The following is a 144,179-nucleotide window of genomic DNA, read 5'->3' on the forward strand; positions in this document are numbered from 1 at the left end:
CTTTGATGTTTAAGTTATTAGTGTACAGAGGCCAAACATGTGAGAGTATGTGACGTAGACTACATGTGTATGGCAGTTGTAATCAAATAAATCTTGTCCTTTTAGCTAACTCATAACTACAAGTGTTGGAATGACAGGACTGAATGGGGTTTGATCAATTTGTGTACTAAATTGAGAAACCGCTTATTTATGACTGACTGATCAGATCTCTTAAGAGGCCTAGGTATATAGTCATAATCTTGACATTAAGACTTGGATGTAGAAGAAATTCCAGACCCATGCATGCGGTGGTGAAATGATTCTCCAGCAACATGCAATCCGGCTTTTTGATAGTAATAATTCTTCCAGGCACCACAAATATGCATAAGAAAATCTTTGTTTAGTCTCACCCATCCCATTACTACTCCATAAGAAAGACCATGCTTATCACTCAAGAGGTTGTCAATCTCTTATAAAACTCAGTGGCAGCATCACCCATTCCACAAGTGGTGGTGAAAATTAAGGGAGTAAACCAAGGGCATCAGAGTAGGTGCGACCAGTGAGGCCAGAGCCTCACCACTTTTTGGCTCAGTGAAATAAAACAAATTTAAACTTGATGAAGCCAAACTAACATGTAATACTTGGCATCAATTTAATAGCAATATGGACAGAAACAACACTAACTTTCACTCAGAACAGCTTCATGTCGACTTTGTCCATATTAAGCGCCTCTAAATAATTACTGTTATACTAGCTTTGGCTTTGTTTCTCTTTGTAACTGCTTCGGAAACACTACTGTTTATTAATATATAGACACAAATGATAAGGTTAGGAGTTAAACAGTATTATGGAGGTGCTTTTTGGCCAGTCTCCATTGAACACTTGCACACAGTACTACAACCAAAGAGGCCTCCAAATAGCATCTCTAAATGTGCAATTTTAACAATTTCCTGGGGGCATGACCCCAGACTGAGCCTTACCACTTTCACTTTTACTCTGATGCCCCCGGAGTAAACAAAACATTCCCTACTTCATGAAGTATTCTCACCTCTTTTCCTTATCATGACATCCAGAACAGAATTGGGAGTTGATTTGAGGGTGCAGTAGGGTTAAAAATCCTGACATCAAAATATGACCTCTCAAATCTTCCTCCTCAAAAGCCATTAGCTACAATGTCTAGCCTTGCATTATCATCACAGTTGGCTGTTTTGTTTGGAAGGGTCTCACCAGAAAAAGACTGAAGGTGGGGTTCAATGACAATGATGGTACAATAGGTCGGCAGTTACATCCCGTACTTCATTATGTCTCCCCACCCTTTGGACAAGACAGAACATGATATGGTAAAAGAGTGACCACAAGCACAGGGGGTAGATGGGTAGCCAATGATAATGAAGTCAAGTGTAATTGCATAAGCACAAAGTTGTATGAATTCCATGGAAGACAAGAGAGCCAATTACATGCACATACTCAGGGCCGCCCAGAGAAATTAAGGGGCCCAGGGCAATGAATTAAATTGGGGCCCCAAAGGCAAGGAAGTTTCCATTCTGAATCACAACTTTACCCAAGCTGTAAGTTGAAGACCAAAAAAAAAATTAAAAAAAATGGAGATATGGTTGCATGGTTACCATGCAACCATATCTCCTTATCTATAAGCTTACTACACTGCTCCTCTGAAGAATACTGTGACTGCTCTATTAGAGTATTTAGATCTGACTGCTCTATTAGAGTATATCGATCTTTTAACAAGTATTCAAGGGGCCCTTCATGGGGCCTCCTGGGGCCCCTTTCAGGCTGGGGCCCGGGGCAAAATGCCCCCCCCCCCCCCCCCCCCCCTGTGGGCGGCCCTGCATATACTTTTCCCAACTCAACATGCAATCTTGTTATGCGCCAAACTCCCGGCCAAACTTTAATAGGGGCCACAGCAGCTGTGCACATCTTTGGTTTGTGTGAAAGTAAACTCTTGTAGCTATGTAGCCAGCAAGACTTCTGTAAGCACAGTAATGGTGCCTGCCCCTTTGAAGCTTACGTTGAGCACGGGTGCCGCCTTTTAATTATAAATACAGTACTGTACTGCTTCACATGTATATTTTATATTCGTTCGAAGAAAAACTGTAGGGTGTATAGGATCTATGCTGTAAACAGCGCATGACGTCATTATACCTCCAATGACTTCCGGTAATCGCTATATAAATTCGTGAGCGCTTGTCACCTTCGATCATAACTCTTTCTTAAAGTGAACTGAGTGAACGAAATAAAGTGAGATATATCAATGATGGAAACTGTGTTTAAGTGCAAGAATTATTCCAGCGAACTGCTGAGTGCGAAGCTTAAAGCTCTAACCTCCCTGAAGAGCGAGCTGAAGAGTAGCAAGGCTAAACGAAGGGTCACCTTTCCAGCCAACGTCATGTTGCAACAAGCCATCAGCGATGGAGACAAAGAAGAGATCAAGAAAATAATCACCAAACACGGCAAGAGTGTCTTGGATCTTAAAGACCCGACTGGAATGCCGCTGTTGCACCGTGCCATCTTTGAAGATCAGTTTGAGTGTTTTGAGCTGATGGTAAACGAAGGTGCAGATCTCCTCGCAGCAGACGAGGAAGGATGGAATGCGTTACACGTGGCCGTCTCGTTTGAAGACATGGACGCAATTGAGCTGCTACTCCAACACAAGCCAGAACTGATCAATACTCGCACCATGGACAGTTTGAGACCGATCAATGTTTGCGAGTCAAACTGTGAACTTTGTGCTTACCTTCTCCAAGCAGAGGTCACATATCTGAAAACCAGATCGGTCACACACTGGGATAGTGCCAACTGCAAACGAGAAGAACTAGAACTATTGAATATTGTAATGATAGTGAATGAAGAGGACGAGAGGAGCACTAGACAAGTACGACAAAGTGCCCTACACCTGTCAGCAGCTAAGAACTACCTTGGACTGGCTTACTACATGTTGGAGAACCAGTTATTAACAGTAGACTGTGAGGATTATGAACATTGGACAGCACTTCACTTAGCTGCTCTACATTCCAGCATGGACGTGTTAGTACTACTCATCCAATATGGCGCTAATGTGGAGAAGTTGACCAGTTGTTACAAGAGTCCAGTTGATCTGGCTGATGATGAACTGACATTAGAATTGTTGAGACGAGGCTGTGAATATATTGAACAAGCTATGTAATTTATGTAACATATTGTTATACGGGTTTGTTTACTGTAAAAATTTTTAATCATTTTCGCTGTCGTTTTTTTATTTGTATTTATTGTATTTTTGTGCTCTGTATTGAAAATGTCCATCAAGCAAATAACAGTTATCATCAAGTCAACAGCAAACTTCTGCACTTTGGACCCCTTTATACTATATATGGCTACAGGTACTACAGCACTTGGTGGTCATCCATATAATGATTGGCCTTTATATGCAAGCGAACTGTATAGTGCTATTTCCCTTTAGCCCAAAGTGTACTGTGACATGCACATGCATGTACTGTGCATATACATACGTACATACATGGATAATATTAATGATGGTATGGGGTATCCACGCCCCACATGGTCTAATCATGTCATATAGTATACTGCAAATTTTGATTTTCATTTACACTACATTGTCCTTGCTGGGTTGGACCAGCCATACCACAATAGCTACAATACTTGATTAGCATTAGCTATTTTATTACCTTCTGTAGAAAGGAATTGTTGTGTTTACAATAATAGTTCAACTATGCTATCGGAAGCTACAAATGAATAAAGGCTTTATGCAGTGGTGAGTCCTCCCCACAGCTGTGCAGGTTACTAGAAAATGTGTCCTATCATAACTGATCCTATTCATAGCACTGATAGTAGCTAGTTGTTTCAATATTGCTCACATGCTTTACATTGTGTTGTAGCTTGTTGTATGAAAGTATTTCTCCATGTAAGGAAGAAACACTTGCTAAAATTAAGCCAATTGTATACCGTGGGGAATTAATCAACTACAGACTAAGAGTAGCTACCACAAATGTACCAGGTAGTGTTATTGTTGTTCCTGTTAATAACACAGATCATCACACGTACTGATGCAGTACATTGGCTATCATGATGCACTATATATATACCATCCACGTATACATTACAAATACTCTAACAGAGCATTCATGTGTTGTGTCACTAATAATTATGCATGAAGTGTATTGTAGAAAACAGCCACTATAAATATGCATTTAGCTAATGCATTTATCAAATCAAGGTATCATCCATTATTTTCAGTCTATATGCAAGTGTACAAACAGTATGTTATAGAGAGGAGGGGCTGAGATTACATGTATGCTTTTTTTAATGCTGTTAACATTTTAATAAAATAATATGTAGTATAATCATCTCATGTTTGAAGGGTACCCACCCTTTTAACTGTTCCTTAAAAGGGCGGGTAATTTCTATGATGTGTGCACTTATAATTATACAGATTCCCCAAGTCAATTAATAGTGATAGAAACTTCATGATATTGACATGCATCATGATAGTACTTGATTGACAAGTAACTTCATGCATATGCACCACAGCGTGATAAGGAGAAATGCATAAATCATATTTAAGTTTGACAAGATCACTATTATGTTATTGTTGTTTCAGTCTAGAAAAGAAGAAAACCGCTAAGTAAAAGGTACACCAATCATGATAGTGGAGAGGCCATTATCATTATTACAATTTTAACAAAATATGATGAAATTTGAAATTTCACAATTATTACCTAGTTCTAGGTAAAACTGATTGCTTATGTAAAGGATTTTGTGAAATTAATTGTTGTCTGTGCATACATGTCCCCATTGAGCCACACTTTACTTGGTTAAGCTTCTCACCGAATACGTACATAGTTTGAAACTAATGGAATTTGCATAATTTAAAGTTAAGGTTACGGGCTACCCATTAAATAATTTTGTAGGCGCTTTGCTTATATTAACCGTTTTGCACGGAAGAACTCACTAAAATAACATGGTATATTAACGTACAAGAAATACCAAAAGCGGCGATACACTCAACAAGAGATGCGCTTGTACAGAAATGCAGGCACTAAACAGCGAAACTGTTGAGTTGCTATTCATCAAAAACCAGGTTTCATGGGAAGCCAGACCATGATAATCAGCATTAATAAGCTATTACTTAGTGATTTCTAGGTCCTCACGAACGAATTGAGTTGTTATCCGATTGTAACAGCACTGTAGTGCACTCGCGGTATTTCCGTAGCAGAACTAATCGCCATTATCCTTGAAAGATACGATAATTAACCAGCTTCTAGTCAGCTTTCCCACAAAGTCTCCACGACAGGACCTAGATAATATAACCACCCATTGACACTGCCATAAAAAATTAGTGCTGATTGGCTGACAGCTGCTATTTTTGATGAATAATAACCACATTAAGCAGTAGCGCTAAACGCTGGTTCAACCACATTGCGGGGACTTAATTTTACGCTTGACTACCTTCCGCAGTAAATTATTAACACTCACTTTGTATGATTCCTCCGCTATTATCACGTGGCTATACAATGCTTTAAAGTTAACAACCTTCTCACTAACACCTGCTCGAGTTTCGTGCCAGTATTGCACCAACCATTATCGCGCATCGAAAAATAATAACTTATTATTAAGCGCCTAACCCGTAACCTTAATATGGCAATATTCTATTGCTTATAGACTCTGTACTGTTGCCATAGCAGGTGCCTTTTATGGAATTGTACAATATCAGGAAGTATCAATCACATTGTTATCCTACTATTGTTATTGACATGAAATTATCTCTATAGTTCAGGAAATTGCATTCTAGCCGGTCAGTGTGGCACGGTTTATAATTTGATGTTTTCCAACATACTCTTTAGTCCTTTCATATATGTGTATGTGTTTATAAACTGTCGTGTGTGGTACTCTTTATGTGTGACATCATTCACCTGTTAATTGTGACCATACATGGTAGTCATAGCTACACAGTGTATCCATGAAAATAATAATCATCTTACAGACTAGATCATTTTACAATACTTCCCTTGTAAATGTTCTACTGTTTTCTTTCCTATCTACATAGGTTCATGCCCTGGTTTACTAAGATTATTTCATGTGTCTGTCTGCATGCAGTGTATTGTCTCTCCACATGGCTGTCTGCACCCATGTGTCCATGCTGTTTGTGCTGTCTGCATTCATTGTATATAAACTCCTCTCAAGGAGACATCTCACTTGAATAATGTGACACAATCTGTACAATGTTGAATAATTTGCATGTTTGTGTGCTACTGGATCTATAGTGTATATGGTACGATAGTACGTACTGTATAGTAGGGATCGTGCAGAGCTGGGCTTTTCCAGCCCAAAATATCACCCTAAAACCAGCCTCAATTTCCCTTCATAACAATTTGGTGGTATTGGTTAGGTGCAGTCAAGCCCAAAAATATCCTAACCACTGTGCTACCTACTGCTATATAGCTGCTAGCTACCTCAGCTGAATTTTTGACTACTTTAAATGCAAGACAATATAAATAGTGGTCTAACCTATATCAGAGAAGATAGCTAAAACTGAACCCAAACCCTAACCCTAACTTTGGACTACTAGAATTGTGAGAAATTGTTCTGGATAGTATAGAGGGCGCATTAGCTCCCTCTATCATGGAACCTCTTCTCTTTAATTTTATAAAAATAACAAAAGTGGGCCAAAAAATTGGCCCAGGGTGGATAAAAACTTGTTCTTAGCAAAGTAGAACAGAGATGTGCTGAATAGTTGGCACCGTTACGTGCTGTTTTACTGTGTAAGTTCTTTGTACTAAGCTATTTAATTCTATGAACACTGATGTGCTGGCCTGTATGCCCAGCTTGTTACAAATGAGATTGGTTACTTAGGGCATACACCTGCAATGCTGACCAACCTATCTTGTGCATGCAAGTTACCATTAAGTCATTGTTTAATCAAGCTGCCAGAATTGCAATATCCTGTTCATACTGACAGAATTTTCAGTGCTCGCTCCTTAGATCTGTGGGATCTGTCAAATCTAATTAATTTAACATAATAATTGATGTATGTGTGTGTTTTGTTTCTTTTGTGTGTGTGTTTGCCTTGCCAGAGCTCCAGCTGCTTTAAAGCTTGGTACCCCTTTGTCCAGGTCACTTATTTATTTCCTGTACATTGTCTAAGATGTATAAATTAATTAAATCAATTGTTGTAGAATATCAGTACACCAACCTATGTACAAAATTACAGTTTATGTTCAACAAAAGAAATTGATGGTGTCTTCATTGATTGACTTCCCATAGGAAACAAGCTAGTCATGTAGATTGATCACCAGTTCTACCTCTCAAATATGGACACATGTCCATGGTTTCAATAATTTTGTGGACTTCAAAAATTGTCACATGATGTCTGTGGTAGAGGGGCTTTCACTCGATTGTTATGGTAGTTGCTGAGTGTTTGTGTAGAATAAGATTTGAAATGTGATAGCTTTCTCGTGCAATAATATTCTCATCTCCACTGTTGTCACTTTTATTTATGGTGCACTACATTGACTACGCCCCCACAGCCTTTGAAAATGTATTCTGTGTCCGCATTGTCCCCCATAGCACAGTCTGTCTTTTAGTGAAACCACTTAATAGGGGCAAGGTAGGACCTTGTTTGGGAGCAAACTCAATAATGAGATGGGCTTTTTCATCATCAGTTTTACCAGTTCAGCATTGAATATAAAATTACATTGTAGAGTACAGCCTATACCAACCCACTTAAGTGGTCTTATTATTGACATATTGATAACTAGTAGCTATACTGTATACTAACTTGATCCCGGCAATTTATCATACACAAAAATGAGACAGTATATTATTACTGGTATACGTGTGTCCCTTGCAGTCTAAGCTACCACTACTGGATGCATTCCAAGGCTCACATGATCCAGAGTTCAGTAAGTACTCAATACTGGTAAAAATAAAATATAATATTAACTAAGCAACTAAAATATGACACTTCATAAAATTAATATATAGTGATTCCAAGCATGCATCATTAAGACTATATATGTTAAGGACCCCTTAGTGAATATGTACTGTTGATATGGTCTATGTGAGTAGGAGTAATACAGAATGTGATGTCTTAATAGAGGATGATCTTGACTCTGGCCTTAGGAAGAGCTTGATTAGAAACTGTTAACAGCTGGAGTAGACAAAGAGTAAGTATATGTGCCATATGCTGTTTACAGCATGACTGCTAATTGATTATCTCTGCTTGCTTAGCATTCACTTGCCTTCTCTAGTTCTCCTCAATGTACTGTCATCAATTCTAAGTTTTTATGAAGACCAATGTGGCTAGATGTTTTGGCTATACATGTATACTACTATTAATTTTTGTCCCAGTCATTTGTGCTGATCCAGTTAATATTTCAGTTGCATGAGCTCACACAATGTCTTAATAGTATATGTCAATGGTAACCCCTGCCTTGAAATGTCAGCACAGAATGCTAATAAAACAGATACTTCCAGGTTTTGGAGGCAACACAGTCTGTGCTATGCTGGTCTGGCCTTCAATTATTATTATTATTTTTGTAAAAACATGTCATTAGACTCAAGTTAAACCTCTTGAGAGACTTTAATCTTTGTCCTATGAAAGTTGCTACTGAGTCAACTAATACACTATTGCCTGTTGAGGTGCATTGCCATGGTGGTGTTATTGGTACAGGTGTTGTGTTGTAAACATTTTCAACTGAATATCAAAATATTAATTTTAGTGTTTTAGATCATGGCAGGAAGTGTCTCTTAATTGTGGTTATATAATATCACCAGTAGACTATTTGACATCTTGTGGTATAGTGGTGTGAGTTAAGGTGAGTTTGTATTGTCAGTATCCACCCTTATCAATACTTCCTGAGATTGGTAGATATTTTCTGTGATTAGCTATTAAAAAAATTATAGACTTTTCAAAATGATATCTTTCTCTCCAGTCACAGAGTTAATGAAACTTTTAGCAGTCTGTACTTTCTCCTATCTTTCTCATTAGCCGCCACAAGATGTGTATGAAATGAAGGAAACACTACATATAAGATAGTTTAAACTACAACCCAAGTCATTTATGCATCAAGACTCATCACGGTAGTGAATCACACAGCCAAGAGAGTAAATAAGTTTGAAAACTATAGCAAGTAACAGTTTTTCAGATTTTTAACACCTCAGCTTATGGATGTACAACAAGCCTTCAACTCAATATCACACACAAACAATACCTCTATACATCATTCACCTAATATGAAGGAAGGGTAACTCTTTTTTGTCACACGTGCCTTAATATAATTGGTTAGCCATCATTTTCTTCTTCCTTAAATCTGAATTATAAAGCTGTATGATCACACTTTTTAGGACATTGTCATTTGAGCACATTGTAAACGTTTCAAGAAAATATGAATTCTTCTTTAGTATCTCTAACCTGGTAAACATGACAGCCACCTCTTCCATGCCAGCATCTTGATGACATCCAGTATCCTAATAAATTCAAGCACATGTTGAGAGCATAGGTGGTGGAAAAGTAGTGTTCTGGGCAATAAATGCTTGTACAACAGATCAAAATGCTCTAATAGAGCAGTCAGCCACTCTAAAAAATATTCACATGCTTTTTATAAGTTGCTACTTAATTTCTCTACAACACAATAAAAATAGTCTATTAGCTATCAGTTCCTCCCTGAGAGAATTCCCCGTATACTTCCAAGGACGACATCCATGTCCAGTGGTGGATCTAGGTGGGTTTCTGATGAAACTCTCTTTTTAAATTTAGCTCATGGCAGTCTAACTAACTTTGTTATTGCTGTATTGACAATTTATTATAACAAAATATCCGGTTATACCACTGTATTTCAGTAGCATGTATGTAACTTCTTATATACCACTGCATTAAAAACAATCACAATACTCTAATAGAGCAGTCGACTGACTACTCTAACAATAAAGCAATCAAAACTACAGATTAATAACAACTTTTGTTCTACAGTTAGCTCGTTGTAATTGCTAACTAAAAGTAGCCAATTCTGATTTCAGAGTTTTTAAAATCTCAAAATTTTCTGGAGGCATGTACTCAGACACCTTATTATACATTTTTTTATTAATCTTAACACCCTTTTAAAATCCTAGATCTAGCACTGAAGCTCCAGCTTGGGAAGTTCATTGGTAGAATGGTAGTGAGACTTGTTACCAACTTGAAATACCAACTGATGATGATGGAGATGAGTCCTTCAGCCACAAACATGTAAATAAATTCATTTGTATATTATTAAACCATTCAATTCACAGAAATCCTCCATGCAAAAAACAGCTTGGCTATAAAAGAGATGTATCCATGGAAGTAAAATAGAGGCTGATATCTTAAGCAGCCAAAAATAAATGCTAATACAACCAAGGCCACTTGTTGTTGATTTTATGTTTCAGATCCTCCTCTCACATTGCTGCCTCACTGCCCAAATTTGGTCATAATTGTGACATCATCTCAAAATGGAAAGAATAACTAGATAAGCTGATGACCCAACTCATATTGGGAAGTTCAGATAGTAGGGTAGTGATTAATAACAGATCGAAATAATCTAATAGAGCATTCAACCAGCTTTAATAAAACAGTCACATGTATATAATGGATTCTAAATAATGAACTACCCTAGGTAACTTCCCTGATCTGAAGTGTAAAATTAAACATAAGTGGCCTAACTAAAGTTTTAACTAAGCACCTTTGTCAGGGACTTGTGTTCTTGTGTTTGAATGTAAATACGAGTCAGTGATAAAGGTCCATCATTCTTGGATATTAGTCCTTTTGGTTGCCATTTTTTGTTTTACTTTTATAGACATGCATTTTTATAGCCAAGCTGTTTTTGAGTGGAGAAAATATATATTGAAATCAGATCACCATCACTGATCCAGATGACCCACTGACTACTGACTAGGATAGCAATCCAGGTCAGACCCAAATTTGACCCAGATGTGACCTGGATTAAAGTTGAGGCACATGCTAAACTTTTATTTTGAGCACTATGAATTGCTTCTATGTTATAGTTGCAGGAGCCAAAGTTAACTGTATAGATTTATTAAACATACAGTAATACAGGCAAACAGTATTCATCAGTACTCAAGTGAGTGTGGCTCCAAATTGGATGACTTGTAGTGGCATTTTTCTTACTGTGTTAATGCTTCCCCAATGAGTGATCATTGAAAAAGTAGCAAGAAAATTGTATATGGATGATATGAAAATGGTTATCTGCTAATGCTTTCAAGATAATTATCTGTGTTGTCCCATAGATAGGATTTTCCAAACACCAAATGATTGAAATACTCTAATAAAGCAGTCACATAGTTTGATTTGAAAATGCTCCCATGCTCTGCTTCCTATCTATTTCTTCAGAATATACTCATTTGCAATGACAAGGATTGTGCAAGGCATTATAATGAGAATGTAGGGCTGTTAGTGATGATTATCATACAGTACAATATTACTGTATAGTAGGGATGATGGTGTGGGCGTGGTCCACGAAGAAAAATCTACCCAAAATCATCTTCAGAAATCCTTCACGGCCATTTCACAGTATTGTTCAGATATAAACAAGCCCAAATGTGTCTTCAGAACAACCCGAAATATTTCCGACGAGGTGCTACGAAATTTTAAAAATATATTATTTTAGGGAATTTTCTACTGCCTCACTGCCTAGCTGCCTCACTGCCTAGCTGCCTCACCGCCTAGCTGCCTCACTGATGCGTTCAGTCAAGCGTAGCGGAAAACTGGCTACAGCTACATCCTTGCTTCTTTGGCGAAAATGCTTCGAATTTTGTGGAGAAAAACCTTTCACAATATTAAATACCTACGATGTGTGCGCTACTGTCTTACTGTTTTATCTTTGATCCTTCTTTATCATGGCCATCTCTTAGTCTCGCGTGGCCAGACCCTTTCCGCGCAGCCGCTTATCGATTGGAAATTATAACCTTGTAGCGCGGCGCTTATAATTTCCAATCGATAAGCGGCTGCGCGGAAAGGGTCTGGCCACGCGAGACTAGCCATCTCTCATGCCGGGTACGGCTTCCATCAAAGCACGCACACCACAGCGCCCCAACATATTGGAATAAACGTGTAGCATAATTGTAGCAAGCACATGATTTTAATGTTGGGATACACCTCGGGATATGCTGCTGCCTGTTCAACATCGCCACTACACGCATAAGGATTCAGTAGAGTGTTTGCTTTGGCTCGAAGGTGGTTTCTTTTCTGAGTTTAAAAACCGGTTGTATATGGCGCCTCTCTACAGACTCTATGGGTAGCTTTCCCAGAGCACTTTTCAGGCGTACTACAACTGAAAAACACCATAGTAGGCCTCATAGGCTCGCGTATCTCATCGTCTAGAAAGTGGGCGTGACCCGTACTTACGCAAACTAAAAGTAAGAGCAGCCCTGAGGCTTTGTTGAAAGAATTAGTGGAAAATAATACTGTAGACACACTATAAAACAGTTGAAAAGATGCTTCTGTGGGTAATGTGTTGTTTAAAGCGGTTTGTTAAAAATCAGCATCCTTAGGAACGTTTAGCTGTGTATTTCGAGAATACGGTTATTCAATAAAATTTACAAAAAAAGTACACAAACAAGTGCAAGAAAAAATTAGGAATATTCCATATGAGTAGGGACTGTAGCAATAAAAAGCGCTGAGACAAAACACAACTGAATGATTGCATTTTAATCCCTACTTTAACCTGCTATGATGTATGGTTAAAGTAGGGATTAAAATGCAATCATTCAGTTGTGTTTTGTCTCAGTGGCTTGTTTCAGTGCTTTTTATTGCTGCAGTCCCTACTCATATGGAAAATTCCTAATTTTTTCTTGCACTTGTTAATTAAGGCTTACTGTATGACAATGGTAGCACTTGCAGTTTGCAAGGCCATGATGCATTTATCACCTAATTTATTTATACCATTGTGGAAGGTAGAGCTGTAGAATCAATAACCTACACCTAATTGTTGACAGAATTTCAGTGCAAATTTACATGCAATACATTGAAGCTCCACTTGGCATTGACCTCATTAACAAGACCACTTCATTATTGAGACAATGTAGCTAAAGTAAGCTCCTATAACTAAGTAACTATGAGTAACATAATGATCTATGGAGCCTTTGTGTGCAGCACTTGATAAATGCTGATTTGGTGTCGTCTATAACCAGTAATGTCTGGCGGTGTTGTCTCTGTTATGTATGAACTAATATTTTCCTGGAATACTGGAAAGGTAAATACATAAAGTGATGATATGAAACTCTATACCAGGTAACATCATCAGATTATGAATATGCTTAGTGCTGTCAGTTATAGGATCAACTATCCAGTGAAATCACCATTGGTATGTCAAATGTGTTGACAACTGACGTGGTATAACAATACTATACTTGGCCAATGAATATAATTATATCAAGAGTACATAATAAAAATAGGGAGGGAGAGTGTCTAACTGCCAATACAGCCTGTACAAAATCACTGCGTATTATTGAATAGACAATGATCTTTGAACAAATTAACACTTTAACTGATGATAGAGATCTGTTGATAGGTGTTGAGTGCTGTTGATAAGTATTGAATAACGTAAAGCTTTTGCTCTACCAATGTGTGGATTGTCTATAATACGCAGTGATTTTGGCTGAAGGTGTCCTAGTTAGACACTCTCCCTCCCTATTTTTATTATGTACTCTTGATTATATTGATAATACAGATGAAGAATCAACTTCAGCTATAGCACCCATCCTCCATCCATTAGTGTGGCACATGTTAAGAAAATTTTCATATTAACAAAGCCCTAACATCATTGTTCAGGTTACTTATTGTTCCATACAGTTTCAGAAATTTGGGGGGAGGACAAGTAGGTTCAGTGTAATGGTAAGACCATTTTCACCTGATGTGTTTATACCATTGTGTAAGGTAGAACTGTACTACATACAATGAGGGATCATCTCATTATTGTAACAATGTGAAGCTCTAAGCATAGCTAAAATGTATTTTCATGACCTCATTAATAGTTATTGAGGTAAATGTTGAAGGTGACCCAATTACTGAGACTATTCGATTCTTCTTGTTGGTTGAAGATTAACCATGAAATGAAACAATAAAAGTAGCCAATGAAATTTGATACATTTTCTACGTAATTAGGGAATGACGTTTGTCATGACGTCACTTATTTCAGGTAATTGTGGATAGCAAAATGTCCTGCAGGATTTCTGTGTACAGTACATGACCTGATGTTTGTAGCCAGTAATGTCTGGTGATGTTGTCTCTACCATATGAACTAATTGTGTTAACATTTTTACCGGAATTCTTATTTGCACAATGAATGAAATCCTAGATGAAGTTAGTAGATTATGACCATGTCTTCAATGCTTTTGGACTGGCAAGAGATTGACAAGTGTACTCACTGAGCTATAACACACATCAACAGCATCACACAACTGAAATATTTGATGTGTTTCCCATAATTATATAGCTAAATGGAAAGTATGTTAGAGAGTTTTCCCTTATCTGGTCAAACATTATGGATGCCCATGCACACGATATGATCTATCATGTGTGCTCACTGAAAATGTAGACTGCAACAGGAGTCACAACCCAGGAAATTCTTTGTGAGGTTATTACTACCATAACCCTGATGTGCTCAAAGCTTAAAGTGTGTATTTATTTAGGAGGCACTCTATTCCTTACTTTGTCAATTGTGTGAACAGTTTTTGTTTTGTTGTGTTCAGAATGTGCAACGAGGTACTAAGAAAATAGCATTTATTACTCCAGTATAATCATTTAGTCCTATATCCATTAGCAATACTCTAGTAATATTGTCGTAGTGATGCTTTCTGTCCGGCTTACTTGTGTGTGTCATGTAACTAGACTTTTCTCTGTAACTTGATACAGCTCACTTTTAATACAAGAACATGTGTTTAATAAAAAATGTATGATACTCCTTAACCACATTGTCACTTTTTTAGCTCCCTCCCTGGTGGACTATATATTTAGCAAATGGATGCCACTGTCATCTCTTGCACCTTTCAACACCACCCATGCAAACAAGTTGACTTATCCTTAGTCTAGTTACATCTCCTGCTGAGATGTAGTAATTGAGGTAGTGTGGAATCTTTGCTTTTGATTCTTCTGAATTCCAACCTGGAATGGTCACATTCTGACATGTCAAAAAACTGATTGCATCAGCTTTAAGGAATATATGAACAATATGTTAACTGAAAATGTGTTTAGTCAGTGAAGTGTGAGATGTTGAGCTTGTGGTGAGGTTAGTGCCTTGATACTCTTCTGAGAAACTCAGGAATGTTGTAATCAACAGTTACTTTGTTTATAGCCAGTATTACTTGAAGTGTTATATTACAAGGGAATCCTGTAAATTTGCAGTTGAAGATAGTATCCAGCTAAAATCAAATGTCTCTAAAAGCTTTAATTTTGTTGCTAAGTAAGGAGGAATACATATGTACCTAAAGGTTTCATTACAGTGTGTACACTTATACACATGACCGATGATACCCACACTTGGTGATTGAGTCACTGGTGATGTGTGTTTAAGTAATAGATGTGCATTAATACGTAGGTGGTAGATCAGGTATCAATGGTACTATCATGTAGTTCCTCATTAGACTCCATAGTGACTAAGTCTCTTTACACCAACAAACAGAGTCTCAATCAGTGACGATGCAATTACAACATTAAACTACGTATCAGAATACTGGCTGATAAACACATTACTTGTAATAAGTGTTCAGTTATATGTTGATAGTGAGGCATGTTCATGTATTGAGTATTGGTCATATACCCTTAGCCATCATGTGCCAGTTGTTGAATGTGCTGTAACATACTGATTGTACAAAAATGTACTGAATTGATAATGAAACAATTACAATTAATTTGAATGGTGGTCTCACATCATATTGTTGATGTTACAATCAAAGGCTGCAACAGAATACGGTATACAGTATGCATGAACTATGAGTTATGTGAATTGAACATCTAGTCTCTATAATATAAGAAGCCTTGACCTGCACAACACCAGGCAGGTAGCCATTATAAAAGAGGTTTCAGTTGTAAAGTATGTAGAAAGGATGACTATTCTATACCTGTGTTAAGTGAAATGTGATTGTGCATCATCTCATCAGTATTTTAATACAATAGTGTTATGTACATATACAATACCATGGAATTGTGTATACTGTGAACTTTTAGCAACTACACTGATGTATTGTGCCGAATGTAACCCAGTAGTTACAACCTTGTCATAAACTCTTGTGTCACAGTTGTTACTAATGCCCAAGGTCCAAGACATTATTAACAGAACACAATGAGAGCAAGCAATACCAGCCTTATATGCATAGCACATCTAACATGTCATATCAAATAAAGCCCATGCATGCTACCTTAAATCAAACACTGATACTGTGAAAAGGTATTCCATGTTTGTATTGTTACTGGAATAATGTGATAGTAATGATCATTGATTTGTACCATATTCTACTCTCTCTGTGTATCAGAGGATCATCCTCAGTCTCCATATTGGAGTAGTGTTTGATAACAGTGAAGCTTTCCCTAGTATGGAAGACTGATGATAGTCTTCTAGTGAAGTGAGTATTTGGTGAATTTATGCTAGTCTTCCATAGATAACATGTAAGGTCTATGTTAGCAAAGTTTTAACACCATGTATTGTTCAGTGATCACAGTATATTCCACAGTTCAAAACGAAGTCAAAGCTGTTAATCAGTGTTAACAAGTGTTAACAGAGGTTCAATGTAATGGTACCATTTGCAGTATGTAAGGCCATGATGTGACTAATGTGTTTATTCCATTGTGAAAGTGTAGACCTACAACTACAATTCAAAGCATTCATGTAAGTCTTGTATTTATACCTCTTGCAAACATGAGCTTCACTCAGCATTGACATTTTTATGCACTTATCAATGTCAACCTCTGTGGGTCCCATATACTGACATGAAGATTTCATATCTATGTCTTGTCCTACATAGGGCTTTTTACAACAGAAGTTTAGTGGGCCAAAAATTGTTTTATACAGATTGATCAAATCCCTTATAAAAACCTTGCTTAGGATGTGGAGACATGCATAGTGGGAGTTTGACTGAGCTTCTTTGCCCCAGTACTGTAGCTGGGAAATCTGTCACTAGAATTATCAAGTACCCTTGCCCTATATAACCGTGGGGTAGTGAGGTGGGACATGAAAAATTGATAGGTCAGTGCAATAATAAGTCCACCACTTTATTGTGGTGACAATGTAGTTAAAGTATGACTCAATTATGCTAGTGTTACTCTGATAAAGATTTATCCACGTAGTAGATGTGGAGTCTCTTATTGGTGTATCATTATAGTCAATTAACCATGAAATGAAATTTAAAGCATTTTCTACCTATTTTTGAATGACACTGTCAAATCAGGTAGCTAATTGTGAGTAGCATAGTATCCTAGCTACATATCCTAGCTACAGGATTTCTGTGTCAACACCTGAGCAATCTACATGGTGTCTGTAACCAGCAATGTCTGGTTGGTGATATTGCCTCAGTAACAATTTATGTATGAACTAATTGTGTTAACAATTTTACTGGAGCACATCATTGCGTTGAAGTAGAAATTCTAGCCAAATGATGAGACAGTAGCCATGTTGGTAGATCAAATACCTCAACTATTCAGTGGAATCACCATCAGTAGGCTAAAACTGTGTGTTTTTACTTGCAACTGGTGTGGTATTACTGACGAATATTGATAGTGGAGGGGTCTGAAGTGCAGCCCCCAGAAGCTGTAAGATGTTTAATAGTTATAACACAAAAATGTACAACATTGTAACTATTCATTTTCATTGGTAGTGGAGAGTGGAAGAACATCAGGAGTTTACTTGAAAGGGATTTTAGCTGCTTACGTTGATAGAACTGTTACAGCTTAGGTGCATCTGCATGACTGTTTTATTACATGACTGCAGTATTAGAGTGACTGACTGCTCTATTAGAGTAGCTAGTTGACTAAAATCCACAAAGCCCTGAGTGACACTACATTACCTTATTGCACAGTTCAAAATCAAGCTAGAACTGTTAACCACTGCTATTAATGGTAGCTAATGCCTGCAGTGTATAACTGCAAGATCATACATTTCCTGATGATATGGTATGAATATGTATATAGGAGTACAATCATATAGATGAACTGTTGATTAGGTATATCATGGACACACTGGGAAACTGCAGCTACCAGGCTGTTAAATAAAGGAAAAATTGCCGCATACATGCACTGACTAAGTTTCAATGTAAGTATAGTTGTTCATTATTGTAACTCAGTAATTTGGTCATCTTCAACAATGGCCTCAGTGAGATACACCCAAGCTATGCTTGGAGCTTACTTTAGCTATACATTATTGTCATTATTCTGAATTATCAATATGGTATGTAGGTATGAAATTCTCTAAGTAGTGTATTGTAAGTTGAAGATTATCTGTGAAATGAATATTTAAAAGCCAATCAAATTTGATACAATTTTCTTCATACTTTTGAAATGATGCTTATCATGAAGCCATTCATTTCAGGTAATTGTGAATAACATAATATCCTATGGGACTTTACGTACTTGACTTGGTGTTTATAGCCAACAATATCTGCATGGTGATGTTGTCTCTGTAGCAATTCCTGTGATATTTTAGGTAATGCTACCAATTTATATGAGTAATAGCCATCTTGGTAGACCAATTTAAATGCTTCAATTATTCAATGGTATCACCTCTGGTGTGTTTATACCTAGCAACTGGTGTGGTATAATTAACTGGGCCATTGACTATTGATAGTGAAGATACAGATCACTTTCAGCTGTAGCTCAGCTGTAGCACTCATCTTAAATATGGTGATCCTCTCCATGAGTGTGGTGGGTGGGTGAGTAGATAATATGGTAGTGTTTGTATTGTGTGGCTTGGTGTAGTCATCCTAATTGATTTGCTTTTCATCATGTCTGGATTCTACATTGATATCACTCAGCTCATATCAGAATTTATTTTATATTCTATGTAATGGTGAATAGTTTACAATGCAAGATGTCTCTCGGAATGTTTTAAGCACTTACTGTTTGGTGGGCTATTACTTTATTTGTATCTATAAGTTGGAACATGCTTTTCCTGCAAAGATCCCAGTCTGGCTGGTGACACTTCACTGTGTGGAGGAGGAGAAAATCATTTCATCTACCATTAATGGTTTCTGTTGCTTCCCATAGTTCTACATTTTGGACTTGAGCCCTGAAATTGGCAAGAGTATACACCTTGAGCTAACACACATCATTAGTATCCCGCAACTGAATTTCCATATGCAACTGGGAAGGTGCATTGCTATAAGACACTCCTTTGGTCAAATATTGTGTATTACCATACAGTGGAACCTCTCTTATCCGGGCGGTCTGGTACACACTACTGTCCGTATCTCAGAAATGTCCGTAACTAAGAATAACATGCTATTATGCTAAAGTGACTAACTTAAATACAAGTAATATTCTAAAATGTATAATTTAAAGTAATTAAGTAATTACTTTAAATAATTACTCCATGATTCTACAAGTAATATTCCAAAATGTTCTTAAACTATGAGCCTGCAAGTCGTGTTGTGATCTCGTCATTTTCAATACCAATAAAATTTTGACGTCAGTACCCTTCAATTATCATTGTGTCTAATTAAATTTTTGATATTACACTATTAAGACATCAGGTGTCTAGTCTACATTGTGATAGTTATGAATGACTTTGCTATTTCCTGTGTGCATAGCATACTGTAAACTTTTGGCAAATATGACGGTGATATTTGCCAAATTTTTCCTCAACCAAAGTTTCTCTCTGTATGTTATATGAGCTTGGGTTATATCATTGTGTATGTTCAAGCGCAAAATTCTGTGGAAAAAAAGTGATTCTTAAATCAATCTTTTGCTTCTTTCTATCCATTAATTTGGGCAATGTACATGTATATGTTTTGTTGTATATGGTTTGCTGTTTTCACTCAACACAGTACAAGCTTGTACGTAGCTATTATAACCAGTTGGTCTAATGGCATGGCAAAACTTAAGCTGTCCTGTTAATAACTGTTATCATAGAGGTTCATACAAGAGGAATTGTGTTAGTATGTGATAGGATTGGCCTGTACATGTACACAAAATCAACTTATTTGTTAGCACAGACTTTTCCCTTCACTAATAAATTGGATTCCATAGTTAATAAGTCTGCTTTTAGGGGTTGCTATCTCCAGACAATGCTATGATGCCTGAAGATGAACACCATTTTGAGGTGATGACGTCTTATCAGGTTGTCTTCAGCTCACCAGACAAATAACTTGTACTTTTCTTTATGTTCTAGTAGGTCTTGAAAGACCATAATTCAGCCTGGTGATACTTCATGTGGCTTACTCTTTCGTTTTAGCATACTAGTATTCACTCAATCCCCTCCCTTTGTGAGCATCCAAGCTCATGAAAAATCTATCCAAAATGGCAGGAAAACCTGGGTGACTGTTTTTGTAGACAATCTTGGAGGTATGAATTGCTTTATATAACATGTGCATATGTTGTTGGATCACATGCTGAGCTGTAGCAGATTAAAAACTTACAAATCCTGACATCTCAGTACTTTTCCATGTGTGTGTTTTTGCAGAAACAAATGTATTATGTCATGATGACCATGAAGACTGTAGAGTTTGATTGGTGTAATTTAATGCACAATGCTAGTCAGGGACACTAATATTAGTACTTGTGTGTATCGTCATGTTGCTGTTGCTTGAAAACATTATAAACCGCTTAAGGTCTGGTATAAGACATTCCACATGAGTATATGACTACAAGTAGCTAGTATTTGTGAGTACTCTATTATCACTTAATTCAAATACTAAAATCCAACCCAGTCACATATACTTGGTAGATTAGCTAGACTGGCATCTGGTTACCATTAACAGTGTATCTATATTTCAATAGTCTATAACATTTCTTAATCTTATTCTATGAAACTATCACATTTGTTCTAGTACGTACAATAACAGTGTTCAGGTGACATTGTTTACTGATGCATAACTAGTATGTCCAGTTGTCCGAGGTGCTGTTGTATGGATAATATTTTAATGTGCTCATATTTTAAAGCCATACCGATTAACAGTTTACTAAACCTTATGTACTTATAAACCATATCCACACTTTTACATTAATAGGTTGTGTTTATTTGTTCTATAAGATATTTTACGTATGTAACAGGAATAGCACAACTTTAACCCTAACCTGTGCACCTAGCAGAGGATGTACATATAGTGTTGTGTGGAATGTTACTTAACACCTTATGTTGATCTATAGTGATGATATCTTGTGGAGAGTACAACCTCGTAGAATAATCTTGTAGTAACTTATGCAATGTCAACAATATTCTTTGTTTGCCATGCAATGAGGCATATTGACATGTAAAGGACAACTAAAATAATTAGTTAAGATGACCAATACGCATATGGAAGCCTCATGCACTCCTATAAAAACTAATGTCCATACCATCACAGTAGTACACTGTCCAGTGACATTAGCACATGATATGTCGTAGACAGCAGTCATGGGGGGTTGGATGTGTACAATATAGTATCCATCTTCTGTTATTTAAATGTTTTACAGTTCAATGCTATAATGACACTTTTGGTCAAGTGATGAAGAAGAATATCAAAGTAAATATGTGACTGAATTTTGGAAAATCACCCATATGGGCGCATTTGACACCTAAAATAATTAATAATCAAATCACAAACTTTACAAGGCAAATGTACTTGTTTATGGTTTTAAGCCATCCTCAATACCTTTAATTACAAGAAAATTCTTGAAATATTTTTAAAGCTGTACCCTGCTCTTATTAGCAACCTACTAAACATGGAAATTCTAATTGTTTCACACACGCCCATATGGGTGATTTTCCAAAATTTGGTCGCATATATAACATGTCACCGTTTCTCTTTGTTATGTTTCTGTTAGGCTAGAGGATGTTCACTGTTGGGGATTGATGTTTACATCCAGATCTGGAGTCACAGGTATCATTGGTAGTGATCACACTACACCGACTCCTACTAATCATCCCATCATCATCCACTTTTGATCATTTATGGGCCATTGTATGATTAATGGTGTGTGTGTGTGTGTGTGTGTGTGTGTGTGTGTGTGTGTGTGTGTGTGTGTGTGTGTGTGTGTGTGTGTGTGAGCACCAATGGAATTTGTTGATTCATGTTGTATTTCTAGACGTCCAACTGCAACACATCCCATTGGAATTTTAATTAAAATATCAATGTTTCCTAGTAGTGGAACCATTATATATGGCACTACAGGAGAAGTATTACAAAATTTGTCACTATTTGTGATTATGTTGAAGAACATGTATACATACACTGATATCACCGATTAGGAGTTGTATATGAGGAGTTGTGATTTCCACAGCATAGATGACAATAGTTTCTCCTGTGCATCTGTTGAAGTCTATTGCTTGAACAGTTCAACCTGGTGTATGCATGAAGGCCTTAAACTTCGATGAGTTAATAAACATGTATGTACATGTATCTAAATGTGTACAGTCAGCAGTATATTTGGTAATGAAAGTAGAGGATGTGTAGTGTGGGCCATCTGGCCTTGTGTGGCCTCATTATGTGCTTTGACATGTTGAATGGTGTATGGACAGAGTGTAGTGATCATGAGGTAACTACATTACTAACTTATCTAGTGTCCTGAATACTACAAGAGGAGTACACTTCTCTTATGTGATGTTTGCACTTTTGCACTACTAACTGTTGTGACTACAATTTTATTTTTATTAACATTTGATTCAAGAGTCAATTCAGGGCTGACCATGAAGTATTCACTGTTACAAACATTCATTTTACATTAACGTTAATAATGTTTGACTTATAGGATGAAAAGTGCATGGTGAAATAAAAGTGTAATCATTTTCATTATTAATAATTATGAGGCCATACAATTATCTTAAATAGGACTTCAACTTCTGCATTGAATGATGCACCATCTTATCTGAGACAGACAGTCTAGTAGTCAATATGTAATGAAGTATCTCCTGTGCAGTTGATTCAAGAATTATATAGACAAGCCAACAAATTTCCTAATGCTGTCTTGTGATCACAGAATACTGAGGGATAGCTAGCATGTGATAATATGAGCTAATAACAATGCTCCACACATTATCACAACAATACATTTATAATTTTATATGTACATTGTGTGTATACACTGTTTGTATAGTATACTGTGGTTTACTAGCAACGGAGGTATCTTAACAATGGAAGTCGGCCTCTTGGGCAGTTGAAATGCTCTCTTTGGGTGAGCTAAAATGCAACACTGTTGTATTTGTTATTGATAACAAGACATCTACACTTACTAATTAGACCTTTAATAGTAATTCCTTTTACATGTCAAGCTTTTGTGATATAGAGTTGAAAGGTTGGAGTTTCTCAATGAGGGAGACCTGTTAACTCAATTGTTAAGACACTATTGTATCAGTGTTGGTTATAATGACAAGAATGATGTAGGTCAGTAATGTGTGGTGTACATTGTGACTACCCAATACCATACACCATGATGGGACTATTAATAATACTAAATGGTTTATGATATTTCTCCCTGTGTGTCTCCAATGTGTTTCTTGCATGGGAGGTACTTCAGAGCCACACACAAACATGAATGCATGCACACACCACGTCTTTGCTGCCTGGCTGCCAATTGTCATGACACAGTTTCGTTAATTTAAAGTCTAGCTACCATATGGCAGTAAATTTTGACAGAAAGAAAGTTGACAGATCATTTGCTTTGACAAATTAAATGTTGAGATCTCAACATTCACTTTTGAAGCACTTATTGATGTTTGATGAATTAAATGTTGACAATTTTAGCTGGTTTATCAACTTTTCCTTCCGCCAAAATTGTCTGTTGTACAGTTATCAAGCTCTTTGTGCAATTGATTAATAAGAGGCCTGCAAAACCTTAACAGATGCACACAAGGTTGGTGTGTACCAAGTGATACCATCAAGTTGCATCTGGCACTTACGTAACACACAAGAGTCCAACCTCATTAACAATGGTCAGTGTAAGACATTACATAGTACCATTAGGAAATGCTGACCGTCAACAAGCATCGACCTCCTAGACATGCACACAAACATCATTCTATTTTTAACAATGATGTAATACTTATTGTAGTCAGAACTTCTGGATGTGTAGGAATTTAGGATATTAGTTGTTTTCATTTAGTGCATACACATAGTGTCATTTTGATGATAAGCATGTGTATACATTATTATCCAGACCCATACACACTCAGTCCTTCTATATGGTGTTGTATTTCTACTGACACAATTAGCTGGTGTCAACTTAGCCAAGGGATGGCTCTATAACTTGGAAGTTTCTTCACATTAACTTTGCAGATGATGTGATTTCCATAAGAAATTCAACACTTTTGAATGTACTTATATCATGTAAAGATGCCAATTTTCTTTAGTTACATAAATTGCCTTTTTATACATATAATCTCATAGAAAATGGTGTTTATTTCTCCAATAGGGAACATTTCTGAAACAACCATGATCATATATTCTGGTTGGTTGTCATGATTGTTGTTTTAATTGGTATAACACAGTAACAGTTAACAAGGAACAACTTAATGTCCACCATTGTTGATAGTTTATCACTCACTTGATGAGGTGCTGTAACATACAGTTGAAGTTGAGTACTTACCACTGCTGATATTTTATATGACATTTCCTTAAGTTACGCTAGACTAAATTCTATAACTGTCAAGTCTCTATACGTCTATACACATCCTACATTACATGACCTTACTTAGAGTTGTGTATGTTTTGTGTGTATATGATGTACTTTGATGTTTATGTTATTAGTATACAGAGGCCAAACATGTGAGAGTATATTGTTAGCTATACCGAAATTGACGTAGACTACATGTGTATGGCAGTTGTAAATCAAATAAATCTTGTCCTAACTCTTAACTACAAGTATTGGAATGGCAGGACTGAATGGGGTTTGATCAATTTGTAGACTAAAATTGAGAAACTGCTTATTTATTATTTATGCCTGACTGATCAGATCTCTTTATAGCCCTAGGTATAGTCATAATCTTGACATTAAGACTTAGATGTAGAAAAAATTCCAGGCCCATGCATGCGGTGGTGAAATGATTCTCCAGCAACATGCAAACCGGCTTTTTTATAGTAATACATATATAACAGTAGCAAAAACAAATGGACCTAAATATTAGCTTCTGTGACCTGCACAGAAATCAGCAACTGGACAATGCAAATTGGACCAGAAACCACAAATATAGTGTTGCACCGATAATCGGATCGGTTATTGGAAAAACCATATATCGGCTGTGTTTTTTTGTATATCGGTATCGCATTGGCACCAAGATGTAAAAAGCAGCAGATACAGATATATGAATTTATTCAGAACACATGCTCACGTGCACCAAATGATGTCTACAAATGTAATGAGTTACATTTCCTGTATTATGATGTTGTTAATACTGCTTCAATGCAATGTCAGCTGTTGTTGTAGCAATGCTGCCACTATAAACAAGCTAAAGTGGTCCTTCACTAGTAAAAATTACTACAAAATAGATATTGTACTATATCGGATTGGTTACATTTATCGGTTTGAAAATATTATTCAATATTGGTTATCGGAATATCGGCAAAATCTCATATCGGTGCAACACTACACAAATACACATAATTGCATATCTCAACAAAGAAAAGCTTAGTTTAGTATCATCCATCCCATTACTACTCCATAAGAAAGACCATGCTTATCACTCAAGAGGTTATCAATCTCTTATATGAGTGGCAGCATCATCCATTCCACAAGTAGTGATGAAAATTAAGGGAGTAAACAAAACATTCTCTGCTTCATGAAGAGTTCTCGCCTCTTTTCCTTATCATGATATCCAGAGAGCAGAATTGGGAGTTGATTTGAGGGTGCAGTAGGGTTAAAAATCCTGACATCAAAATGTGACCTCTCAAATCTTCCTCCGCAAAAGCCATTAGCTGTGATGTCAAGCCTTGCATTATCATCACAGTTGGCTGTTTTGTATTGAAGGGTCTCACCAGAAAGAGACTGAAGGTGGGGTTCAATGACAATGTTGTCACAATAGGTTGGAAATTACATTCCGTACTTCATTATGTCTCTCCACCCTTTGAGCAAGACAGAACATGATATGGTAAAAGAGTGACAAAAAGCACAGGAGGTAGAGGATAGCCAATGATAATGAAGTACAATTGCGTAAGCACAAAGTTGTATGACTTCTATGGAAGACAAGAGAGCCAATTGGATGCATACTTCTCCTAACTCAGCATGCAGTCCCTTCATTACCAACTTTGTCTGTACTTTGGATGGATGTCCATAAGGTTATGATTAAAAAGAATGCATTATTGACATATGAGGATGCAAATTTAAGACAACGTAGCGCAGCAGTGAAAAGACTGCTGCTGTTAGGTAACGTCAAAAGTTATCAACCATCTATTACTATATCATTTAGCATCAGAAAACCAGGAAAATATTGGTGTTATCACCTGGCAATTTCAGTATTTTACAAATATTGTATTTTCAAATGTATTAGTAAATGCAATATTATAAAATACTGAAATTTCCAGGTGAAAACACCAATGGTTTTCTAATACTAAATCATATAGTAATAGATGGTTGATAACTTTTGATGTTACCTAACAGCAGCAGTCTTTTCACTCACTTAGATGTGCATTCCCATATGTCTGTAAGTACATTCTTTTTTTCTTTCATAACCTTATGTCCATCCAAACTTGGTAATGTGTTATGCACTAAACTTTAATAGGGGCCACAGCAGCTGTGCACATCTTTGAAATGCATGCAGCTATGAACAGCTGCAGTGGGCAGACGAAGTGATTACTTTTGTGTGAAAGTAAACTCTTGCAGCTATGTAGTGCCTGCCCCTTTGAAGCTTACGTTGAGCACGGGTGCCGCCTTTTAATTATAAATACTGCTTCATGTGTATATTTCATATTCGTGTCGAAGAAAAACTGTAGGTCTATACTGTAAACAGTGCATGACGTCATTGTACGTCCAATGACTTCCGGTAATCATTGTATAAATATGTGAGCGCTTGTCGCTTTCGATCATAACTCTTTCTTAAAGTGAAACTGAGTGAGCGAAATAAAGTGAGATATCAATGATGGAAACAGTGTTTAAGTGCAAGAATTATTCCAGCGGACTGCTGAGTGCGAAGCTTAAAGCTCTAACCTCCCTGAAGAGCACCAAAGCTAAACGAAGGGTCACCTTTCCAGTCAACGTCATGTTGCAACAAGCCATCACTGATGGAGACAAAGAGGAGATCAAGAAAATAATCACCAAACACGGCAAGAGTGTTTTGGATCTTAAAGACCCGACTGGAATGCCACTACTGCATCGTGCCATCTTTGAAGATCAAATTGAGTGTTTTGAGCTGATGGTAAATGAGGGTGCAGATTTGCTTGCAGCAGACGAGGAAGGATGGAACGCGCTGCACGTGGCCGTCTCGTTTGAAGACATGGACGCAGTTGAGCTGCTGCTCCAACACAAGCCAGAACTGATCAATACACGCACCATGGACAGTTTGAGACCAATCAATGTTTGCGAGTCAAACTGTGAACTTTGTGCTTACCTTCTCCAAGCAGAGGTCACATATCTGAAAACCAGATCAGTCACACACTGGGATAGTGCCAACTGCAAACAAGAAGAACTAGAACTATTAAACATTGTAATGAGAGTGAATGAAGAGGACAAGAGGAGCACTAGACAAGTACAACAAAGTGCCCTACACCTGTCAGCAGCTAAGAACTACCTTGGACTAGCTTACTACATGTTGGAGAAACAGTTAGTAACAGTAGACTGTGAGGATTATGAACATTGGACGGCACTTCACTTAGCTGCTCTACATTCCAGCATGGATGTGTTGGTACTACTCATCCAATATGGTGCTAATGTGGAGAAGTTGACCAGTTGCTACAAGAGCCCAGTTGATCTGGCTGATGATGAACTGACATTAGAGTTCTTGAGACGAGGTTCTGAATATATTGAACAAGCTGTGTAATTTATGTAACATATATTTATACCTGTTTTGTTATACTAAATTTTTAATCATTTTCGCTGTCTTTTTTAAAATTCTATTTGTATTTATTTATTGTATTTTTGTGTTCTGTATTGAAAATTTCAAACAAATAATAATTATCATCAAGTCAACAACAAACTTCTGCACTTTGGATCCTTTATGGCTACGGGTAGTGCAGCACTTGGTGGTCATCCATAATGATCAGCTTTTATATGCAAGCAAACTGTATGTACAACTGTATTTATAATCTTCTCCTTAGCCCAAAGTACACTGTGACATGCACATGCATGTATACTGTGCATATACATATGTACATATATATGGAACATGGGTAGTTTTAATGACTGTATGGGGTATGCACACCCCACATGGTCTAATCATGTCATATAGTACACTGCAAATTTTCATTGTCATTTATACCACTTTGCCCTTGCTGGGTTGGACCAGCCATACCACAATAGCTACAATAGATGATTAGCATTAACTGTTTTATTACCTTCTGTAGAAGGAAATTGTTTTGTTTACAATAATAGTTCAACTATGCTATCGGAAGCTACAAATGAATAAAGACTATGTGCAGTAGTGAGTCCTCCCCACAGCTGTGCAGGTTACTAGAAAATGTGTCCTATCATAACTGATCCTATTCATAGCACTGATAGTAGCTAGTTGCACACATGCTTTACATTGTGCTGTAGCTTGTTGTATGAAAGTATTTCTCCATGTAAGGAAGAAACACTTACTAAAATTAAGCCAATTGTATACCATGAGAAATTAATCAACTAGACTAAGAGTAGCTACCACAAATGTACCAGGTAGTGTTATAGCTGTTCCTGTTAATAACACAGATCATGACATGTTCTGATGCAGTACACCTCGTGATGCACTTATATATGCCATCCATGTAAACATTACAAATACTCTAACAGAACATTCATGTGTTGTGTCACTATGCATGAAGTGTATTGTCGAAAACAGCCACTATAAATATGCATTTAGCTAATGTATTTATCAAATCAAAGTATCATTCACTAATTTCAGTCTATATGCAAGTGTACAAACAGTATGCTATAGAGAGGAGGGAGGAGCTGAGATCACGTGTATGCTTTTTTTAATGCTGTTAACATTTTAATAAAATAATATGTAGTATTATCATCTCATGTTTGAAGGATACCCACCCTTTTAACTGTTTCTTAAAAGGGCGGGTAATTTCTATGATGTGTGCACTTATATACCGATTCCTCAAGTCAATTAATAGTGATAGAAATTTTATGATATTGACATGCATCATGATAGTACTTGATTGACAAGTAACTTCATGCATATGTACCACAGCGTGATAAGGAGAAATGCATAAATTATACTTAAGTTTGACATGATCACTATTATGTTATTGTTTGTTTCTAGAAAAGAAGAAAACCGCTAAGTAAAAGGTACACCAATCATGATAGTGGAGAGGCCATTATCATTATTACAATTTTAACAAAATATGATGAAATTCGAAATTTCACAATTATTACCTAGCTCTAGGTAAAACTATGTAGAGTGATTGCTTATGTAAAGGATTTTGTGAAATTAATTGTTGTCTGTGCATACATGTCCCCATTGAGCCACACTTGACTTGGTTGAACTTCTCAATGTATACGTACATAGTTTGAAACCAACAGAATTTGTATAATTTAAAGTTATTATGGCAATATTCAATTGTTTATAGACTCTGTACTGTTGCCATAGCAGGTGCCTTTTATGGAATTGTACAATATCAGGAAGTATCAATCACATTGTTATCCTACTATTGTTATTGACATGAAATTATCTCTATAGTTCAGGAAATTGCATTTTAGCCAGTCAGTGTGGCACAGTTTATAATTTGATGTTTTCCAACATACTCTTTAATCCTTTCATATATGTGTATGTGTTTATAAACTGTCCTGTGTGGTACTCTAACTACTCTTTATATGTGACATCATTTACCTGTTAAATGTGACCATACATGGTAGTCATAGCTACACAGTGTATCCATGAAAATAATAATCATCTTACAGACTAGATCATTTTACAATACTTCCCTTGTAAATGTTCTACTGTTTTCTTTCCTATCTACATAGGTGCATGCCCTGGTTTAATAAGATTATTTAATGTGTCTGTCTGTCTGCATGCAGTGTATTGTCTGTCCACATGACTGTCTGCACCCATGTGTCCATGCTGTTTGTATTGTCTGCATTCATTGTATATAAACTCCTCTCAAGGAGACATCTCACTTGAATAATGTGACACAATCTGTACAATGTTGAATAATTTGCATGTTTGTGTGCTACTGAATCTATATAGTGTATATGGTACGATAGTACTGCATAGTAGGGATCGTGCAGAGCTGGGCTTTTCCAGCCCAAAATATCACCCTAAAACTAGCCTCAATTTCCCTTCATAACAACTTGGCAGTATTAGTTAGGCGCAGTCAAGCCCAAAAATATTTTCAGATTAATCCCAAACCCTTCCAAATAGTTTCTATGAATTTTTTTTAAACTTCTATTTAACGGAATTTTATTCTGACTAACTGATGCCTTCAGCTAAGCATAACTCAACAATGGATATAGCTACAGGCTTGATTTTTTCACTGTTCGACACTGCTTCATCCCGAGATGTGCCACCACAGTATGTACAATGCACACATCATGAACTTTCTTATGTACCCAGTTCTTTTTACTGGCAACACAGGGTGTTCATTTATTCATGATAGCACATTAGTGCCAATAATTTATTTAGTACACGCTGCTGGACTTTCTGGTGCTGGCCGGTATGTGCTAATTTTTTTTGCCCACTTTTGACTTAAACTTAAAAACAGAAAAAAAACCATTGGAAAATTCTAAGCTTGAACCCACCAGCTCCTTTTTCTCAATACACCAGATTCCTGTGCTACCACTGCTACATAGCTGCTAGCTACCTGAATTTTTGACTACTTTAAATTATTTATTTTATTATTATTAACACTTTACAGTGACCAGCACTGAATGTAAGATAGTGGTCTAACCTATATCAAAGAAGATACATGACAGAATTCCATGTATGAATTCCATGAATGTTTTGGCTATACATGGTATACTGTTATTAATTTTTGTCCCAGTCATTTGTGCTGATCTAATTAATATTTCAGTTGCATGAGTTCACACAATGTCTTAATAGTATGATATGTCAATGGTAATGCCTTGAAATGTCAGCACGCTAATAAAACAGATACTTCCAGGTTTTGGAGGCAACACAGTCTGTGCTATGCTGGTCTGGCCTTCAATTATTATTATTATTTTTGTAAAAACGTCCTCTTGAGAGACTTTAATCTTTGTCCTATGAAAGTTGCTACTGAGTCAACTAATACACTATTGCCTGTTGAGGTGCATTGCCATGGTGGTGTTATTGGTACAGGTGTTGTGTCGTAAACATTTCAACTGAATATCAAAATATTAATTTTAGTGTTTTAGATCATGGCAGGAAGTGTCTCTTAATTGTGGTTATATAATATCACCAGTAGACTATTTGACATCTTGTGGTATAGTGGTGTGAGTTAAAGTGAGTTTGTATTGTCAGTATCCACCCTTATCAATACTTCCTGAGATTGGTAGATATTTTCTGTGATTAGCTATTAAAAAATTATAGACTTTTCAAAATGATATCTTTCTCTCCAGTCACAAAGCTAATGAAAATTTTAGCAGTCTGTACTTTCTCCTATCTTTCTCATTAGCCGCCACAAGATGTGTATGAAATGAAGGAAACACTACATATAAGACAGTTTAAACTACAACCCAAGTCATTTATGCATCAAGACTCATCACGGTAGTGAATCACACAGCCAAGAGAGTAAATACGTTTGAGCACTATAGCAAGTAACAGTCTTTCAGATGTTTGCCATTTTTAACACCTCAGCTTATGGATGTACAACAAGCCTTCAACTCAATATCACACACAAGCAATACCTCTATACATCATTCACCTAATACAAAGGAAGGGTAATTCTTTTTTGTCACACATGCCTTAATATAATTGGTTAACCATGCCATCATTTTCGTCTTCCTTAAATCTGAATTATAAAGCCATATGATCACACTTTTTAGGACATTGTCATTTGAGCACATTGTAAAAGTTTCTAACCTGGTAAACATGACAGCCACCTCTTCCATTCCAGCCTCTTGATGACATCCAGTATCCTAATAAATCCAAGCACATGTTGAGAACATAGGTGGTGGAAAAGTAATGTTCTGGTCAATCAATGCTTGTACAACAGATCAAACTGCTCTAATAGAGTAGTCAGCCACTCTAAAAAATATTCACATGCTTTTTGTAAGTTGCTACTTAATTTCTCTGCAACACAATAAAAATAGTCTATTAGCTATCAGTTCCTTCCTGAGAGTATTCCCCTACTATATTTCCAAGGACGACATCCATGTCCAGTGGTGGATCTAGGTGGGTTTCTGATGAAATCCTCTTTTTAAATTTAGCTCATGGCAGTCTAACTAACTTTGTTATTGCTGTATTTACAATTTATTACAACAAAATATCCGGTTATACACTGCATTTCAGTAGCATGTATGTAACTTCTTATATACCACTGCATTAAAAACAATCACAATACTCTAATAGAGCAGTCGACTAACTACTCTAACAATAAAGCAATCAAAACTACAGATTAATAACAACTTTTGTTCTACAGTTAGCTTGTTGTAATTGCTAACTAAAAGTAGCCAATTCTGATCTCAGAGTTTTTAAAATCTCAAAAATTTTCTGGAGGCATGTACTCAGACACCTTATTATACATTTTTTTATTAATCTTAACACCCTTTTAAAATCCTAGATCTACCGCTGAAGCTCCAACTTGGGAATTTCATTGGTAGTGAGACTTGTTACCAACTTGAAATACTAACTGATGATGATGAAGATGAGTCCTTCAGCCACAAACATGTAAATAAATTCATTTTGTATATTATTAAACCATTCAATTCACAGAAATCCTCCATGCAAAAAAAAACAGCTTGGCTATAAAAGAGGTGTATCCATGGAGGTAAAATAGAGGCTGATATCTTAAGCAGCCAAAAATTAATGCTAATACAACCAAGGCCACTTGTTGTTGATTTTATGTTTCAGATCCTCCCACTGCCCAAATTTGGTCATTATTGTGACATCATCTCAAAATGGGAAGAATAACTAGATAAGCTGATGACCCAACTCATATTGGGAAGTTCAGACAGCAGGGTAGTGATTAGTAACAGATCAAAATAATCTAATAGAGCATTCAGCCAGCTCTAATAAAACAGTCACGCGCATATAATGAATTCTAAATAATGAACTACCCTTGGTAGCTTTCCTGATCTGAAGTGTAAAATTAAACATAAGTGGCCTAACTAAAGTTTTAACTATGCACCTTTGTCAGTGACCTGTGTTTTTGTGTTTGATGTAAGCACGGGTCAGTGATAAAAGTCCATCATTCTTGGATATTAGTCCTTTTGGTTGCTATTTTTTAAACTTTCATAGTCATGCATTTTTATAGCCAAGCTGTTTTTGAGTGGAGAAAATATATATTGAAGTCAGGTCACCATCACTGACCCAGATGACTCACTGACTACTGACTAGGATAGCAATCCAGGTCAGACCTGAATTTGACCCAGATATGACCCGGATTAAAGTTGAGGCACATGCTAAACTTTTATTTTGAACACTATGAATTGCTATAGTTGTAGGAGCCAAAGTTAAATGTATAGATGTATTAAACATACAGTAATACAGGCAAGCAGTATTCATCAGTACTCAAGTGAGCATGGCTACAAACTGGATGGCATTTATCTTACGCTTCCCCAATGAGTGATCATTGAAAAAGTAGCAATAAAACTGTATATGGATGATATGAAAGTGGTTGTCTGCTAATGCTTTCAAGATAATTATCTGTGTTGTCCCATAGGTAGGGTTTTCCAAGCACTAAATGATTGAAATACTCTAATAAAGCAGTCACATAGTTTGATTTGAAAATGCTCCCATGCTCTTGCTTCCTTTTTACTTCTTCAGAATATACTCATTTTTGCAATTGTGCAAGATGTTATAATCAGAAGTTAGGGCTGTTAGTGATGATTATTAATTAAGGCTTACTGTATGACAATGGTAGCACTTGCAGTGTGCAAGGCCATGATGCATTTATCACCTAATTTATTTATACCATTGTGGAAGGTAGAACTGTAGAATCAATAACCACAATCATGGCTACATCTTATTGACAGAATTTCAGTGCAAATGTACATGCAATGCATTGAAGCTTCATTTGGCATTGACCTCATTAACAAGACCACTTCATTATTGAGACAATGTAGCTAAAGTAGGCTCCTAACTAAGTAACTATGAGTAACATAATTACCTACAGAGTTTTTGTGTGCAGCACTTGATAAATACTGATTTGGTGTCGTTTATAACCAGTAATGTCCGCAGTGTTGTCTCTGTTATGTATGAACTAATATTTTCCTGGAATACTGGAAAGGTAAATACGTAAAGTGATGATATGAAACTCTATACCAGGTAACATCATCAGATTATGAATATGCTTAGTGCTGTCAGTTATAGGATCAACTATCCAGTGAGATCACCATTGGTATGTCAAATGTGTTGACAACTGACATGGTATAACAATACTACTGCGGCCAATGAATATATATAATTATATTGATAATACAGATGAAGAATCAATTTAGCTATAGCACCCATCCTCCATCCATTAGTGTGGCATGTGTTAAGAAAATTTTCATATTAACAAAGCCCTAACATCATTGTTCAGGTTACTTATCGTTCCATATAGTTTATGAAATTTGGAGGGAGGACAAATAGGTTCAGTGTATAATGGTAAGACCATTTTCACCTGATGTGTTTATACCATTGTGTAAGGTAAACTGTACTACATACAATGAGGGATCATCTCAATATTGTAACAATGTGAAGCTCCAAACATAGCTAAATGTATTTTCATGACCTCATTAATAGTTGTTGAGGTAAACGTTGAAGGTTACCAAATTACTGAGGCTATTCGATTCTTCTTCTTGTTTGTTGAAGATTAACCATGAAATGAAACAATAAAAGTAGCCAATGAAATTCAATACATTTTCTACGTAATTAGGGAATGACATTTCTCATGAAGTCACTTATTTCAGGTAATTGTGGATAGCATAATATTCTGCAGGATTTCTGTGTACAGTACATGACCTGATGTTTGTAGCCAGTAATGTCTGGCGATGTTGTCTCTACTATATGAACTATCATGTTAACATTTTTACTGGAATACTTATTTGTGCAATGAGTGAAATTCTAGATGAAGTTAGTAGATTATGATCATGTCTATATGGGCCCACCACACTAATGGATGTCAGTAATCCCACTGAGGCATCTGGTCCACACTAACTGACTGCACTGGTGTAATTGTCATACTTGCATGGATTCTACTGAACTCATTATTGTTGCATCCACAAGAGGTAGCCTTAATATGGTGGATAGACACACTATACTATACATACACATATTGGGATATTAATTTAGTAAAATGTTCTGGAGTAGTGAGGCTATTATTCTATGATGAAAAATAGGTAGTAGCTATAGGCTGAGAACATGCCTTTTTCCTCTTCAATACAAAGATTCCTAAAACTTTACTGTGTTTAGGTGGAGAAGATTTTATCTATTGTTTCTGTTGCCACCTATAATTCAATGCTTTTGGACTGGCAAGAGATTAACAAGTGTACTCACTGAGCTATAACACACATCAACAGCATCACACAACTGAAATGTTTGATGTGTTTCCCATAATTATATAGCTATATATGGAAATTACGTTAGTGAGTTTTCCCTTATCTGGTCAAACATGGATGCCCATGCACACGATATGATCTATCATGTGTGCTTACTGAAAATGGCAACAGGAGTCACAACCCAGGAAATTCTTTGTGAGCTTATTACTACCATAACCCTGATGTGCTCAAAGCTTAAAGTGTGTCTTTATTTAGGAGGCGCTCTATTCCTTACTTTGTCAATTGTGTGAATGATTTTTGTTTTGTTGTGTTCAGAATGTGCAACAAAGTACTAAGAAAATAGCATTAATTATTACTCCAGAATAATCATTTAGTCCTATATCCTTTAGCAATACTCTAGTAACATTGTCGTAGTGAGTTTGTAGTGAGGTTAGTAGTGAGGTTAGTAGTGTAGAGTGCCTTGATACTCTTCTGAGAAACTGAGGAATGTTGTAATCAACAGTCACTTTGTTTCTTGCCAGTATTACTTGAAGTGTTGTATTACAAGGGAATCCTGTAAATTTGCAGTTGAAGATGGTATTCAGCTAAAATCAAATGTCAAAAGCTTTACTTTGTTGCTAAGTAAAGAGGAATACATATGTACCTAAAGGTTTCATTACAGTGTGTACACTTATACACATGACCGATGATACCCACACTTGGTGATTGAGTCACTGGTGATGTGTGTTTAAGTAATAGATGTGCATTAATACGTAGGTGGTAGATCAGGTATCAATGCTACTATCATGTAGCTCCTCATTAGACTCCATAGTGACTAAGTCTCTTTACACCAACAAACAGAGTCAGTGATGATGCAATTACAACATTAAACTACATATTAGAATACTGGCTGATAAACACATTACTTGTAATAAGCGTTCAGTTATATGTCGATAGTAACTCTCACTAAGGCATGTACATGTATTAAGTATTGGTCATATACCCTTAGCCATCATGTGCCAGTTGTTGAATGTGCTGTAACATACCAATTGTACAAAAATGTACTGAATTGATAATGAAACAGTTACAATTAATTTGAATGGTGGTCTCACATCATATTGTTGATGCTACAATCAAAGGCTGCAACAAAATACGGTATACAGTGTGCATGAACTATGAGTTATGTGTATTGGACATCTAGTCTCTATAACATAAGAAGCCTTGACCTGCACAACACCAGGCAGGTAGCCATTATAAAAGAGGTATCAGTTATAAAGTATGTAAAAAGGATGACTATTCTATACCTGTGTTAAGTGAAATGTGATTGTGTATCAATCATCTCATCAGTGTTTTAATACAATAGTGTTATGTACATATGCAATACCATGGAATTGTGTATACTGTGAAATTTTAGCAACTACACTGACGTATTGTGCCGAATGTAACCCAGTAGTTACAACCTTGTCATAAACTCTTGTGTCACAGTTGTTAAGGTACTACTAATGCCCAAGGTCTAAGACATTATTAACAGAACACAATGAAAGCAAGTAATACCAGCCTTATATGCATAGCACATGTAACATGTCATATCAAATAAAGCCCATGCTACTTTAAATCAAACACTGATACTGTGAAAAGGTATTCCATGTTTGTATTGTTACTGGAATAATGTGATAGTAATGATCATTGATTTGTACCATATTCTACTGTGTATGCATCAGAGGATCATCCTCAGTCTCCATATTGGAGTAGTGTTTGATAACAGTGAAGCTTTCCCTAGTATGGAAGACTGATGATAGTCTTCTAGTGAAGAGGGACATACTGAGTTTCTTTGGTAGTACTGGTTCTAGTACATTGAAGTTGGAAATTTATTCAAAAACTGTATACATAGCCTGAGGTAGTTATAGCCATCACATTTATATGTGATGGTACACACTATAGCTGTGCATCTTGGACTTTTAATAGAAGAAGAATTTCTTGCAAGTCTCTTTATAGCATATATAGAATAACTGCTGAAGTTTTTGATCCTTGAATATGTACATAGGAGACTATTAAGGATTAATTATACAGTGTGATGCTGATCATTTATGAAGTGTACTGTGTTTTGTTAGTCTTCATTGGCTTTACCACTGGTGACAAATGTTCTGATTTATTAGATCGTTATTGTTACACCTATTTGTAATGTCCATATAATAGTTTAGTGTGTACAGAATACACAAAGATTTGTGTGCTGACATTTCAGTGTTCTCATGTATCGTTTACAGATTACCAACAGTGTTCATCACAGAGTGTGTACTGGTGTATGTTGTGCCAAAAATTGTCATCGCAACTGATTGAATGGGCAGGGAAACATTTCTCAACATTAATGTTCTTAAACTATGAGCCTGTAAATCATGATGTGATTACGTATTTCTTGTAATTTTCCTCATAATAACAGTGCAAGTTTGACACTGGTAGTCTTCAATCATCATTTGTGTCTAATAGTATTACACTCTATTAAGTATATATGAGAAAGCAGCTGGTACATTTGCATTCTTGTGTACGTATATATTTACAGAGGTGAATCCATACGTAGTTTAAACAGAGAGATTCCACTCTGAAGCATGACAATGCTGGTAGTAACTTCTAGCATTTCGTAGCAAATAATCACTCTCCAGCAATGCTTCACTGTTATGCCTTACTATTTACACCTTTAGAAATGCAACTTTTTCAGAGCAAAATGTGTAGAAAATAAGTGATTTCTACATTAAACTTCAACAATCTTTGTTGGTTTCTATCTATCTGGGTAAAAGACTTGAAAGCTTGTACATATAGTTGTTGTAGTATGGTTCCAATTGTCATTTGCTAGCTGTTTTCACCTAACATGGGACAACTTCGTAGCTATTATAACCAGTTGGTCTAATCAGTGGCTTATTAGTTTGCAAAACTCTGTTGAGGAACAGTAAATTATTCAAAGTATATGTGACAGGATTGCCTACGTTTTAGTACAGGCCTGTTCCTTCACTATACTACACTATTGATTTCTGACTTTCATAGTTAATAAGTCTGTTTTCAGGGGTTACTTTCTCCTGAGTGCGCCACATTTCTCCTGAGTGTGCCACAATAATTCAGCCTGGTTTACACTCTATGGCTTGCTCTTTCATTCTGATTGTCACTCACCCACCAACCATCAGTGATACTTCTAACCTCATAAAACTAAAATGGCAGGAAAATCTGTACATATACCGTATTCTGTACGTACGTAGTTGGATCACATGCTGAATTAAATAGTACAAATCAATAATTTTCCTTGTGCATGGAAGACTTCTTTTTGCAAATTCATGCAGTCACATATCATACTGTATGGCATCAAAGTATCATTACCAATTTGTTTTTGTGTCCATTTCAATGGTATAACATATCTTAATCTTATTCTATGAAACTATCACATTTGCTCTAGTGTTTCTCATTCCACTCAGGCAGCATTGTTTAGTTCAGTTGCTATGACAACACTATGTCATGATGTATCCAGTTGTTCAAGGTGTAGTTGTATGGGGATCCTGTTTAGGTAACTCAAAGGCTGCAGCATAAGTTGCTGTCAGACCTTCACTGCTGGTGACTGTAAAGCAGTAATAACTTAAACCCTAACCTGTACACCAAGTAGAACATATTGTGGTTGTTGTTCAGGACATTACTTAGTGAATTCTAATGATGATATCTTCTAGAGAATAGAATTATTAGTAAGCTACAACTATCAGAAAACTTCTTATAGTAGTTTGTACAATATAAGCATATACTGTTAATATGCAACAAAGAACAATGATGTGTAGAGCACCACTAAGATGTATTTTCGCTATTGTATGGGGCATGAAGCTTCAAATGTCATCACTACTATACATCAGTAACATTAGTACATAATGTGTTATTGACTGCAGTCATGATCATAGAGGGTAGATGTGTAGTGTCCATCTCTGTTTTTTACTAATTTTTTGCAGTTTAATACTAATACAATATTGGTCAAGTGATGAAGAAGAACATCAAAGTAAACATACAACATGTCACCATTGCTGTTTGTCACATTCCTGTTAGGCTAGAGGATGTTCACTGTTGGGGATTGATGCTTGTCCAGATCTGGAGTCACAGATATGATGGTAGTGATCACACTACACTAACTCCTACTAATCATCCCATCATCATCCACTTTTGATCATATGTGGGTCATTGTATGATTAATGGTGTGTGTGTGTGTGTGTGTGTGTGTGTGTGTGTGTGTGTGTGTGTGTGTGTATGTGTGTGTGTGTGCGTGTGAGAGAGAGAGCGAGTAAGCATGAACAATCAGAATTTCTAAACATGTTGATTTATTTTAAGTAAATTCTGCTAATCAAAAATAGAAATAGTATGTATATTCATCATTTCCAGTAGCGCATGGAACATTATAACAGTCAGAGACCAGTATTACATTGTTGTCACTATTAATGATTGTTATTCGTTCTCAATGCCCACTCTTGATTTTGTACAACTGGGAAATATTATAATGTTTGGTTATTTGCAACAACAGAGATCATTGGGAAAATGTGGTACTATACCTGTTGTACTAGTGGAATAGTAGGGTAGTGTCAGGATGCATCACCTTTCTCAGCTGTAATGTAAGGCTCAAGCTACTCTATCCTAAAATACATAGTGGTGATGTGTAAATGATTATACTAATGACTGTATAATGTAATTTATTGTATCACAATAAATTGAAGTTAACATACCTGCTGTGGGCTGTACCTGCATGCTTATAGTTATAACCTAAACGCAGTGATGTTAAATTAGTCACCAAGATATGCAACTCATAAGTTACGTAGTTTAACAAATTTCGGGTCACGTGAGATGCCATTGCTTTAAAGATTGAATGTACAAAAAACTCCTATGCCATTTTCAGCATGTGCAGTGGAATCTTGCTATATTGAACACATGCCCTGCATCCCAGACGCAAAATTTGTGGCATGTGTACTATCATGTCAGTATAGACTCACTTAGCTGCATGTTTATTTATGCTTGTATGTCTATTTACATGTTTGCTATCTGCTACTATAACTCCACCCCTGAACTTAGTGTGTGCATGCGTGCATGTGTCCGAATGTGCCATTTGTGCCGCATGTGTATTGGTGTTATGTATATTTATTCCTGACATTGTAGGTGTTAAATCTATTAGTATAGTCAGTGTACCATCAAAAATTTTTATTCTGGTAGGGTAATGCAAGCTTGGGCAACTGAGGAAATTTGGAGGAATTTGGGCAAGTTAGATGTTAGTTATGTGCTTGTAAAGCTTCATCAAACATTAACTTGTTTGACATAGCAGCTTTCAATGGTTATGTGTTATGTTTGACTTACTGTTGATAAAGTACTGCGGTTTGATGTGACTTAGCAGTTTGCTATCATCAATTGTTTTGGAAGACCATTCTAAGCTGTAAATGTAATGTTTACCTGCCCTCTTTGTGGAGGAGGCTATTGCCCATCCTATGACTTCCTCAGTTGCCCATTATTCATCCAAACTCATTGTCTTAATGTAGTAACGGTATATCTACAATGTGTAACCAATATCAAAATATTATTGTGTCATAATTATATTGTTACTTGTTGTTACTTGTTGTGTATTGTTATGTACACTTACTGCATGGCTTTACAAAAAATGTTATGTGCTTAGCATTAGGACAAAGTAGGTAATAGAGCTAGGTGTGGTGGAAGGGTGGTGTGTATAGCTAGGCAAATATGCTAGACTGTGTATATACGAGCACATACATGTGTGTGTGTATGTAGAATGGAGTCCTGAATGGGTGGTGGCATTGCCATTACCCCCTGGGGTACATCACAGCAACCAACATGTTAAGTGAAGAACATGTATGCAATGATATCAGTTGTACACTATTAGGAATTATATGTATACTCACGAGATGGTTAATGAAGGCCTTAGATTCTATTAAACTTCTATGACTTTTAAGTAACTAAAATGTGTCGTCAACAGTATATATGGTAAGGATAGTGTGTTGCCATTTGACCTTGTGTGGCCTCATTACTTTTTGAATGTCAAATGGTCATAATGGACAGCTCCACAATACCAGTGTGGTGAGGTAACTACATTATTAGTTTTCTGAAGACTGTAAGAGGAGAATTCCTATGGCACATGTCTCTTATGTGATGTTCACACCTAATTCCTGATTTCATCCATAGCTGCAACTTTAGATTTCTTTTTTTACTATAACATTTTCAGTGATTACTTCCTTTTGTACATAGATGCTGAACATCCAATAACAAGATAAGAAGTGCTCAATAATAGCCACAAGTATAGACTTAATAATGGTATTGGGATTCAACTGTTGTGTTGAATGATGCACCATCTTATTCGAGACAGTCTAGTAATTAGATGATTGAATGTTTCCTGTGCAGATGGCTAAAGCCAGAATATAAACAAGACAAGCTAAAAAATTCTCTACTCCAGCATTATTAGAATAATATACTTCACAGCTGCAGTGAGACAAGATTATCATGCAAGCATGTAGTGGATGTCTAGTTTCTTGTAACAAATGAAATATTGAAATGATGTTAAGGTTACTTCATGGCTCCAATTGTATGTGTGTTTCCATATACTGTTTAGTTTTTAACAGTTTCTTGATCAGCTTTGATTCAGCCAGTAAAGATATTACCTAAAAACAGTACAAAATCACACTCTTTGGGTGAAATAAAATGCAACACTGTTGTAATTGTATATAAATAACAAGACCTTTAATAGTAATTCCTTTTATATGTCAAGCTTTTGTGATACCTTTTGCGATACAGAGTTGAAAGGTTGGAGTTTCTCAATGAGGGAGACCTGTTAACTCAACTGTTAAGACACTATTGTATCAGTGTTGGTTATAATGACAAGAATGATGTAGGTCAGTAATGTGTGGTGTACATTGTGACTACCCATTACCATACACTATGATGGGACTATTACTAGACAGATGCTAAAAGCATTGTGGGACGAGCCTGATCTATAGCTAAAAGACTTGTATAGCTAGCTATACACATTAGGGATGCAACAATACAGGTAAACGGTAATGAATGATTTGAAATTTGATGTCTCTCCCTTGGATCTTCAAGTGCTGTTTCAGAATGTTCCGCATTCATAGCATCACGTCTATATACGTCTATAATTTTCCCTCCTCCTAGCAAATCTATATGAAAAGTATAATCAATTTTTATTATGTGATGAGCTATATCAAGAAACATGTAAGCAAGTCGGGTTTTTGCCTAGTGGGTCACATAAAATCCCATATTCAAAGAAACAGTATAGTCAGCTTATTACTGACTTATGTTGACATGCAATATAGATGGCTATCAACACAGCCTCACTTAGTTTATTGAAAGTACTTAATACACAGTTCTTTGATTAATACCATACCTGTTTCACTGCCCGTACAAAAGTCTCAATAGTAGCAGTGAAATTTATCCCGTATTTCACTGACAGCAGTGAAAAAGTTGTAATTGCAATTTCATTGGCTAGAATTTATGTTTGTCTTTCCTCCTCGGTTTCATCAATCTGTTGTAAAGTTCTAGAGCACATCATCTATTCTTCCATCAGCTCTCATTTGGAAAATCATCAACTTATTTGAGAAGAACAGCATGGTTTTCAGAAAAATAAGTCCTGTGAAACACAACTGATCTACACAATTCATGAATTTGCAACAATACTTAATGATGGTGGAGAAGTGGATGCTTTATTTCTTGACTTTAGCAAAGCTTTCGATAAAGTTCCACATGTAAGACTTCTTCAAAAACTTGAGCATTACAGAATTTGTCCACAGCTTGTCAATTGGATAAAAGATTTTCTTGGACAAAGACAACAGCAAGTAGTTCTGAATGGTGTAACTAGTGAGCAGTGTGAAGTTATCTTTGGCGTACCGCAAGGTACAGTACTTGGCCCTTTACTATTTACTTGTTTTATTAACGACCTACCAGCTCTAGTGAACTCTCAGATACGACTCTACGCAGATGATATACTTATTTTTAGACCGATTTATTCAAATGAAGACACTTTAGTATTGCAGAGAGACCTTGATGCCATAGTGAGGTGGAGTGAAGACTGGCAAATGTTTTTCAACCTTAGCAAATGTGTACACCTCAAGGTCACTAACAGGATATTAACAACTAACTCAACATATTTTCTGAAACAACATCAAATTTGTAGATCTACCAGTGCCACTTACCTGGGAGTAACAATAGATGAACACCTGAAATGGACAAACCATATCCAACATGTTACCTGTAAAGCAAACTCAGCCAATGCCTTTTTGCGACGTAATATTAGCTCTTGCACTCAACAAACTAAGAAGCTGTGTTATCTAGCAATGGTACGTCCTATCTTAGAGTATGCATCAACTGTCTGGTCTCCATACACTAACAGTAGCATCTACAAGTTAGAAATGGTCCAACGAAGAGCTGCAAGGTTTAATACAAACAATTATTCACCCTGGGCTAGTGTAACTGAGATACTAGATCACCTGAATCTACCAACTCTTGAACAGCGACGGAACAATTTGAAGCTAGTTATGATGTATAAAATGGTGCATAGACAAGTTCACATCGATAATGGAACCTATATATTTAATCCCAACAGCAAGCCAAACACGAGGTCACGATCAACGATTTTTGCAGCCACACTCCAGAATTGATTCTTACCTTTATTCTTATTACCCCTCTACAATTAAATTATGGAATAACCTATCTAGCAATACTGTGGAATCACCTACCTTAAACACATTTAAACAATGTATTAATTATAGCTAAGTACAATCACTACAATTTTATTCTTAATTTAATCTGTTGTACTATATACTCCATATGGAGGTTTCTGTACAGTAAACAAATAATAATAAAATAATAATAATAATTCTCTCTCTCTCTCTTCTGAGCTTATCGCGCTCCCTTCTTCTTTTGAGCCTTTCTTCTCTCTGTTCTGCACTTTCAACACTCGCCATGGTCACATCGCGCCACGTGCAATAAAAGTGACCACTGTAAATTTTTGGAAACTGAATGTGACGGTCCCGACTACCAACAGTGTGGGATTTTCCGTGTTCTTTGCGTAAACGTTTGGGAATGCGACGATCGTACGGTCCAATGGAGTACTAACAGTGTGGGACTTTCCGTGTTCTTTGCGTAAACGTTTGGGAACGCAAAAGTCGTACGACGGTCCAATGGACTACTAACAGTGTGGGACTTTCCGTGTTCTTTGCGTAAACGTTTGGGAACGCGACGATCGTACGGTCGAATAGAGTACTGCAATTGTGGGACTCGCTCAGGCTCACCCCAAATAATACTAAATGGTTTATGATATTTATCTCTGTGTGTCTCCAATGTGTCTCTCGGCAGTTCTTACACATGGGAGGTACTTCAGAGCCACACACACATAAATGCATGTACATGCACATACAACATACACCACATGCACATCCAGAAAGCAGAGAATCCATTGTTACAAAGTCTTAGCTGCCACCACCATCCTTTGTGTGAATTTACAATGAGAGGCTTACAAAGTTGGTGTGTACCAAGTGATACCATGCACGTAGAAGAGTCTAACCTTATTGACCCTAATCTGTATAGCTAGCCATTGCACCATTAGAAGGTGCTGACCATCAATATATTATGCTAACCCGGACACAAACATGGCTTTATTTTTAAAAATGACATAACTGATACACCTATAGTAGACTTCATGATGTGTAGGAATTGAAGACTCATTTATCAGTTATTTTGATGACAAGCTTAAATTATTCTCCATACCCATGCAGACTTCACATTCAACTTTGTCTGTTGTATTTCTTCTGACAGGTTTCAACGTTACACACAGATAAAATATTTCTCTACATTTGCAGATGATGTGATTTCCAGAAGAAGTTCAATACTTTTTGAATTTATACTCACATCACATCAATGTATAATGATAGTTATTTATTTTTTAAAACTTTCACAAAAAAATTGCTTTCATAAATTGTTTACGTATTTCTCCATTAGGGAACCTTATTATTATTATTATATTTTATAATTGTAAGACTCATGTGCATGAGCATAGTACAATGATTAGTTACAAATTAAATTAGAATGTAAGTAAATAAGTAAGTAAATTAATTAAGTATAAGTAATTAAGTAAGTAAATTAATTACCTTTCTAAAATGTCCATGATCATTATATTCTAGCATAATTGTTTTAATTGGCAATCCATTAATGGTTAATTAATGTTTAGCAGTTAACACTCAGAAACAATGAACAGTCTGATGTCCACAATTGATCATGCATTCCATATATTTGTGATATATTGTTGATAGCTTATCACTCACTTGATGTTTATCTGACATTAACCAGGTGTGGTTGAGTAGTTACCACTGCTGATGTTTTATATGACATCTCCTTTATAGGTTATGCTAGACTAAATTCTGACAATTGTCTCAAGGTATATGCATGTCCACACATCCTACATTACATAACCTTACTTAGAGTAGCTAGTATACAGTTTTGTGTGTATATACAATGTATGATGTTGATGTTAGCTATTAGTGTACAGAGGCCACACATGTGAGTTAGTTACACTGAAATTGATGTACATTCGAGGGGTCCGCCACTCAGGATTATGATCGACGTGATTCGGAATCACCGCGTAATTCCAGTTGATTCCTAAATTCCGAACGTTGAATCCTCTGATTCCTCGCGATTCCTTTATTCCGTCTAATTCCAAAAGGGATTCCTATAATTCCATATGATTCTAATAATTCCGGCTGATTCCAAGGCTGATTCTGTAATTCCAAGTTGATTCCACGATTCCCTAGAATGGATTCTGTACTATAGGCGAGCCAGAATGGTGAATATCACAGTGTATCACTTTAGCTACCTCTGCTGAACCTACTGGTGAGTATTGAAGTCATGTTAAGTTCCACCCGGCATGGACTCTAGCCGCTGCGAGCCGCTAGAAATTCGCTGGCAATAGCCTATTTTTATTTATTTGTTTTATCATTACTGGGCAGGCAGCTCTATATTTCTGCGTCTGGCAAAAGTGTCAGTGGACACCGTCACAACACTAGCTAACCCTGATGAAAGACCTTAAACTGGATCACATCTTTCCTGACTGGACGTACACAGAGTGTTGTGTGTGGTGGTTGCACTTCCACCCCCTGTGATGTTTTGAGTGGTGTCCCACAAGGTTCTGTACTAGGGCCTCTGCTATTTTTTACATACATAAATGATATCAATATGCTACTCATACTACACAGCTATTTGCACAGCCACCAAGATGTAGAGTTTCTTTTACTCAAAAGCATTTTAGATCTCAAGCTGCCCACTGGTGGAATGCAGTTCCTAACGACATGTTAATATCTCCAACTTTTCAGGACGATTTATTTTCTTATTTGTGTAAAATTTGTTGATGAATTTTATGTTTATAAATTATTTGCTTAATTGTTTTGTATGTGCTGTGTGTGTGTTGTAATTTTTTGTTCAGTGTTTGTGTGTGTGCAGTTGTAATTTATATGTGTATATGTATGCTATTATTGTGTTTCCTCCTCAGTCAGGGAAGAATGGCATTGCCGACTGACTTGAGGCTAATTTAAAAGTCAAATCGATATCACTAACGAATTAAGTTCTATTTGTCGCTTATACGCTGATGACTGCATTCTATATAGGAGAATTGATAGTTTAACAGATGTTAAAGATTTGCAAGATGATTTACAGATATTGGAGCTATGGGAGAAAAAGTGGAAAGTGTCTTTCAATGTTGACAAATGTGTGGTTGTATCTATACCTCTTAAACGAAACCCTATATACTCCAGTTACCTGCACCTTCATGGAGAACAACTTACTGTGGTTCAGTGTGCCAAGTACCTGGGAGTCTCAATTGATTCAAAATTATCTTTTAACCAACATGTGGACAATGTGTGCAAAAAGGAAAACTCTGTATTAAGTTTTGTGAGGAGAAATTTTGCAAACTGCTCCTGTAAAATCAAAGAATCGACCTGTTTCTTACTTACGTCAAGCCCACAATGGAATATGCAGCTGCAGCATGGGCTCCTTACAGCAGACGGTCAAAAAACAAACTTGAGTCTGTGCAAAGATGTGCAGCTCGCTTTGTAATGAATGTTTAATATCAAACCAGCAGTGTATCAAACATGTTATCACGTCTTAACTCGAGCACCATTGAAACTCATCTCAAACATTTAAGGCTTCAGATGTTCCATAAAATTATTCATAGCATTGCGGATGTATCACTTCCTGATTATATAGCTCATAGATCAAGGTATACCAGAAGCAGTGAACTTAAATTTATACAGCCAGACACAGCTATTGATTCTTATAAATACAGTTTCTTTCCTGCTTCAATTTGATTGTGGAACACTCTACCTAGTGATATAAATTGTGACAATATAGATACTTTTAAGGAACTTCTGAAACATATTACATTGTAATTTATTTTTATAGCTTATATTTGTAGCCTCATGATTTTACATCTATATTGTAATATACTCACCCATATGAGTTCTGCAATAATTATAGTAAGAATGTATTGCAATTCATTAACAAGCTAGTTAGCTAAGGGTTAGTATAAGTCTCGTTGGGAACACCGGATCCGGGCCCCACTGAGAACTTGTAGGAGCTGTTATTGAAAATTGTTAGATTACAGGATGTTCTGGAATCCGGGTAACCTCGATCCAACAGCCAGCCGACGGAGAATGAATTAGCTAGTATATAGTGGCTGTAGTTGGCTGCTTCTGCGACGGCTCGCACTCACTCGCGAAGACTTAAACCTCACTAGAAACGCACAGGAACACGCACTGTAATACACGTAGGCGTATACACAAAGTGTAAAACCAGGTGCAAAACAAGTGAGAGTTAGCGCCTTTAGCTTATGAGTGTGTTAACGGTAATTTACGATATAATTTTCATAACATTTATTTCAAAATATTTCTAATTACAAAGTTGATTCCGCTTCAGATTCCCATAATTCCATGATTCCTTGATTGATTCCAGTGATTCCTGAGGTCTTCGACGTGATTCCGAATCGTGGCGGACCCCTCGTGTACATTACATGCCTGTGTAGTTATTGTCCTCCACATGATTACGATCCTGGGATAGCTATACCTATAGCTAGCTACGCACGTGCAGTGACTGCTTTAAACATTCAAAAGGGTACAGCGGATTTCTCTTGCGTTCGAATCTTCGTATTCCGTATTGTGCACGTGCCTTCACTTTAAAAGCCTGACACGTGCACAATACGGGCTACGCAAAAGTCGAACGCAAGAGAAATCCGCTGTACGAGTCGAATGGAGTTTCTCGTTGATGTATTTGTAAGAAACTGCTGATTCTAGATTATAGATCAAGCTCGGCAGTGTATCTAAGAAGCCAAAACCTTAGACTAAGCAGTATGGCTTTGATGGTATAATAAGTGACGTCATATATGATTGGGTTCTGGTATTCGCAGTATAAAAACGTGTCGGATCATTATTAGCTAACTCTTTTTTTGACGAAGATAATGATGGAAAATGTGCATAAATGCAAGAACTACTCCAGCGGAGCGCTGAGTGGGAAGTTTAAAGCTTTAACCTCAATGAAGAGCGCCAAGGCTAAACGAAGGGTCACTTTCCCAGTCAACGTCATGTTGCAACAAGCCATCACTGATGGAGACAAAGAAGAGATCAGGAAAATAATCACTAAACACGGCAAGAGTGTCTTGGATCTTAAAGACCCGACTGGAATGCCGCTGTTGCACCGTGCCATCTTTGAGGATCAATTTGAGTGTTTTGAACTGATGGTAAATGAGGGTGCAGATTTGTTTGCAGCAGACGAGGAAGGATGGAACGCGTTGCACGTGGCTATCTCGTTTGAAGACATGGACGCGGTTGAGCTGCTACTCCAACACAAGCCAGAGCTGATCAATACTCGCACCATGGACAGTTTGAGACCGATCAATGTTTGCGAGTCAAACTGTGAACTTTGTGCTTACCTTCTCCAGGCAGAGGTGAAACATCTGAAAACAAGATCAGTTACACACTGGGATAGTGCCAACTGCAAACGAGAAGAACTAGAACTATTGAACATTGTAATGAGAGTGAATGAAGAAGACGAGAGGAGCACTAGACAAGTACGACAAAGTGCCCTACACCTGTCAGCAGCTAAGAACTACCTTGGACTGGCTTACTACATGTTGGAGAACCAGTTAGTAACAGTAGACTGTGAGGATTATGAACATTGGACGGCACTTCACTTAGCTGCTCTACATTCCAGCATGGACGTGTTGGTACTACTCATCCAATATGGTGCTAATGTGGATAAAAAATAAATAAATAAAAAATATCCACATGCTTTTTATAAGTTGCTACTTAATTTCTCTACAACACAATAAAAATAGTCTATTAGCTATCAGTTCCTCCCTGAGAGAATTCCCCGTATACTTCCAAGGACGACATCCATGTCCAGTGGTGGATCTAGGTGGGTTTCTGATGAAACCCTCTTTTTAAATTTAGCTCATGGCAGTCTAACTAACTTTGTTATTGCTGTATTGACAATTTATTATAACAAAATATCCGGTTATACCACTGTATTTCAGTAGCATGTATGTAACTTCTTATATACCACTGCATTAAAAACAATCACAATACTCTAATAGACCAGTCGACTGATTACTCTAACAATAAAGCAATCAAAACTACAGATTAATAACAACTTTTGTTCTACAGTTAGCTCGTTGTAATTGCTAACTAAAAGTAGCCAATTCTGATTTCAGAGTTTTTAAAATCTCAAAATTTTCTGGAGGCATGTACTCAGACACCTTATTATACATTTTTTATTAATCTTAACACCCTTTTTAAATCCTAGATCTACCACTGAAGCTCCAACTTGGGAATTTTATTGGTAGTGAGACTTGTTACCAACTTGAAATACCAACTGATGATGATGAAGATGAGTCCTTCAGCCACAAACATGTAAATAAATTCATTTTGTATATTATTAAACCATTCAATTCACAGAAATCCTCCATGCAAAAAAAAACAGCTTGGCTATAAAAGAGGTGTATCCATGGAAGTAAAATAGAGGCTGATATCTTAAGCAGCCAAAAATAAATGCTAATACAACCAAGGCCACTTGTTGTTGATTTTATGTTTCAGATCCTCCCACTGCCCAAATTTGGTCATTATTGTGACATCATCTCAAAATGGGAAGAATAACTAGATAAGCTGATGACTCAACTCATATTGGGAAGTTCAGACAGCAGGGTAGTGATTAGTAACAGATCAAAATAATCTAATAGAGCATTCAGCCAGCTCTAATAAAACAGTCACGTGCATATCAAGACACACGGTAGTGTGTCGTGCGGCCGGTGTGTCGTGCGGCCAAGAAAGCCGGCGACCACACCGTGAGTATATTTACAGGAAGAAAGAAAACAGCCTTTTCACGCATGCATAGCTCCATGGCCTCTTCTCCAAAGCACACTATTTTTGCATTATAGCTGTCCCCCAGGTAGGGTACGCCACACAGCAAGTTAGACTAAATTCGCAACAGCCATTTGCGAGATATGGGCGTCCAAAATTTCGTTTTAATTGCTTCGTTTTTTTCTTCTTATGCCGTACGGGGGGCTACGGCATAAGAAGAAAAAAACAATTCAATAATTCCCTACGGCATAAGAAATATAACAATTCCCTTCGATTGTGGGAATCGTAATGGTCGATTCTCTCCCTGGTTTTCCGGAGAGTCGCTCAACTCTGGAGGCCGTCGACATAGTATGTGGGACTTTGCAAGCGAAGTTGATAACCAAGGAACTGTCCAGTGGCACCAGTCGTTGTGTTCGGCTCAATGGGGACCTTTTGACTCCATGTGACCTTCAACGCAAAGCGGGTAAAGCTTCTTCTAAGAACTGGAAGACAACCATTCGCTACCAAGACCAGCCCATATCGAAGTTTTTGGTGTCTTATCGTGATGAGATGGGCAGGCGTCGTTGCCGTTTTGAACCAAATGCGACACTCCAGGCCAGCTCGAGGGCCAGTTTGGATCCGCAGAGTTCAATTCTCCGGGAAGAAAGTCCCTCATCCGTCGCGCAGGTTGACGAGGAGGAAGAACCTAACGCCCCCTGCTTGACTTCTAACAACTCCAACGACATTCTAATGAACAATTCGTCAGTTGTTGATCTACCTGATTTTCAACCTGTAGTTCAGCCTAACTTTCAGTGGGGGAATCTTGATGGAAGCTGTTTTATCTCAGAATTGGATAAAGTTTATTTGGAAGTGATACATTGGAAGAAGAACAGTTTTACAGTTCCACGGGGTTCAGCTGGTAAGGCTTTTGTACTTGAACTGGCTCGTTTGTTTCGTGCTGTAGGTGAGGGTTCTTCCCTGGAATCTGTCGCCCTTAAGGCAATTGTTGTGGTTTGTATATTACTGCTCCAGAAGCCAAGCCGCACATCTAAGGACAAGGATCACACTCTCCTATTGGAGCAGCGGCTGAAACAGTGGAAGGATGGGAATCTACTTGAACTGGTTACTGAGGGAGGAGCTATACAGGGTCGTCTCAAGAGCCATTTACCAAAACTAAGTGAGGCACAACTTGTACGTAACTTTTCTAAGCTAATGTTTGAGGGTAAAACCAAGGCTGCTTTACGATTGGTCTCAGGTTACCAACGTGGTGGAGTTCTAAACTTGGATGAGATAGCTGATTCTGCTTCTCCCGGCCATTGTGTTCGCGATGTTCTGCGGGCTAAACATCCTCCAGCTCAGCCTTTGGATCCTAAGTGTCTTCTACAGCATTGGGTTGACCCACCATCCGTACACCCTGTTATATTCTCTTCTCTTAATGCTGCTGTTATCAGGTCTGCTGCTTTGCGAACATCTGGTGCGGCTGGACCCTCTGGGATTGACGCTCGTGGTTGGCGTCGACTTTGTACCTCATTCCACTCTGCTTCAGGTGAATTGTGTGTTGCAATGTCCTCATTTGCTCGTCGTTTATGTACTGTTTTCCTCTCCCCAGATTTGCTCTCGCCTTTTTTGGTGTGTCGCCTCATTGCTTTGGATAAAAATCCTGGGGTGCGGCCTATTGGTGTGTGCGAGGTTATGAGACATATTGTTGCTAAGGCTGTGCTGGTCATCCTGCGGGATGACATTCAGGAGGCAGCTGGTTCACACCAACTTTGTGCGGGGCAACTTTCTGGGGCAGAGGCTGCGGTTCATGCTGTCCGAAAGGTTTTTGAGGAAGGAAGCACTGAGGCTGTGTTGCTGGCGGACGCCTCCAATGCCTTTAACTCGCTGAACCGTTTGGTGGCTCTACACAACATCAGACAACTGTGCCCGCCACTTTCCACTATTCTGATCAATATTTATAGGTCTCCAGCCTCTTTGCTTGTTTCTGGGGAGGTTATTTTATCAGAGGAGGGTACTACACAGGGAGACCCACTAGCTATGCCTATGTATGCCCTTGCTACAGTGCCTTTAATCAATCAACTTCATGGGACAGTGGACCAGGTCTGGTATGCTGATGATGCTTGTGCTTGTGGCAGTATACAGGACTTGCTCATCTGGTGGAACCAGCTCTGTATTAAGGGACCTGCTTTTGGCTATTTTGTGAATGCTCCTAAAACTTGGTTAGTTTCTAAGGAAAGGTTCCATTCAATTGCTACTACTCTGTTCTCAGATACTGATGTTCAAATTACTTCCGTGGGCCGTCCCTACCTTGGGGCTGCCATTGGTTCAAACGCTTATGTCCAGGAATTTGTGAGGGACAAGGTTACTGGTTGGTCAGCAGAGGTTACACGGCTTGCCAAGTTCGCACAAGTTCAGCCGCATGCTGCTTATTCCGCTCTCACTCATGGCTTGTCAAGCCATTGGCTCTACCTTTGTCGCACTACTCCAAACATATCAGAAGCTTTACAACCCCTTGAGGACAACATCCGGCTGGTACTTATCCCTACTTTGATGGGTTGCTCTCCACCAAATGACACAATGCGTAAATTATTTGCCCTTCCACCTCGATATGGTGGTTTGGGTATCATAAACCCAACTCTTATTGCAGCTGAGGACTATTCAGCCTCGTGTCACATTACTGAGCCTCTTTCACAATTCATTCTGGACCGGGGTATCAATTCGCTATTGTTAAAACAGAACAGCTATCTCGCAAGTCCGCAATCCGCAATTCCAAATCTTCCAACTATTCGGATAGATCTTCCAGTTTGCGTACCCACTTAGATCCCTCCTCTCAACGCGCTTTAGATCTAGCCTCAGCCAAAGGGGCCTCCAACTGGCTTACCACCCGGCCCCTACAGGAACATGGCTTTGCACTGCATAAGTCCGCGTTTCACGATGCCGTGGCACTACGTTATGGGTGGTCTCCTCAGCGGACTCCTGCTCACTGTGCATGTGGGACTTCCTTTTCAGTGGAGCATGCTTTATCCTGTCCCAAGGGTGGCTTACCTTCTATCCGACACAATGAGATCAGAGATCTAACTGCTACCCTGTTGACTGAAGTATGCTCTCAGGTAGCTGTTGAACCAGAGCTCCAGCCGGTTTCACAGCAGGACTACCCTGCTTCTGCCAATATCCAAGATGGTGCCCGTCTTGACATCGCCATGAATGGTTTTTGGGGTGGAAAAAGTGAAATGTTTTGTGGATGTGCGGGTGTTCAACCCTCTGGCTGCTTCTAATGCGTCCTCATCACTGGCCTCCTGTTATCGGAGGCACGAGAACATTAAGAAACGTGCGTATGCTCAGAGAATTCGTGAGGAGGAACATGCCTCTTTTACCCCCCTGGTAATGTCTGCCTCTGGTGGTCTAGCTCATGAGGCTTCTGTTTTTTATCAACGCTTGGCTCATCAACTTTCAAACAAGTGGGGCGATGATTACTCTGTTGTCATGGGGTGGTTAAGGTGCTGTCTATCTTTTTCTCTCTTGCGGTCCTCCATACAATGCATCCGCGGAGCCCGCTCATCCATCGGTCACTATGTTAAGACTCCCCCAATTGTGGAGCTGATTCGGGCAGAGTCTCAGTTTGCCGTGGACTAAGAAAGTCCCGGTTTGTCCAGCACAGGCCATTTATGTGCTGGGGGTGGTAGGCAAGGGCAGTCCATCAAGCCCGGGTAAAAAAAACAACTTATAATTATACAGGGGGCTACGGGGGCTTCGATTTCTTTTCGCACACTTTGCAAAAATTGCTATAAAATGCAAACCTGTAACTCGATTGCCTCGATCTTTGGCACAAATTAAGAACGTGTAACGGTGGATTCACGTACCAAGTTTGTTGTAAGTCTGAGTAGTATTCAAGGAGTTATGGACGTTTATTCACGTAAAAACAGATCAAACTTCTGTCACGGCTACAGGGTAAACCAAGTATAGAAATAACTTGAAAATTGGTGTGTAGATAGGCTGATCATCGTAGCAGTGCCTTTTGATAGTTTGAATAAGTTATAAAGTAAAAACTAAGCAAGTGTAAAATCGCGGGATCGAGATACTCTAATAGAGCAGTCACCACGGGGTAAAAAAGGTGTGCAAAAAATGTCGAAAAAAACAACTTACCAGAGTTCGAACCATGGAACTCCATACCTAACACCTCCATCCTTAACCACTGAACCACTGCTACCTTGACTGATCACCTTACTTAATTTCTGCTTTATAAATGAAATTTCTAGTTGAAATCTGCTTATAGTCAAACGTTTGAAATTTCATAGATCTACCAATAGAAGTTCTAGACTGTTCTAGAACATTCTATGTATGTTCTATTAGAAGTCCTCAAAAAAAATGTGTACTCTATTAGAGTAATACAATAATATTATCAAATATTGAATTAAATCATGCAATGAAATACATTTATAAGTCTGTCTTCAATAATCATCATTGTATCTACATAGAAAAGAAGAAATGTGAGTAAAGACAAACCTCAAAGTCAGCCATAGGCTGGTTTTGGGGCCTTGTAAAGTACAAAAAGGAGTGAAATCCACACAAAAACAGCCAAGCTGTGAAAAAATGGTGCGGCCTTAAAAAGCCTGGGTGAAAAAAGTTGTGAAATCAAAGGTGGCGGCCAAGAAATGGCTGCAATGATGTTAATGCTAAAAATTTTAATAATGGCTGTGTGCATTGTTAAAATTTATTAGCATTAACATCATTGCAGCCATTTCTTGGCCGCCACCTTTGATTTCACAACTTTTTTCACCCAGGCTTTTTAAGGCCGCACCATTTTTTCACAGCTTGGCTGTTTTTGTGTGGATAATGTTGTAATGAATTCTAAATAATGAACTACCCTTGGTAGCTTTCCTGATCTGTAGTGTAAAATTAAACATAAGTGGCCTAACTAAAGTTTTAACTATGCACCTTGTCAGTGACCTGTGTTCTTGTGTTTGATGTAAACACGGGTCAGTGATAAAAGTCCATCATTCTTGGATATTAGTCCTTTTGGTTACCATTTTTTTAAACTTTCATAGACATGCATTTTATAGCCAAGCTGTTTTTGAGTGGAGAAAATATATATTGAAGTCAGGTCACCATCACTGACCCAGATGACCCACTGACTACTGACTAGGATAGCAATCCAGGTCAGACCTGAATTTGACCCAGATGTGACCCGGATTAAAGTTGAGGCACATGCTAAACTTTTATTTTGAACACTATGAATTGCTTCTATGTTATAGTTGCAGGAGCCAAAGTTAAATGTATAGATGTATTAAACATACAGTAATACAGGCAAGCAGTATTCATCAGTACTCAAGTGAGCATAGCTCCAAACTGGATGGCATTTATCTTACTGTGTTAATGCTTCCCCAATGAGTGATCATTGAAAAAGTAGCAATAAAATTGTATATGGATGATATGAAAGTGGTTGTCTGCTAATGCTTTCAAGATAATTATCTGTGTTGTCCCATAGGTAGGGTTTTCCAAGCACTAAATGATTGAAATACTCTAATAAAGCAGTCACATAGTTTGATTTGAAAATGCTCCCATGCTCTTGCTTCCTTTTTACTTCTTCAGAATATACTCATTTTTGCAATTGTGCAAGATGTTATAATCAGAAGTTAGGGCTGTTAGTGATGATTATTAATTAAGGCTTACTGTATGACAATGGTAGCACTTGCAGTGTGCAAGGCCATGATGCATTTATCACCTAATTTATTTATACCATTGTGGAAGGTAGAACTGTAGAATCAATAACCACAATCATGGCTACATCTTATTGACAGAATTTCAGTGCAAATGTACATGCAATGCATTGAAGCTTCATTTGGCATTGACCTCATTAACAAGACCACTTCATTATTGAGACAATGTAGCTAAAGTAGGCTTCTAACTAAGTAACTATGAGTAACATAATTACCTACAGAGTTTTTGTGTGCAGCACTTGATAAATACTGATTTGGTGTCGTTTATAACCAGTAATGTCCGGCAGTGTTGTCTCTGTTATGTATGAACTAATATTTTCCTGGAATACTGGAAAGGTAAATACGTAAAGTGATGATATGAAACTCTATACCAGGTAACATCATCAGATTATGAATATGCTTAGTGCTGTCAGTTATAGGATCAACTATCCAGTGAGATCACCATTGGTATGTCAAATGTGTTGACAACTGACATGGTATAACAATACTACTGCGGCCAATGAATATATATAATTATATTGATAATACAGATGAAGAATCAATTTAGCTATAGCACCCATCCTCCATCCATTAGTGTGGCATGTGTTAAGAAAATTTTCATATTAACAAAGCCTTAACATCATTGTTCAGGTTACTTATCGTTCCATATAGTTTATGAAATTTGGAGGGAGGACAAATAGGTTCAGTGTATAATGGTAAGACCATTTTCACCTGATGTGTTTATACCATTGTGTAAGGTAAATCCCATCCAAAAACAGCTTATAGCTGTAAAAAAAGTGCGCGTCCAAGCAAAGCAGAGTTAACTGCGACAAAAAGTAATGATATCATAATGTGGCCATGTGCGAGGTGTGCAAGTTGTAAAATTAATATTAGCTAATCAGATAATACAATGTTATTGTTAAAGTGTTAATGAGAACTATGTGATGCTGCTAGTTTTTAAGTGTGTGAGCATCTTCATAAATGCCACATAAATTTAATTCTCAATAAAGCAATGTGTATAGATTCTCTGATAGTAATAAATAGTTTGAGTTTGGCCACCTTTCCTTTGTTTGTAGCATTGCTGTATACAGGAAAGGCGGCCAAACTCAAACTATTTATTACTATCAGAGAATCTATACACATTGCTTTATTGAGAATTAAATTTATGTGGCATTTATGAAGATGCTCACACACTTAAAAACTAGCAGCATCACATAGTTCTCATTAACACTTTAACAATAACATTGTATTATCTGATTAGCTAATATTAATTTTACAACTTGCACACCTCGCACATGGCCGCATTATGATATCATTACTTTTTGTCGCAGTTAACTCTGCTTTACTTGGACGCGCACTTTTTTACAGCTATAAGCTGTTTTTGGATGGGATTTCAATACTTTTTGTTAGAATAAGCAATGCACTGTTGATAACAGTAGGTGAGTTTCCATGGTTTTGACAGAAACCCCAGATTACAGTGACAGAATATTAAAATATAACTGTAATTTTAGTGGCCAGGGCCGCCCACATTGGGGGTAACTGGGGTATTTTGCCCCCTACCACAGCCCGAAAGGGGCCACTTGAATACCTGTTTAAAGAAAGATCGATATACTCTAATAGAGCAGTCAGGATCTAGACCCTTCCTTGCCCCTGGGCCCCTCTTTAACTCTTTTCCCTGGGCCCTCTAATTTCTCTGGACGGCCCTGTTAGTGGCATGCAACTGCAGTCAACTAACACCCATTTTAACTAGTAAACCCTTAACAACACTTTGCCTTTCATCTTGTACTACATTGAAACGATCAAGATACTCTATTAGAGCATTCACAAAACAGCTGTAACACAGCAATCAATATTTAGCATAGTTACAACTTCTGCTTAGCATCGGATTGTATGGGATGGGGTAAAACCGGGACGGGGACGGGGACAATAGGGGTAAAACCGGGACGGGGACGGGGAAAATAAGGGTAAAACCGGGACAGGGACAGCCAACAGGAGTAAAACCGGGATGAGGACAGCCGAGGTATAGGGACCACTGTTAGAGTAAGCGATTTTCTCTGAAGGGATTGAATCTTGGATTGGATATAAGTTATGTATGACTAAGCAAAATATCAAGTAGCTTTGAGGTAATTTAATCTTTAAACTGTCACTTAAGGTTTGAGAGATTTTGACGTCCTTATAAGCTAGTGCATGGCTTAGCTAAGCGAACCTGCAGCCATCCGATTTACGCTCGAACGCTTACAGGAGTCTACCAGGTGGTCAGGATGTTTTCTCCTTGTTATTTTCATGTAATTATATCCATAGGAATTCAAGAGTCGAGAGTAACTCAATATTTCTAAGTACCCCAAGTAGAACCTAATGGACACTAGTTTATTTATTAATGCTTTACAGCACAAGTGCTGAAGGTCTGTAGGACACCTGGTCCTACAGCCTGCTCAAAGACTTTAGCTACATAAGGTGTGTTTGAAAAGTTGGAGAAAGGAGAAAAAATTCATGACTGGACCTAGGTAGCCTCGAACCTGCAGTTTTTCAAATGGATTGTGAAGTGGAAGATCAAATCATTTCGTGCCCAGATTGTAATTATTGTCTTTGTGCATACAAGATCCCCCCAGGAAGCCTGCACAGTATTAAAAAATTACTTTCTAGCGATTTGAATGTAGCTCTGGACTATAACCAAGTTGTAGATCACTTGGAGAATTCTGACACAACGTATAAGGAGTACATCAACACTTTGGATGCTAATTCTCCCATCCAACCTATAAAGGAGGGACAGTGTTCCTTTATGATCTAGGCCTTTAGATAAAGCACAGTAGGAAGTTAAGAAAAAGAAGCTAAGGCAAGTGGAATTATTTAGCTCAAGCCGCCGTGCAAGCTGAAAATTAGTTTACTCATATGCTAGGCAAGAGTTCATAATATAGTAGTGGAGGAGAGTGTCTAACTGAAATACTTCCATGGAACACACTGTGTTAAGTTACACCTGAGTCTGATCAAAGAATAAAGACTTGACCTTATCAGCACCAATTAATGCTAATCAAATCAGTGTTCTCTATCACCAGTGGAGGTAGTTTTCTGTTTATATCCACAGGTATTTTCAGCATACAATAAGCCTGCCAGAATGGAGCTTTACTGTCATGCTGGAATTTCTGTCCGCACATAAGTTCAGTTAGCTCTTGCTTATCACACATCAGTCCAGTGCTTTAACACTGATTATGCAGATATCATTACAGCAGTGCTGCTAATTGTAGCTTGTATGGATGAACACCTAGACCTGGCCAATATTGAATTGGACAACGAAGCTGCTACAAAAATGCCGCATACAATTTCCTTTCTTTGAAAGAAGCCAATGATAAAATATTTGATCTTTCTTCCTCCTCAAAGGATCTTTATCAGTCTGAGAAGGATGAAGTTAAACTTCATTGTTTTTGCTTGACTCCTTGGATTGATGGATCATATTTCCCATCCCAGGCCCTGTCATGGCTTATTGTGGAACTGAATTTCCCAGCATGCCACCTTGAAAGGCAAAATATATCATTGCTGATTGAATTGCTGCTACTGCCTGTACAGCAAACAGTTTAAGAAATCAGTTTTATGAATGCAAAGGTAAATCAAAAGTTTTGTCATGCCTGTTTACCAATAAAAGTCCATGGGTAATTCTGATCAGCATAGAATCAACTGGCCTCAAAGAAATCAATAACTTAATTGTTATTGTTACTCATCATTATTCTATCAAGATATTGTGGCATGGACGTCCCTAATATTATGATGGTATGAAGTCAACAAAACAACAGTCATTTGTAAAATATTCCTCTAACATGACCACAAAGTTGAAAATTTCAACTGGTTCACATACTAATCAGTTACCTTTTGTAGATAATAACTCTATGTTTTGCATGCCACACATTGTTATGTCTATGATTTTTCTTAGCATTTGTTTTATTATACTGTATAGGTACTGAGCTTCATTTTTAATTCATGATTTTAGTGTCTTAAATAGCTAATCCGATAATTATTTTCAGTGTTATCATTTGTCTTATCAGTATAGCTAGCTAGTGGCAATCTTATACATAGGCGGATCTAGGAGGTGGCCAAGGAGGGGCAAGGAGTTTTAGTATACAACAGTGTTTATTCCACTAAGAGGAATTCTAGTACACAAGTTATATTTAGTTGCATAACTTTATTCAGTATGGCTGGATGAATGATAGACATACAGTTGTAAGACTGTAGTTAGAGAAAAAATTTTAAAATTAGACCTCCTATAGGTTTGAATTTGGGAGCATTTTTGATAACATTTAGCTAACAAAGTGTATGCTTGCAATGCATATAAAGATTAGTTAGCCTATTTGAGATAAAACCTGTTTGATGGTAAAGTGTACTAAATCTAAAATAAGGTACAGCCATAGTATTGTTATACTGACATTAGAATTGTGACTGTTCTATTAGAGTAGTGACTGCTCTATTAGAATATCTCGATCTTAGCACAAAAATCAAACTTATTTGTCTCACTTTCTTTACAATGTACAGCATAACTGTAAAGTGTACTTATAACTGTTGTCTTCTATTTGTCCATTAGTTTTCTATACTTTTGAACAGTATGAATGCATGATTCCAGTTTCTGGTATCAATATAGTGCCGTAGGTCCAAGGAGGGCCAGGGGGGCACAGCACCCCTTGCACCACCCTCAGATCCGCCTATGACCTTATATATTACTAAGTATAGCTATATTATCCTGCATGAAAATACCTGTGGATATAAACAGAAAACTACCTCCACTGGTGATAGAGAACACTGATTTGAGTAGCATTAATTGGTGCTGATAAGGTCAAGTCTTTATTCTTTGATCAGACTCAGGTGTAACTTAACACAGTGTGTTCCATGGAAGTATTTCAGTTAGACACTCTCCTCCACTACTATATTATGAACTCTTGCCTAGCATATGAGTAAACTAATTTTCAGCTTGCACGGCGGCTTGAGCTAAATAGTTCCACTTGCCTTAGCTTCTTTTTCTTAACTTCCTACTGTGCTTTATCTAAAGGCCTAGATCATAAAGGAACACTGTCCCTCCTTTATAGGTTGGATGGGAGAATCAGGCCTGCCAACCTGGAAAGTAAAAAAATCTTGAGATTTCTGTACCTTTATTGTAGTATTGCAGTGTGTAGTAAAAAAAAAACTGGTAGATGCTATGCTGAGGTCTCGACTTTTTAAACTTGAAATCCGTGACATTCGCGCTACAAACCGTGAGATTCTATCCGACGAAGGTTAGTGAAACCGTGAGAGTTAGCAGGCCTCAAAAACCGTGAGATTCGATCTGCTGCCCTTGAGCAGGGTAGTGAAACCGTGAGACTCACGGTAAACCCGTGAGAGTTAAATTGGCAGGCCTGGAGAATTAGCATCCAAAGTGTTGATGTACTCCTTATACGTTGTGTCAGAATTCTCCAAGTGATCTACAACTTGGTTATAGTCCAGAGCTACATTCAAATCGCTAGAAAGTAATTTTTAATACTGTGCAGGCTTCCCGGGGGGATCTTGTATGCACAAAGACAATAATTACAATCTGGGCACGAAATGATTTGATCTTCCACTTCACAATCCATTTGAAAAACCACTGAAGAGTGTCTTAGTGTGAGGTCTGGGTTTATATAGCTAGCTGAGGATGTCAAAATCTCTCTAACCTTATACGGTAGTTCAAAGGTTACTCGAGAAAGCTACTCGATTTTTTCTTAGCTAAGCCATGCACTAGCTTATAAGGACGTCAAAATCTCTCAAACCTTAAGTGACAGTTTAAAGATTAAATTACCTCAAAGCTACTTGATATTTTTGCTTAGCCATACATAAGTTATATCCAATCCAAGATTCAATCCCTTCAGAGAAAATCGCTTACTCTAACAGTGGTCCCTATACCTCGGCTGTCCTCGTCCCGGTTTTACTCCTGTTGGCTGTCCCCGTCCCTGTCCCCGTCCCGGTTTTACCCCATCCCGATTGTATAGTTTAAATTACTAGCTACTTACAGACTTTACAATATAAAAATATGGCACTTGTAGAAATGTGACTGTTCTATTAGAGTATCTCGATCTACTTCAAGCATTGACTAATTCAAGTGAAGAAGCTACGCCCCTGTCAAGAGATCTTGTGAAATGAAATGAGAATAGTAAGCAAGTATGTACAGAGACAATAGAGGGGCGCGTAATTATGTCCTGTTGTAAATAAACGCTTTTAAAATTTATATTACTACTATATAAACGCACCAGAATAGGCTTGTGTGGCTGTTGTCTCCAAGGTTGTCTCATTACTTGTCTTTTCGTGTTGAAGGGATTTAGCCGCAATTGGTGAGTTTAACTATACATGTATTTGTGTTGTAAAACTTAATTGTAAAAAGGCGATTAGCACATATCATGATAAACATGTATTTGTCACAGTAGAGTCTCTCACGAAGTCACGATTATTACGAGACATTGGACCAGGGTAAAAAATTTACTGCTATATTTAGAGGTTGTAGCGTTTGTATATCTTAGTATCTTAATAAATAATCCCCCATGATCACTAATCACTAATAGTACAGTGAAAACTGGTCATTATAGACGGGTTGCCTTTTTAAGGCGTGGTCGTTTTGCCGTAAATTTTCCACATACTTTCCGAGTTTGCTAAGTCAAAAATGTATTACGGCTATTGGAGAAAATGAACGTTTCGGTTAACTTTAGCAAGCAAGAGTTAGCCAGCCTTCAGAACAGAAAGTATGTTATAGAGAAAAGATCGAGCTATAACATATCCAGCGTGTAAGGTGAAGGCTGAGCGAGAAGATGATTTTCTCTCAATCTCGGGTTTTTGGAAAGCGATAAAACTCGCTGAAAACATTCTTTGTAAGACTTTGCTACTACTTAGAATGATAGACTGGCTGATTTTAACTCACCTTGTACCTTTGAAGAATCAAAAACGTTTGTCAAACTATTTTAAAAAATGGGTTTTTTGTTGACTTCTTGACCAACATTGTAATCATGCGTAAAACGGAAAGTCGCGTTTTCTCGCGTTACACAAGGGACACGCCCTAAATAGGCAACCCGTCTATAGACCTTATTCACTGAATTAATTTCATAGCGCTTATAACCCGTTGCGAAGGAGTTGTCCGCCAATATTTGCCATTTGCAATACCAAAACCATAGTAACATCACAATTCTCCGCCAAATTCGCCATTTGCAGTACCATAACTATGGCAACATGATAGCAACCATTGTGCTCGCCCAGTTTTAGAACTCAAAATGGCGTCTGAAAGACCATCACCATGGCAAATAGAGTGCCTTGTATGGCTTCGCGTGACATCAGAGGGCGCTTACTGTTCTAAATGAATAAGGTCTATTCAGGCTGTAGGGACAAAATTTTCTAACCTTGCCTCAGTTTTATAGAGGTGGCTGCATTATGCGGCCTTAAAAAAAGGTAAGAAGCATGCTGTTCTAACTGGCTATAGAGATGGATTTAGTGTATGACAGCGTATGAGACAGTGAGTGCTGGCAGCAAGGGGGCAGCCAATCTGTTAGAGCACCAAAAGCACTGCTTCAGACATAGGCAGTTGACTGTCAGCCCCAAGTGTAAAAAGTTTCACTATTGGTCCTTATAAGCTCCTGATGAAGAAAGTGATGAAGTCATTATCCATAGGATATATTTTTCAGAGTATCCATTTCAGTTCTACAATATAGTAGCCAAGCATAAGATGAACATAACACAGCATTCCAGTAGTTTAGTGGTGAACACAACACTGCCTGAGTTAAACTGTGGTGAGATTTGAGACTACCAGAAGCCCTGGAATGTCTTCAACACATGAAATACCAAATATCTAATGCCTGGCTTTCATCCACAGTGGACCTGTCTTGGTGGCCACTTGTACAGAAGGGAAACAGCTGCCACACAGTCTTGCGAGCGAAACAGCTAGTTGCCACACCCCTTAATTATCAATTTGTAAAATCTTTAGCAAAATTGTGTGTGCGAGCAAGTGCGATGTGGCAGTGCCGTGTATATGGTTGCTGCCTAGCAGTGACACATCACGAGTATTGAAGTCACAGTGTGTTACTGTATCATCCATCTAAATACAATCTCTGAATGTGTCATTTTGTGTAGAGAGCAATCTTCCACAAGAAGTGACCTGCAAGTTTCAGTGTATATTGTTAACCATTAATATTGTTCACAATATTGTGAACTATATGTACAGTGAAACCTCACTTAGTGGCCACCTCTTTAATAAGACCACCTCATTATATTGGCCACCTCTAGTAGGTCCCAAATATAGCTAAGCATTACTTATGACCTCATTAATAAGGCCACCTTGTTATTCAGGCCAAATTTTTTGGTCCCACAGCCTGCCATATTAATGAGGTTTCATTGTACTTATGTGAATTTTTATTTTTCGTAACTTTTCTTCAGGTTTGCTGATGGGCACTATGAAGCATTGTTGACTGGTACGTGTATAATGTGGTGACTTGAAATGCTAAAACAATACGTAGCATGTCTTGTATGTACATGTAATGTGTTGTAATGTGTCCACACATCCACACATCTTAGAAATAAATATAATTGTATTCTCTATAAATAGTCAGTTCCATTGTGCCACTGGGTCATAAGTTGGTTGAGTATGGATCATCCAGGGCACTTGAGTCACATTTTGTCCTGGCCAAGTGGATCTCATCCACTGACAGAATATACAGGATCAGATCACGTGTATAAATTCACTCATTCAGCAGGTAACAGTGTATAAATTCTCAATTGGAATTGGCTTTTCAAGAGTGGTTGTCTTTCTATACTAGTGGCCATTAAGATAGGTTGTACTGATAGAGTGTACATACTAGAGATGCAACAATATCCTCCACTTAGTGTCGTTTGATAGTGATGCAATGGAGACTATGTATTATTGCATTTAAATACTATACTATTATATTGCAACTCTAGCACGTATTTATAACAGGAATGTTTGTTAACTGTTTAGACATACTGGAGCCACACCCACTCATCTGGATTCTACAAATGGAGTCATACCATCTTGTTGTCATCATACTTACTCGTTACTCCCATTGTGTTTGGATGAATATACATGCCGTCATGTGAGACTTGCTACCATGGCGGGCCACTGGAAAACATTTGCATAGCAGTTATATTATTGTACAATTCTTACATTATTGTTGTGAAAAGTGTTTGGTATTCATGTGTCTCCTCTGTATGTTGTATTTACATGTGTAATTATGGTGTGGGGGTGCTATAAAATGCAATAATGCATGGTGACAATTGTATTAGGCGATTTTGCACACTTCCTTTACATGTGCTAATTACTCACAGCTTGTGTCAACAACTGGTAACCGCAGTTGTACTCTTGTGTCATTCTTTAAGCCGCGCCCTTAGAGGACAAATTATGTGGGGGCGACTAATTTCAAAACGAAGGATGGTATGCAGCACCATAGATTATATCTATGGACTATAATCTATGGCAGCACACTTCTTGGTGGCTATATGTACTGATTAACTAAATAGAGCGCCAGTTCATCAATACCCAGTGACCGCAGTTGTGCTCTGCGTCATTCTTTAAATTCCGAGTAAAATTCTTAGAGAGCAAATGACGTGGGGGCGACTAAATTCAAATTTCAAACTAGCCATTCTCGAAAACAAATGTTTCAATCTGAACGAAACTTTCAGAACAGTTTAAAGACACATTGCCCTACATGCCAAGCGAGTATTGCGGAAAACAACAATCTGGGATTTGTATTTGGCCTCGAGGACGACTGAAACTTCGTTTGGTGCTGAAATCACGACTGTAGGGTAGCTAATCATGTATGGTGAAATCGATGATGTGAATCTTGAGGTGATTGAGTGAATACTGAAGCGATAACAGGGCGATCAATGTTCGGAATGCACAAAGGAACGCAAGGCATACACCTGCGGTTGCGTCTAACCGCATGCGATAAAAAAAAAATAAGGTAAATGAGGGTAATTCCGGACACTCTTTGATAAAATCGATCTAACATTGGACTCACAACGAGTTAAGACAAACTCTAGGAATCGTTGTAAAGCCTATCTTATGGTGCATCTGCAGTACAAGTTTCGTTTCGATACGATGAACTGCTGAGGAGTTATGAACCAAAATTTAACAGCATGTAAAAATGCAAAGTGCGGCTAATTCCGGTGTCATAGTGATATATGTTTCCCCGGGTAACGTGTTTCCCGCACACATATCCCTAGGGATCCGTGTTTCCCCGCACACATATCACTAACTCGCTAGCGACCTATAAGTCACAGTGATATGTGTTTCCCCGGGTAATATGTTTCCCCCTTATAAAGGTCATGTGCAACGTACGTAGTGTTAGCATAGGCGCGCATGCACTTTTAATAATCATAGCTAGCCATATACCTAGACACAACTAATACTATAATTTATGTATGTTGATGGAGGAAATCAAGCCATTCACTGGCATTCAACTATATATATATAACTGCTAAACTGTGCTGTGATTTAGCTATGTAGCTATAGCATCAGTTTAATAAAACAGTAGCTACAAGTACATGTATACAATAAAATATTATCTCTAGCTATATAGAGTAAATCATGTGATTGCAGCTATGTATAATTAATCAATGTAGCTACAGCTTTGGCATGCAGTCAGTCATTATCTACCCCCTTGCCGGTTCTATCTGGGGTTCCCCAAGGGAGTATTTTGGGACCTCTACTCTTCATTATTTACATGAATGATTTACCATCTTGTGTTACCATCAGTAAAACTTTACTATTCATTGACGACACCAAGATTTATAATACTGTTTGTAGTCCTGGAGATATTTCACTATTTCAAAATGATTTAGACTCAGCAACTTTGTGGAGTATGACATATAATTATGTTCTTTAATCCAAAAAAGACTGTCCACCTATATTAATGCAAAAGTCATCACTAATTACAAAATAGCTGACACACAGGTTTTAACAAATAGTTCACATAAAAATCTCGGTATTATAATATCATCAGACCTATCTTGGGATCAACACTACAAAAACATAATCCCTAAGACCTACAGAATGCTAGGACTGCTCCATCGCAGCTTTAGCAAGCATCAAATAGTGACAGCCAAGAGAACTTTGTATATTTCCTTAGCGAGATCGCAAGTTATATACTGTTCAGTGATTTGGAAACCTAACCATATCAAGCAGGAGAGGATCCAGGGGGGCGACTTTATGGGGGCTGAAGCCCCCCCTCATATTTATAGGCTTTACTTGATCAATATGATGCTGAGAATTATAATGAAATTTTGTCTTAGCGTAATTATATAATCACTAAATACTCATAAAACCACCTTATAAACATCTTTCCAAGGTATTATCAGTGGATTTATATGCTAAAGTTTTTGCAACAAGGACCTGGAGGTGTACAAGATCGAGATACTCTAATAGAGCAGTCAGCTAATTACTCTAATAGAACATTCACTGGAAGCATATAGTTGGTTCTGTTATGAAATTTTTCCAAATCTGCCTGCACCTATACATACAACGAAGTGCATTGGTCTGTTTAAAGGGCTTCATTCATCCACTTGTGTAGTTAATATGTATGGCAATACTTAATTCAGGTACACAATTTCCATTGAAAATGCTCTCAGATTCAATCTTGTATTGTTCAAATTTTCCACTTTCAACATTATTTTTCTAACATGCACCTATTCAGTGTTGTGCAATTGTGAGAGGGGTGCATCACGTACTTGGTTGTCTGTACCTACCCAAACTTTTCCATTAGCAAAATGCTTCAGAGAGCCATACCTATAATCTAAAGGCAGTATATATAATCTACAGGCAGAAAATATTATGAATTTTATGTGGCCAAATTGCAGTATTTTAGCATCTATTTTTCAACATTTCCTGGGGGGCATGCCCCCAGACCCCCCTAGTTCCAGCATGCTCTCTACCCAAGAGATTAGTACCTTGAGTTAGCCCCCCCTTTTATAAATCCTAGATCCGCCCCTGTTAAGGACATCACACTTATTGAGCAGGTCCAGAGAAAAGCAACAAAGTTTATTTTAAATGACTATATAGTTATCATTATTAGTATAGCTAGCTATAGTATAATTATTGTATTAGCTTATATAGTAGCTTTATAGCTAGTTAGCTAACTATAGCTATATACACCTGCATGCAATATGCATGGGTGTCTATTAGCTAGATATCAATAATATCTACTGAATGGTTGGATCGCGTGCTGTTTGCAACTAGCCATAGGACCTTGGAGTTACTGCACGATGGCTATATCTTAGTGGGAAACACGGATCCCTGGTGATATATATATGTGCGGGGAAACACGAATCCCTAGGGATATGTGTGTGCGGTGAAATATTTAAAAAATCGCTACGGGAAACACATATCACTGACAGCTTTTGGTGGGAAACACGGATCCCTAGTGATATGTGTGCGGGGAAACACGGATCCCTAGGGATATGTGTGCGGGAAACACGTTACCCGGGGAAACATATATCACTGTGACACCGGACACTTCGAAAAACAAGCAAGTAGAGCCTTCCACAGGTTACCAATTCTCTTTTACAAGTATGCAGACTAAAGTACCACTCATCTGCAGCTTATAAATCAAGTAGAAAGTTCATACCATTTGGGAGAAAGCAGCAGTGCGTATTTTTAAAAGTTTATGTAATTCGCGAATATTTTCTTTGTATTTCAACCGAACAGCTGCTGATAAATCGACTGCCACTCCGCCTGTGCTGCATGGATTCTTACGGTTTTTGGTGTGCAATTAGCTGAGGGTATGGTCTTTCTATAAATCTTTGAAAATCGAAAATATGAGCTTGGGCTGACATAACATTTTCAAAGTTTTTGAACAAAATTACCCGTGATTTCGCTACAAATTCGCGTCAAACTTCGCAATGGAATAACGGATTCGCTTCAATTTTGGTTTGTAGATAGGCCATAGGACACTGCATTAGCATACCAAATTATAGGCCGAGGGATTCTACCATTGTTGAGAACGATCTAAGTGTCCGGAATTAGCAGCTGTCCGGAATTACCCGCACTTACCTTAATAATAATTAAAAAAATGAAACTTCCCCTTTGATGTCGGCAACCTCGATCACGAAACAATCGGCATGGATTTGCTTCACTGCTTGTGTGGTAGTTACTAGTGACACGATGAGTTCAACTCCAGAGTTTCAGAGGGATAGCGTAAGTGACGGGTGGATTACAGGAAGGCCGAATTTGACAACGTTCGTTCTTGTAAAATCCTCACGTAGTGGTCGCGTCATTTATTGTCTGCGGCGCGCGTTTCTGCTTTACTGGCCGCACGACTCACTACCGTGAGTCTTGACTGTACTACATACAATGAGGGATCATCTCAATATTGTAACAATGTGAAGCTCCAAACATAGCTAAAATGTATTTTCATGACCTCATTAATAGTTATTGAGGTAAATGTTGAAGGTGACCAAATTACTGAGGCTATTCGATTCTTCTTGTTGGTTGAAGATTAACCATGAAATGAAACAGTAAAAGTAGCCAATGAAATTCGATACATTTTCTACGTAATTAGGGGATGACATTTCTCATGAAGTCACTTATTTCAGGTAATTGTGGATAGCATAATATTCTGCAGGATTTCTGTGTACAGTACATGACCTGATGTTTGTAGCCAGTAATGTCTGGCGATGTTGTCTCTACTATATGAACTATCATGTTAACATTTTTACTGGAATACTTATTTGTGCAATGAGTGAAATTCTAGATGAAGTTAGTAGATTATGATCATGTCTATATGGGCCCACCACACTAATGGATGTCAGTAATCCCACTGAGGCATCTGGTCCACACTAACTGACTGCACTGGTGTAATTGTCATACTTGCATGGATTCTACTGAACTCATTATTGTTGCATCCACAAGAGGTAGCCTTAATATGGTGGATAGACACACTATACTATACATACACATATTGGGATATTAATTTAGTAAAATGTTCTGGAGTAGTGAGGCTATTATTCTATGATGAAAAATAGGTAGTAGCTATAGGCTGAGAACATGCCTTTTTCCTCTTCAACACAAAGATTCCTAAAACTTTACTGTGTTTAGGTGGAGAAGATTTTATCTATTGTTTCTGTTGCCACCTATAATTCAATGCTTTTGGACTGGCAAGAGATTAACAAGTGTACTCACTGAGCTATAACACACATCAACAGCATCACACAACTGAAATGTTTGATGTGTTTCCCATAATTATATAGCTATATATGGAAATTACGTTAGTGAGTTTTCCCTTATCTGGTCAAACATGGATGCCCATGCACACGATATGATCTATCATGTGTGCTTACTGAAAATGGCAACAGGAGTCACAACCCAGGGAATTCTTTGTGAGCTTATTACTACCATAACCCTGATGTGCTCAAAGCTTAAAGTGTGTCTTTATTTAGGAGGCGCTCTATTCCTTACTTTGTCAATTGTGTGAATGATTTTTGTTTTGTTGTGTTCAGAATGTGCAACAAAGTACTAAGAAAATAGCATTAATTATTACTCCAGAATAATCATTTAGTCCTATATCCTTTAGCAATACTCTAGTAACATTGTCGTAGTGAGGGTTAGTAGTGTAGAGTGCCTTGATACTCTTCTGAGAAACTGAGGAATGTTGTAATCAACAGTCACTTTGTTTCTTGCCAGTATTACTTGAAGTGTTGTATTACAAGGGAATCCTGTAAATTTGTTGTTGAAGATGGTATCCAGCTAAAATCAAATGTCAAAAGCTTTATTTTGTTGCTAAGTAAAGAGGAATACATATGTACCTAAAGGTTTCATTACAGTGTGTACACTTATACACATGACTGATGATACCCATACTTGGTGATTGAGTCACTGGTGATGTGTGTTTAAGTAATAGATGTGCATTAATACGTAGGTGGTAGATCAGGTATCAATGCTACTATCATGTAGCTCCTCATTAGACTCCATAGTGACTATAAGTCTCTTTACACCAACAAACAGAGTCAGTGATAATGCAATTACAACATTAAACTACATATCAGAATACTGGCTGATAAACACATTACTTGTAATAAGTGTTCAGTTATATGTTGATAGTGAGGCATGTACATGTATTGAGTATTGGTCATATACCCTTAGCCATCATGTGCCAGTTGTTGAATGTGCTGTAACATACCGATTGTACAAAAATGTACTGAATTGATAATGAAACAGTTACAATTAATTTGAATGGTGGTCTCACATCATATTGTTGATGCTACAATCAAAGGCTGCAACAAAATACGGTATACAGTGTGCATGAACTATGAGTTATGTGTATTGAACATCTAGTCTCTATAACATAAGAATCCTTGACCTGCACAACACCAGGCAGGTAGCCATTATAAAAGAGGTATCAGTTGTAAAGTATGTAAAAAGGATGACTATTCTATACCTGTGTTAAGTGAAATGTGATTGTGTGTCAATCATCTCATCAGTGTTTTAATACAATAGTGTTATGTACATATGCAATACCATGGAATTGTGTATAGCCGCTACTGTGAAATTTTAGCAACTACACTGACGTATTGTGCCGAATGTAACCCAGTAGTTACAACCTTGTCATAAACTCTTGTGTCGCAGTTGTTAAGGTACTACTAATGCCCAAGGTCTAAGACATTATTAACAGAACACAATGAAAGCAAGTAATACCAGCCTTATATGCATAGCACATGTAACATGTCATATCAAATAAAGCCCATGCTACTTTAAATCAAACACTGATACTGTGAAAAGGTATTCCATGTTTGTATTGTTACTGGAATAATGTGATAGTAATGATCATTGATTTGTACCATATTCTACTGTGTATGCATCAGAGGATCATCCTCAGTCTTCATATTGGAGTAGTGTTTGATAACAGTGAAGCTTTCCCTAGTATGGAAGACTGATGATAGTCTTCTAGTGAAGAGGGACATACTGAGTTTCTTTGGTAGTACTGGTTCTAGTACATTGAAGTTGGAAATTTATTCAAAAACTGTATACATAGCCTGAGGTAGTTATAGCCATCACATTTATATGTGATGGTACACACTATAGCTGTGCATCTTGGACTTTTAATAGAAGAAGAATTTCTTGCAAGTCTCTTTATAGCATATATAGAATAACTGCTGAAGTTTTTGATCCTTGAATATGTACATAGGAGACTATTAAGGATTAATTATACAGTGTGATGCTGATCATTTATGAAGTGTACTGTGTTTTGTTAGTCTTCATTGGCTTTACCACTGGTGACAAATGTTCTGATTTATTAGATCGTTATTGTTACACCTATTTGTAATGTCCATATAATAGTTTAGTGTGTACAGAATACACAAAGATTTGTGTGCTGACATTTCAGTGTTCTCATGTATCGTTTACAGATTACCAACAGTGTTCATCACAGAGTGTGTACTGGTGTATGTTGTGCCAAAAATTGTCATCGCAACTGATTGAATGGGCAGGGAAACATTTCTCAACATTAATGTTCTTAAACTATGAGCCTGTAAATCATGATGTGATTACGTATTTCTTGTAATTTTCCTCATAATAACAGTGCAAGTTTGACACTGGTAGTCTTCAATCATCATTTGTGTCTAATAGTATTACACTCTATTAAGTATATATGAGAAAGCAGCTGGTACATTTGCATTCTTGTGTACGTATATATTTACAGAGGTGAATCCATACGTAGTTTAAACAGAGAGATTCCACTCTGAAGCATGACAATGCTGGTAGTAACTTCTAGCATTTCGTAGCAAATAATCACTCTCCAGCAATGCTTCACTGTTATGCCTTACTATTTACACCTTTAGAAATGCAACTTTTTCAGAGCAAAATGTGTAGAAAATAAGTGATTTCTACATTAAACTTCAACAATCTTTGTTGGTTTCTATCTATCTGGGTAAAAGACTTGAAAGCTTGTACATATAGTTGTTGTAGTATGGTTCCAATTGTCATTTGCTAGCTGTTTTCACCTAACATGGGACAACTTCGTAGCTATTATAACCAGTTGGTCTAATCAGTGGCTTATTAGTTTGCAAAACTCTGTTGAGGAACAGTAAATTATTCAAAGTATATGTGACAGGATTGCCTACGTTTTAGTACAGGCCTGTTCCTTCACTATACTACACTATTGATTTCTGACTTTCATAGTTAATAAGTCTGTTTTCAGGGGTTACTTTCTCCTGAGTGCGCCACATTTCTCCTGAGTGTGCCACAATAATTCAGCCTGGTTTACACTCTATGGCTTGCTCTTTCATTCTGATTGTCACTCACCCACCAACCATCAGTGATACTTCTAACCTCATAAAACTAAAATGGCAGGAAAATCTGTACATATACCGTATTCTGTACATACGTAGTTGGATCACATGCTGAATTAAATAGTACAAATCAATAATTTTCCTTGTGCATGGAAGACTTCTTTTTGCAAATTCATGCAGTCACATATCATACTGTATGGCATCAAAGTATCATTACCAATTTGTTTTTGTGTCCATTTCAATGGTATAACATATCTTAATCTTATTCTATGAAACTATCACATTTGCTCTAGTGTTTCTCATTCCACTCAGGCAGCATTGTTTAGTTCAGTTGCTATGACAACACTATGTCATGATGTATCCAGTTGTTCAAGGTGTAGTTGTATGGGGATCCTGTTTAGGTAACTCAAAGGCTGCAGCATAAGTTGCTGTCAGACCTTCACTGCTGGTGACTGTAAAGCAGTAATAACTTAAACCCTAACCTGTACACCAAGTAGAACATATTGTGGTTGTTGTTCAGGACATTACTTAGTGAATTCTAATGATGATATCTTCTAGAGAATAGAATTATTAGTAAGCTACAACTATCAGAAAACTTCTTATAGTAGTTTGTACAATATAAGCATATACTGTTAATATGCAACAAAGAACAATGATGTGTAGAGCACCACTAAGATGTATTTTTGCTATTGTATGGGGCATGAAGCTTCAAATGTCATCACTACTATACATCAGTAACATTAGTACATAATGTGTTATTGACTGCAGTCATGATCATAGAGGGTAGATGTGTAGTGTCCATCTCTGTTTTTTACTAATTTTTTGCAGTTTAATACTAATACAATATTGGTCAAGTGATGAAGAAGAACATCAAAGTAAACATACAACATGTCACCATTGCTGTTTGTCACATTCCTGTTAGGCTAGAGGATGTTCACTGTTGGGGATTGATGCTTGTCCAGATCTGGAGTCACAGATATGATGGTAGTGATCACACTACACTAACTCCTACTAATCATCCCATCATCATCCACTTTTGATCATATGTGGGTCATTGTATGATTAATGGTGTGTGTGTGTGTGTGTGTGTGTGTGTGTGTGTGTGTGTGTGTGTGTGTGTGTGTGTGTGTGTATGTGTGTGTGTGCGTGTGAGAGAGAGAGCGAGTAAGCATGAACAATCAGAATTTCTAAACATGTTGATTTATTTTAAGTAAATTCTGCTAATCAAAAATAGAAATAGTATGTATATTCATCATTTCCAGTAGCGCATGGAACATTATAACAGTCAGAGACCAGTATTACATTGTTGTCACTATTAATGATTGTTATTCGTTCTCAATGCCCACTCTTGATTTTGTACAACTGGGAAATATTATAATGTTTGGTTATTTGCAACAACAGAGATCATTGGGAAAATGTGGTACTATACCTGTTGTACTAGTGGAATAGTAGGGTAGTGTCAGGATGCATCACCTTTCTCAGCTGTAATGTAAGGCTCAAGCTACTCTATCCTAAAATACATAGTGGTGATGTGTAAATGATTATACTAATGACTGTATAATGTAATTTATTGTATCACAATAAATTGAAGTTAACATGCCTGCTGTGGGCTGTACCTGCATGCTTATAGTTATAACCTAAACGCAGTGATGTTAAATTAGTCACCAAGATATGCAACTCATAAGTTACGTAGTTTAACAAATTTCGGGTCACGTGAGATGCCATTGCTTTAAAGATTGAATGTACAAAAAACTCCTATGCCATTTTCAGCATGTGCAGTGGAATCTTGCTATATTGAACACATGCCCTGCATCCCAGACGCAAAATTTGTGGCATGTGTACTATCATGTCAGTATAGACTCACTTAGCTGCATGTTTATTTATGCCTGTATGTCTATTTACATGTTTGCTATCTGCTACTATAACTCCACCCCTGAACTTAGTGTGTGCATGCGTGCATGTGTCCGAATGTGCCATTTGTGCCGCATGTGTATTGGTGTTATGTATATTTATTCCTGACATTGTAGGTGTTAAATCTATTAGTATAGTCAGTGTACCATCAAAAATTTTTATTCTGGTAGGGTAATGCAAGCTTGGGCAACTGAGGAAATTTGGAGGAATTTGGGCAAGTTAGATGTTAGTTATGTGCTTGTAAAGCTTCATCAAACATTAACTTGTTTGACATAGCAGCTTTCAATGGTTATGTGTTATGTTTGACTTACTGTTGATAAAGTACTGCGGTTTGATGTGACTTAGCAGTTTGCTATCATCAATTGTTTTGGAAGACCATTCTAAGCTGTAAATGTAATGTTTACCTGCCCTCTTTGTGGAGGAGGCTATTGCCCATCCTATGACTTCCTCAGTTGCCCATTATTCATCCAAACTCATTGTCTTAATGTAGTAACGGTATATCTACAATGTGTAACCAATATCAAAATATTATTGTGTCATAATTATATTGTTACTTGTTGTGTATTGTTGTGTATTGTTATGTACACTTACTGCATGGCTTTACAAAAAATGTTACGTGCTTAGCATTAGGACAAAGTAGGTAATAGAGCTAGGTGTGGTGGAAGGATGGTGTGTATAGCTAGGCAAATATGCTAGACTGTGTATATACGAGCACATACATGTGTGTGTGTATGTAGAATGGAGTCCTGAATGGGTGGTGGCATTGCCATTACCCCCTGGAGTACATCACAGCAACCAACATGTTAAGTGAAGAACATGTATGCAATGATATCAGTTGTACACTATTAGGAATTATATGTATACTCACGAGATGGTTAATGAAGGCCTTAGATTCTATTAAACTTCTATGACTTTTAAGTAACTAAAATGTGTCGTCAACAGTATATATGGTAAGGATAGTGTGTTGCCATTTGACCTTGTGTGGCCTCATTACTTTTTGAATGTCAAATGGTCATAATGGACAGCTCCACAATACCAGTGTGGTGAGGTAACTACATTATTAGTTTTCTGAAGACTGTAAGAGGAGAATTCCTATGGCACATGTCTCTTATGTGATGTTCACACCTAATTCCTGATTTCATCCATAGCTGTAACTTTAGATTTCTTTTTTTAATATAACATTTTCAGTGATTACAAAACTGATACTCAAAGCATCAATAAAATTCCTTTTGTACATTGATGCTGAACATCCAATAACAAGATAAGAAGTGCTCAATAATAGCCACAAGTATAGACTTAATAATGGTATTGGGATTCAACTGTTGTGTTGAATGATGCACCATCTTATTCGAGACAGTCTAGTAATTAGATGATCGAATGTTTCCTGTGCAGATGGCTAAAGCCAGAATATAAACAAGACAAGCTAAAAAATTCTCTACTCCAGCATTATTAGAATAATATACTTCACAGCTGCAGTGAGACAAGATTATCATGCAAGCATGTAGTGGATGTCTAGTTTCTTGTAACAAATGAAATATTGAAATGATGTTAAGGTTGCTTCATGGCTCCAATTGTATGTGTGTTTCCATACTGTTTAGTTTTTAACAGTTTCTTGATCGGCTTTGATTCAGCCAGTAAAGATATTACCTAAAATCAGTACAAAATCACACTCTTTGGGTGAGCTAAAATGCAACACTGTTGTAATTGTATATCAATAACAAGACCTTTAATAGTAATTCCTTTTATATGTCAAGCTTTTGTGATACCTTTTGCGATACAGAGTTGAAAGGTTGGAGTTTCTCAATGAGGGAGACCTGTTAACTCAACTGTTAAGACACTATTGTATCAGTGTTGGTTATAATGACAAGAATGATGTAGGTCAGTAATGTGTGGTGTACATTGTGACTACCCATTACCATACACTATGATGGGACTATTAATAACACTAAATGGTTTATGATATTTATCTCTGTGTGTCTTTAATGTGTCTCTCTGCAGTTCTTACACATGGTAGGTACTTCAGAGCCACACACCGGCATAAATGCATGTACACATACAACATACACCACATGCACATCCAGAAAGCAGAGAATCCATTGTTACAAAGTTTTAGCTGCCACCATCCTTTGTGTGAATTTACAACTCATGAGAGGCTTACAAAGTTGGTGTGTACCAAGTGATACCATGCACATAGAAGAATCTAACCTTATTGACCCTAATCTGTATAGCTAGCCATTGCACCATTAAAAGGTGCTGACCATCAATATATTATGCTAACCCGGACACAAACATGGTTTTATTTTTTTAAATGACATAACTGATACACCTATAGTAGACTTCATGATGTGTAGGAATTGAAGATTTAGTTGATTTCATTTATTTTGATGACAAGCTTAAATTATTCTCCATACCCATGCAGACTTCACAACTTTGTCTGTTGTATTTCTTCTGACAGGTTTCAACCTTACACACAGATAAAATATTTCTGTACATTTGCAGATGATGTGATTTCCAGAAGAAGTTCAATACTTTTTGAATTTATACTCACATCACATCAATGTGTAATGATAGTTATTTATTTTTTTAAACTTTCACAAAAAAATGCTTTCATAAATTGTTTACGTATTTCTCCATTAGGGAACCTTTCTAAAATGTCCATGATCATTATATTTTAGCATAATTGTTTTAATTGGCAATCCATTAATGGTTTATTTGATGTTTAGCAGTTAACACTCAGAAACAAGGAACAGTCTGATGTCCACAATTGATCATGCATTCCATATATTTGTGATATATTGTTGATAGCTTATCACTCACTTGATGTTTATCTGACATTAACCAGGTGTGGTTGAGTAGTTACCACTGCTGATGTTTTATATGACATCTCCTTTATAGGTTATGCTAGACTAAATTCTGACAATTGTCTCAAGGTATATGTCCACACATCCTACATTACATGACCTTACTTAGAGTAGCTAGTATACAGTTTTGAGTGTATATACAATGTATGATGTTGATGTTAGCTATTAGTGTACAGAGGCCACACATGTGAGTTAGTTACACTGAAATTGATGTACATTACATGCCTGTGTATAGTTATTGTCCTCCACATGATTACGATCCTGGGATAGCTATACCTATACTATAGCTAGCTACGCACGTGCAGTGACTGCTTTAAACATTCAAAAGGGTACAGCGGATTTCTCTTGCGTTCGAATCTTCGTATTCCGTATTGTGCACGTGCCTTCACTTTAAAAGCCTGACACGTGCACAATACGGGCTACGCAAAAGTCGAACGCAAGAGAAATCCGCTGTACGAGTCGAATGGAGTTTCTCGTTGATGTATTTGTAAGAAACTGCTGATTCTAGATTATAGATCAAGCTCGGCAGTGTATCTAAGAAGCCAAAACCTTAGACTAAGCAGTATGGCTTTGATGGTATAATAAGTGACGTCATATATGATTGGGTTCTGGTATTCGCAGTATAAAAACGTGTCGGATCATTATTAGCTAACTCTTTTTTTTACGAAGATAATGATGGAAAATGTGCATAAATGCAAGAACTACTCCAGCGGAGCGCTGAGTGGGAAGTTTAAAGCTTTAACCTCAATGAAGAGCGCCAAGGCTAAACGAAGGGTCACTTTCCCAGTCAACGTCATGTTGCAACAAGCCATCACTGATGGAGACAAAGAAGAGATCAAGAAAATAATCACCAAACACGGCAAGAGTGTCTTGGATCTTAAAGACCCGACTGGAATGCCGCTGTTGCACCGTGCCATCTTTGAGGATCAATTTGAGTGTTTTGAACTGATGGTAAATGAGGGTGCAGATTTGCTTGCAGCAGACGAGGAAGGATGGAACGCGTTGCACGTGGCTATCTCGTTTGAAGACATGGACGCGGTTGAGCTGCTACTCCAACACAAGCCAGAGCTGATCAATACTCGCACCATGGACAGTTTGAGACCGATCAATGTTTGCGAGTCAAATTGTGACTTTTGTGCTTACCTTCTCCAAGCAGAGGTGAAACATCTGAAAACAAGATCAGTCACACACTGGGATAGTGCCAACTGCAAACGAGAAGAACTAGAACTATTGAACATTGTAATGAGAGTGAATGAAGAAGACAAGAGGAGCACTAGACAAGTACGACAAAGTGCCCTACACCTGTCAGCAGCTAAGAACTACCTTGGACTGGCTTACTACATGTTGGAAAACCAGTTAGTAACAGTAGACTGTGAGGATTATGAACATTGGACAGCACTTCACTTAGCTGCTCTACATTCCAGCATGGACGTGTTAGTACTACTCATCCAATATGGTGCTAATGTGGAGAAGTTGACCAGTTGTTACAAGAGCCCAGTTGATCTGGCTGATGATGAACTGACCTTAGAGTTCTTGAAGCGAGGTTCTGAATATATTGAACAAGTAGTGTAAATAATGTAACACATAGTTTGTTTACTGTAAATTTTTAAAATCATTTTCGCTGTCGTTTTTAAATTCTGTGTTTGTGTTGTCGTATCTACTGAAAATGTTCATCAAATAAATTATAATCAATAGCAATTATCGGCAGACTTCTTCCTTATTTGTGCAGCGCTTATGATAAATGCATGCCTTCACAGAAAGGGTCTAGAGTCTCAAGTATATGTGCGTATACCACACCTCACCTATATGTACTATACTTACTACATGACACCCTCAATATCATATCAAAGCAACTGAAGCAGCACTTATGCTATTGTAAATTTTGCATATGCACACACCTGATGTGTAAACAATATAAAGAAGTCATAAAGATGAGTTTAAAATGAATTGATAAGCATTCACACTTAATATAGCTATATTCAGTAAATACACTACCTGCAGTTTAATGTGGTTGTCATGACAATATACTTCCAATGTAGTGACACAACACGTGAATGTTCAGCATAGGGATGTATCAAGGCAGATAGATAGTAGTGTGTCATGTGATCCACAATAGAGATCAGTGCATGTGGGTGTTATTAACAAGAGCAGCAATATTCTATATATCTTACGCATTTGTGACACTTTCAATCTTGCATAATTTCACATGGAAATGCCAGGTCTCATCCCTTTTTTGCATGCTTACAAAAAACTTGATAGCTATATCTATGGCTTTGATATCAAGTATGATATAAAATTGTAAGGCAGTCATATAAATTGATGGACGATACCAACTTTTTCACCTTGGCATCTTCAAGGACACACTTAGTTTTCTGGCATTGCCCACAACCATAACTTATTTGCCTCAATTTCTTCACAGTGCCCATTGGCCTTCTGTGAATGATTTTTGGTTTTAGTGTCAATATAGTCCTGTAAGTCCAAAGGGGGCTAAAGAAGGGCCAGGAGAGGCAAAGCTCACCTTGTCCCCCACTCAGATCTGCCTATACCCACAACAGGAGTGCATATAATGCTGATCAATTTGATCAGGTGCCCGTAAGCACAGCAAGGCACACTACTTTTATCATTGTTTTTTTTTTATAGGTGGAATTAGGCCTCACAGTCCACCCTTCTGAACTTCAAGACCTCATCTTTTGTGATACTGGAACAATAAATTTCATATAATGTACAGCACAATTTAAGAACACATGCCACATCAAGACCACTGCTATGAATTTGATCAGTTTTGATAGGACACATTTTCTAGTGATGAGATGTCATTGTTGTTGTGAAGGATAACCTGTGCACCTGTTGGGAGTACTCACCACTAGTCTATAAATATAATACTTTAATTTCCCATAGCATAGTTGAGCTAGTATTGTAAACACGACAATTGAGAAGGTTGGTATGCTTTAATAAATATTGCATTTAACACCATAATCAACTAATGCTGTAAATGACAATCAAAATTTGTAGTGCATTATGATGTGATAGACACCTCTGTGTAACAGATCTTGTGGAGTGTGGATGTACATAGAGGTGTCCTCCAACATAACATAGCTGGAATAAGACAATTAATAGCAACAGAAATTCCATGATATGTATCATGTTTGGCAGTTAGCTTCATGACAGCACATTGTAACAAAAAGGAAAGCCCAAATTTTATAGTTCAATGTGATTGTTTATAATCTATTACTAGTGTGTAAATAAGTCCCAGAAACTTGGAAAGCTGTTAAGTAAATTGTACCCCTCTTGTGATAGTGGCCATATCATGACTGCGATTTTAACAGGATAACTATATATGACAGTGTTTGAGGTCGCACAATTGCTCTAGGTATAAAATTGGATAGACCAATTACTTATGTATGTAAAGCATTTCTGTGAGTTTGATTTGTTGTCTGTTCATGTTCCTTCTGAGTCAAAATGTTCACTGTATACATAGTAGCTAATTTGTGTTTATTATGTGCCAGTATGCTATAGCATAGGCATTTAATTGTACAGGAAGTCGCACTGTTTATAATTTATTGTTCTGAGACTTCTTTAGTCCTTTCATGTGTATGTGCTTACAAACTGTCCTATTGGTACTCATATGTGACTGTTAATTGTGGCATGGCAGTCATAGCTACACAGTATATCCATGAAAATAATAAGCTAATCCAAAATAGCCAAGCTGTAAAAAATAGGGTGCAGCCCCCAAAAAAAGCCATGGTGAAAAAAGATGTGAAACCCAAGGTGGTGGCCAAGAAATGGCTGTGATGGTAGGTTAATGGTAAACATTTTAATGGCAACAATTCACGTTAATTCGGTGCGACTTAGTCTTGGTACCAAATTCACCTGAATTGTTGTTATTAAAATTTTTACCATTAACCTACCATTACAGCCATTGCTTGGCCGCCACCTTGGATTTCACATCTTTTTTCACCATGGCTTTTTGGGGGGCTGCACCCTATTTTTACAGCTTGGCGTATTTGTATACACCAAAGTGGGACTTTTTTTACCTGTCTGTTTCTTTACCACAGAAAGAAGAAAAAGAGTTAAAGTAGATTTTTAATACTTGAACTAATTTTGATTTTTTATCAATAATTATGCACATTTTGAATATTTATTAGCTACATGCTAATTCTTCTCTGCAGGATAACTGGATTGCAGCTGATCTATCTACCAGCTGACTTGAAATGTAGCCAAACTCTCCACAGGGTGACTTGTTTGTGTCTACAGGTGTCTTGTTTGTAGCTGAACTCTCTACAGGGTTATTTGTTTGTAGTTGAACTTTCTACAAGGTGATTTGTTTGTAGTTGAACTCTCTACAAGGTGATTTGATCTCTCTACCAATATAGGTACATGCCCTGGTATACTTGACTTATTTCATGTGCGCCACCCATGCACACATCCATGCATAGTGTTTGTGCTGTCTGTATGTTGCATAAACTCCTTGCAAGGTGATATCTCATTTGAATAATGTGACACATTCTGCGCAATGTTGACAGTGTTGTTAGTGTTGCGTTCTGATAGTGTAAATTGACCAAACCACGCACTGTAACAAAACGTGATTGGGTTGGCCCATGTAAGGATAGCTACAATGCAAATACTTTCTGGTACTGTAATAAATGAAAATAATTGTGTACATGAAATGTTCCATATGTAAACATTGTCGATTTTCTCTAGTTCGTCCCATGCATAACATATATCATGGTCTCTGTAGTGTAATAATGATGTAATGAGGTAGAGGCCATCACTCTACTGAGCTCTGGGCAGTATGACTGGCTCATGTGGGTGTAATTTGGACTATTAAAAAATATGTTGTAGTTCTGACTAACTAATAGTCTGATAATCGAAAAAATTGTAATAGATGATTAATATGCAATCTTTCATAAACAGAAAGTCGCAGCAATGTACTATGTAGAACCTATCAGATCAGGTAGCTATATTCTACAATGAAACCGGTCTCTATATAATGTCTTATTGGTGTGCACTAAACAATGTTAGATTCTGGATTAAGAGGGGTATCGAATTAGAGAGGTTTCAGTGTAGTCCCTATTGATATATAATATAGTCCATATGTGTGTGGCATTGTCTATAGCCTAATGTGAGCTGCTACTTCTGCTGGTAACTATGCAGTTGGCTTATGTTATAATGTATAAGCTAAGTGTAGGCTGTGGAATATAGCTGAGCTGACTCAGTAGATCATGAAGTGGACTGTACTTATAGCAAAGTTGTACAATTGGTAAATCAGCTGCAGCATCAATAACATTGATTGTGTGCTGGTATGGCTCATTCATATGTACAATATTAGAAACTGCATAGTGGCATATCATCAATTCATCATGATATTGCATGCACATTATGTTGTTAGAAGTATGTAATGTACATAACTACTGCTACGACTTGTATATTACTGCATCTATTACATTATAGTACCTCCTATGTTCACCGATAGCTATATATTACTAGGTAGTCAGAAATCCCTACAGTTTTCCTTTTACTGGCACTTATAGCCCCCTTTTTACTTCAAGTGTTTGGATATTCATGGCAATATAAGATTATATGCAGATGACGTCATTCTGTACACCCCTATTAACTCAAAAGAAGACCGTTACCAACTTCAGAAAGATCTAACTATTTTGGAAAATGGGCAAATAAATGGAAAATGACATTTAATGTTCAGAAATGTGAATTCATCAGAATGACACACAAGAAAAAGCCTATATTTTGCCATTACACTTTGTATGACACTGTTGTGCAGGAGGTAACACACACCAAGTACCTAGGTCTTACTATTGACTCGAAGCTATGCTGGTCTGAACACATTAGATAAATAACTAACAAAACTAACAGTATCAAAGGATTTTTACAACGTAACCTTCATAGCTGCCCAATCTCGGTCAAAGTGAGTCGTTACAAGTCACTTATTAAACCAATCCTAGAGTACGCCTGTGTGGTCTGGGACCCTTATACGCAAAAAGACATCTTAGCTACTGAATCAGTTCAAAGACGGTGTGCGAGGTTTGTGTACAATAATTATTCTTCATATGCAAGTGTCACAAATATGTTGCAAAATTTGAATTGGCTACCTCTGGCTCACTGCAGAAACCAGTTGAAAACGATCACAATGTTTAAGATCGTGCATCAATTAATAGATATACCGACTGATACCATACTCATACCAGCTCCATCTAACTACTCTCTACAGGCCATTCAATGAGGCTGTTACAGCCAAACACAAGAGTAAACCCATACTTTAACTCATTCTTCCCTTCAAGTATGAAGATCTGGAATAATTTACCCAATGACCTCATCACCTGTTCAGGTTTAGAGCAATTTAAAGCAAGGCTAGCTGAACATCAATTAATCATATAATTAATTTTGTTGATTCATTATCTGTGCTTGTATTATACTCTTTGTAAGAGGTTTTGCACAGTAAACAATAATAATAATAATAATAATATACAGCACAAAAAGTACTTACTTCAAACAGTATGTGTATCCCGGTCTCAGGTTAGGGATAGTTGTAAAAAATAGTTTTTTTTAGCCACTGCACTGTTATGATCGGTGTATTCCTCAAACAATAATAGCACTACACTAATGTGCTTCATGAAATCTCTTATTCACCACTACTCTCCTATTCATTTCTTTGTGTCAAAATGATTATTGTATGCTAAATTATAAGATAATAGCTAATACGTAATAGCACAAAAGGAAACATTACATCATCACTGATTATGACAGGAAGGAACCTCTCACAGTCTACTGACAGGAAGTGGAGAAATACTACTTTATTCTGAACTATTATATCATTTTTGACATGACACTAATATAACAAGATCAGATCCACTGGAATGTAATCTCTTCGTATATGTAACACTATTATAAATGGCCACCAAAACTTTAGTGGTTGTGTAGAGGTTGCCATGGACTAGTGTTGTGTAGTGGAGAAGTTTAAAGTTGAAGGAAAAGATAATTGTGATTGTTATGTGAGTTTAGAAGCAAATTGAATTAAACACATGCAATTTACAACACTATTACTGCGCAATCTGATAATTTTGCTGAAACTTGGAGCAAGGAGCCTTGCGAGAAGATATCACCTTAAGGAAACATTATAAATAGATTTTTCCCTGGAATATTAATACCCATTGTAGTACTTCCATTTGTATTTGTTCATGACTTGTAATCATTGTTTAGCATCATAGACGATGCTAAACAATGTAGATTGCAGTGCTTTTATATTTATTTGTGTTGTAGACATACTTCATTTATTAAGTCTTCAGGTGACTTTGTGGTGCAGTGTTTACTAGCCACACTTGAGATAAAAAATTGAAAGGAGAACTTTTGTGAGTATTTGGTGAATTTATGCTACTCTTCCAGAGATAACATGTAAGGTCTGTGTTAGCAAAGTTTTAACACCATGTATTGTTCAGTGATCACAGTATATTCCACAGTTCAAAATGAAGTCAAAGCTGTTAATCAGTGTTAACAAGTGTTAACTAGTGCTAATAGAGATTCAGTGTAATGGTACCATTTGCAGTATGTAAGGCCATGCTGTGACTAATGTGTTTATTCCATTGTGAAAGTGTAGACCTACAACTACAATTCAAAGCATTCATGTAAGTCTTAAATCTAACTACACAGTGTATTTATACCTCTTGCAAACATGAGCTTCACTCAGCATTAACATTTTTATGCACTTATCAACTTATCAATGTCAACTTCCATGGTCCCCATATACTGACATGAAGATTTCATATCTATGTCTTGTCCTACATGGGGCTTTTTACAACAGCAGTTTAGTGGGCCAAAAATTGTTTATATAGGTTGATCAAATCCCTTATAGAAACCTTGCTTAGGATGTGGAGACATGCATAGTGGGGATTTGACAAGCTTCTTTGCCCCAGTACTGTAGCTGGGAAATCTGTCACTAGAATTATCAAGTACCCTTGCCCCATATAACCCTGGGGTGGTGAGGTGGGACATGAAAAATTGATAGGTCAGTGCAATAATAAGTCCACCACTTTATTGTGGTGACAATGTAGTTAAAGTATGACTCAATTATGCTAGTGTTACTCTGATAAAGATTTATCCATGTAGCAGATGTGGAGTCCTCTTATTGGTGTATCATTATAGTCAATTAACCATGAAAATGAAATTTAACGCACTTTCTACCTATTTTTGAATGACACTGTCAATCAGGTAGCTAATTGTGAGTAACATAATATCCTAGCTACAGGATTTCTGCGTCAACACCTGAGCAACCTGCATGGTGTCTGTAACCAGCAATGTTTGGCTGGTGATGTTGCCTCAGTAACAATTTATGTATGAACTAATTGTGTCGACAATTTTACTGGAGCACATCATTGCATTGAAGTAGAAATTCTAGCCGAACGATGAGATAGTAGCCATGTTGGTAGATCAAACACCTCAACTATTCAGTGAAATCACCATCAGTAGACTATAACTGTGTGTTTTTACTTGCAACTGGTGTGGTATTACTGACAAATATTGATAGTGGAGGGGTCTGAGGTGCAGCCCCCAGAAGCTGTAAGATGCTTAATAGTTATAACACAAAAATGTGCAACATTGTAACTATTCATTTTCATTGGTAGTGGAGAGTGGAAGAACATCAGGAGTTTACTTGAAAGGGATTTTAACTGCTTACATTGATAAAAACTATTACAGCTCAGGTGCATCTGCATGACTGTTTTATTACATGACTGCAGTATTAGAGTGACTGACTGCTCTATTAAGGTAGCTAGTTGACGAAAATCCACAAAGCCCTGAGTGACACTACATTACCTTATTGCACAGTTCAAAATCAAGCTAGAACTGTTAACCACTGCTGATAAGTGTTATTAATGGTAACTGACACCTGCAGTGTGTAATTGCAAGATCATGCATTTCCTGATGATATGGTATGAATATGTATATACAATGGCGGATCCAGGATGGGGCATTTGGGGCAAATGCCCCCCCCCCCAACCCACACACACACACACCTTGTGGAGGAGCCAGCCATAGCTACTTCTGATTAAAATAGCCACTAAACTTTATGTCAGCTAGGCCAAGATCAGTTTATAAACTTATGAAAATATGCACATTTTATTAACATTTATTACAAATTCACCTGAAACTAAAGCGAAACTTGTCACCCAGCACCTTCGTGCGCATTAAGCGCCTCTAAAAATAATTATAGTATTGCTGTTTTTAGACATTTGGAGCCTTTTAAACCGCTTTTAAGGCTTCACAACCATCTGAAAACGCCAAAATGGCACAAATCAACAATGAGACACTACTAAGAGGTGATTATTTGCTGCTTCAAAAATGCAGCACTGAACTAGAGAATTTGGCTCTCCCCAACCACCTACAACTTAGCCTGTTTGTGCCCCTCCCCTTGCCAGCTCCTGGATCCGCCCCTGGGATTCTACATTGATATCACTCAGCTCATATCAGAATTTATTTTATATTCTATGTAACAGTGAATAGTTTACAATGCAAGATATCTCTCGGAATGTTTTAAGCACTTACAGTTTGGTGGGCTATTACTTTATTTGTATCTATAAGATGGAACATGCATTTCCTGCAAAGATCCCAGTCTGGCTGGTGACACTTCACTGTGTGAAGGAGGAGAAAATCATTTCATCTACCATTAATGGTTTCTGTTGCTTCCCATAGTTCTACACTTTGGACTTGAGCCCTGAAATTGGCAAGAGTATACTCCTTGAGCTAACACACATCAATAGTATCCCGCAACTGAATTTCCATATGCAACTGGGAAGGTGCATTGCTATAAGACACTCCTTTATCTGGTCAAATATTGTGTATTACCATACATGTATACCACATTATTGTCCTATTGAACTTATGTGTGCTACTTGGAAATGGAATTTGAAGCCTAAAGTGGATAGTCATGGAAATTCTTTGTGAGGTGTGATAGTCATCTTGTGTGATGTGCTCAAAGCGGGTCCGCTTAAAGGAGTTATTAGATACTAGCCACTGGCATGCTCAGTGATACCTGTATGTAACACTGATAATGACTGGATCATTATTGATCATATATAGCTAACTGTAATGTCTTTGTACATACATATATATCCATACAGGCATACAAAAGGGCTTGTGTGTCACATACCTGTATTACCAACAGTGTTCATCACAGAGTGTGCACAGTGACTGGTATATGTTGAGCCAAAATTGTCATCACGACTGATTGAATGAGCAAGAAACATTAATTTTCTCAACATCAATGTTCATTTTAAACTATATGACCCTGTAAGTCATGTTATTATTCGTAATACGTATATCTTCTTCATTATCAAGCAGTACAGTAGTGCTGTTTAGTAGGGTTCCCCACAAAAATGAACATGCATGGCTAACAAATGCTGCCACTAAACCACACATGAGCCAGCTTAGAACATGTCAACTTTGCACTCTGTATATACAACGATGTACAGAAACAGGACAAAATGGTTCAGTTTGAAAGCAAAATTGTATGATCTCCAAATTAAACTGCAAAAATCTTTGCTTCCATCCATCTGGCCAAAAGTTTGCTGAAAGCTTGTACACTATGTTAATGTGTTTCCTGATTGATTTGCTGTTTTAGTTACCTTAAAACTAGCTGTTATCATACAGCAGGGAATATCGCAGTATATTTGTGATGCAGTTTGCCATAATCTACAACATGCACAAAACCAAAAGCTTACCTTTCAGTCTGCATGCACAACACAGGCACATTTCTTCACTTCAAAATTATTTCTATCTCACAGTTATGTATGCTTTTGGGAACTGGCTGTACCATGCTGCCAGGGATGGTTTGATGCTGCCTTACCTACATGGCATAGGGTGATATTATCTTGGATTCTTCCTTCAGCTCACTAGACAAGTGGCACATACTATGTTTTGGTGATACAGAGGGCTATGACAGTTCATAATTTGGCTTTATGACACACTATGGCTTGCTCTTTCATTTTGCCACATTGCTATTGTTTGTTCATCCACTCCTCCTATGTGAGCATGCCTAATACTGAAATGGCAGGAAAATCTACTGGTACAGTTGAATACTTTGCACAGGGCATAAGTTTCTTTTTCCAACACAATAAGTAACATTGGTTACACAACACTATGTCATTGATGCATAAAAAGTGTGCCCAGTAGTTGTCAGAGGGGTATAGTGGTATTGATAATTTTTAATGTGCATAATATTATATGCATGCTCATATTTTAAAACTATACAAATGAATGGCTTACTCCTATGGCACTCACAAACCATATCTGCACTTTTACATTTATAGGTTAATATTATCGTATAAGATATTCTATGTATATATGTAACAGGAATAGCACAACTTTAACCCTAACTTGTGCACCCAGCAAAGGATAGTATGGTTGTTGTTGTTTAGGAAGTTACATAGTGAATTATACTGATCTAATGATGATATCTTGTAGAGAATAGAACCTTGTAGAATCAGTGCCTCAAGGTGCAAAGGAGCATAGCACTCAGGAAATAGCTGTATTTTGACCATTGTGAAATGCCTTTGCTAGCAAAAGTCCTTATAGAGAGAGCAGTAATTGCCTGGGCTGTACCTGGTTATGCCACAAGACACTAACAGTTAACAAGCAGTCATTGAGTGTTAATACTGGTGTGGTATTTAAAAGAATGGTGATTTCAGTAAAGTTTTGTTTCTTGTCCTAGACATCCCATACAGCAGAGAGATCTTACAATAGTTAATATCATAAGCAGCTTAAAGGTGATGGTGCAACAAACCACTGAGCAGCAGCTATGAACTTGAGGTATATGAATAGTGGTTGGAACCACTAGTATCATGCTCCTTCATTCCTTTGGCATGAGGCTTTCCCTCACTATGTGAGTGACACATGATGTGTTATTGACGGCAGCCATGGGAAGCAAATATATAGGGACGAGTCTATTTTGTCTTTTTTCACCTATTCTTCTTTCTAGCAATTCTTTTATTTTTCACCAATTATGCACCATATTTTACTCAGAAATATCTATTTTGTTCAGCATTAACTGACCATTTTCAAGTGCAAAGCTACAATTTCACCTTACAGTGACTGTTCTATCAATCATTTGTGCAATGTTTATGTCCACCATTGTCCACTTCACAAAAATTGTACCTATTATGCTGGCATTTGCTCATTGCTACTTTCTATTGATATTATTATCCTCCATGGTAATCTTCATGAGCCATTCTTCCTTACCAGAGCTCGAAGATATGCAACATGAACAGATACAAAAACAAAACAGTTTTAAAAATAACTATACACGCATACACATACAGTAATTATTAACACCTATCTCATTACATAAATAGCTACAATTAATAAGTTCAGGATGAGTCATTGCCCACCTATTATACAATTATGCCAAAAATTTTGCCAGCAAAATTGACGCATTCCTAGAAGAAAAAGCCATAGTAAAATTGTACTTATGGAGATGAAATCAGCATGCAGTTCAGTAGTACAAAGGTGTGTACATCAAAGAAAGACATGTGCCATAGGAATGCTCCTCTTGTGGTGTTCAGGAAACTAGATAAGTTAATATTGTAGTTACCTCACTACACTCATATGGTGGAGCTATGATTATGGCATCAGACCAGTCAACATTTCAAAGCATATAATGAGGCCACGCAAGGTTAGATGGCTCATACCACACACTAAAGTCTGCTTCCTTACCAAATACACTGTCAACTACATAGTTTATTTAAAATCATAGAAGTTTAATAAAAATTTAAGGCTTTCAATAACCACCATGTGGGCATGCACACAACTCCCTATAGTGTATGTACAACTTCTCATCTTCACTGACACGCCACACAGCAATATATTGAGCACGACATAGCACATGTACACTGAGTGGTCAGTGCAATCAATTCCACTTCACCATGCAGCTGGTAGGTGAGAGGCTACTATATAGAGTCACTGGTACAACAAGTAATACATACATACCGTGGTAACTCTATGGGTCTCTGATGGTCTCCTGTTGTATAAACAGCCAAGCAATACAATATTCCCCAGTTCTATAATATCAAGTCTGGTACCTACTACATATCATAATGGCAAATATATGAATTTTGATTTTGATCTGGAATTAGTGGCATCACATCTGATGGGTTACAATCATGTGTAGGACAAGGTTTATTTCATCACAACTACTACACACATAACTACTGAGTGATACTCTCACATGATGTGTGGCCTCTGTACACTAATAACATCAACATCAAAGTACATTTGTATACACTCCATACTCTTTGAGGAAGGACAAGTAATGTAGAAAGTGTAGAGCCTTAAACGTTGTCTGTGCATTACTGAGTCTAGCATAACTTAAAGGAAATGTCATATAAAACATCAGTAGTGGTAACTATACTCAACTGTATGTTATAATTCCTGATTAATGTCAGGTAACTGATCACAAATATGGTGCAATCAAACATAGATATCAAGTGTAGATGACGTGGTTTCTACTTCAACACTTTTTGTATCACATCAATGTGTATAGATGTGTATAGTGGTTGTTATTATGACAGTTAATTTAATTAGTGTACCACATGCGTAGCATAATCCATTAATGGTTAATTCGATGTTTTGCAAATGTATACAGAAGCCAACAGAAGCCACCAAATTGTATTTTATCTGTATACAGTCCCTTGTAAGTTGACACCAACCTGTTATGACACTAAGCACAAAGTGGTCATGCAGATTGTAGTTTGTATAGGTACAAAATGATTTAAGTTCATCTCCAAACGTGTGACGATTGAATATAACACATCTTTAAATTCTAAGAACATTAGCTACATCATAGCATGATGTTTGTTTGCACATCTGGCTTGTTGACATTATGTCGGTTAGCATCTCCTAATGATTGCTGGCAATAAAAAGGCACTGATTTTGGCCAAAGAGGTTGGCCCCTTGTGTGCCAAGTGCAGGATGCAACCTGATTGTATTGCTTGCAACATACTAACTTTTGTAAACCTCTCAAAAAGTCAATTGTAATCAGTTGCACAACGAGAATGGCGGCAGCTTGGCATATAGTCTTTGTAACAATGGCTTCTCTGATTTCTGTATGGCAGACAAGTGACACTTCGTCATTATTCAGTGATTAGACTATGTATGCACTTACAGTGTAACTTAAATCAGGCAGTGAAGAAGTGTGGTGCATGTATGTGTGTACTTTGTTTGTGCTTGTGTATGGTTCTGAAGTACCTCCCATGCTGTAGAGAGACACATTGGAGACACACACAGATAAATATCATAAACCATTTAGTATTATTAATAGTCCCATCATATAGTGTATGGTAATGGTAGTCACAATGTACACACATTACTGACCTACATGCATCAATATACCATCTTCAAATTAAACTGCTAATTCATACATGCTTGAAGCTATATGAAGCACACTCTAAAATCGCTTCAATACTTCATTATATAGGACTGAGAAATGGGTATCCACTAGCTACATATGTACATGACTCTGTGTAGGTTAAATGTTAACATGTAAAAGGTTACTGTGATCTTACCTGATAATCTTGTCTTCAGTGTTGGGCAAGTTACTTTGTAAAAGTAACTAGTTACATATTACATATTACTTGCAACTGAACTATTTAGTTACAGTTACATATTACTCATAAAATAAAGTAACTATAATAATATTACATATTATATTACTTTGTGTCCACAGCCTTAAGCTGCCACGTGTGAAACTACCACTTTATCACGTGACATGATTGTGTTGTTGGACAATGTGCAAATCTTGGTTTTAAGTAAGAAGCTGGTGAATAAGTTTCATTCAGTAGGCTTCGTTACTTCGTTGTGGCTACGCGTTACTCAGAAGATAACTAACGAGATTAGTAACTTCGCTAATAATATTACGTAATAATAGACTCGTTACAGTAACTATAGGTAACGCGTTACATATGTAAATAAAATAACTTGAGTTATATTACTCGTTTTTATAGCGTACTTCGGTATATTACTTAGTTGCCACAAAAGTAATAATATTACGTAACGCATTACTTATGTAACGCGTTACTCCCAACACTGCTTGTCTTATACCTGATAATCTTATCTGGTACACTGTGCCCATATACCACATGCAGTACAGTAGTGTATACTGTATAAATACAATGTACTTACAAATGTACGTATACTGTTGTGATAATGTGGAGGCATCGTTACAGGGTAACATATATCATACAGGACGCTTAACTGTGATCATAAGTAAGATTGGTTTACTGAATTTGTCGTTTAAATTCTTATCAATTGTATTGGAAGTTTTTTTTTAATTTTTAAAAATAAATTATTAAGGCATTACAGCACAAGTGCTGAAGGTCTGTAGGACACCTGGTCCCACAGCCCGTGTAAAGTTGTTACAGGAAGTAAAGGTGAGTACTCAGCTGTCTCAGATAAGATGGCAATGAATTAGGTATAATTGTATGGCCTCATATTTATTGACCATAACTACAAATATTGAATTGTCAGCAGGACTGGTTTAAACATTCAAAAAGATACAACTATATGAATTGAATGGAATCGCAAGGTAGAACTGATTGAGAAACTGATTTTTTGAATATATGTATGCTTGCTCTTATCACATTGTAAGTGCATGCTATTTCACAAGGGACCTGCAGGAAGTCATAATCAACACTTGCCAAGATGTTGGATGTAGAAGAAAATCTCAGTGGCGCTCGATCCTACACTCCAGCATGGCATAACATGCATGGCATGCACAAAAGAAGCTACACAAGAGAGAGAACTATCATTATTAAAACAAAGAAACGCATAAAAATTGTGATCTTGGTCTCATGACTAATCAGATCTGTGTGGACAAGGCAAGGTAGCTATATAAATTAAAGCAAAAGAAATGTTATACGTTGTCAATTCATTGTAGTTTTAGGCCAAGAAGTATTGTGGAGAGTCTTATGGAAGACTTGATGGTTACAGATGCACACACTGAATTAAGCTTTGATATATATTGTGAACATACTGCTAGGCTGATATATAGTGGCCTAGCACACTAATTTCAACCATATATTAGCTACAATTGATAGTTGTATAAAATTAATACTTGAGCATGATGCTCCAAAAGAATTTAAGGGTCATATCAGGTCCATTTAAGGATGCATGCAGTGATTATACTGGCATAATTTTGGGGCCAAATAAAAGCAAGCAGCATTTGAGCAAGAAAATATATTGTTGTACTACTCTAAGAAAGCATTCACATGCATATAATGATACTCTAACATATAGCAACCAGCTAAAAGAATAGAAGACTATAATTTTGAAACTGAAAAAAAGTCAATTTAAATGGTCTGATATACAGTAATAAACTATGGCCAAAGATGGTAACAGAATAATGATGGGAGGTTTTCAAAGACATAGCTATTAGGTGAATTTGAGTACTGCTCAAAAATATAATGCTCGATTATGTGAGCATAATATAGTTCCAGTAAACAACTACATGATTCAGAGTTGTAGACAACAATATCTGGCCTGTAAGAGGTGATTATAACATATATAGGTTTGAAGAGACAGTTGCCGTTGCTTAAGATGCCCCAAGCCATGCAGGAAAATCAGCATATGCACATTGGTAGATAAATAGCTAGCTATGGAACATATCCACAAGCATAGAATCCAGAAGATGGAGACTGGTTTAGTATCACTGCAGGGCAGCTCCCCAAGATGTGGGTATAGCCATAGATATGTCGGTATAGCTTAATATCCATTGTGTAAGGCAGGAAGAACCACACAAAGTATATCATATTGTCTATAGATGGTAGGTGAAAATTAAAAAAAGCAGCACATTGCGTAAGACAGGAAAAACTTGTTGGCGTCGGTCTAGTACGGGTTTGGGTGGTTTACATGTATTAAAGGTATATATTACCATGACGTAACAAGCTTGCTCGTTGACGTCACGGCTTCCGGTACTCATCGTTTAAAAAGCGAACGAGTGTTACCATCGAACATGAGTTCTTTTAATTACCGTTTGGAAAAGAACGAACAGAGTTATAACGATGGCTGAAACTGTATTTAAATGCAAGGGCTACTCCAGTGGACTGCTGAGTGGAAAGCTTAAAGCTTTAGCCTATAACAAGGCTAAACGAAGGGTTACCTTCCCTGTGAACGTCATGCTGCAACAAGCCATCACTGATGGAGACAAGGAAGAGATCAAGAAAATAATCACCAAACACGGCAAGAGTGTCTTGGATCTTAAAGACCCGACTGGAATGCCGCTGTTGCACCGTGCCATCTTTGAAGATCAATTTGAGTGTTTTGAACTGATGGTAAATGAGGGTGCAGATTTGCTTGCAGCAGACGAGGAAGGATGGAACGCGCTGCACGTTGCCGTCTCGTTTGAAGACATGGACGCAGTTGAGCTGCTACTCCAGCACAAGCCAGAACTTATCAATACTCGCACCATGGACAGTTTGAGACCAATCAATATTTGCGAGTCAAACTGTGAACTTTGTGCTTACCTTCTCCAAGCAGAGGTGAAACATCTGAAAACAAGATCAGTCATACACTGGGATAGTGCCAACTGCAAACAAGAAGAACTAGAACTATTGAACATTGTAATGAGAGTGAATGAAGAGGATGAGAGGATCACTAGACAAGTACGACAAAGTGCCCTACACCTGTCAGCAGCTAAGAACTACCTTGGACTGGCTTACTACATGTTGGAGAACCAGTTAGTAACAGTAGACTGTGAGGATTATGAACATTGGACGGCACTTCACTTAGCTGCTCTACATTCCAGCATGGACGTGTTAGTACTACTCATCCAATATGGTGCTAATGTGGAGAAGTTGACCAGTTTTTACAAGAGCCCAGTTGATCTGGCTGATAATGAACTGATCTTAGAGTTCTTGAGACGAGGCTCTGAATACATTGAACAAGCTGTGTAACTTATGTAGCTTATATACTTATATAGCTATACGGGTTGTTTACTATAAAATTTTTAATCATTTTTACTGTTTTTTTAAAATAAATTTTTGTAATTATTGTGTTTGCTGTATTTTGTGAAAAATAAGCAAATAACATCATCGTCAAGTCAAGTCAAATTCTGGTGGGTTACAGCCCTTACAGGTATAGTGCAGTGCTTGTAACTGTATCTCCAATCAATAAGTGCCTTTGCAGAAAAGGTGAGGCAAGTAGATTTAGTGGCTGTTTTTTTTATGCAGGTGGTTGTCATCACAATACACTTCCGATATAGTGGCATGTGTATTAGTGATACAGCACATCAACGTGTTCTGTTAGAATAGTTGCAAGCTATATAGCATAAAGACAAAGACTATATGTATATACGTAGCCATTAAGACACACATGTATCACCAGTCATGTCAAAAGTGTTATTAACAGGAGCAACAGTGACATACAGCACCTGATACATTTTTATACCATGTCGGTTGTTAGCCCTCGTAGAGTTAAGTCCCTCAGGCTCTTGTATACACTTAGCTACAAAATATACTCTAAACTGACATAGCTAAATGTATAGCAGATAGCCTTGACATTTGGCACAGCAATTGTCCACATAAAGCAACCATTCAGTTTAATGGACCACTAACCCCATGGGGCTGCCATCTGATTTCACACCTTTTTTCATCCTGGCTAGCTATATGTGAGTGTTTAGCTATAATGTTAAAGAGTTAGCGTTAATGTTAAAGGTCCCCATAAGCACAGCAAGGTGCCTTGCAGTAGTTTTTTCGAGTAATTAGTTGTCCTTTTGGCATGCATAATTGACAATTGGAAACTTTCTTCCCACCAGTTTGTATTTTTCTTTTGTCATTTCATCAGGAAAAACCAAATGGCATACAGGCTGGTGGGCAACACTACTTTCTTCCTTACTGGAACAATAGCTATAATGTAAAATACATGAATTTGAGCAGTTTTGATTTTTTCCTATGAAGGATAATCTGTAGCTACACCTGTTGGGACTTGGGAGCTAGTCTATAATATAATACCTCATTAATTTGTATTTTCCAATAAGTATAGTGGAGTATAAGAATTAAGCACTGTAGAAAGTACACCTATCACGATAGTGGAAAGACCAAGTATCATGATTACAATTTTTTGAAGATTTCAGATAAACTATTATACTATAATAACTCTGGATTTCTGTGAATTCAATTTGTTGTTGAGCCACACTGCTCACTGTATACATAGTTTATAGTTACCAGGATTTGTGTTTATTATTTAGTAGCATGCTACGTATTGCCTTATCCTTCATACTGCTGCCATAGCAACTACCTTTTATGAAATTGTACAGTATCGGGAGTACTGTTATCCTACTATTGTTATTGACATGAAATTGTCACTAGTTCAGGAAATTACATTCTAGCTGGTCAGTGTGGCATCGTTTATAATTTAATGTTTTCCAATATACTCTTTAGTCCTTTCATATATGTGTATGTGTTTATAAACTGTCCTGTGTGGTATATGTGACATCATCAGTCTACCTGTTAATTGTGGCCATACATGGTAGTTGTAGCTACACAGTGTATCCAAAATAATAATAATCTTACAAGACTAGATCATTTTACAATACTTCCCTTGTAAATGTTTTCTTTCCAATGTAGGCACATACCCTGCTTGATTCATGTCCTTGCATGTAATATATTGTTTATCCACATGACTGTGTACATGTTCATGCTGTTTGTGATGTTCGTGTGCCAAATAAACTCCTCACAAGGTGACATCTCGCTGAATAATATGAAACATTCTGGGATGAATTATTTCCATGCACTTTTGTATTAACCTTTATGTACTGCTGGTTAGCCTCATGTTTGTGAATTGACCAAACCATACCTATAGGTGGATCCAACCTGACACTGTAACAGCATATGTTTGGGTTGGCCCATGAATATAACATGAATACTTTATGGGACTGTCATCTTGAAATAAAGCATTGAATTTTTGATGGATGCATTCTCAATGACCTACAAGAGAACTAACTATAGATCTGTGAAAAAGCTAAACCTGTAAATGAAGAGATTCAAAATCTTGACACTAAAACTAGACTGAGTCTCCAACTAGCTAGCCAGCAAAAGCAGCAGAATTTGGATATGTCAACTCAGGACACTTGAACTGAAATGAGGATACCTGTGTAATCTGGACACTTGGTAATCGTCCCATAGTAAATAGTACAAGTGGTTATCACTGAGAAATTTGTCACATCAGCAAGCCTTAATCACCATTGTTCAGATTACCTCCTGAGTTCAATGTACACACACACACACACACATGCACGCACACACACACACTGACACACACTGACTGACACACACATTCCACAAAGTTTAAAATGAAGGCTATTAACCAGTGTGCACATTCTATAATAATAGCTGATCAAATGACAATCAGGATCACGCAACCGACATTGCATGTGTACAAGGGACATTTTTTTGATGAAAGCAAAGATTTTTGCATTGAATTTAAGCACCATTTGTTTTCCACAGATTTTGCTCTGTTATAATATTATACAGTAACGCAGAGTGGAAAGTTGATATTGCACGTCCTAAGCCGTTGCATGTGTGCATGAACATAGCAGTAAAGTTATTTACAACTAGGAAAGTCTCACAAAGGAGACATGCACCTGCTCCATTTCATCTATCACATGCTTGATTGGTGATTGAAGACTACTAATGTAAAACTTGTGTTAAGGAAGATGACAAGTAGGAAGATGACAAGTAACATGTGATCACAGCATGACTTACAGGCTCATAGTTTAAGAACATTGATGTTGAGTGAGAAGTGTACCCAAGTTGTGATGACAATTTACACACTCTTGTGATGAACACTGTTGGTAGCCTATAAACAATACAATACATGTGTATGTAATGTAACCGTATCTGTAATGTTTTTATTATTCTGTACATGTTTCTAAATACATAGCTATGCGTGCACAAAGACATTACAGTTACCAGCCAGTGCTATACAGTACGTATCTATGACTCACTTACTTTAAAAGCATCAGACAAGGTGACTATAATACCTCACAGAGAATTTATTGCTTACTAACTTTCATGACCACTTTTACAGTCCATTTTCAAGTAGCATACACTATATTTAGTGTTGGTATATATATATATATATATACAATTATAGCCATATGACCAGGTAAAGGAGTATTACCTATGCGCCTTCACTACATGTAAAAACGATTTTGTCATTTTAACAAATGTTTTGTTGCCACCATTACATAATTTCTTGTTTGGGTGCAAAAAATTGTTCAAACAAGTAATCGCAAAATGGCAGCACCAAATTATTTGTTAAGATGACAAATTAGATTTTACAGTGTTATTGATTGCACAAAGTTGTGTGATACTATTAATATGCGTTAACTCAGTGATTATTCTTGCCAATCTCATACCTTGAGTCCAAAAGTGTAGAACTATAGGAAGCAACAGAAACCATCAATGGTAGATGAAATTTTCTCCACCTCCACACAGTGAGGTGTCACCAGTCAGACCAGGATCTTCGCAGGAAAGGCATGTTCTAAGCAATCTGTACCATTTCCCATCATAGATACAAATAAAATAGTAGCCTCACTACACCAAACCATGCTTACAACATTCCAGGAGGTATGTGCATGGATGATTGATAATGAAGATGATCAGTTTCAGCTGTGGCACGTATCTTAAACATCGTAATCATCCATTAGATGGTGTTTGTATTAATGTGGCTTTGGTATAGTCATCATACATGACTTGCCCATCAGCCATGATTCTACATTGATTACTGAGCTCAGGTCAGAACTGAGTTTATATCGGCAAAAGGCAATGCTAACATATGCATGCTGAACAGTTTACATTGATATACTGCTTAAGACAAGGTAGAAATAGAAATTTCCGTATAAGGATTTAAGTTAGCTATTTGTTTTATGCAATACATTGTTTTCTTGATAAAATCATCGTACATCATTATTTTGTCTTGAAATATTTTCTATTTGTAGGTGTATATATGTGAAATAACAAGGTTGCAAAAACCCCTCAGAATTTTAACCATGGTAAAAACTCGTTTTATATATTGCATAATTCTGTGTAAACCAGAATGTAATGAAAACTCCATTACAATGTAGAGAAGTACAGCTGAAAATTTTCATGATGATAACTCATGTACTCATGTTCTGAACTTATGCACTTATGATCCATGCACACTTTACAGTTAAAACTGAATGTAGCACCTAAAAGTGTTACTATTGACTGCTCCAGTCAAAAAATAGCACCTCTAAGTGCTACCGTAGCACTTCAGTTTTAGTAATAGGTTAAATGTTTATGTATTGTTTAGGATATTTTATGTATATAAAAAGAATAGCACACATGCAGCTTTGACCCTAACCTAACCTATACACCAAACAGAGCATAGAGTGGTTGTAGGACCTATCACATAGAATCATCCATAAACTGCTTGTTGTAACTTGAGCATGTCAGCAAATTCATTAATTGTTTGTTTGTTAATATGCAACCATGCAACAAAGCATTGTTGATAGATAAAGTGCAGCTAAAGTGCTACCTTATTATTATTATTTTGTTTATTATTATACTATAGTACAATAGGTAGTGCCACATTAACACTACAGGTTTGTAATGATCTTCTGTTGCTATACACTGGTCTCATGTAAAAAAGCTACAAGGTAATTATTACAAGGTACTTATTACAGTGTGCACTATTCCACTACTACGTATAGGAATGATGAATTTCCTTGTAGGTTTAGTGGTATTTTTATACAATGTAAATCAACAAGTTTAGGAATTCCAGTAGTGCTCATATGCATGCATACATGCACACACACACACACACATGGAATTGATCATATATTGACTGTGCATGCACTGAGAGGCACCGAGTGTAATGTGTTGTTATCAATACATTGCATGCTGTGTGGCCTGTAGTGAAAAAACATAATCACTGATATCGCTTGATGAGAAGTTGAATACATTATTAAGAAATACCAACAAGTTTTTTAATGAATGCTCCTATGACTTAATAACAGATTTAGAGTCAAAAATGTAGCCAGCAGTATATTTAGTAATTAATGAAAGCGGTCATTAATGTTTACCTGCTCTTGTGTAGCTTCATTACTCTTTGACATGTTGATAGTCTACTGTCATAAATGGACAGCCCCACCATATGAGTGTAGTGAGGTAACCACATTATTATCTTGTCTAGTTTCCTGAATCCTGTAAGAAAAGCATTCCTTTGGCACACGTCTCTTATGTGATGTTCACACCTTTGCACTACTATCTGCTGATTTCATCTGTGACTACTATGGGTGTTAATTTATTTTTTCACAAATATTCATATCAAGCCTGCATTATGAATTGCTCGCTGTTACAAACATTTATAAAACTCACTTTGTACACTGGTGTTACATGGTGGAATAAAAGTGTGATTACTTGTATATATCTTCAAGAGTTGATGCCACACAATTTATATAGCAGGACTTGAACTTTGTCTCACCATCTTATTTGAGACTGCATTCTAGTAGGTATACATGATGGAGTACTTCCTGTGCAGATGATTTAAGATTATAAGCCAGTAAAATCCCTAATCCAGTATTTATTATGATCACAGTTAAGGCGTAGTATATGATAGTATGAGTCAGTAAAAATGTCCCACACATTGTCACAACATAATTTTTATTTTTATGTACATTGTGTGTATACAGTGTTTGTATACAATAATTATCACATTTGTGCCATTTTCTGTGAATTTTACAGTGAAAATACCCCATATAGTTCAACCTTGAAAAGTGTACCTTGTATATATTCATCATATATACGTACGTATGCTCTGGATCACAGGTTTTGTGGCTCCTCAGGCACCTGCCTTGACTGCAAGCTGTCTCTGAATCAAGTCACTGCCTGGCCTGGGCATTCAGCATAGTTTTCAGTTACAGGTTTCTGACTCCCTGTTCCACAGGCTACTTTGTTGCCTCCCTGCAGGTCCCTAGAGGGATAGTTGTCTAATATACAGGTCCTCATAGTTTAGTTTTTTTACTTTGCACATTTCCGTTCAGCTCACCACAAAATGTAAAATGTGCTATCTAAATGTTTTAAATTTTCATGTTTCAAGAGTGTAATCATGCAGGATGTTTCAAAAACGATTTCCAACAGAATTGCTGATTTATCAGATGGGGATCTGTGGGCTCAACAGATTAGTAGAGCTGCATTGTGCAAAAATGCATCATTTTTGATACTATTCTGAAACTTTCCACACAAATTGCACTCCTTATATTTTGATATAGTGCCATCACAGATTTGACCTTTGCTGACCTTTACTGCATTGAAAATTCAGCCTTTTTCTCTATTAGGAATTATTTTACATGGTGGTTTCAAACTAATGGTCTTGCTTAAAGTAACAATGTGATTTTATTTAAAAGTTAATAGGTGATTTTGTTTCAAAGTTATGAGCCATGAAATTATATAAGGTTATCTGCTCATTGGTAATTTATACCCCAAGGGTAACTGAGAATTTTGTCACTAATAAAAATGGTTATAACTTTAGAGTAGAATGAGCTATTCACTTCAAACAAAAGCCAATAAGTTGTTTCTTAGGTCAACACCTTTAATTTGGAACCATGTTTTAACAGTGTAAAATAATTCCCCAGGGGAATAAATACAGAAAATAGCTGTAAAGCTCACCAAAGATCATGTCGACAGTGGCAAAAATATTGTCTCAAGGAGTTTAATTTGTGTGGAAAGTTTCATAATTGTATCACAAAGTGCACGAAATGCCCATGTTTTGCACAATTCCACTCTACTAGATTGCTATATTTATTTAGATGCTATATATATCTAATCAAAAACAGCCAAGCTGTAAAAAAAGGTGCGGCCCCCAAAAAGGCCATGGTGAAAAAACCAAGGTGGCGGCCAAGAAATGGCTGTGATGGTAGGTTAATGGTTACATTTTAATAACGACAATTCAGGTGAATTTTGTGCCGCTTGGTCTTGGCACCAAATTCACCTGAATTGTTGTTATTAAAATGTAACCATTAACCTACCATCACAGCCATTTCTTGGCCGCCACCTTGGATTTCACATCTTTTTTCACCATGGCCTTTTTGGGGGCCACACCTTTTTTTACAGCTTGGCTGTTTTTGATTAGATATCACTTCTTTTTGTATTTGTATACTGCAAAGCCGGCCTATGGCTGGCTTTGGGGCTTTTTTAACCCATGTATTTTTTTCTTCACTACAGGAAGAAGAAAAGAACTTAAAGAAGAATTTTAATGCTTCAATTATTTTTGATTTTATTAGTAATTATACAAATTATATACATATATTTACTACATGCCCATTATGCCCCACAGGATATTTTTTGCAGCTGATCTCTCTACTGGGTGACTTGAAATGTAGCTGAACTATATACAGGATGGTTTCTTTGTAGCTGAACTCTCTACAAGGTAACCTCTTCTAGCTGGTCTCTCTACAGGGTATTTTGTTTCTAGCTGAACTCTCTACAGGTGATTTGTTTGCAGCTAAACTCTCTACATGGTGGTGTCTTTGTAGCCGAACTCTCTACATGATGGTTTCTTTGTAGCTGAACTCTCTATAAGGTGACTTCGTCTAGCTGAACTCTCTACAGGGTGATTTTTTTGTAGCTGAACTCTCTGCAGGGTGATTTGTTTGCAGCTGAACTGTCTACATGATGGTTTCTTTGTAGCTGAACTCTCTACAAGGTGACTTCGTCCAGCTGATCTCTCTACGGGGTGATTTGTTTCTAGCTGAACTCTCCACAGGTGATTTGTTTGCAGCTAAACTCTCTACATGGTGGTTTCTTTGTAGCTGAACTCCCTACATGATGGTTTCTTTATAGCTGAACTCTCTACAAGGTAACTTCTTCTCTACAGGGTGATTTGTTGTAGTTGAATTCTCTACAAGGTGGTTTGTATGAGGCTGAACTCTCTACATGGCGGTTTCTTTGTAGCTGAACTCTCTACAGAGTGATTTGTTTGCAGCTGAACTCTCTACATGATGGTTTCTTTGTAACTGAACACTCTACAAGGTAACTTCTTCTAGCTGATCTTTCTACAGGATGAATTGTTGTAGCTGAACTATCTACAAGGTAACTTCTTCTAGCTGATCTCTATACAGGGTGATTTGTTTGTAGTTGAATTCTGTACAGGTGGTTTCTTTGCAGCTGAACTCTGTACACGATGGTTTCTTTGTAGCTGAACTCTTTACAAGGTGACTTCTTCTAGCTGAACTCTCTACGGGGTAATTTCTTTGTAGCTGAACTCTCTATATGATAGTTTCTTTGTAACTGAACTCTCTACAAGGTAACTTCTTCTAGCTGATCTTTCTACTGGGTGATTTGTTTCCAGCTGAACTCTCTACATGGTGGTTTCTTTGTTGCTGAACTCTCTACAAGGTGAATTCTTCTACCTGATCTCTCTACAGGGTAATTTGTTTGTAACTGAACTCTGTACAAGTGCGTTTTTGTGGGTGATCTCACTGCAGGTTGATTTGTTTGTAGCTGAACTCACTAAAGGGTGATTTTGCTTGTAGCTGAACTCCTTGCATTGTATCTAGTTTCTAACTGATCTCTCTACAGGGTGATTTGTTTGTAGCTGATCTCTCTACAAGTTGATTTGTGTGTAGCTGATCTCTCTGCAGGTTGATTAATTTGCAGCCGATCTCTCTACAAGGTAATTTGTTTGTAGCTGAACTGTCTATAGAGTGATTTATTTGTAGCTGATCTCTCTGCAGGTTGATTTGTTTTAGCTGAACTCTCTACAGGGTGATTTACTTGTAGCTGAACTCCTTACATTGTGTGTAGTTTCTAGCTGATCTCTCTACAGGGTGATTTGTTTGTAGCTGATCTCTCTACAAGTTGATTTGTGTGTAGCTAATCTCTCTGCAGGTTGATTAATTTGCAGCCGATCTCTCTACAAGGTAATTTGTTTGTAGCTGAACTGTCTATAAAGTGATTTATTTGTAGCTGATCTCTCTGCAGGTTGATTTGTTTTAGCTGAACTCTCTACAGGGTGATTTACTTGTAGCTGATCTCTCTACAAGTTGATTTGTGTGTAGTTGATCTTTCTACAGGTTGATTTGTTTGTAGCCGATCTCTCTACAGGGTAATTTGTTTGTAGCTGAACTCTGTACAAGGTGCTTTTTTGTAGGTGATCTCACTGCAGGTTGATTTGTTTGTAGCTGAACTCACTAAAGAGTGATTTGCTTGTAGCTGAACTCCTTACATTGTGTCTAGTTTCTAGCTGATCTCTCTACAGGGTGATTTGTTTGTAGCTGAACTCTCTATAAGGTGATTTGTTTGCAGCTGAACTCTCTACATGGTGGTTTCTTTGTTGTTGAACTCTCTGCAGGGTGTTTTGCTTGTAGCTGAACTCTCTACAGGGTGATTTGTTTCTAGCTTATCTCTCTACAGGTTGATTTGTGCGTAACTGATCTCTCTACAAGCTGATTTGTTTGTAGCTGAATTCTCTGCAAAGTGTTTTGTTTGTAGCTGACCTCTCTTCAGGGTGATTTGTTTCTAGCTGATCTCTCTACAGGGTGATTTTTTTGTAGCTGACCTCTCTTCAGGGTGATTTGTTTCTAGCTGATCTCTCTACAGGATGATTTTTTGTAGCTGACCTCTCTTCAGGGTGATTTGTTTCTAGCTGATTGCTCTGCAGGTTGATTTGCTTGTAGATGAACTCTCTACAGTGTAACTTGCTTGTAGCTGAACTCCTTACTTTTTGTCTAGTTTCTAGCTGATGTCTCTACAGGGTGATTTTTTGTAGCTGAACTCTCTACAGGGTAATTTGTTTCTAGCTTATCTCTCTACAGGTAGATTTGTGTTGATTTGTTCATTGCTGATCGCTCTAAAGGTTGATTTGTTGCAGCTGAACACCCTGCAAAGTGTTTTGTTTGTAGCTGATCACTCTAAAGGGTAATTTGTTTGTAGCTGAACTCTCTCCACAGTGACTTGTGTGTAGCTGAATTCTGTGTAGCTGAATTCTCTAAAGAGTGACTTAATTGTAGCTGAATTCTCTACACAGTGCATGACTTGTTTATAGCTGAACTTTCTTCAGTGTGACTTGTAATGTTCTGAATCTCTATAGTGATATATTTGCTTAACTCTCCACATGGTGATTGTCTTCTTGCTGAATTGTCTATAAGACTAACTGTTTGCAGCTGAACTCCCTACAGAATAACTTGTGATGTAATAAAATTCTATAATGGAATAAATAAACTAGCCGAATGCTCTATTAGGGTGACTGTTCTATTAGAGTATCTCGATCTCGCATTTGCTACACGCAGTTGGCTTTCGAATCATAACTCAGTGGTTTGTAATCCGATTCTTCTGTACTACTGCAAGAACTTTCTATGAAGATTATTCCAGCTATGCACCGATTTTCAGCTCATTGCTCTAAGCGGTTTGCCTAGTAGGCGTGAAAACTAATACTTTTTTATTCATAAAAATCGATCGCGTAATTGTGACACAGGTTGGGTTTTGTGTCATATCTCCGTGGTCTTTATCTCGATTCCTTTCAAACCACCAAAAGGCACTCCTACGATGGTTACTCCATCTACATAGCAATTTGCAACTCATTCCATGAAGCGGTTTACCCTGTAGGCGTGACAACAAATCGATCTTTTTTTACGCGAATAATCGGTCATAACTCCTGAACCATTCATCGGATTTGTACCAAATTTGATGCTAGGATTCGCCTTTGGACTCCCTTTCTGTGTGCCAAAGTTCAAGGCGATCGGAGCACGCGTTTGCTTGTTATAGCAATTTTTGCAAGTGTGCGAAAAGACGAAGAAGAAGAAGAAAAAAAACGAAGGAAAAAAAACGAAACTTTGGCAGCTCGTATCTCGGAAATGGCTGGAGCGATTTCCTTCAAATTTGGAATGTAGACTCCCTTGGCTGGCGGGCAACTGTGTAGCAAATTTGGTTCCAATCAGATAAGTGATCACCGAGATACAAAGGTGTGAAAATGACGTTTTCGTTCTTCCTGTCAATATACTCACGGGTGTGGCGCGCCGGCTTCTTGGGCCGCACGACACACTACCGTGTGTCTTGATATATCTAATCAAAAACAGCCAAGCTGTAAAAAAAGGAGTGCGGCCCTTGAAAAGGCTATGGTGAAAAAAGATGTGAAATCCAAGGTGGCGGCCAAGAAATGGCTATGATGGTAGGTTAATGGTAAAAATTTTAATAACGACAATTCAGGTGAATTTGGTGCCGATTGACCAAGCGGCACCAAATTCACCTGAATTGTCGTTATTAAAATTTTTACCATTAACCATCACAGCCATTTCTTGGCCGCCACCTTGGATTTCACATCTTTTTTCACCATAGCCTTTTCAAGGGCCGCACTCCTTTTTTTATAGCTTGGCTGTTTTTGATTAGATTTCACTTCTTTTTGTATTTGTATACCCTAAAGCCGGCCTATGGCCAGCTCTGGGGCTTTTTAACCTATATATTTTTCTTTACCACAGGAAAAAGAAAAAGATGAAGCAGATTTTATAAATACTTTAACTCATTCTGATTTTATCAGTAAATGTACAAATTATATAATGCATATATCAAGAGTTCATATATAAAAAGAGAGCATATATTTATTACATGTCAATTAATCCCCACAGGATAATTTGCAGCTGATCTCTCAACTGGGTGACTTGAAATGTAGCTGAACACTCTACAGGGTGATCTGCTTGTACGAAGATGAACTCTTTACAGGATTCTCTCTAACGGGTGACTTGACTCTAGCTGAACTCTCTACATGGTTATCTGTTTGTAGTTGAATTCTCTACAGGGTGATTTGTTTGCAGCTGAACTCTCTACAAAGTAACTTCTTCTAGCTGATCTGTCTACAGAGTGACTTGTTTCTAGCTGGTCTCTCTACAGGGCGATTTGTTTGTAGCTGAATTCTCTACAGGGTGATGTGTTTGCAGCTGAACTCTCTACATGGTGGTTGCTTTGTAGCTGAACTCTCTGAAAGGTGACTTCTTCTAGCTGGACTCTCTACAAGGTGATCTTTTCATAGCTGAACTCTCTACAGGATGATTTGTTTGCAGCTGAACTCTCTACATGATGATTTCTTTGTAGCTGAACTCTCTACAGGGTGATTTGTTTGTAGCTGAAATCCCTACAAGGTAACTTCTTCTAGCTGATCTTTCTACAGGGCGATTTGTTTGTAGCTGAGTTCTCTACAGGGTGTTTGTTTGCAGCTGAATTCTCTACATGGTGGTTTCTTTATAGCTGAACTCTCTACAAGGTGACTTCTTCTAGCTGATCTCTCTACAGGGTGATTTGTTTGTAGCTGAACTCTCTACAGGTGATTTGTTTGTAGCTGAACTCTCTACAAGGTGATACTTCTAGGTGATCTCTCTACAGGATGACTTGTTTCTAACTGAACTCTCAACAGGGTGATCTGTTCATAGCTGAACTATCTACAGGGTGATTTGTTTGCAGCTGAACTCTCTACATGGTGGTTTCTTTGTAGCTGAACTCTCTACAAGGTAATTTCTTCTAGCTGAACTCTCTACAGGGTGACTTGTTTCTAGCTGATCTCTCTACAGGGTGATTTGTTTGCAGCTGAACTCTCTACATGGTAGTTTCTTTGTAGCTGAACTCTCTACAATGTGACTTCTAGCTGAACTCTCTACAAGGTGACTTGTTTCTAGCTAGCTAATCTCTCTACAGGGTGACTTGTTTCTAGCTGAACTCTCTACAGGTTATTTGTTTGTAGCTGAACTCTCTACAAGGTGATACTCCTAGGTGATTTCTCTACAGGATGACTTGTTTCTAACTGAACTCTCAACAGGGTGATCTGCTCATAGCTAAACTTTCTACTGGGTGATTTGTTTGCAGCTGAACTGTCTACATGGTGGTTTCTTTGTAGCTGAACTCTCTACAAGGTAATTTCTTCTAGCTGAACTCTCTACAGGGTGACTTGTTTCTAGCTGATCTCTCTACAGGGGGATCTGTTCGTAGCTGAACTTTCTACAGGGTGATTTGTTTGCAGCTGAACTCTCTACATGGTAGTTTCTTTGTAGCTGAACTCTCTACAATGTGACTTCTTCTAGCTGAACTCTCTACAAGGTGACTTGTTTCTAGCTGATCTCTCTACAGGGTGACTTGTTTCTAGCTGAACTCTCTACAGGTTATTTTTTTGTAGCTGAATTCTCTACAGGGTGATTTATTTGTAGCTGAACTCTCTACAAGGCAACTTCTTCTAGCTGATCTTTCTACAGGGTGATTTGTTTGTAGCTGAATTCTCTACATGGTGGTTTCTTTGTAGCTGAACTCTCTACAAGGTGACTTCTTCTAGCTGAACTCTCTACAGAGTGATTGATTTTTTTTGCAGCTGAACTCTCTACATGGTGGTAGCTTTGTAGCTGAACTCTCTATAAGGTGACTTCTTCTAGCTGAACTCTCTACAGGGTGATCTTTTCATAGCTAAACTCTCTACAGGATGATTTGTTTGCAGCTGAATTCTCTACATGATGATTTCTTTGTAGCTGAACTCTCTACAGGGTGATTTGTTTGTAGCTGAACTCCCTACAAGGTAACTTCTTCTAGCTGATCTATCTACAGGGCGATCTTTTTGTAGCTGAGTTCTCTACAGGGTATTTGTTTGCAGCTGGACTCTCTACATGGTAGTTTCTTTGTAGCTGAACTCTCTACAATGTGACTTCTTCTAGCCGAACTCTCTACAGGGTGACTTGTTTCTAGCTGATCTCTCTACAGGGTGACTTGTTTCTAGCTGAACTCTCTGCAGGTGATTTGCTTGCAGCTGAACTCTCTACATGGTGGTTTCTTTGTAGCTGAACTCTCTACAAGGTAACTTCTTCTAGCTGATCTTTCTATAGGGTGATTTGTTTGTAGCTGAATTCTCTACAGGGTGATTTATTTGCAGCTGAACTCTCTACAAGGTGACTTCTTCTAGCTGAACTCTCTACAGAGTGATTGATTTTTTTGCAGCTGAACTCTCTACATGGTGGTTTCTTTGTAACTGAACTCTCTACAGGGTGCTTTGTTTGTAGCTGAACTCTCTACAGGGTGATCTGTTTATAGCTGAACTCCCTACAAGGTAACTTCTTCTAGCTGATTTTTCTACCGGGCGATTTGTTTGTAGCTGAGTTCTCTACAGGGTGATTTGTTTGCAGCTGAACTCTCTACATGGTGGTTTCTTTGTAGCTGAACTCTCTACAATGTGACTACTTCTAGCTGAACTCTCTACAGGGTGACTTGTTTCTAGCTGATCTCTCTACAGGGGATTTGTTTGCAGCTGAATTCTGTACATGGTGGTTTCTTTATAGCTGAACTCTCTACAAGGTGACTTCTTCTAGCTGATCTCTTTACAGGGTGATTTGTTTGTATCTGAACTCTCTACAGGTGATTTGTTTGCAGCTGAACTTTCTACAAGGTGATACTTCTAGGTGATCTCTCTACAGGATGACTTGTTTCTAACTGAACTCTCAACAGGGTGATCTGTTCATAGCTGAACTTTCTACTGGGTGATTTGTTTGCAGCTTAACTCTCTACATGGTGGTTTCTTTGTAGCTGAACTCTCTACAAGGTAACTTCTTCTAGCTGATCTTTTTACAGGGAGATTTGTTTGTAGCTGAATTCTCTGCAAGTGATTTGTTTGCAGCTGAACTCTCTACATGATGGTTTCTTTGTAGCTGAACTCTCTACAAGGTGACTTCTTCTAGCTGATACAGGGTGAATTGTTTCTAGATGAACTCTCTACAGGGTGACTTGCATGTAGCTGAATTGTCTATCAGATTAACTGTTTGTAGCTGAATTCCGTACAGAATATCCTGCAATGTAATATAATTCTGTAATGGAGTAAGTTATAAACGTAGCTGAATGCTCTATTAGGGTGACTGTTCTATTAGAGTATCTCGATCTCGCATTTGCTACACGTAGTTGCCTTTCGAATCATAACTCAGTGGTTTGTAATCCGATTCTTCTGTACTACTGCAAGGACTTTCTATGATGATTATTCCAGCTACACACTGATTTTCAGCTCATTGCTCTAAGCGGTTTGCCTGGTAGATGTGAAAACTAATAGTTTTTTTATCAAAAAAATCGATCGCGTAATTTTGACACAGGTTGGGTTTTGTGTCATATCTCCATGGTCTTTATCTCAATTCCTTTCAAACCACAAAAAGACACTCCTACGATAGTTACTCCATCTACATATAAATTTTCAACTCATTCCTCCAAGGAGTTTACCCTGTAGGCGTGACAGACCTTCGACCTTATTTTACGTACATAATCGGTCATATATAACTCCGTGTATATTCATCGGATTCCTACCAAAGTTGATACTGAGATCCGCCTTAATGAGCCCTTCAAGTGTGCCAAATTTCAGCCCTATCCGAGTACGCATTCGTGTTTTATGTAAATATTTTAATAACGACAATTCAGGTGAATTTGGTGCAGCTTGGTCTTGGCACAAAATTCACCTGAATTGTCATTATTAAAATTTTTACCATTAACCCACCATCACAGCCATTTCTTGGCCGCCACCTTGGATTTCACATCTTTTTTCACCATAGCCTGTCTGAGGGCCGCACTTTTTTTACAGCTTGGTTGTTTTGGATTAGATTTCACTTCTTTTTGTATTTGTATACCCCAAAGCCGGCCTATGGCCGGCTTTAGGGCTTTTCTAAACCTATCATTTTTTCTTTACCACAGGAAGAAGAAAATATGAAGCAGGGTGATTTCTTTGCAGCTGACCTCTCTACAAGGTTATCCTTCTAGCTGATCTCTCTACCGGATGACTTGTTTGTAGCTGAACTCTCTACAGGGTGGTTTGTTTGTAGCTGAATTTTCTACAGGGCGATTTGTTTGCAGCTGAACTCTCTACATGGTAGTTTCTTTGTAGCTGAACTATCTACAATGGAACTTCTTCTAGCTGAACACTCTACAGGGTGACTTGTTTCTAGCTGATCTCTCTACAGGGTGACTTGTTTCTAGCTGAACTCTCTACAGGGTGATTTGTTTGTAGCTGAACTCTCTACAAGGTAACTCCTTCTAGCTGATCTTTCTACAGGGTGATTTGTTTGTAGCTGAATTCTCTACAGGGTGACTTGTTTCTAGCTGATCTCTGTACAGGGTGACTTTTTCCTAGCTGAACTCTCTACAGGTGATTTGTGTTTGCAGCTGAACTCTCTTACATGGTGGTTTCTTTGTAGCTGAACTCTCTACAAGATGACTTCTTCTAGCTGATCTCTGTACAAGATGACTTGTTTCTGACTGAACTCTCTACAGTGTAATCTATTCATAGCGGAACTTTCTACTGGGTGCAGCTGAACTCTTTGCATGATTGTTTCTTTGTAACTGAACTCTCTACAAGGTAACTTCTTCTAGCTGATCTCTCTACAGGGCAATTTGTTTGAGCTGAACTCTCTACATGATGGTTTCTTTGTAGCTGAACTCTCTATTAGGTACCTTCTTCTGGCTGATCTGACTACAGGGTGACTTGTTTGTAGCTGAATTCCCTACAGAATAACTTGCAATATAATATAATTGAGTAAATTATAAATGCAGCTGAATGCTTTATTAGGGTGACTGTTCTATTAGAGTATCTCGATCTCGCATTTGCTACACGTAGTTGCCTTTCGAATCATAACTCTGTGGTTTGTAATCCGATTCTTCTGTACAACTGCAAGGACTTTCTATGATGATTATTCCAGCTACACACTGATTTTCAGCTCATTGCTCTAAGCGGTTTGCCTGATAGACACGAAAACTAATAGTTTTTTTATTCATAAAAATCGATCGCGTAATTTTGACACAGGTCGGGTTTTGTGTCATATCTCCGTGGTCTTTGTCCCGATTCCTTTCAAACCACAAAAAGGCACTCCTACGATGGTTGCTCCATCCACATAGCAATTTTCAACTGATTCCTCAAAGGAGTTTACCCTGTAGGCGTGACAGACCTTCGACCTCATTTTACGCAAATAATCGGTCATAACTCCGTGAATGTTCAACGGATTCCTACCAAGTTGGTACAGAGATCCGCCTTAATAAGCCCTTTACGTGTGCCAAATTTCAGCCCCATCCCAGCTCGCATTCGTGTTTTATGGCGGATTTTTCGAAGTGTGCGAAATGAAGAAGTAGAAGAAAAAAACGAAGAAATTAAAACGAAATTTTGTTCGCTCGTATCTCGGAAATGGCTGGAGCGATTGTCTTCAAATTTGGTGTGTAGACTCCCCTTGCTGGCCGGCACCTCTCTAGCAAATTTGGTTCAAATCGGATAAGGGATCACAGAGCTACATAGGTGTGAAAATTGCGTTTTCTTCCTGTTAATATACTCACGGGTGGCACGCCGGCTTCTTGGGCCGCACGACACACTACCGTGTGTCTTGATATATATTTCACATATAACGTAAATCAGTAATCTCTGCTAGGGCTGCACTGGCAAGGATAAAATGACACATATAATTTGATTTTTATTTAAGTGAATCATGCATCTTTTACCCTCAAGTAATATAGTACATGAGGTCTATTTATAATACAAACTAGTACGTAGCTGCTGATTGGGTATAAAGAATATTTCTAGACCATAACATTGATGCAATAATGTATATAGGTGAGACAAAACTTAATGTAACACTTTCACACCTCAGATCAAAGGAATTCTTTATGCTACAAATGTGATGTGGCACATGCACTTAGCAGTGCAACATCTAGATGTCGCACTGCAAAGCACATCAAAGGCATTTAACTTAAACGTGAATTTAGCAGCTTAAAACTACTGTAAAAGTAACTTGAAAGGGTTAGAACTATTTTAAAAAGCACCTTCAAAAGCTTAAAAAGCTACTTTGAAGTGTAACATATTAGTTGCAACACTGTGGGGGGTGCATTGCCTGATATGTACGCACTCGCCCTCGGGCGCGCATTGCCTGATATGTATGTACTCGCCCCGGGGCGTGCATATGTACGCACGATGCCCGAGGGCGCTGCATATCAGGCAATGCACCCCCCACAGCGTTACAGCCATTACGTGCTGTAAGAGCCAGTTTATACAACAATAGAGGAGCCATAAAATTCAGCGCTGCACCATTTCCAACAATGATGACCTTCTCACTAATAAACCTATATTGTAAACATAAGAATGCTGTATTAGAATATACTTGACTGCTGCTCTATTACAGTATACCCAACTGTTCTATTAGAGTATCTTGATCTTTAAAAGGAGCTTTTCAAAAAAGGACACGATGTTTCCCCTGTAGATCCTTCCCTGAAAACAAAAAAAGTTTTGCTGTATTGCATGCTGTTATTTACTCACCTTTGTGCTGCCAAACTAAACAGTGTTGGAGAAATCTAAATTTCAAGGGAGGGTTTCCTGAAATTCTTCCTCTCTACACCTCTGCACCTAAAGTGAATCTTCAGTGGAGCCAAGTTTGGTGCATTGTGACAAACTAGCTATTGCAAAGTTAGAAACAGTTATTTGCTTACTTAAAGCTGAATATGTAATGATTTTTTGACTGCTAGCTACCTTTGATTTCACAGCTTTTTTCATTTTAACTTTTAAAGAACATAGTCTTTCACAGCTGGGCTTTTTTGATATGGATATTGTATGGATGTCCACAACTGTCATTTTACAAATAATACTATTAAATTAGTGTTCACTGCACAGCAGCACAATGGAACTGTTTGTGTATAATTTCAGTATAAATTTCCCATGTGGTTTGTGAATAATGACAATGCAAAGACCAGCATGAATATACTTTTAATAAAGTTTATGTGATCACTTTTCAGAAGATTTTGTGCATATGTCCAATTAAACAATTGGACCAGACACAGCAAAATGTCTGGCCACGAGCGTTTTGAATGTTGTTTGGCATTATCAGTGTTCTTCTTACTGGAACAATATACAACAGTAATGTAAAGCACATGTACAATATAGAGACCACATTATTACATGGTATGTATCAGTATTCATTATTGGTAGGAGATGTTTTCTAGTGATGAGATGTCAGTGTTGTTATGAAGGATAGCTTGTATACCTGATGGGAGTAGCTACTCACCACTCTAGTCCATAAATTTATTAATTTGTAATTTCCCATAGCGTAGTTGAGTTATGTAGTACTGTAACACACAACAATTATTTACTGGAAAAGATTGGTATGCTTTAGAAATGGTGGTAAATGCTAATCTGGTTCTATCCAGTCAGGCAGTAGCATAAATGACACCAAAATTTGTAGTGTAATCAATGAGACACCTCTATGTGACAGACCCTGTAGGATGTGGATGAAATTGGATAAAAGTGCTGACAATGATTACTTATGTACGTAAATGATTTCTGTAAGTTGAATTTGTTGCCCATGCATGTCCCATCAATCATGAGCCACATTTCTCACTGTATACATAGTTTGTATATAGTGGGATTTGTGTTTAAGATATGGCAATTTTGCTATTACTTATAGTCTCTATACTGCTGCTATAGCAGCTGAATTGTACAAGATTGGCAGTATCAATCATAATGTTGTTGACAGTCATGAAATTTTCACTGCCTTAGTTCACTCTATTTTCATGCAAATATAAAAAAGTTTGTATAAAAGTATCTTCATATGATTTTCACTGAATGAAATATATTTTACATGACTGCTGCATTAGAGTATCTCAATCTCTACAACAGTGTTGGTAGACACTTGCAAATGCACTCAAATCTGTAGGTTCTTTTCTGTAGGTATTTTTGTTTCTTTTAATAGTTGACTGTCTGCAGCAAGTTGTACTTTACAACCTCATAAAAAGCCAATTCAAACAAGGACCTATAATTCCAATGTGGTTTCACTCTTCTCTATCAAACAAAGCATGAGAGCAAAAACACATTTTCAAGATTGGGTGTGTAATGAATGTATACACAATAAGCATACTGTAAGGCTCGCATGATCCTGTGTTCAGTAAATATTACTGGCAGTGCATACTTTGTCTCAAAGTGTATTTGCAATTGTTATAAACCGACTAAAATAAGAGACTTCATAAAATAATATTGCGTACCAGCTGTTCCAAAGCATGTATCATTAGAGCATACAGTTAAGGGACCTCTTAATGAATTTTATTGTACTACATGCTGTTGTACTATCAATGCATCTGATCATCAAAATATGTACTTTGCATACTTTCTCACATAAAGTATTTGATCAAAAACCACCTCACACTACCTTCATGACGCCTTGGCAGTATATATTGTGTTAATTCCAGGATAATGATTAGACAACTGAAAAGATACATCAGCATTTAAAGCAAAAAGATCTTCCACTATTCAATGAGCCACTAGTGCCTTTTTATCAAATCTTGATGCTCACAAACAAGCCTGAAAATTTGATATAAAAAGTTCACCTGAATGTGTTGAGTGTATGATTAAGCTGTGAAAAAGGTGCAGCCCGGTCCGCTACTTGCACATGCCATGATCTTCAACACTGAAATAGAGGACAGACTATGTATGTCTGTTTGGTGCTGCAACTGATAATAGCTGACAATACATTTCAGCAGTAATTGCTATGCTGAAATACTGGAGAGCACATTGTCAAAAGTTACATTCATTGGTTTGTAATAATTGGCTACATATTGGAATGTTGGCAAAATCTCATACACTATTGCAACCTCACAAAAAATTTGTTCAAAATCCCTTGGTTAACTGGCTATTGTGACTCCTTTAAAATTAATGCAGTCAAATTCATTCCCATGCAGTTGGAAATATATGCTGTGTATGGTTTCACAATATTTGACTGGATAAGGGAAATTCAGTTCCCTGTAGCTGCCAATGTAGAACACATTAGACATTTCAGCTGTGTGATACTCTTGATATGTGTTAGCTCAGTAAGTGCCTTGCCAATTTCATGTCTCAAGTCCAAAAGTGTAGAACTATAGGAAGAAACAGAAACCATTAATGGTAGATGAAATCTTTTCCACCTCCACACAGTAAAGCCTCATCAGCCAGACTAGGATCTTTGCCTTGAAAAGGCTGCTCCATTTTCCATCCTAGTAAAGTAATACTGGTATACTCCATACCTTATTAAGTACTTGCAGCATCCCTAGAGAGAGGAGACATGCACAATATAGATAGAGAAACCATATATAAAGTTACATATCTTGTGGATGAGCTCGGCAATCATTGTAGAATCCAGACATGATACGTAAAGTGTAAAGTACAAAGTGCAAAGTGTAAAGTGCATACGTAAAGTGTACTGTACAGCAGAATTTTATGGGAGGAAAAGTTCATGTAATTCAGTATTGGAAAAATGTTACAAAATCATACATCTAAAAACCCACTATTAAAGGTGCTTATTATGCATGGCACAGGGGCGGATCCAGAGTTTGGAAAGAGGGGGGGCACCTTGCTGAAAAAAGTTGAAGAGTAAAAAAAAAAAAAAAAAAAAAAAAGGTCACAACAATAATACCTAGTTATCCTTTACCGAATATATTATATCACGTATGTTATGCAAAATAAAATCCTATTTATAGCTTCATGAGTAAGCTGCACTGCCTCATGAACATTGTGACTGCTTTATTAGAGTAATTGACTGCTCTATTAGAGTATCTCGATCTTGTATGCAATATCTTGAAGGGGGGGGGGGGGCATTTGCCCCAAATGCCCCATCCTGGATCCGCCATTGCATGGTTTGATGAACTAAAATATGTTGACAAATTCAACTGGTTCATCAAATGCGCAAACAATTTCTCAAGTCAAAATTTCCTGTTGTACAATATGATGACCAAGCCAAACAATAAAAACATCATTAGATTATCCACCCACTATACACCTATCCAGAGATGAGTGTTACAGTTGAAACTGATTTGCATCTCCACTATCAATATTCAGTGCTCAGCTAGCACTGATGTACCACACAGGTTGCTAGTATAAACACAGTTTACCTACAAATGGTGATCCCACTTGATAGTTGAGGCATTCAGGCTGCCAAGGTGTATCTGGACATATTCATAACTTGGTGGCATTATACCAAGAACTTCCATTTCAATTGGTTCAAGTATTTCGGTACAATAAATTGTCAACAAGACTAGTTCACACATTGCAACTTGAAAATAAAGACATTGTTGGCTACAAATACCAGACTACACTTCACCAGGTGCTATAGACAGACATCTTTTAGGATATTATGTTATTCATATTTACCTGAAATCAGTACTGGCTTCATGACAAGTGCATGTGATTTCAAAAGTATGCAGAAAGTGTATCAAGTTTCAAAGGTTAATCTTTGCTAGCAATGTATCATTAAGAGAACAGCATGCACACTTCCTATATAACCTCACCTTGACAATTATACCTGATAAGGCTGAGCTACATTTGAAGCTTATATTAATGTTGTCACTGTAAGTGGTCTTATTAATGAGGCCAACACCAACTGAGATTTCACTGTATTGTTGTCAATCTTGTTGAGAAAATGTCATAATATGTATGCAGACATTATTACATGTAATGGTGTTCTGTAGTTCTACAACACACACAATAGTAGTCTTGCACACTGTAGTGCTACATTGAACCTCACCGTACATGAATATTTCATTACAGTACTAAGTGTCTTAAGAGACTTGGTGGTGCAGTGGTTACTTCTTGAGATGAAAAAAATTGGAGGGATTTATTTGGTGGATTCGTATGACACTCAGCAGCTTTGATCACACACAAACACACACACACACACACACTGCATGGGATAGGAAACTAGAAAACTTCTCTACCACAAAACCACTGAAATTGTTGGGAATCATATAGTGTTCCATACTGAAAGGTTACAGTTCATGTATTACGTCAAATGAGGTATAATCCATCATGAATAAGATATTATTTCTCAACTTCCTGATTAGGGTCAGTAATTGCATAAGTTTCTTCCTGAGATAGAATGAATGGGCACAACTAGCAATGATGTATTGCTTCCATCCTTATACAAGCAATGGGTGAATTGATAATTTCTGTGCATATATTAGAAAAATACATAAAAATTCAATATACGACATTCAGCAGATTTGACCACTCTATGGGACACAGCAAAACTATAGTATTCCTTAACCGTTTTACTGTGTTTAACAACTAGCTCCATCACAATTCACAACTAGCCAAAAGTCACTTACAACTAGCCCCCTTTTAACCCCTGATCCATTCTAAATTACTATATATTAAATTTCCAGTCCAGTGGACGAAACTATGTCAAAGGATATAACAGGTGATGAACAAAGAAAGTAATATTTCTTAACTTCCTGATAGGATTATAGTTGACTGACCTTGCAAATTCCTTCCAACTAGTGGTTGAGTGGGCACAACCATATTATTTCCCTTGTGCTTGGCAGACAGAGTTTATGGCTCTAAATAAGGAATCTACATCATGTTGATGGCTGGTGAGATCATGGACTTGAAAAGATGACAAGAATAAATGAATGTTGTTTGAGGAGAGGAAGTGGTGAATAAGGGATAATCACCGATTTCATGAAGCACATCAGAGTAATATTGTGTGAAGTATCTATGGTTGATGCTCCTAATGATACAGATGTAGCTATTGTTCGACGGTATCACAACAAAAGCAAGAGAGTATACAGATGATACCAGTATCAACTCTATATTTGATCATCCATTTACAGACAATTATATTGAATTTCATATATGCATGTAGTACAAAATAACACATGTATACAATATCTTACAAATTAAAATAACTATAGCTACATGGATGATTCTAATAACTTTTTATTGGATGGGTACAATAATACAAGTTGAAGCAATACTTAATTGTACATATATAGCTACATGCTGACATGGCTTTTCTGTCTATTTAAACATACTACCCCACAATAAAATGCTTAATCACACTGTTGTATGAGCTTGATAATGTGCTACTTGCAACTTTACGGGATTACAAAGTGAAATCTGAAACATTACAACTCATGACCTACCTAGTCAACAAGATATAGCCTATATATATACTGAGAGTGTAACAATAGTTTTCTGCATAAATAGCAAAATATCAGACAGTCCACACACATGTGGACTGTATACAAACAGGCATATAGTGTATACACTCCAAATGAGAGGATAAAAATAAAATAAACTGATCAGTCATTCATTACAGATTGACCTTCAGAGTATCAGTTATCAAGTGATATAATAGGAACTACCTAAATTTAACACATCATTTAAAACAAGTTTAATTGGCCATGCACTTCATGGAAATGACCAAGATTTTCATACTAAACCTATCAATCTTGTACTTCTCAGAACAGTAATTGAAAGTGATGGTCTATACAGTCTACTGGCACTTTTGGGCTTGATTATACTATGGACATTATTGGACATGCTTTCAAATTGATGGTTTGATGACCTCTTAGAAACTTATCAGTTATCACATTTACACGCATATGATCAAAATTAATGACTGTTATGGCTAGATAGCTAGTACTGCCAGGTGATGGGCTACTGGAACTGTTTACTACTAATGGTATTGATGATGGTAGTGGTGTGTATGGGTAATGTGTTTGGTCCGGGGCAGTGAAGTGTGATGTTGAGCTTGTAGTGTGGTTAGTAGTTTAATGCGTGACTTCTGTATTGTGATCAGTGTTATTTCTTATGTCATATAATATTACACGGTAACTATAATATGTACGTGTTGAGCTGGATCCTTAAAAAACATTAATAATTCACAGATGCAATTACACATGATCTTGAAATTTGGCTCATTTGTAGAACCGATTGACCCGCTAAAAATGTTTTGAAATCTTTTTGTTCAAATGTCTGACATAATATTTACGGTCAATAAAACTTTTCACCATACATTTCCTATATAGGAAAGCCATAAAGTGTAATGTACATTACAGTCCTTTCCCAAACTTGTAATGGAGCCAAACCGCATGTGTCTGTTGTTGACACCTTTGCTGTCACCACTAATCATCTGGTTGGCTGAAATGTTTACTCTCCTGAGAAAAAATCCACTTTTAATTTTTAGCTGTTTTTCAGGATCCAGCTTAACTATAGTCTATAGAACTGCAGCCAAAGAAGAATACTGTGACAACAGCTCAAATGTTTATTGATGTCTTGAAAAGTAAAAAATGATTACCTCTCTTGTGCTGGTAAAAGAAGTCTAGCTTCACAGGTACTTACACAAAATCATCTGTTGTACAACTGATGGCTGGGTCACTGGTGATGTTACTGATGTGTGCTCAATTTATTTAATTAAGTAGTTTTAGATCAGGTGTATATCATTGTCTACATTAAAGCTCATATACATAGTCCCTCACTAGAGTCTATAGTGACTTAGTCTTTTTCATCGTTCCAATAACAGTCTCAATCAGTGATCAACGACCTTATAGTTAAACTATCAGAATACTTTGATATTGATAAGCGTGTCGGTTACATTTGTTGATCATGGTGACCCTTTGGTACATGCTCCACTGCTTCAGACTAGCTAGCTACATATCAGTCTGTTTAGGCCAGCTGAATATGCTTTAGCAATGCATACAGAATGGTGAGCTTATAGGATGTACATGCATGTACGTAGTTTCTTTGCACTCGGCATATATTTATAAATATATACTTATAAATATATACTGTATACAACAAAATTTCGACATGTATACTGATCAGTAAGATTACTCAATTACTTGGAATGATTTCCCAATATAATGGTGCACTGAAATGTGTCAAGAACAAAGGAGCCTTGATAAAAAAACTATAAAAAATCATTATTTTCACTGGTCCATCAGGGCTAAAGATGTCACTCAAACATTTGTGCATGCATGGTTGTGTAACCCCATTTTCCATTTCATTGTGGTGACCATGTGTTATATCTAGGCAGTCTATAGTACTTTATAAAACTATTAATTTGTATGATAGAGGCAACTTGCAATGAACAGCATATCATTTTTGTATATAGCAGAGAGTGTATTTAGCTATATACATGTTACTTGAAGTACAAATATATGTATACTCAATTAATGTTTTCAAGAAATCTGGCTCAATATCTATTTCAATGGTTTATAACATATCCCTATCTTATTCAATGAAACTATCACACTTGCTCTAGTGTTTCTCATTTCAATACACAATAACAGTGACATTGTTACTTACTATAATCAAAACTAGCAACTTCTCAGAGGTATATAGATGTGTGGAGGCAGGTTATATCTTATTCTGTTACATACTTTGTACCTGTTGTGCATGTGCTGACTGCAGGACTTTAGTTGTTTTTATCATCATGATGGATGGAGACAAAGGGGCAAGTAGAATTCTAGGAAAACGGGAACGGGACGGAAACAACCAACGGAAAATGCCTGATGAAGGTTATCATGTCCATATACGGGTTAGATTTTACAGCATGATGGCGGCTTCTTTGTAACATTGTTGGACGCTAATACAGGGGCGGATCCAGGGGAGGGGCTTTGGGGGCTGAAGCCCCCCCCCCCCCCCTTCATATTTAGGCTTTACTTGATCAATATGCTGAGTATTACAATGGCGGATCCAGGATGGGGCATTTGGGGCAAATGCCCCCCTTCAAGAAATTGCATAGAAGATCGAGATACTCTAATAGAGCAGTCAATTACTCTAATAAAGCAGTCACAATGTTCATGAGGCAGTGTAGCTTACCTATGAAGCTATAAATAGGATTTTATTTTACATAACAGACGTGATATATTTGGCAAAGGATAACTAGCTATTATTGTTGTGACCTTTTTTTTTTTTTTTGGTCTTCAACTGTTTTTCAGCAAGGTGCCCCCCCTCTTTCCAAACTCTGGATCCGCCCCTGAGAGTGTCTTTGATCTTAAAGATCTGGAAAGCCGCTGTTGTGTCATGTAATCTTTGAAGAAAAAATTGAGTGTTTTGAATTGATGGTATAAAAATTTATTTATTTATTTATTAGGCAACTATGGTCGTGCATAGTAGATTTTGCTTGCAGCAGATGCAGAAGGTAAAATTAAACTGCCATCAGCAATGCTATCTATCCACACTGTATCTACACAGCCTGGTTATTGTTGCAAGTGAGTGACAAGCTATCAACAACTGATCACAAATACAGTGTGATCACTGAAATGTGCTGGGACATCAAATATGGATTGTGGACAGTAATCCATGAAGCTGCCCCTTAAACATCAAGTAAACCATTAATGCATGGATTTCAGTGGTACAGAGCTATTATAACAACTATGCAGTTATCCCACTAAGAATACACCTACATACAGTAAGGAATGATGTCCATGTCAACACGAATTGCATTGTTATTGTTGTGAAGTCTGACAATGAAGATTTTCAAGGCTGTTGTGTGTATGTGATGTAAGTGATTCAGTGTGACAACAATATGTCAACAAAGTAAGGAGTACTGTGTAACATTGTATGATTTTGTAGTTCAAAGACATTGGTCAGAGAGGCAGTATATGAAAGGTTCCTGATTCTCCTGATTGACAAAGTAACCGTTCCTGCAGTTTACTTTATTATAGCATCACTACATGCTGACGTGGTACATGTGCATTCAAAAAGGATTGAATTCTTTCCAAATATAGTTCATCTGCAAATGCACAGAACTGAGAAATATCAAAATAATAATATTTTATTTGTAAACTGTCCCTTATAATCACAGTTTACACCAGACAAACCTGTCAGTAGAAATACAACACTACAGAAGAATGAAGTGGACATGCCAAGTGCATGCATATAGTCTGCATGGGTACAAAGAATTTTGTCATCAAAATAACATCATGTATACAAAGAAGCATCCTCAATCTACACACCTCCAGAATTTTCAACTACCATACTTAGATTATTACAACGCATCGTTTGGTGTGTGTGCATGTTTGGGAATCAGTGTTGTTGTGATGCTGTGTCAGTGGGTGCTTTGTAATGGTGACCATGACAGTCAGTGAGGCTGGACTTTTGTGTACATGATGGTGGCTTCACTTGGTAAACACCATTCTTGTGCCTGAGTTAACAAGTCTCCCTCACCAAGAAACCTCAACTTATATCATCACAAAAGATATCACAAAAGCTTGACATGTAAAAATTAAATGTCAAGTGTAAATGCCTTGTTATCAATAAAAATTTCCCCAACTTCAGTATTGCTAACAAATTGATTATACTATTGCTACAACTACAACAGTATGTATCACACCAAAAAAAGTGTGCTTAAGTACATTCATTTAATTAATACTTTAAAGCCAAAACTAGTGGTTCAACAACACATGCTAAAATACGTAACACAAACACGCAACACTTTGTAAACATTGTTAATCTATTCACAACTTGAGTATAGCTTGTGTTTCATATATATCAACACACCAACATCAATAGTCTTACTAATGTTGTCTACTGACAACAGTTGGAAGTGCACACTGTGTCAAAATAATAAGAAGCTGGCCAACCACTGATAAGATTCTTCTGTTGCTAATAAAAGCAAACATTACTGGAAAGAGTTCTCATGAAAACCGAATGAAAACAATTTTGAAAACCCTCTAAAAATGTTGAAAAATCCCTGAAAAGTCAAAATTTCAATGGGTGGCCAAGAATTTTCATTACATTTTCACATACTAAATATATTAAGATCCATTGAAACTTTACCAATGAATACTTCATGAAATTATTTTTCATAGAATTTTCATTGGTTATTTTCATGAATATCCAATGAAAATACCATTGGGGTCACCAATGAAATTTTGACTTTTCATAAGTTAATTTCATTGGATTTTCAGGGCCAAATTGTCCAATAGTGAAATACAACGTACTGTTGTGATAACATGTTGGCATTGTTGTTGTCTCACATTATTGTTGTCATATCAAGTACTATAGGACAGCTTAACTGTGATCATAAGAGAACTGTCACTCCATTTGATTTGAATTCTCAATTCATTTGCACAGGAAGTACTCCATGTCTCTATCATTAGATAAGATGGTGTGTCATCCAGCACAGAATTCCTGCATGATACAGGAATTATGTTAATAATTTATAGTCTTGAAAATTTCATTCTATAAGTTAAATACTAGATAATTAAACTCAATAAAACTAATGGTTCTATTGCATATATTTTGTGAATTCTAGCACAAATGTAATATAAAACCCATAATGAAATCACAGTTATGGATGATATCAGACAGCTAGCTATTACCAGTGCAAAGATGTGAATATCACAAAAGAGACATTCCTCCTCTTGCAGCGTTCAGGAAACCAGGTTAATGCATGCGTACAGTTACATCACTATACAATCATGTAGCAAAGTTGCTTATTATGGCAACAGACCAGTCAACATGTCAAAGAGTAATAAAGCCACAATTAATTCCCATACCACACATCAATGTCTGCATGCTTTCATCACCAAATATGCATGTATACTGTTGACTATATACATATATAGGCTCTCTATAAATAGGCTCTATATCTACTAAACTATTAATTCAAAAATGAAGTACGGTTCCAGCAATAAAAAATAGTGAAGCAATGATGGTAGCTGCTATAGTTATGTGATAAAAACTCCTACTTTGGCATAGTTTTGTGGCATCTATTTACAAGCTCCTCTAAGAAAAGTGTAACTGTTGGTAAGGAAAATTAATGCCTTGGTATGATTTCCTTGCATGAAGAAGATGACCAGCATGATTAAAGATGAAATTGGCAAGGCACAGAGAGCAGAGACTTGTCGGACTCCAAAAGGCACACGATAGAAGTGAGTAGTTACTGTGGCATAAAATGGTGGCTGTACGATGCAGAATTTAGCCTCTAACTTTGTGAATGTGGTCAGTGAGACAGACAGGTGGGCAGGTAGACCAAAAATTGGATTTTGACAATTTTTAATATTTGGCTTTCTGTAAGGTTTTTCTATTTGTTAATGGTGGATTTGATGTTATGTGTACTACAAGACTCTTCCTTAAAGGTGCTTTTCATTACATATGATATTTCTATATGGTGGCTTTTAATGGAAGCATTTTGGTGGGGACCATTTACTTTATGGGAGAACACTAATAAACAGTACTGTTTTTAAAGTGTCATACCAAATCCAAGGCATTCATTAACCACCATGTAGGCACACACACAATTCAAGCGTACAACTTCTTATCAGTGATACCAGAGTATTTTGTCTCTGACAGACCACACACCAATGCAGTGAGCATATGCATTATAACACACTGGCAGCCTCTCATAATGACAGAAATATATAATCATCTGCATTTTTCATCACTGCATAATGTGAGTTAGAGTGGATCATTGCTACAACTTGTGGGTGAGAGAAAGACGATGCATCCTGGGGCCACTGCTACCTCACTGGTGTAACAGGTAGTACTATATTAACTCTACAGGTTTCTATTATACACAACACAGCAGAATGATACCCTCTGCTGTTATAAGCAACCGGTAATTATAATATTTCCTAGCTCTGTAATATCGGGTGGACATGATGAAAAATGTAATCACATCTTGGTGTAGCTATAGGGCCTCCTGTAGTGTTGAATGGAGAACATGTGAATGATGGTATTTACACAGCTGGAAACACAACATAACCATGGTTCAGAAACTCCCAGCCAGTGGTGCTCACACATTGAATAGCCTTTAAAAGTGGATGATGATGGGATAATTAGTGGGAGTCAGTGTATGTGATCACTACCATCATACCTGTGACTCCAGATCTGGACAAGCATCAATCCCCAACAGTAAGCATCTTCTAGCCTAACAGGAACATAAATATATGACAAACAGCAGTGGTGGCTATATGTGTGGATTACTTTGATGTTCGTCTTGCATCACTTAAGCAAAAGTAGTGTTAGTATTGAACTGCAAAACAAAGTACAAGACTGAACACACTCCACACTACTATGACTGTTGTCAATAACACATTGGGTTCCGTATGCTACTGATAAAGTGAGCTAAGACACTATGCCGGTTACTGCTACATATAATGGTATGTGCTGCATGCGAATGCTAAGCTTCCTCAGTCAACTTTGACACTTTTACTGAAACATCTTAGCTGGTCGTGACTTTGTTGCATGGTTTATATACATTAGCAAAGAATGTTCAAATGGCTGACAGTGCCACAATCACACTAATTATTATTGATGGCCTATATGCAGTCTATTCTCTCCAAGATAATCATCATTAGATCAGCGTAATTCATTTGGTATCATCCTAAACAACAGTATCCTCTGCTTGGTGCACACCAGCAGGTTAAGGTTTAGGTTGTGCTATTCATGTACATGGCAGTGGTGGATACAGGGGGGTTGCAATGGTTTTAGCTGAAACCCCCTCTGAAATTAGCACATGCCCCTAATTTATTTATGATTCGTGGGGGTGATAAAATCACCAAGAGTTATACATAGTGTATAATATTAGGACTTTTTCTACTGGCCAAACTTTATACTTTTGCCTTTGAAATCATCATTACAGCAGGTAGTTACCTTTGTTTTTTTTGGTCTTCAACTTGAAGCTAGGATGAAGTTGCAATTTCAGAGTGGACTCCCCTTTTAAAAAGTCTGGATCCGCCCCTGACAGTTATTGAAAACTTCCTCAACCTGAAATCCCCTCTGAAAATTTCTAGATCCGCCACTACATGGCTACGTACAACATCTAACAAATAACCTCCCAGTATAAGGGTATAGCTACAGATGTCTTATGGGTGCAGTAAACTGTTAACTATAGTATGACCAAGAGTTCATAATATATTATGAACTCTTGGTATGACTTTACTGATATGAGAACATCAGCAAGTTATCTACCCCGCTGTATATATCCCATAGCTTAGCAGAACACTCAATAATAACTACAAACTGGCTTTTACAGCTTTCATTATTCTAGCTGCAATAAAACTTTTTGCCGGATGGTAAGAGCTAAACCGCATACGTGGCTAGCTATAGCTATATTGAGTCATGGACAGCATTCTCTCGCGGTTTAAATCATTGGATACTAACTATCTAGTCTATATAGTTGCAGTGCAGTGGTGAGGAGGACAGTGCTTGAATGGTCACCCCCACCTGACCGGATGCAGCAATCACGAGTTTAATCATGAATATATGGTGGCCGAGAAGGGCGAGAAGGGTCACCCGCCGACGGGACAAAATCCGTGATCGGACACTGGTTACCGTTAGCCGATATCCGGTAGCCGGTAGCCGATATCCGTTAAGCCGATTACGGTTAGCTGGAGCACGATATTATAATTATAGTATTAATATTCCTTCGTAGAAAGCGGGTGACGTAGTTACACGAGAAATTACATACCGGGTAATCATATCCGGGACAGTTTTTCCGGTAATAGCTACTGCCCTTACTGTCTATTTAAAAGAGCGAGCATTTGTCACCATCTATCATAACCTTTTCTTAAAGCAAAATAGCAATGGAATCTGTATTTAAACGCAAGTGCAGCGGACTACTCAGTGAAAAACTCAAAGCTTTAACCTCCGGCCTAACGAACGCCAAGGCTAAACGAAGGGTAACTTTCACAGTAAACGTCGTTTTGCAACAAGCCATCACTGATGGAGACAAAGAAGAAATTAAGAAACTAATCACTAAACACGGCAACAGTGTCTTGGATCAGAAAGACCCGACTGGAATGCCGCTGTTACACCGTGCCATCTTTGAAGATCAATTTGAGTGTTTTGAGCTGATGGTAATTGAGGGTGCAGATTTGCTTGCAACGGACGAGAAAGGATGGAACGCGTTGCACGTGGCCGTCTCGTTTGAAGACATGGATGCAATTGAGCTGCTACTCCAGCACAAGCCAGAACTGATCAATACTCGCACCATGGACAGTTTGAGACCAATCAATGTTTGCGGGTCAAACTGTAAACTTTGTGCTTACCTTCTCCAAGTAGAGGTGACATATCTGAAAACAAGATCAGTCACACATTGGGATAGTGCCAACCGCAAACGAGAAGAACTAGAACTATTGAACATGGTAATGAGAGTGAATGAAGAAGACGAGAGGAGCACTAGACAAGTATGGCAAAGTGCCTTACTCCTGTCAGCAGTTAAGAATTACCTTGGACTGGCTTACTACATTTTGGAGAACCAGTTAGTAACAGTAGACTGTGAGGATTATGAACATTGGACGGCACTTCACTTAGCTGCTTTACATTCCAGCATGGACGTGTTGGTACTACTTATCCAATATGGTGCTAATGTGGAGAAGTTGACCAGTTGTTACAAGAGCCCAGTTGATCTGGCTGATGATAAACTGACCGTAGAGATCCTGAGTCGAGGATCTGAACAAGCAGTGTAATTTATATCTATAACTATGGGGTTGTTTTTTTTATTTCGTTGTAAAATTTTTAATCATTTTTAAAAATATTTATTTGTGTTTGTTGGATCTTGTGCTCTGAATTAGAAGTATCCATCAACCAAATCACAATTATCAAGTCAACTGTATACGTAAGCTTCTTGCTTACTAGTGGTTTGCAGCTATGTACAGTTAATAGTTTACATTAGCATACCTAGGTATTCGTAGTACCATGCAGAGAATTTATAGAATAGCTATATAACAAGATACCTCAAATTATGCCACATGCAAATGATGGAGTGTCTGTTTGTTTTGTTGCAGGTGTTACACTATACCACTTAGTAGACATCGACGTGCATGGTATTCTCTTCCCTCAACCATCTATACATAATACAAGAGGGCACCAACTGAGATTTTTACCACCTCCCACTAGAATCAACTCCTACTACTACTCCACTTTCCTTTCAACAATTCAACTATGGAACAATCTTCTGGAATCTAATTTATATTTTATAGTATGCATTTTTATACTCAATTTTGAGGTGTTGTACAGTAGAAAAAATATAATATTACACTTATAATTAGAGAACTATAATTAATTTTGTGGCTGCTGTTATTTGTTTGTGATTAGTTAAGCAAACCGTTAACTGACCACAACCCAAACATGCATGCATACTTACAATTAAGTGGCACAACTCATGGATATTCTTTTAGAGTTTTGCAAGAAGGTGTAATGTATACTGTGTGTACAAGATCAGGAGTATCACTAAGAGTATCATTGTTGACAAGGATGCTGCTAATATGCAAATGTATATCAGGATATCAACCACTGTATATCAGGATATCAACCACTGTATATCAGGATATCAACCACTGTATATCAGGATATCAACCACTGTACAGTAAAGAGAATTAATGAGACTGTTATTAATCATTTCTAATTTTACCATGTGCATGCAAGACTATTATGTAGTTTTCATCCATGTTATTCCTTTAAAATTTTTATTATCCTGCAGTTGCCAAAAACGTAGTGCTGCATGCTATGAAGTCCTTTAAATACCTCAATGGTTTTTATCAAAGAAACACTCTGGTTTTGACATGAGCAAGAAGGAATGAATTGTGAGGTTATGAAAATATGTTATACATTTCGTATGGACAAAGTCAAGCATGCATGCAGTGAACATGCCAAAAATTGATACTGGGTTTTGCTGAAATATGAACAGACTATGAACATTGGTAGGTTTTTGCAAAATTTATTGTAGGAAGAGCGTCTGTAGCTATAAGACACCCGTGCATACATTTCTTTGATTTAATCAATTCTTCTTGGTAATTGGCAGCAGGAGGAGTGGAACAAGCCATAGAAACTCAGTATTTTCACTGAATTTCAGTTTTTTTTTGTTTTGTTTTTTAACAGATAAATCAAGGAGAAATAAAAATGTGATTGTTCTATTAGAGTGGTTGACTGCTCTATTAAGAGTATTGTTACAAGCATATAAAAGTGGGGAGCTCATGCCCTCCCCTGACCACTTACAATGTCTATGTATCATTAGTTCAATCACATACATTAATATACAACATGGTATGTGAAGCACACATGTGATTATCGACACCTACAGTGCACTTAGTCTAAAACTTCACAGCATGAAAGCTAAAGATTTACAAGACTCAGTGGTCTTGTAGTCTGAATTACTACTTATATAGCTATACGTGTGGTGTGTGTGTGTGTGTGTGTGTGTGTGTGTGTGTGTGTGTGTGTGTGTGTGTGTGTGTGTGTGTGTGTGTGTGTGTGTGTGTGTGTGTGTGTGTGTGTGTGTGTGTGTGTGTGTGTGTGTGTGTGTGTGTGTGTGTGTGTGTGTGTGTGTGTGTGTGTGTGTGTGTGTGTGTGTGTGTGTGTGTGTGTGTGTGTGTGTGTGTGTGTGTGTGTGTGTGTGTGTGAACTAAAGTGAGTCATTGATCAGAATTAATTGCATTAAATGTGTGGAGTTAACTGAAACTGGAAGGGTTGAATATCAACAGACGATATGAAAAGTGCAGGATTAAAATTGGTTAAAATTCTTCTTTTACAGAATGTTGCTAAAGTCGATGAATTGAAAAGGGTGTATCTATTACAGGAGATGGTTCCATAGTCACATGATTCTATTGAAATAGAAATGCTGAAGTATTGAAGATGATTTGGAGTGAACTAATTTGCAGAAATTTCCGGATCTTGTAGAACTTGTGGAAATTGCAAGGGATTTTGCTGATATATATACACCCAAAAGCCTGAGGACCCGCACAGACCTGAGGGCTAATCTGCTCAATGGCTGACACATGGTGGGTAGAAATATGCACCTGTGCATTGCCCAAATAATTATTTTACTGATCTTTTGTTGTTTAGTAACTATTAACTTAGCAACTACACTAAACCTGTAAACCCAAACCCACAGTTTAACTCACCATGTCGCTCAATATAACGAGTCAATATGTATTGTATCTTTGAACTGGTTGGGTATCAAAGCCATGAGCAAACCAATATTTCCCAGCCAATATGCAAGTTAAACCCTGAGTGGTGCCTTTGAATGCCCACACTAAAGTGGTAAATATGCTGATGGATGTTAAAATGGTCAGATGGCTATGGTTTGAAGGGTTTAAAGAGAAGAGGTGACCAAACACCCAAAGATTTCTACAAGTAGGATAAAGTTACATCCTACCTCCTTCCTCTACAGCATCTTGATGTCTCTAATCCTTACTAACTCCTATGCACCATCAGAAGCGATAAGCCTATAGATGGCAATATCACTAAAAATTGGAGATGCTGGATGTAAGTAGCATTTTGAAATATTGTATCAACTCTAGTACCTAAGTGTGGTGTAAAGGTAGCCTGGTGCTGGTTCACTGGGCAACAACAGCAGTGTTTTTGAGAGCTTCTGGAAGCTTTGTGTTAATTGTCTTTGCTTGTTTTGTGTGTGTGTGTGTGTGCATGTGTGTGTGTGCGTGTGTGTGCATGTGTTTGTGTGTAACAGTGCACAACACTGCTATTGCCATGGCCAGTTGGATAGTATATCATCAGCTCCAGAAAACACTGTTTATTGAAGTGGTTGACTGCTCTATTAGAATTTGTTACAAACATTGATCAATAACAAGTGGGTTTCTGATGATCCACCCCCATTTACAGTCATCATCAATGTAGTTAAAGCATAAATAGAGCTATATTGCAGATATCAAACACTATACTCCAATATGGAGACTAAGGATGATGCTCTGAGAGTAACTAAAAGTAGTTAACTTCACAGATTATACAAGATCCCATAAATATACTGCTTGCTTTTTACTGTACCAGTATAGGAAATTTCGATTTCTCCACTGAGATAGTCAAATGTATTTCAATATAAATAATTATGTGAATGAAACTTCCAACTAACCAGAATAAATACTTACCATGATTCGTTTTTCCCTTCATACATCATTTTATGGGACAATCTGTCAGAGGAGGTTGTCACTTCTAGAAACTTAAAGACTTATAACAGTTATTTTATATGAATTATTTTCTTATCAAAATATGTACATTTTTCCTCTTATAGAGGTTGTACATTAACAAATCCAATATAAGTTTTAGCTCTTACAACTTGGATTTTATTTATACACAGTGGAGTGATCGCCATATAATCATGCAGTATATACAATAGTGTAATATATACCATAATACCATACCTGTTTCACTGCCCATACAAAAGTCTCAATAGTAGCAGTGAAATTTATCCCGTATTTCACTGACAGCAGTAAAAAAGTTGTAATTGTAATTTCATTGGCTAGAATTTATGTTAACAATGTAGCGCCAATTAGTGTCGACGCATGTTTAGTACATAGTGACAAATTGCGTACATAGCAATGCTAATGCACACCATGCGTATATGCAGCGAGTATGGTATTAACTGGGAATAGCATGGGTAGCAGTGAAATTTGGGATAAATATCACGAGTGTTGTATTGGATAAATACCACTCTTGTTGTATTGGAAATTTCCAATACAACACTCGTGATATTTATCCCAAATTTCACTGCTATTTGGGATAAATACCACTCTTGTTGTATTGGAAATTTCCAATACAACACTCGTGATATTTATCCCAAATTTCACTGCTACCCATGCTATTACTAGTACCAATAGTATTGACTGTTACCATATAGAACTGACATTTTGTGTACTGCATTATACATAATGCACTGTATTTGCCACCCCCTCCCCCCAATCACACCGCCACATGTATAGCTAGACTTCTGTAATTCTTTATTCACACTAAGATTAGACTCTCATATTACTGTACTGTATGTCCTGTACTAATACTAGTATGCGTGTGCATGTAATTCCAGTCTTGTACCAAGCACTGGTACTCTAATCATTGTCATATCATATATCCTATCACCATGTTCTGTCACCATGGTAATAGATACATAACACTATAAAATTTGGTACCTGCCAAGTATCTTGCAGTGCAGTCATGACTCATTGTGTTATAGATGGAGAGGTGATATTACACCTTATACACATATATAGTTAGGCTGCATGCCCTCTGTGGAGACACATACTACCCAATATGCTGTGTATCACCAAAATTAATATCTGGTATCCATCTTATGTCACTGCAGGGACAAAAAAACTCAGCAAGCTAACATTTTAATAAATGTGAACTAAAACAGTAACTAAAGGAAGTACAAAAAAGTTGACGTCATTGTATGCAGTGCAAAAGGCCATGAATCAGTGGATATATAGCTGAAAAGATTGATGAATATCAATTGTATAATAAATTAAAACTGTAAGAGCTAAAAGTTGGAAGTTTCATTCACATAATCCGCCAGTATTTTGCGAAAATGATACTCCGCCAGTATTCGCTTACTGCTGAGGACAAATTTCCTGACTTTGACATTGGTTAAGTTAAGTACGTAGGTAGTAATAAGTATATAGTTAGGTAATAAGTAGTAGTATGGTGTAGTTTTCAGTATGTACGTGTGTTATGTCATAATTCCCAATTGTTTAAAAATATATATATATATCAAAATGCATTTGACTATCTCAAATCTATACTGGCACAGTAAAATGCAACTTAGGCAAGCAGTATATATTTATGGGAATATGTGAAGTTAACTACTTTAGTTACTCAGGCCATGGTGCTTGGCTGATTTTCTGAAACACATGTTATGACAGTCAGACAATAAGTGACCATGAGAAATAATGATAGAGTAACTCACCTAATATCGGATGGGCTCCAAAATCGGACGGGATTACTCGGGCTACAACAGGAATTTTTGAACAACTTATATGTCTTTAGATAGTTCAAGGCTGTGGGACTTTGGACACCAAGTATCAGCTTTCTCGGCTTCTTTGTCTGGTGGCAGCAGCCCTGCAAAGTGATTTCTGATTAATACGTATATTCCGGGAAAAAGTCGATTCACGGACACCCACAGTTTACAAATAACACTTACATCCAATCAACAGTCTTGCATGTTCACTTGTTAGATCAACTCATCTACTTTCTAAATATTCCCAGTTTATTTAATCAAATCATTTAAATCACGAATTACAAATCAAATAAAATGAGATGTCACTGGAGTACCATAAATTTAAGTATACAGAAACTTGATTAAGTATACGTTGTTTGAAATAAGTTTACGGGAAATGTGTACTATATACTTTTATAAACACCGTATGCTTCCGTACACTTAAATTCACGGTACGGTTATTACTCCAGTGACGTCTCATTTTATTTGGTTTGTAATTCGTGATTTAAACGATTTGATTAAATAAACTGGGGATATTTAGAAAGTAGCTAGCTAGATGAGTTGATCTAACAAGTGAACATGTATAACTGTTGGTGTTATTTGTAAACTGTGGGTGTCCGTGAATCGACTTTTTTCGGGAATATACGTATTAATTGGAAATGACTTTGCAGGGCTGCTGCCACCAGACAAAGAAGCCGAGAAAGCTGATACTTGGTGTCCAAAGTCCCACAGCCTTGAACTATCTAAAGACATATAGCTAAGTTGTTCAAAAATTCCTGTTGTAGCTCGAGTAATCCCGTCCGATTTTGGAGCCCGTCCGATATTAGGTGAGTTACTCTATGTGTAAGTGTGCTAACTTTGACACTTTGACAATACGATATGGAGGTTTAGAATATTTTTATGTATCAAGATACACGGTAGCGTGTCGTGCGGCCAAGAAATCCGGCGCGTCACACCGTGAGTAACACGGTAGTGTGTTGTGCGGCCAAGAAAACCGGAGCACCACACCATGAGTGTATTTACAGGAAGAAACAAAACGCGGTTTTCACTCATACGTAGCTCCGTGCTTCCTTCTCGAATTGGAATCATTTTTATACCGCAAACACCCTCCACTTTCAGTACCCCACATACCAAACTTGAGTAAGATTGCTTAATGCAATCGTGAAATATAAGCCTTCAAAATTCGGCTTAACTTCTTTTTTTTTCTTAATTCAGGGGGCTTAGACTCTTCTTTTCGTACACTTTACAAAAACCATTAGAAAATGCAAATGTGTAGCTTAATTGTCTTGAGCTTTGGCACACTTTAAGAACGTATCACCTACCAAGTTTGGTGGAAATCTGATTAATATTCATAGAGCTATGGACGATTATTTGCATTTAAAAAGGCCAACTTGTTATCACGCCTACAGGGTAAACCACTTATGGGAATAACTTAAAAATCGTTATGCATATAGGTTAGCCATCATAGCTTAAACCTTTTGTAGTTTAAAAGAAATTGCATTGACAGCTATATATATGAGTTACAAGGCAAAAACAGGGTCGAAATACTCTAATAGAACAGTCACCGCAGGATAAAAAAGGTGCATAAAAATGTTGAAAAAAAAGCTACTGACCAGCGTTCGAACCAGGGACCTCCATACTAAACATCCAAACCCTTAACCATTGATCCACTGCTATCACGGCTGACCACCTCACTTTATTTCTACTTTATAATGAAAATTCTTGTTAAAATCTACCCAATAGTCAAGTTCATAATTTTTCATAAATCTAATGGAAAATCTAGAACATTCTACAAAAATTATGAATGTAGCCATGTCGTGCGGCCAAGTACAGCCAGTGTGGGTGGGCAACATACTCGTTTTACGGAACCAGTAAATGCCATTTTCATGCATCCATTGCAGCCTCTTCAAGTTACAGGTGAGACCTGGCCTTCGATATGCAACAGCTAATAATAAGGATGGAGCTCGTGTAGACGTTTATACTTCAGGATTCTGGGGAAGTAAGCAAACATCTGAAGGTATTTTTTAATGTCAAAGTTAAGTACCTTCATATCGTGGTAGCTACCCAAGTATCCTCACCGTAGTTTATTGACGTTTTGAACGTGAGAAACAACGGAAGTATGAACAACAAAATTGAGATGTGTTCTTTTATCCCACTTGTATTTTCAACATTAAGGGGTGATATGGGTCATGCTGCTCAGTGCTGTATTTTACAGAAGACTTGCTCTCCTTGTCTCTCTTCAGAAGGAGTAGTGTCATATAGTTCTGTGATGTCAGGGTGGTGGCAAGGGGTGCTGGTAACCCTGGGAATAATAATAAAAAATCTAAATAAAAAATGTTCATGTATCCATAGCTCCATACTGCTTGAACGGTATAATTAACCATTTCTGCAGTGCCAGAAGCTTCCTCAAGGTAGGACATCCCATTCCTAGTTTGAGTCAAATCTGCCCAGCTATCATTGGGATATATGCACCTTCAAACTTCATCTTATTTCAGCTCTTCATATAGCTACGCAGTCTTTGATGATTCCTGTAGTAAAGGGAAAAAAAGTTAAAAGGAATTATCAAGGTCAACCATAGGCTGGCTTTGGAACTTGCAAATACAAAAAGAAGTGGTATCCGCACAAAAACAGCCAAGCTGTGAAAAAAGGTGCGACCTTAAAAAGCCTGGGTGAAAAAGTTGTGAAATCAAAGGTGACCAGGGGCAGATTTAGAGAGGGGGCTAAGGGGGCTATAGCCCCACCCCCTTCCTTTCTAAGTTAGTACTTGGCCAAGCAGACCTATTTCAGGAACTATGCATCACTACCAACACAAATAATGTCTATGTAACTATATCTATTGTTCTACTCTATAACTACCTGATATAGAACTGTGGTCTATTAAAGTGTTCTATAACTACCCAATATAGAACACTTGCATCTTTATGGCAAATATAGAACACTTTTTTGCTTTGATACTCCCACGCAAAGTTCTTTATATATATGCTTGTTGTCTGACAGATAAACAATAATTTCTTCCTTCACTAGTAGCTTATTTTGGAGACAAGTAATCAACATTTGAGATACAAATGTTATCAGTATTTGGCTGAAGATCTAGGGGATATAGGTTAAATTTCCCTGCAACATGACACATGAAACAAAACTGCCCACATACAAACAAAGTAGAGAAGATGTTATTACAACACTTCTCAGTTTCTAATAAGAGTATTAAGATATAACCACACTACAAGCCCACAATTTCACACTTTACCAACTGAACACATTATACCTGCATCCATATGGCCATGAACCATCACTAGCTACCTTAATTCAGTGTTAACAATACCAGTAGTACAGCACACAGTATACCATGCATCACTATAGTAGCAGTACAGGTACTTTGTTTATTCATTGATCAGTTTTTAGAAGATTAAAACTGCACATGTCTCCAGTTTGAAAGTATTAAGAGATTTACATTATATTTCATGGTTACGCATTGCTAGTATCATGAGATGATGCTCAACTAAAGTAATGAGCAACAAGGCCGAATCAGTTACAAAGTTTTTATAAGATCATCATACTATAAATAACAAAATGACTAAAGTTTAGCAAATTAGCAGTAGCTAATAATTAATTAAAATGATATCGAAGAACATAGCTAATCGGTGAATAAAATTGGGCATGCAAATTTCCTTAAATTTGTTAAACGTTAGCCCTGTCAAGCTTTTGTATTTACAATACATGGATTGCAGCCTTGCAATACACGAGCAGTTTTGTCCTTGAGAAATGCTTGTAGTGATATACCAATGTGTTGTAGCTACATACGTATGTATTAAATTATTAATGGAAGATATACCATTTAAGTTATAATTATGTTGTTATTGTCTGGGTGGATACCATATGAAAGAAAGAAGTTCCTGTACTGTATAATGGAAGATACAGAATATGTGATATCTCCTTTAAGAGGGAAAAGAAGAACATGAGACCACAACTACAATGGTGTTGATTATCACACAACCTCACAAAGAATCTGTTCAGCACCAAAGATTAACAAATCAAAGTTCTACCTATGGTGACTCCTTTTGGGCTGATTTATAGCAAGCAATATGTATACACATTCAAATAGGAACATCATGTTGCTACGTAGTTAGTAGGCAATCCAGCGTGTCCCCATGTATATACCTCCAAAATAATACTCATGCACTTCAAGCTGCACTTTTATTGACAAAGTTGGCCTTGAACTGCATTTTTCACCACCCCTGACAATGTGCAACATGTTATAGTAACCATTACTATATATAGTGACAATCGCACTAGATGTTTTCATGTACTGTTCATAAGCTACCAATGGTTTTCATTGCAGAGTGTGCACTATATTGAGCTTAAATTGTCATCGCAACTAATTGTCATGTTTGGATCCTGCCATAACTACAACACATGCTGTAAAGACAGTTTTACTAATCTGTTGAATTATCATCAATCAAACACCAAGAAGTACTTCCGTTCATCTGCTTCTTCTTGGTGGAATTCATTAATCGCCAATATTCCAGTAAATTGTAATTATAATTCTTTTTGTATCCTCTGCAAAGGACTTCTATCTTAAAGCCTTAGTACTGTTTGTGTTGTTATTGTATGTATGTGTGCTCCAGTAGGGAAGAACGGCTCTGCCAGCTACTGTGAGGATAAATAAAAAATCAAATCAGTTGAGTGGGCAAGGTAACACTTCTCAACATCAATGTTTTACAACTGTGAGCCTGTAAGGCATGTTGTGATCACATGCTACTTAATCATCATTTTGTGTTCAACTGATACTTCACTATTTAGAGCTTTCCTGATTAAACTTTATGCTATGTGTTATGAAATTCTAAGTAATGTTTACTGCTGCTATCCAGCCTCACAATCATAGAGTTACTCCAGTAGCTTGACATCATGCACAGAGGCAATAAACCACAGATCAGGGAATAGTTAATAATGTAAGTTATAGCAACTATAGCAACTATATACATGTTTGCATGTAACTGGAAGCGTATATGCTTGTGTTACATGTAGTTAATCTTCAGTTGCCCTGTCAGGATATCCACTTTTCAATTGTTTATATATAATATGTTTCAAGTTTATTCTATGAAATCATTCCATTCATTTTGCCACAGTTTCTTGTTTCAACACTCAATATAGTATGCAGTACTCAAGTGACATACTTTGAACCAGTTATCATGGCTGTGCACCAAGCATGTGCTGTAAGAATATGTGCAATGTTGACATGTTTGCTTATACACCACCGTGCATATTATGCTATTGTATGGAGCACATGCAGATAAAATTATCAGTTGATGTACATACGTACATACATGCATACATACATACGTACATACATACATACATACATACATACATACATACATACATACATACATACATACATACATACATACATACATACATACATACATACATACATACATACATACATACATACATACATACATACATACATACATACATACATACATACATACATACGTACATACATACATACATACCTACGTACATACATACATACATACATACACATACATACATACGTACATACATACATACATACATACATACATACATACATACATACATACATACATACATACATACATACATGCATGCATACATACATACATACATATGCAATATAGACACCATACACTATATTTTCAATTCATATCTTAACATGTGTACATGCATATTCCCACTTGATGACAGCCATGTAGGCCAGCATGGGTGTAGGTCAAGGTCCACACCAATTAGTATAGATTTGTTTTATAGCCGGTGTATATTTCACTGCTAATGGCGCTTTTATCAAGTGTTAAAGAACATCAAAGTAACCCACACATAACAAATGCCACCATTGCTGATTGTCACTGATGTTTCTGTTAGGCTAGAGGATGTTCACTGTTGGGGATTGATGCTTGTCCAGATCTGGAGTCACAGGTATGATGGTAGTGATCACACTACACTGACTCCTACTGATCATCCCATCATCATCCACTTAATTCTTTTGATTGTGATTAATGGTGTGTGTGTACATGTGTGCATGAGTGTATGTGTGTGCACAGACACGCACCACTGGAATTCCTGACAGACGGCAACATGTATTTCAATTCAAAAATTAAGTTATCAATTGTGGTATTTTGATGAGTGGGGCTCCAGCATTTAAAGGGTTCCCAAGGCTGCTAATTTTTGGGGAGTGTAACAAAAAAAACAAAAGCTCAGGTGAACACAAACAAACTACAATTACTACATAACAAGAAAAAAAATGCAAAGGCTCAGGTGGATACAAACATAGGCTTCATGATTTTTCTTCATGCTGAGTTGTCATAGTCACCATTTCCACAGTTTAATAACTATGATAATACCATATATAGTGTGCACTACACTACAGAGGGTGATGACATTACTTTATCATCTCCATAAAATTATGTACCTGTTATCACAGAATTTGGGAATCATTACTCCAACTGTGAGTAGAAAGAAACCTGTGGAGTTAATGTGGTACTACCTGTAAATAGTGATGGCCTCAGGATGTCATTCTCACTTGCAAGTAGTATAACTAGCCTACTCTAAGTTGTAGTTAATGATTCCCCACCAGCATAGCTACCTCTGTGTGCGCTTGCTTACTGCATTACTTATTGCATTGCTGTGCATGTGGCCAGTCAGCAACGGACAAAATTTTTAAGTCTGTCAGTGTGTACATGCATGAATAAATGCAATTTCTTTTATAAATATACTATACAGAGCTTCATATTCTGCAGTAAATGCTGATATGAACCATCTGACCTTGCATGGCCTCGTTATTCTTTGACATGACAAATGGTCCACTGCCATAATAGACAGCTCTACCATTGAGTATAATGAAGTTAACAGATTACTTACTTCGTGTAAAGGGAACATTCCAGTGGCACATGTCCATCACACCTTTTTTTGCACTAATAAATGCTGATATATCCTTTATAGCTGCTATTTTATGTTTAATTTTAGATAGCTAATACACATGCCATTGAAAGTATCTACAAAGACCTTTGTTAATTGTAGATGAGTTATCCATGTGTAGAATGCAAGTGATGAAATAAATGTGTATAGTCACGTGTGACTATATGGCAGCTAGTATAGGTATTTTTGATATTCTGAGGTATGTAGCCTGAAAGGGAAAATTTACAAATGGATCCTTTGAAACTTTCACACATGCTCTGCAGCTGTATATAAATAATATTGATAACCACATTAACTCTGGACTCTGAATTAATCATTATATGTTCTAATGTACTTGGCATATACTACATGCTCAATATGATTAGTTTCTAAGGGCATGCAATACACAGTGTATTAAATTTTGTAGCAGCATATAAATAGTTTATATTATTTATATATCAGGATATAGGAAATGCTTCTGTGTTGGATGATATACCATATTATCCAAGATGGTCTAACAAGTACATGATGGTGTACTTCCTGTGCTTTTGGTTTAAGAATTTAGATCGAACAAGCTGACAAATTCTCTAATTCAGCATTTCATATGATCACAGTTAAAGTGTCCTTTAAAAGGTATAGCTATTTGATAACAATGATCTGAGCCACTGCAATCCCCCTTAGTACAAAAGTACATGCATGTTGATTATAGTGCTGTTACATTAGCAGTCAGTAGAAGTATAACTTCAACCTCTTTGGGCAGATGATATGGATACCAGCGGTGCATATACCAGAGGAACTGTTACTAGTTAAGAATAACAGGTAGAATGAGAACAGCAGCTATAGGGCCACATACAAAGACTAGTTCTTGTAATGATTAAGTGTTAGTTACATAAATGTTTTCTATATAGCTCCCACTGCGGTTTGCTCAAGTATGCTGGCACACATTAGGTAGTAGTGCACATACATGTAAGCAAGTTAGATGTACCATTACTGGTGACAGAAAATTGTTAGATAATTATTTACCTTAAACTGCATGTTTTCTGTTTTACTAATTGTTTCATTCTCCTGAAGGTATAATATTAAGGCTGAAATGAATAATATATGAATATTTGTTTATTAAGAAACATTCTTATTTGGTAAGAAATATTTGTTATTTGTTAAAATATTCGTTAATCAGACGATTACACATTTAATGTTGAAAAAAGCTTGTGGAAAAAAATATAGAATTAACTAAAAATAGCACACATGTCCTCTCTGCATTAGCTAAAATGTATATGTGGAATGTTATTTAGCACCATTTGAACTATACAAATTATTGACAACATGACAAGACATTATTCACTTCACTATTACATGTAGAATCCTTTTGTGATCCCAGGGTAGAACAAAAGATGGCATTTCTTAGGTCAGTTAACTCAAGTGTGAAGATACTATTGTATCACATGTTGGTCATAATGACAAGAATGATGTAAGTCAGTAATGTGTGTGTATATAGGACCACCAGTTGACCATCATAATTGTTTAAAACACTGAGCCCAAACATTATACACAACATTCTATATTTAGCAATTACATAATTGGTCACAAGATCAGGATATGTGTGATTTGAGGATATTATTTGTTTTCATTTTGCAAACATGATGTCAATTTGATAGCAAAACTGTATAATATTAAATTATTCTCTACACTTCTGCAGACTACACTCTGCACGTCCAAGTCCTCCACTCTGTATATAGTGTAGTATTTCTACTGACCAGCATAGGCTTGACTTACAAGGGGTGACTCACAGAT

The 144,179-nt window shown here is 37.2% G+C and overlaps 6 protein-coding genes, 2 long non-coding RNA genes and 1 pseudogene across 8 annotated transcripts; all 9 read left to right on the top strand.

Annotated features, from left to right (window-relative positions):
- Window positions 1-2,187: 2,187 nt before the first annotated feature.
- On the top strand, window positions 2,188-3,300 carry LOC136249996 (protein phosphatase 1 regulatory inhibitor subunit 16B-like). Its single transcript, XM_066042151.1, has one exon. It carries the CDS (start codon window positions 2,249-2,251, stop codon window positions 3,158-3,160), a length of 912 nt encoding a protein of 303 aa, XP_065898223.1. The 5' UTR covers window positions 2,188-2,248; the 3' UTR covers window positions 3,161-3,300.
- Window positions 3,301-27,182: 23,882 nt separating this feature from the next.
- Window positions 27,183-28,256, top strand: LOC136251815 (protein phosphatase 1 regulatory subunit 12C-like). The gene has a single exon (XM_066044224.1). The coding sequence runs from the start codon at window positions 27,213-27,215 to the stop codon at window positions 28,110-28,112; it is 900 nt and encodes a 299-aa protein (XP_065900296.1). The 5' UTR covers window positions 27,183-27,212; the 3' UTR covers window positions 28,113-28,256.
- Window positions 28,257-46,384: 18,128 nt separating this feature from the next.
- LOC136251816 (uncharacterized) lies at window positions 46,385-48,394 on the top strand. The gene is made up of 2 exons (XR_010699208.1): window positions 46,385-46,774; window positions 47,430-48,394. It is a non-coding gene; the product is annotated as an uncharacterized lncRNA (long non-coding RNA).
- Window positions 48,395-49,391: 997 nt separating this feature from the next.
- Window positions 49,392-50,195, top strand: LOC136248387 (protein phosphatase 1 regulatory inhibitor subunit 16B-like). The gene has a single exon (XM_066040171.1). The coding sequence runs from the start codon at window positions 49,392-49,394 to the stop codon at window positions 50,193-50,195; it is 804 nt and encodes a 267-aa protein (XP_065896243.1).
- A 12,861-nt stretch (window positions 50,196-63,056) lies between these two features.
- LOC136250003 (uncharacterized) lies at window positions 63,057-66,207 on the top strand. The gene is made up of 3 exons (XR_010698412.1): window positions 63,057-63,280; window positions 65,364-65,398; window positions 65,923-66,207. It is a non-coding gene; the product is annotated as an uncharacterized lncRNA (long non-coding RNA).
- Window positions 66,208-72,755: 6,548 nt separating this feature from the next.
- Window positions 72,756-79,311, top strand: LOC136248388 (leucine carboxyl methyltransferase 1-like; annotated as a pseudogene).
- Window positions 79,312-79,669: 358 nt separating this feature from the next.
- LOC136248389 (protein phosphatase 1 regulatory subunit 12C-like) lies at window positions 79,670-80,566 on the top strand. Its single transcript, XM_066040172.1, has one exon. The coding sequence runs from the start codon at window positions 79,670-79,672 to the stop codon at window positions 80,564-80,566; it is 897 nt and encodes a 298-aa protein (XP_065896244.1).
- Window positions 80,567-96,051: 15,485 nt separating this feature from the next.
- On the top strand, window positions 96,052-96,942 carry LOC136248390 (protein phosphatase 1 regulatory inhibitor subunit 16B-like). Its single transcript, XM_066040173.1, has one exon. It carries the CDS (start codon window positions 96,052-96,054, stop codon window positions 96,940-96,942), a length of 891 nt encoding a protein of 296 aa, XP_065896245.1.
- A 32,373-nt stretch (window positions 96,943-129,315) lies between these two features.
- LOC136248391 (protein phosphatase 1 regulatory inhibitor subunit 16B-like) lies at window positions 129,316-130,200 on the top strand. Its single transcript, XM_066040174.1, has one exon. The coding sequence runs from the start codon at window positions 129,316-129,318 to the stop codon at window positions 130,198-130,200; it is 885 nt and encodes a 294-aa protein (XP_065896246.1).
- Window positions 130,201-144,179: the final 13,979 nt, after the last annotated feature.

The sequence above is a fragment of the Dysidea avara genome, chromosome 3 (assembly GCF_963678975.1).
Source record: "Dysidea avara chromosome 3, odDysAvar1.4, whole genome shotgun sequence".
NCBI lineage: Eukaryota > Metazoa > Porifera > Demospongiae > Dictyoceratida > Dysideidae > Dysidea > Dysidea avara.

Excerpts from the sequence above, each read along its gene's own strand:
- LOC136248389 (XM_066040172.1), top strand. The coding sequence starts at position 79,670 with ATGGAAAATGTGCATAAATGCAAGAACTACTCCAGCGGAGCGCTGAGT.
- LOC136249996 (XM_066042151.1), top strand. The coding sequence starts at position 2,249 with ATGATGGAAACTGTGTTTAAGTGCAAGAATTATTCCAGCGAACTGCTG.
- LOC136248391 (XM_066040174.1), top strand. The coding sequence starts at position 129,316 with ATGGAATCTGTATTTAAACGCAAGTGCAGCGGACTACTCAGTGAAAAA.
- LOC136248387 (XM_066040171.1), top strand. The coding sequence starts at position 49,392 with ATGGAAAATGTGCATAAATGCAAGAACTACTCCAGCGGAGCGCTGAGT.
- LOC136248390 (XM_066040173.1), top strand. The coding sequence starts at position 96,052 with ATGGCTGAAACTGTATTTAAATGCAAGGGCTACTCCAGTGGACTGCTG.
- LOC136251815 (XM_066044224.1), top strand. The coding sequence starts at position 27,213 with ATGATGGAAACAGTGTTTAAGTGCAAGAATTATTCCAGCGGACTGCTG.